Genomic DNA, 144,179 nt, shown 5'->3' with positions numbered 1-144,179 from the left:
ATAGTTCACAGACCTGACTCACTCAGTGTTTGTGTTTGGGGGTGGGGAGAGCTGTCTTACTTGTGGTGACCAGATCATGAGACAGTGGGGCTCCCTTATCCCCAAACTCCCCACCCCAACCTCAAACCCAACAGCCAGCACCTGCCCCTCATTCTCAAAGGGCTATCCTGAGGCTACAGAGAGATGGACCGCCTGGGAATTTACTTTCCCCCAACAATTAATAGGGTGCTACAGCTGACCTCTGTTCTAATAGGTTGGGGTCCTGAATTCATTAGGGTAAATTGAGCTTCTGTAACACAAAATGTAGAGTGACTCAAGGATGAACACGGCTTATCTTTCAGATAACGTCTAAAATGGGTGTTCCTGATTTCTGGGTGGGTCTCCTCTAAGTGGGCATCTGGGGCCCAGGCTGCTTCTCTCTGCACTTTGCCCTCTGAGCGCATGTCTTCCAGTCACTGTTCCTGAAAGATTTGGGGGCTGGGCCGGGAAATGGCACACATCGCTTCTAATTACCAGGAGGCTGGGGAAGCTGGTCTAGCTGCCGACCCAAGGAGAAAAGGAAACTCGTTAGGTAAGCAGTCTCGGCCACTGTACCTGTGCCACCTTCGTGGTTAACTATTTCGGATGCCAACCCCGGTCAGAGGACGTGGATCGGAGGCTCGGCTTAAATCGTAACTGAGAGACCTTCCACAAGATTTTTAACCTCTCTGAACCTCAGTTTTCTTTACTCTAAAACAGTGATGATAATAACAACCTCTTCGGGGTTATTTGGAATTATACAGAAGATGTTTGTTAAAGGCCCTTATAAATGACAAAGCCCCCTGGAAATGCTCTTCACTCACCTACCTGGAACGCGCTGCCGTCCCCTGCCTTTATTTAGTTTCTATCCCCCATTCAGAGGCTGGGTCTAATTCCTTGTGAAGACTTCCAGAGTCCCCTATTCTAGCAACTGTAGCCCTTTGGGGTCCTGGCACCACTGAATGGAAGACAAAAACCAGATTGCTTTGAAGTAGTTTGGGAATTTTTATTACCTGGGAAAGCTGAGAGCAATTCTGACCACGCAGCCCTTACTCCTAATTCAGAATTGTTTGTTTCCTCTCCTGGTGAGCTTTTAGCAATTTGTGACATTCCTCCTCAAAGCACTGTGGATTCTTGGCCAGTGCGTAGCCAAATCCAACCACCAAGAAGGTGAATAACTCAGCATAAGAGACACAGAAAAGAGGCTAGAGTCTTATTCATGCTTCATATTAGAAGAGCTATGACTTCAGATTCCCCCAAATGTAAGTGGGGAGCCCAGGGCGGCTCTCTAATCCTCATTAATGTCCCCTTAACAACCACCTCTTTTATAAAACATTCTCAAATGTTACCAGCTCAAATTAGGCTCCACTTTCCCCCAAGGGATTGCATTTCCTAAATGCCGCATGACAGAGCTCCCACTTCAATTCAAATCCTTCCCTTGTTAGTTTTGCCTCTCACACAGATTAAGTTACTGGAGATCAGGGACTGTGTCCTTTGATTCCACACTAAAGATATGCAGATAGGGGCTTCCCTGGTGGCGCAGTGGTTGAGAGTAAGCCTGCCGATGCAGGGGACACGGGTTCGTGTCCCGGTCCGGGAAGATCCCACATGCCGCGGAGTGGCTGGGCCCGTGAGCCATGGCCGCTGAGCCTGCGCGTCCTGAGCCTGTGCTCCGCAACGGGAGAGGCCACAGCAGTGGGAGGTCCGCGTACCGCACACACACAAAAAAAGCAGATATCAGTAAAAATGTGTTAATCAAGGACATTCCGTGGGGAGTGGCATTACTGGAATGGGATAGTTGTGTTCCGATTCTAAACCCACAATATAACGGTTAGGTTCTCTGGATCCTTGAAATGTGATGTTCTTGGGCATTTATCGACGCAGGTTAGCACTGCTCCATGGCACTGCTCAGAACTGAACAGAGGAAGGGTGGATCATAGAAGGGCTTTCATTCACTCCATTCGTTCTTTCATCCAACAGATAATTACAGGGTTCTAAACTGTTCATAGCACCAGCAAGGAGCTTAAAGAGAAAAGGGAGATAAAGACTCATTTTCCAGTCTAGTAGAGTGAGACCAGGACAGAGCAGACCAAGAAAGTTGGACAAAGGACCAGGCAAGCAATTTAGAAGCAAGGTTGGGGGTAGGTAACTTTAGGGGCAGGCATGTGGGAACATGACCCAGAAGGAGGCCCAGAATGGAATAGATTTCAACAGCTGTCTTTGCTTTTCAGACTGGCAAACATTGAAAGATTGACAACACCAGGTGCTGCTGGGGTGTGCAGAGCCGACTCACACATATTGCTGGGATGGTGTAAATTTGGGTCAACCTTTCTGCAGGGCAACCTCACAAAATGTGTCCATGTTTAAATCGCACATACATATGACTCAGCTATTCCAAACCAGGCATTTATCCTGGACAAATGAATGATTGGACAAATGAAAAAAGATGTCACTATCAGTATAGCATATTCATTGCGTCATTATTTGAAGAGGGGAAAATTGTAGACATTGGATTGGGTCACATGCTCATCCTTGAACGAATCACAATGGCCAGAGGGATCAGGTCCTCTGATTGGCTGAAATTTAGTCATGCATCTCTCCTGTGTTGCCAGGGTATGGAGGAGAACCATAATGGACAGGCAAGGATTAGGTCCAGGGGAAGGGAAGTGGCCCAAAGGGAAAAAAAGAAGAGCACTGTTACCGGAAGACTGAGGATGAGAATGACTATTGAGTAAACAAAATCTATAGCTGCTTCCATCCACTATAGCAGGAGTAGCTGGGGCAGAGGGAGGGATGTTTCATGCACAGAGAATAGATTATTCTTAACAGATCCTCAGGGAGCTTTTATAGCCTGTGATGAGGCTCCTTGTCCTGAGAGGATGAGAAGGGACATTGGGGAAGGTCAGCCCTTTGGAAGGAGAGCCAGATTGATAAATCCAGACACATGAATAACTGAATAACTTGAAAGATGTGATTGAGACTGGGGGAGGGGGAAGTTTTAAGCAAAACATAAACAGAACAGTTGAGAATGCTATGAGCGGGATCAGGAAAGGTTCTGACCCTGGATGGGTCCGTGTCATGTCCACATATGTCAGGGTAACATTGGCCAGAACTGTCTGGCGACATTGGACAGATGACTTAATCACTCGAAAGCTCGGTTTCCTTACCTCTAAAACTGAAAGAAGAAACCAACCTCATGGGCTGCCTGGGAGAATTTCATGAGACTGTGTAGGTGAAAACCCCTAACACAATGTGAGTTGAATCTAAGGAGAAGGGCAGGCCAGAAGGAACCCTCAAATTTAAACAAAAAGAAAAACAATTTGCATGGAAGACGTTAATTATGGTGGCCCCAGGAAGTCTGAAAGCCAGAGTTTTGTTCTAGGGCAAAGGGAGCCCTGGAGTTTAACTTGGGGACAGTAATGAGGGTTACAGTTCTACTTGTAACCTGAAACTATGTTGAAAAACCAGAACTTGCCCTTCTGCAAGCTCTTAACCGTGTACCAATGCAACAACTGTTTATTTTTACGTTTTTATTTTTCATGTGTACTTTTGCAGGCTGAGGAAACACTTGAGAACAGGAGCTACTTAAACTCCCCGAGGCACCCAAGCCCCACCACCCTGTTCCTCCACTTTGCCCTGTGCCCAGGGTACCTCGGGCTTTGCTTCTGCCTCACGTGCCTCTTCTCAGGATGGAGGATGGACCACTCATACAGAGGCTGCCTTGAATATCCTTTGCCTCAAGCTCAGAACCAGTGAGTCTTGTGCCAACAGGGTGGCGAGCGTGTGTTGCCCTGTCCAGGAAGGAAGGAGAGGGCACGCCCCTGGGAAGGAGTGAGTGGGGAGAGAGCCCAGACGCTCCCACCACTCCTGACTCCAAAGTGGTCCCGTCTGCGTGCAAAGAGCCTTGAACCTGGAGCCTAGAGGCCACTCTGTGTGGTACTGGACAAGGCCTGGCCTCTCCAAGACCCTTCCTTTTTTTTTTTCCCCTCCAGGAAATATTTTATTTTATTTAAAACATTTTTTTAATTGGAGTCTACTTGCTTTAAAATGTTGTGTTGGTTTCTACCGTACAGCAAAGTGAATCAGCTATGCGTATACATATGGCCCCTCTTCTTTGGATTTCCTTCCCTTTAGGTCACCACAGAGCACTGAGTAGAGTTCCCTGTGCTCTACAGTAGGTTCTCATTAGTTATCTATTTTATACATAATATCAAGAGTGTATATATGTCAGTCCCAATCTCCCAATTCATCCCACCCCTCCAAACCCCTTTCTTCACCCTTAAAATGGTGGCAACGCCATCTCAGAGGACAGCCGTGGGGGATGGGAGAAACCCTGCGATGACAGAGCCTCGTGAACAGCGGGGCCCTGAGCAGGTGCCTGTTATTATCACCCTTCCACGTCTCACGGGGTTTACAGGGCGTCGGAGCTGCGGTCTACGTCCCAGGGTGAGAAGTGGGTGGTCCATCTGGGTCAGATTACCAGGCACAAAATCAAAGCCAAAAGTCAGCAGTCACTTCTGAGAGCCTGTCTTGGGTTTTTGTATGGGATCCAAAGCAGTGCTGTTGCCATGGACACCGGGAGTTCCTTGCCTGTGTCCAGAGGGAGAACCGATGTGGTGGCCAGGAGCTCTCAGAGCTGTTTGTGGATCAGGACGGAAGCAACTCCGTTGCACCCACAGAAGTGTGTGCCCGTGGAGAGGAGCAGGGAACAGAACAGGAAACAAGGAAGGAAGCAGAAGCGAACTTTCTCTCCCTTCCCTGGCACCTCATCACACGTCCCGGGGCTTAACCAGTCCTGGCATCAGAGCCCAGCCACCGCCAAATGGCCTCATCCCACCACCAAGCGGGGGGCTCTCCCTAGAGGTGAGGTAGGGGCGTCACCAAAACAGATGGTAGCGCTCTGAGGCAAACAGGCATTCCAAACAGCACGCGTGAGACAATTCCTACACGCCTGTCCTCTGCTTGGCGCTTTGGTAAGAAACCAAAGACACGAAAGGACCTGCTGCCACAAGATGCTCACAACAAACAGCTGTTTTTGTGCAGTCATCCCTGAAGAGGGACTTCCCTAGGCCACCAAGTAACAGGTGCCAGTAGGCTCACCTTCAGGCACATCACTGGTCACTGGTGTCCAGTGTCCAGAGGGACGGCCTGAGGGACAAGAGGGTGGGGTTCGCTGGAGTGTCGTATGGCCCCCGGCCAACATGGAAGGGGCCCCCTGGAGGTTAGGTCAGGTTATTTGGCTTGAGAGAAAACACCAGATCAGGGCAGGGCAAATCCAGCAGAAGGAAGGTTGTACCGTCAAAGGGTGTGGCAGAAGCTCTTTCAGGAACACGAGTGGCAGACAGGCCAGGTGTGCTTAGGTGATGAGGGGCGGGGCCCTGCTCGTGTGGACGCAGCCCTCTTCTTTCCCTCCCCTCGCCCTTCTCCTCCCCCTTTTCCTTCTTTCCTTTGATTCAGCAGCTTTTGACTTGATTCTTTCCCAAACAGCTGGAAGTCTTGGAGATTTTACTGCTCTCACGGCCACTGAGAATCTGAAAGCTGCCCTGATGGTTCCAGCTCTTCAATATTCCTTAGTTGTCCAAAAACATTTCTTCTGAGGGGAAGGAGTAGCTGCACCTGCCAGGCTTATGTAGATTTTTTTTAAATAAATTTATGTATTTATTTATGGCTGCGTTGGGTCTTCGTTGCTGCGTGCGGGCTTTCTCTAGTTGCTGCGAGCGGGGGCTACTCTTCGTTGCGGTGCAGGGGCTTCTCATTGCAGTGGCTTCTCGTTGCCCAGCATGGGCTCTAGGCACGCGGTCTTCAGTAGTTGTGGCACTCAGGCTCAGTAGTTGCGGCTCTCAGGCTCTAGAGCGCAGGCTCAGTAGTTGTGGCACGCTGGCTTAGTTGCTCCGTGACATGTGGGATCTAGTTCCCTGACCAGGGATCGAACCCGTTTCCCCTAGCATTGGCAGGCGGATTCTTAGCCACTGCACCACCAGGGAAGTCCCTTATGTAGATGTTTTGTCAGTTAACTTCTAGCCCAGGGTCTGGTGAAACTCTGGGAGAACACATTCTGCTGCAGGAAACCCCTTGTCTCATCAGCAATACACAGGCATCTCTCAGGTGGATCATTTCCTCAGAAGGTCACATACTTTATCCAACTCTCTGGAGTGTTGCTCTGAAGCTCAGGACCACGTGGATTGATCCTTCCCGCACGTATTCAGGCCTTGGGCCTCTCTTAGCATGTAGGCTCTTTCTTGGGCCATCACACCCTCACAGGGTGAAATGAAGTGGATGGAACATGCCTAGAGCTTGTGCTTGGCCGCCCCGGGTGGAACCTTCCCTCTTTCCACCACGGGCACACTCAGGCCATCTAGTTTCCGTGGAACACATGCCCCAGCATGTTGAGATCTGAATGGAATCTTTCTAGATGACAGTTGCCTAACAGTCTCCCTTATCCCCCAGACCACCCCCAGGCTGGCCAGAACTATTTAAAATGCCAATCTGAGCCATCCCTCCAGGTGCCAGGTGAAAAGCATCTCTGATCTTCATCATTACATCTGCAGCCCAATTGTCCTTTATTCTGCCCCAATAAACTGCTCAGAACGACTCTACCCCCGACTCCTGCCAGTACCCACCGCTCACCACCAGCTCCTGATAACGCTCTGTGTGCGCACACCATGCCTCTCCCGGAAAATCGGTCCCCATTCTCCCACGCCCAGAGCAGACATGGCTGCACTGTGCACTTTCTCCTCCCACAGGCATGCTGTCATTCTGTTCTCAGAACCTGGCTGCGCCACCCACATGGGATAATGGTACCTCAGCTGTTTAGCATCTACCCCCACCCCCTCTACCAGGGCAGCTTGAAGGCAGGGGCTGAGCTTAGCACTTGATAGGTGCTTATTACTTATCTACTGCTGCAGATAAGACAGAGGCTAGAAGCTCTAATTGGAGAGGAATAAAAGTGCATTGAGTACGTACTACGTGCCAGACGTTATTTAAGCTCAGTTAATACTCACAACAACCCTATGGGACAAGTACTATGACAGTCCTTACTTTACCGTTAAAGAAGCAAAGAATGGTTAAGTAACGTACACAAAATCTCTCAGCTACTAAATAATAAAGCCAGGATTTGAACCCACAGTTTCCACTCTTAACCACTAACTTGTAATGCTTTTCAAACTAAGTAAGAATGGTCAAGAACTCAGTTTTAGAAGTTTAGAGCATCAGATGGACCAGGATACAGACTTTGGCTCTGACCTTGACCTTGCTCAACCAGGCTGAACCTCAATTTCCTCAAATGTAAAATGAGCACAAGAATAGTGTTTTGCCCTATCTACTGTTGGGTTGATTTTAAAACTATACATATCTGCTATAATCTACAACTGCACTGCAGGAGTGTGGTGGCCTCGTGAGGCTTTTAGATTTGAATTACTGCTGCCAGCTCGATAATCTCAACGCTCACAGAGAATTTCCTGGAGAATATGTAGGGTATCTCCTTTAGCTTTGGTGGAGCCAGATTATCAAAGGCTGTGCACTTGAACTCCTTTTATTGGACACTGACTTTCCCTCAAACTATCCTACTTGCTTCCATGATCATTGCCCTTGGGTGTGGGGCCCTCGCTGCGTACCTGAGATGACTGGGTTTCTTGTGGGCGTTGGTGGTGGACACCCTGAATGTGATTCAGTGTCCCTTACATGAGGGTCATAGGGACACTCCTCTAACACGCGTATTGTCTTCATCACAGGCACAATGCTGAAAGGAGGGGAACTGTTTTGATCTTTAATTGCTGTTATTTCTTAGGCAGGAAATAGTGCTTGTTTGGGAAAAGATTTTGATAAGCTGTGAGGCATGGGAGTAGGGACCCAAGATCTGTGTGTTCCCTTAAGTCAAGCAACTCAAGATGAGTCACAGACTGCTCTACCTGAGATAAGGAGAGGAAGTTGACCCCTGAGAAGGAGGAGAGGAAATTCAGGGAAGCCAGGTGAGAAGTGGGAAGGGAGCCCTGTGAGATGGTGGGTGTGGTGAAGGCCAGTGGCAGAGGTGCTGTATTAATTTGCTAGGGCTGCCACAATAAAGTACTGTAGGCTGGGTGGCTTAAACAAAAGAAATTTAATTTTTTCACAGTTCTGGAGGCTAGAAGTCTGAGATCAAGGTATCAGCAGGGTTGATTTCCTTGTCCTGTGGGTGGCTGCCTTCTCCCTGTGTCCTCACATGGTCTTGCCTCTGTACATGTCTGTGTCCTAATCTCCTCTTCTCATGAGGACACCAGTCATATTGGATTAGGGCCCATCCTAATGACATCATTTTTAACTTCATCTTTTTTTTTTGGTGGGGGGGTGGGGGGCAGTACGCGGGCCTCTCACTGTTGTGGCCTCTTCCGCTGTGGAGCACAGGCTCCGGAAGCACAGGCTCAGCGGCCATGGCTCACAGGCCCAGCCGCTCTGTGGTATGTGGGATCTTCCCGGACCGGGGCACGAACCCGTGTCCCCTGCATCGTCAGGCGGACTCTCAACCACTGCGCCACCAGGGAAGCCCTAACTTCATCTTTAATGACCCTATCTCTAGGGACTTCCCTGGCAGTCCAGTGGTTAAGACTTCACGCTCCCAATGCAGGGGGCCTTGGTTAGATCCCTGGTCTGGGAATTAGATCCCGCATGCCGCAATTAAGACCTGAAGCAGCCTAAATAAATAAAGACCCTATCTCTAAACACAGTCACATTCTGAGGGACTGGGGGTTAGGACTTCAACATATAAGTTTTGGGGGGGAGCAAAGTTCAACCTATAATAGGAGCCAAAGGACATTTGAAGACCACCCCCCATCCTCCCAACCATGTCCTCCTGTGTAAATCTTCACTAGCGTTTTGTGTGAGCGGAATCTTTTGTAGAGGTCAAAGTAAAGGTAAGCCTCACATCTGGGAGCCATGTGGTGTGGAAGAGAGATACCCCTTGTGGGATCAAGAACTGTGAGAAAGGAAGCCTCCAGGGAAACACAAGGAAACTTGGGACATTCTTTGGACCTCCCCGGGGCCTGGAGACCTCGGCTAGCATCTGGTTTGTATCACTGATCATGTTTCCTTCTCGGCTTTCATCGTCAGGAAACTCAGAGTCATATTGGAGGTCCCTTATAAGAAATGTTCGGGAACTTATACAGAGTCACTCTCCAAGGCATATCCTACTACTTGGCCTTCATTTTCTCTTGCCCCTCTATGGTGACCCTTTCTTGTCTTTGTCTACCCAGCATCCCTTCCTTTGAAGCATTTCACTCCCTTCCATATAGTCCCTTCAAAGCTGCCAATCATAGCTCCCGATGGGGAGTCTTCCCCTACACCCTACTGAGCAGTGGCCTTAGAAACCCCTAGACAAGGGGATCCTTGCAATTAGTAGGAAAGGGAGCAGTTGGTTTGGCTGGACCTGACACTGACTGCATCGCCTGGGCTGTCTCTCTTTCTGCCCTGCAGAGCGTGGGGCATCCTAGGAGTGCTCTGCATGGTTTTTCCTTCTCTCTGTTACCAAATGGGAGACTTATTGCAGTGTTTCTGTTGTCTCTTTGTCACTGGGTGCTGGGTATATTGGAGGTGGTGGTGATGGTGGTTACACTTATCTTTTAGCTATAGGCTAATCCATGAAAGGCCGCTTTGGAACCTGATGGGAGAGGAAAACCCATCAACCAGAAATTCTGGTCTTGAGACTGAATGTGACAACTAAACATGATCTTGGTTTTTAGTGTTTGTTTATAGAGGGGTATTTATGGGAAGAAGGATGATTTTGTTTGTCAAGCTGCCTTCCCAGGAAGGGCCATTTTTCTGACCCCACGTGGTCTTGAAGGGTCTAGGAGTCAAGACACTCCCATCCCTATTTCCATCTCCACAAAGACGGAACCTAGCCCAGGCTGGTCAATCAGAGAACCCCATCTGTCTATCTATAGCGATTGGTTCAATTATGGACACATGACCTAAGCAAGGCCAATCATGACTGACAGATGAGCATTAGATAAGAGAGGTCCTCTTTACCCAGAGAAAGCTGAAGAAGTAAAAGTGGCTTCAAAGTCAGCATTTTCTGAAAGGTTCTCCAGTGATTCTACCATCAGAGGTTCTTCCCTAGCAGTTTCACCTTGTAAAAGTTTGGAACCACAGACCATCAGCTCTTCTTTGACCCATGACATGAGTTATTTAGTTGATATGTTTTAATTTACAAATCTATAGATTTTTTGTTGCTACTGACTAAATTCATTGTTTTTATTAGAGAATGAGATCTGTATGAATCTGTATGTGATAAGTGTGTTCAGTTCTTTGAACTTTATTTAGACTTGCTTTATGTACTAGTGTGTGGTCAAGTTTTGTAAAACATATCTTGGGTGCTTGGAAAAAACATTTTCCTAAACTGATTAGTGCAGAGTTCTATGTAAGTCAAGCATTTTTGCGTTGTGCAAATCATCAATATTCCAACTGATTTTTATTTGGTATTTTTATCTACTTAGTCTGTAAATTACAAAGAGGTGTATTAAAATCTCCTATTATGATGACAGAGAAGTCAATTTCTCCTTGTTATTCTAATTTTTGTTTGCTATTTTTTTAAAAACAACAACTTTTTTAGAGCAGTTTTAAGTTCACAGATAAATTGAGCAGAAGGTACAGAGATTTCCTGTCTACCCACTGTCCCCATACATGCATAGCCTCCTCCACTATCAATATCCCCCATCAGAGTAGTACATTTGTTACAACTGATGAATTTACATTGACACATCATCACTCAAGGTCCATAGTTTACATTAGTGCACACTTGGTGTTGTATGTTCTATGGGTTTGGACAAATGTACAATGATATGTACCCACTGTTATAGTATCATACAGGATTGTTTCACTGTCCTGAAAATCCTCTGTTCTCTACCTGTTCATACTTCCATCAATGCTAATCCCTGGCAACCACTGATTTTTTATTAATTAATTAATTAATTAATTATTGGCTGCATTGGGTCTTCGTTGATGTGCGTGGGCTTTCTCTAGTTGTGGCAAGCGGGGGCTACTCTTTGTTGTGGTGCGCGGGCTTCTCACTGTGGTGGCTTCTCTTGTTGCGGAGCATGGGCTATAGGGTGTGCAGGTCTCAGTAGTTGTGGCTCACGGGCTCTAGCACTCAGGCTCAGTAGCTGTGGTGCACAGGCTTAGTTGCTCCGCAGCATGTGGGATCTTCCTGGACCAGGGCTCAAACCCATGTCCCCTGCACTGGCAGGCGGATTCTTAACCACCAGCAAAGTCCAGCCACTGATCTTCTTACTAGCTCCATAGTTTTGCCTTTTCCAGAATGTCATGAATTTGGAATCATACAGTATGTAGCCTTTTCAGATTGGCTTCTTTCACTTAGTAATGTACACTTAAGGTTGCTCCATGTGTGAATGTAAATCTTCCACTCCTTTGGGTGAGTACCAAGGAGCACAACTGCTGGATCCCATGGTAAAACTATGTTTACATTTTGTAAGAAACCACCTAGCTCTTTTCCAAAGTGGCAGCTCTATTTGGAATTCTCACCAGCAGTGTATGAAGAGTTTCTGTTGCCCAACAACCTTGCCAGCATTTAGTGTTGTCAGTGTTCTGGATTTTGAACATTTTAATATATGTCCAGGAGTATCTCGTTGTTGTTTTAATTTGCATTTCCCTGATGACTTATGATGTGAAGCATCTTTTCATATTTTTATTTGACATCTGTATTTCTTCTTTGGTGAGGTGTCTGTTAAGGTCTTTGACCCATTTTTTTAAATTAATTTTTATTGGAATATAGTTACTTTACAATGTTGTGTTAGTTTCTGCTGTACTCTCTGACCCATTTTAAAATATGGTTATTTTCTTACTGTTGAGTTTTAAGAGCTCTTTGTATATTTTGAATAATAGTCCCTTATCAGATGTGTCTTTTGCAAATAGGTACTTTCAGTCTGTGAGTTGTCTTTTCATTCTCTTGACAGTGACTTTCCAAGAGCAGAAAGTTTTACCTTTAATGAAGTCCAGCTTAACAATTTTTTCTTTCATGTGTGTCATGCCTTTGCTGTCATATCTAAAACGTCATCACCAAATCCAGGGTCATCTAGATTTTCTCCTATGGTATTTTCTAGAAGTTTCATAGTTTTGTATTTAACATTTAGGTCTATGATATAATCTTGAGTTAATTTTTGTAAAAAGTGTAAGGGCTATGTCTACATTCATTTTTTTTTTTACATGTGCATGTCCAATTGTTCCAGCACCATTTGATGAAGAGACTGTTTTTTTCTCCACTGCATTGCCTTTGCTCCTTGTCAAAGACCAGTTGACTATATTTATGTGGTCTATTTTTGGGCTCTCTATTCTGTTCCGTTGATCTATTTGTCTGTTCTTTGGCCAATACAACATTGTCTTGATTATTGTAGCTTCATAGTAAGACTCAAAGTTGGGTAGTATCAGTTCTCCAACTTTGTTCTCTTTCAATATTATGTTGGCTATTCTTTTGCCTTTCCGTAAAAACGTTAGAATCAACTTGTCAATATCTACAAAATAACTTTCGGGGATTTTGACTGAGATTGCACTGAAACTGTAGATTAAATTGGGAAGGACTAACATCTTGACAATCTTGAGTCTTCCTATCCATGAACATGGAATAACCTCTTCTTTAGTTCTTCTGTGATTTCTTTCAACAGAGTTTTGTAGTTTTCCTTGTACATATGTTCTTGTACATATTTTGTTAAATTTATACCTAAGTATTTCATTTAGGAAAATGATAATGTAAATGGTATTATATTTTTAATTTCACATTTTACTTGTTCATTTTTGGTATATGGGAAAGCAATTACCTTTTGTATATTAACCTTGTATCTTGCAAACTTGCTATAATCTCCTATAGTTCCAGGAGGTTTTTTATTTTTATTCTTTTGAATATTCTACATAGATAATCATGTCATCTTTGAACAAAACCAGTTTTATTTCTTCCTCTCAAACAGTATACCTTTCATTTCCTTTTATTATCTTATTGCATTACCTAGAATTTCTAGCATGATGCTGAAAAAGGGCAGTGAAAGAGGACATCCTACCTTGTTTCTGATTCTAGGGGGAAAGATTCTAATTTCTCACCATTAAGTATGACATGATATTTTTTTCTCAGGGTGAGGAATTTGCCTGTATTTCTAGTTCACTCAGAGTTTTTATCATGAGTGGGTGTTGGATTTTGTCAAATGCTTTTTCTGCATCTATTGATATGATTTTTCTTCTTTAGCCTGTTGATGTGATGGGTTACATTAATTGATTTTCAAATGCTGAACCAGCCTTGCATAGCTGGGATAAATCTCACTTGGTTATAGTGTATAATTGTTTTTATACATTGTTGGATTCAATTTGCTAATGTTTTGTTGAAGATTTTTGCATCTGTATTCATGAGAGATATTAGTCTATAGTTTATTTTCTTGTAATGTTTTTGTCTGACTTTGGTATTAGGGTGATACTGGCCTTATAGAATGAGTTAGGAAGTATTCCCTCTGTTTGTATCTTCTGAAAGAGATTGTATATAGAATTGATAAAAATTTCTTCCTTAAATGTTTGATGGAATTCACCAGTGAACCCTCTGGGTCTGGTGCCTTCTGTTTTGGAAGGTTACTAATTATCAATTCAATTTCTTTATAAATATAGGCCTATGTAGATTGTCTATTTCTTCTTCTGCCTTTTGTTATTTTAAATGAGCATATTGTGTCTTTCAAGGAACTGGTCCGGTTCATCTGTGTTATCAAATTTGTGGGCATAGAGTTGTTCATAGGATTCCTTTATTATCTTTTTAACGTCCAAAGGATCTATAATGATGTGTTTTCATCTCTCTTCTTACAGTGCTCATCTGTTCTTGCATGCAGAATATTTTATCCTTAGAGACCTTAGCATATTAATCATAGTTATTTTAAGTTCCCTGTCTGATAATTCCAACATCCAAAGTCTGGTTTGAATGCTTGATCTATCTCTTCAAACTGTTTCTTTTTCCTTGCAATTTTTTATTTTTTTTTAAAAAATATTTAATTATTTATTTACTTATTTTTGGCTGTGTTGGGTCTTCGTTTCTGTGCGAGGGCTTTCTCTAGTTGCGGCGAGCGGGGGCCACTCTTCATCGCGGTGCGCGCGCCTCTCACTGTCGCGGCCTCTCTTGTTGCGGAGCACAAGCTCCAGACGCGCAGGCTCAGTAGTTGTGGCTCACGGGCCTAGTTGCTCCGTGGCATGTGGGATCTTCCCAGACCAGGGCTCGAACCCATGTCCCCTACATTGGCAGGCAGATCCTCAACCACTGTGCCACCAGGGAAGCCCTCCTTGTAATTTTTTCTTGATAGCTGGGCATGATGTAATGGGTAAATGGATCAGTTGTAAACAGGACTTTAGTGATGTGCTGGCAAGTATAAGGAAAGGGGAAGCATTCTATATAGTCCTATGATTAGATCTCAGTCTTTTGGTGAGCCTACGTCTCTGGACTATGAACTTCACAGTGTTTTCAGTTTTTTTCTGCCCCTTAGGTGGGACAGGAAGAGTAAAGTGGGCTGGAATTGGGTATTTCCCTTCCTCCAGGTCAGTTAGATTTCTGATAAAACCCAGCAGGTTAGGCTTTGGTTAACTAGTTTCTTCTAAGGGCAGACCTTGTTAAGAAGAACAGAGTGTCTTCTATATTTAAAAGTAGTTCCTCCTTAGGGGCTTCCCTGGTGGCGCAGTGGTTGAGAGTCCGCCTGCCGATTCAGGGGACACGAGTTCGTGCCCCGGTCTGGAAAGATCCCCCATGCCGCGGAGCGGCTGGACCCGTGAGCCATGGCCGCTGAGCCTGCGCGTCCGGAGCCTGTGCTCCGCAACGGGAGAGGCCACAACAGTGAGAGGCCCGTGTGCCGCAAAAAACAAACAAACAAACAAAAGTAGTTCCTCCCCCGTCCCACACCCTGCTCAGAGCACAAGGGGATTTTTTTTTCCTTGATATTTACTGTGAGAACAGGGTAGAGCTCCTAGAGGTAAAACTCACAAAGCACACTCTTGCCCCTCCCCCCATAATTTTTAACTCTCAAATTTGTCCAGCAATTCATCAATTATAAGTTTGCCCTGCCCCACGCTGCTTCCTGCATAGACTTCTGCTCTGGTATGTTGTGATTCTCTTTAACCACTTACGTGTTTCTCCAACTTGGGGACCAGAAGTTTGTCCTGTGACCTTACTTCTCTCACAGATCTAAAAAGAATTGTTAATTTTTCAGTTTGTCCAGCTTTTTACTTGCTGTTAGGATGGAGTGGTGACTTCCAAGCTCCTTATATGCAGAAACTGGAAATCGCTCTCTATATTTGGAAGATGTGTTAGTAGATATTTGCAAGTCTGGAATTATTAAATCTTACTGTGAAATAAATTTTGTATCAATATGTGTAACTCTTCATAACTAGTAATATTTTAAACCTTAAAGTCTATTTCATTTATTATCAGTCTAGCTGCCCCAGCTTTCTTTCAATAGAATTTGCCTGATATATCATTTTCCATGCTTTTAATTTCAACCTTTATTATTCTTACGTTTTACCCTTGAGCTTAAAGACAACATATAGCTGTAATATAAAAAGAATCAAGCTGTTAATCTTTGTCTTTCAACTGGAGATTTTTGCCCATTTACATTTATTACAGATTAAAAAAAATTTTTTTTGGCCATCTTGCATGGCATGTGGGATCTTAGTTCCCAACCAGGGATCGAACCAGCACTCCCTGCAGTGGAAGTGTGGAGTCTTAACCACTGGACTGCCAGGGAAGTCCTTATTACAGATATATTTGAATGAATTTTCTTTTCTCCTTTTATGCTATTTATGTTACTTTTATTTTTTCTTATTTTCCATTCTTTTCTTTTTTACATCTTTATTGGATTATAATTGCTTTACAATGGTGTGTTAGTTTCTGCTTTATAACAAAGTGAATCAGTTATACATATACATATGTTCCCATATCTCCCTCTTGTGTCTCCCTCCCTCCCACCCTCCCTATCCCACCCCTCTAGGTGGTCAGAAAGCAATGAGCTGATCTCCCTGTGCTATGCGGCTGCTTCCCATTAGCTATCTACCTTATGTTTGGTAGTGTATATATGTCCATGCCTCTCTCTCGCTTTGTCACAGCTTACTCTTCCCCCTCCCCATATCCTCAAGTCCATTCTCTAGTAGGTCTCTGTCTTTATTCCTGTCTTACCCCTAGGTTCTTCATGACATTTTTTTCCTTAAATTCCATATATATGTGTTAGCATACGGTATTTGTCTTTCTCTTTCTAACTTACTTCACTCTGTATGACAGACTCTAGTTCCATCCACCTCATTACAAATAGCTCAATTTCGTTTCTTTTTATGGCTGAGTAATATTCCATTGTATATATGTGCCACATCTTCTTTATCCATTCATCCAATGATGGACACTTAGGTTGTTTCCATCTCCAGGCTATTGTAAATAGAGCTGCAGTGAACATTTTGGTACATGACTCTTTTTGAATTATGGTTTTCTCAGGGTATATGCCCAGTAGTGGGATTGCTGGGTCATATGGTAGTTCTATTTGTAGTTTTTTAAGGAACCTCCATACTGTTCTCCATAGTGGCTGTACCAATTCACATTCCCACCAGCAGTGCAAGAGTGTTCCCTTTTCTCCACACCCTCTCCAGCATTTATTGTTTCTAGATTTTTTTTTTTTTTTTTTTTGCGGTACACGGGCCTCTCACTGCTGCGGCCTCTTCCGTTGCGGAGCACAGGCTCCGGACGCACAGGCTCAGCGATGGCTCACGGACCCAGCCGCTCCACAACATGTGGGATCTTCCTGGACCGGGTCACAAACCCATGTCTCCTGCATCGGCAGGTGGACTCTCAACCACTGCACCACCAGGGAAGCCCCTGTTTCTAGATTTTTTGAAGATGGCCATTCTGACTGGTGTGAGATGATATCTCATTGTAGTTTTGATTTGCATTTCTCTAATGATTAATGATGTTGAGCATTCTTTCATGTGTTTGTTGGCAGTCCATATATCTTCTTTGGAGAAATGTCTATTTAGGTCTTCTGCCCATTTTTGGACTGGGTTGTTTATTTTTTTGATATTGAGATGCATGAGCTGCTTATAAATTTTGGAGATTAATCCTTTGTCAGTTGCTTCATTTGCAAGTATTTTCTCCCATTTTGAGAGTTGTCTTTTGGTCTTGTTTATGGTTTCCTTTGCTGTGCAAAAGCTTTGAAGTTTCATTAGGTCCCATTTGTTTATTTTTGTTTTTATTTCCATTTCTCTAGGAGGTGGGTCAAAAAGGATCTTGCTGTGATTTATGTCATAGAGTGTTCTGCCTATGTTTTCCTCTAGGAGTTTGATAGTGTCTTGCCTTACATTTAGGTCTTTAATCCATTTTGAGCTTATTTTTGTGTATGGTGTTAGGGAGTGATCTAATCTCATACTTTTACATGTACCAGTCCAGTTTTCCCAGCACCACTTATTGAAGAGGCTGTCCTTTCTCCACTGTACATTCCTGCCTCCTTTATCAAAGATAAGGTGACCATATGTGCGTGGGTTTATCTCTGGGCTTTCTATCCTGTTCCATTGATCTATCTTTCTGTTTTTGTGCCAGTACCATACTGTCTTGATTACTGTAGCTTTGTAGTATAGTCTGAAGTCAGGGAGTCTGATTCCTCCAGCTCTGTTTTTCGTTCTCAAGATTGCTTTGGCTATTCGGGGTCTTTTGTGTTTCCATACAAATTGTGAATTTTTTTTTTGTTCTAGTTCTGTGAAAAATGCCAGTGGTAGTTTGATAGGGATTGCATTGAATCTGTAGATTGCTTTGGGTAGTAGAGTCATTTTCACAATGTTGATTCTTCCAATCTAAGAACATGGTATATCTCTCCATCCTTTCTTGACTCCACTTTAACTGATTGGATTTTTTCCTCTCTTTCCATTTTTTTTTCTTACTATTTTTTAAATGGCTATTTGAGAAATTTTAACACAAATATTTAACAAAGTCCAAAGTTAGTATGCATGCTAGTTTGGGTTGCCTCTGAAGCAGAACTTGAGGTAAGAATTTGAGTAAAATAGTTTATTGGGGAGATGGCTTGAGTAAACACTGATAAAGGAAAAGGGAGATGAGACAGGGAAGGGAAGGACACTAATCAAGGGTCTCTATTTTTGTTACCAACGTGGCCAACTAGAGCTAAACCCCAATAGGAAGCTCAAGGAGACAGTGTAGAATGTGTGCCAAGGAATGCAGGAGCTGGAGTATTTATCAGCTAACTCCTATCAGTTCCTAGTCGAGGGCTTCTTTTGGAGACATTAATTCCTCAGCACTTCCAGCTTGTCCTGCCCATGTACAGGGGAGCTGTAATGGCCAGAAGAAGCCCTCAGAAAAAGGTTCAAATGTTTCCAGTTATAAGTTAAGCTAGAGTCCAGAAATGGTAAAGCCCAAGGCTATACAGGCAGGGCATTGATAGCACCTGCACAGTTACTATCTTTACCTTCCTTCCCAAAATACAAAGGCCTTAGAATGCTTTAACTCAAACTACTCTCTCCCAAATTATATGCTATCGCTGTCCAGAATTTTAGTTCTTTTTAACCACACAAATTAGAGATGACGATGATGATATTTTACATGGTCGAGTGTGTATTTAGATTTCTCCATATGGTTATAATTTTTATTGCTCATTTTTCATTTCTAACACCTTTGATTGTTCTTCTGAGGTCGTTTTTATTTTTCCTGAAGTATATCTTCTGAAGTTCTATCAGTCAAGGGTCTGTGGGTATAAGTCCTGTCTGAAATGTCTTTATTTTGCTCTTGTTTTCAAATGAGAATTTCCCTGGATATAAAATTCTACACTGACAGTTTTTTTCTCTTCATGTTTTGAAGATATCATTGAACTGTTTATTGGCCTCTGTTTGTGTATTGAGAAGAGAACTGAATTCCCAATTCAGTTTGTCATTCTTGAATTTAGTCACATGACCACACCTAGCTATAAGTGAGGCTGGGAATTACAGAACTTTAGTAGGTTGAATTACCTTCCCATTAATTTATTTATTTGCTTTTTTGTTTGTTTGTTTGTTTGACTAGCAGAAAGACAACCTTCCTGTTTAATCATGCAGTTTGAAGATATCTTACTATTCCAATACTGATAAATCACTCACAGCTATGTCACACTAGGAGGAAACAGCTGACCCACTGGCTCTTTGTACACCCAAGATGAATGTGTCTTTAAGACAGAAAGGACCCCCAGTCGGCCCCACCCCCTCCTCCAAGCAGTGTGTGCAGAGGACATGATCACAACAGCCAGCCAAGGGGAGAACTCTGGGAATTAGCAAAAACCGGACACATCTCATCAAGTTAACCCAGGGCGGTTAGCACTGGGTTGGAAATTACTCAGACACACAGAGCCAGATCAAGTGACAACTGTCAGATGAGATCGTTTCAGTGAGGATTAAGAGGTAAGCTTCTTAGAACTGATTTTTTTTTTTCCAATCCCTGGCTGAGTATTATGGTCTGGGGAGAAAACAGCAACCACTGATCACCACCGTGCGTGTGGGAAAGGCCCACTTTTGCGTTCCTGACGCCAGCTGGCAGGAAAGCTGACTCCACAGGGCTCCACTAACCTGCGGCAAGTCAAGGACAGGTCCAGCCCAACCAGAAGTTGGTATACATTCATCTATCTGTACTTCTGAACATTAAATTAGCTGGTGGAATAATCACTATTTCCTGTCAACCTCCCAAATTTAAAGGCTGGATACATTTCAGGAATGACAGGTTAATAACTTGGCAGTTCAAGTGATTATTAACTCCAGTGTCCACAGATTGACTTGCTTATTGTGTTTTGTTTTGTTTTGTTTTGTGGCCTCTCCCATTGCGGAGCACAGGCTCCGGACGCGCAGGCCCAGCGGCCACGGCTCACGGGCCCAGCCGCTCCGCAGCATGCGGGACCCTCCCAGACCGGGGCACGAACCCGCGTCCCCCGCCTCGGCAGGCGGACTCTCAACCACTGCGCCACCAGGGAAGCCTGCTTATTGTGTATTTTGTTGAACTTCCTCAAAGGATTTTCCTTGTCAGACCAGGTGCCGTGATTAACTGCATCTGTGCCTCATTTAGGAGACGCGCACCATATTTCTCAGCTCTACCCCACGCTCAACCGTTCAGAACTAAGGAAGGAAAATTACAGCATCAAAAGGGATTAAAACAAGCGATTTGCTGTTGGAGCCTTTCAAAAAGATCTGGAACACCTATGATTCAGCAAATGGAGAATAACTTTAAGAAATAAAAAATCATTTAGTTGCCAGGGCAATGTGCTCCATAAAAGTAAACACTCTATGGAAACCCATTTCCTAAAGGGTGCCTCCAGGTAATGAAGGTTTAATATATGCTCTTCCATTCCCGTGTTCATATGCCATTTTTATATTCCGACTCGGGCCTGTCTACTACTTCTTTCCATGCCCTTTGTGGGGTTAGATTAGAGAGGTAGGGTGTTAATAGGGGACTTGATGAAGATTGAAGACCCACTTTCTCCCCCTGGAGACCAGCCTGATTTGAACAAATGGAGGAGAACAAAGCAGCCCTTCTGTGTCCTTGGAAGGAAACCTGTTCTGTGTCCGTTTCTGCAGCCAGGTCTGCTCCTCCCAGGGAGGGATGGGGGTCGCCCACAGGGATCCTGGCTCGGGGAGGACACGGTTGCTGCGCCATCTGGGCCCACCCGAGTCACTCCACACGTGCACCACCTCTATCGGTGCTGCTGGATGGCTGAGTACGAGTTGGAGCCTGGGCTGGAAGGCGGTGAGTTGCCGCTGGGGGCCTACAGGACGTGCAGGTTAAGCTGTTGACTGGCCAGGCTGGTGTCCCCTGTCCCCAATTCCTCACTGTTTTCCTCCTTCTGGCTGCTCTGCTGCTCAGGACACTCAAAGTGGACATAGCGGAACACCTTGTTTGCAGTGTTGTGTGTTCCAACGATTCGGATGAAGGAGGTTGGCTGTCTTTCAAAAGTTACTGATTGCCAGGATTTGCAGGTGACTTTAGTTCTTTCGGCTACCGTGGTCCACTGCTGCTGGTTGGTGGAAACCTCAACATAATAGCTGTAGCTCTGATCTTCACAGTCCCACAGTAATAACCACATTGACCCGATCATGTATGGCTGTGACAGTTGAACCCCGATTGTACCACTTCCCAGCTGATGACATGTATAGCCAGAATCCCAATCAGAGTTCTTGGTGTCCTCGTTCAGCAAGGTATTTTGGCCCCGACTGACCCCCTTCAGTCACACTGGCACAATCAGCAATTGTTGCAACGTTCTCCATGGGCACTATTAGCCCCTCCTCCAGAGTGAAGGTTTTGTTTGTAAACATACGTTCAAGAGCCACAATGTGAAGACTCTTATTCACTGTGTTATGAGTCCCAACTATTTGAATATACCTGTTGACGTGGGCTGGAAGATATAACTTTTGCCAAGAACGACCCAGATATTGTGAACTATCAATTACCCTGATCCAATCAAGTTCATCCATTGACACTTTAATGGAATATGAATGAGACCGGCTATCTCGGTCCAACAGGAATATCCGAATATGATTGCTAATGGACGGCTGACACGGCTTAATCTCGATGCCAGAACGGCAGTCATTATCAATCATATACCTAGAAAATCCATGATCCAAATCATAATCTTGGGTGGCACCATCTGATAAGACAGACTTCATCTGCCCTTTTTCCATCTGGGCTCCATACTTCATAGTTGCAATGTTCTCTTCTGGTATGAGCATGCCTCTATAATTGAGGTCCATGTCCCGGCTCTCTGATTGAACTTTAATAGTATCTGGAATGGCATCAGGGGACAACAGTCCCAAAGGCCTCACATCATTCAGAAGTTCAGTGAGGCTCATCAAAGGCAAACACACAGCCTGCATGATTTCAGCATGATTCTCCTTTGAATTATGCTTACACAAGTTTAACAAGACTAGGAAAATATCTTTTTCGGGAGCTGCAAATGAATCTTTTAATACGACGTTTAAAAGTGCTGTTTTAGAAAGGGAGAGGAAGGCTTGGCTTGAGAACACCTCCTGAACATTTCTGTCCACAAACTTGCTGCACATGCAAGTTAACTTGGGAAGTGAGTAGAGACTGGAAACATCAAAAGTCATACAGACATTCTGCATGTTAAGTATGGTGCAGAGGTACTCAGAGGTAGAGTCCTCCAGCTCTGGAAATCCATATTATAGCCAGGCTCAAAAAGTCCAGCAGCACCTCCTCCTTTTTTTTTTTTTTTTGCTGTACGCGGGCCTCTCACTGTTGTGGCCTCTCCAGTTGCGGAGCACAGGCTCCGGACGCGCAGGCTCAGCAGCCATGGCTCATGGGCCCAGCCGCTCCACGGCATGTGGGATCTTCCCGGACCGGGGCACGAACCCACGTCCCCTGCATCGGCAGGCGGACTCTCAACCACTGCACCACCAGGGAAGCCCACCTCCTCCTTATCTGTCAGCCTCGCCTGCCTAGTGTATTGAATAGATATATGGAAGTAGCACTGCGACTTCTGCAGTGGTGTCCTGGAGAGGGATTTTGACTTCAGGCTGAGATTGTCACATTCCACCATATAGTAATGCTCCAAAATATTGGCACCTGACTGCTAAAATTACCCTGTGGGCAAGAAAACATTTCTTTTCCACAACAAATGTGACATGGCCATATTCTTCCCCAATCAACAAGGCACAGATATGTTCAGAAATATGTGCACATGATCAGTTTCCCCCACTTCAGCAAAGCGGCAAAGAGGGTGGCTGTTACTCGTCTTGTAGAACAGTTGATAGTCGTGGATCCCCACGATGTTCCTCTGAGACCTCACCGCCCTCACAGACGCCTCTTCCACCCATTCCGCACCCCCATCGTAGCCACGGCCCCCTCCTCTGCCGTCCTCGCCGCCCCTGCCTACCTTCCCATTTAAATTTGTGGTTCTGACATAAGGAAAAGGAGGACAACAGCTCCTGGCATAGGCAAGTAGCAAATCTCTACCACAGTCTGTCTTTTGGCTGTTAAACATCCATTTTATACTCCCTTCCCACATCTAGAACACACTCATCTTCCAAAAGAGAAACCTCAGAGGTCTCACCCTCTGACATCTAGCTCGAAGTCCTTCTTTTCAGGCTCAGATGTGACTCTTCATGTTCCAGTGACCTATAAACTAAATGACAACCCATCTGCTAAACAACGATTGAGAATAGGTTCTAGTGGTTAAAACTCTCATTCAAAAAAGGGGGGAATGGGCAGCATGCAGCCATCACTGGTCTGTAGCAATCACCAAGTGCAGTTGAGTAGGATAGCTGAGACCTCCAGCCCTGGCAGTAGGGTCCGCTGCCTGGTTCACTGCCAAGTTCTCTGGGTCTTTTATCTCACCACCCCACTGCTTTATAGCCCATGGTTTCCTTTCTCAAGGTCCAAGGTGGCTTCTGGAGCTCCAGCCCTCACACCTATGTACCAGTCAGTTGGATGGTACAAGGAAGGGAGAGACGCTGTAGGACATAAAGGTCCTTTGTGGCTGTGGCTCAGTTTCTTCCCTGTCTCTCATCCTCCGTGGCCACATCTGTGTGGACACTGGAAGGTCTGCTTCTCAGAGCCTCACTGTCTTCAGTCTGCTTCTGCTGGTGCAGACTTGTGGTTCACAGTGTACTTTGGAGTGGGTTGAATTAACTCTCACAGGTTATATCAGGCCAGTCTTGGGATTTTTTTGGCAGTAAAGTTCCATTGAAAACTTAGTAGGCTTCCAGACTTTTTTGCTTTCACTTGGAACCAAGATTGTTTCTTTTAATCCTCAAGACCATCATCTTTCAGTTACTGTCTCTGTGCTGTTCATCCTTCTCCCTTTGAAATACTCTATTTCATGGCTTCCAAGGCACAAATTTCTTTCTTTTCAGTTTTATTGAAATGGAACATATTTACATAAAAGTGTGCAATTTACAGTATACAGCTTGACAAATTTTCACGAACTGATCAACCCTATGTGACCGACACTCAGCTCAAGAAACAGAACGCTACCCGGAGTATAAACCTTCTAGCTACTACTTGCCTCAAGGGTAACCACTATCCTGACTTCTAACATCATAGATTTGCTTTGTTTTGCCTACTTTTAAATTTATAAAAATTATATATAAATGGAATAATCAATATATGATTTTGTGTCTGGATTGTGTTGTTCAAAGCCCTAAATGTTTGTGGGTATCAACCATATTATTTTGTGTGGCCATAATTTGTTTATTCTTATTGTTGTGTAGTATTCCACTGTGTGAATATACCACAGGTTACTAAGCTATTCCACTACTGATAGGCATTTTGAGGTAGTCACCAGTTTGGAGCTAGTACAAATAGTGCTGCTATGAATATCCTTGTATTTATATTTGAGTGAATTTATATACATATTTCTGTTAGGTTTTGTCTCAGTTACCTATGGCTGCATGACAGTCTCATTTTAGTATACTCATTGATTCTGTGGGTAAGGAATTTGGATAAGATACAGAAGGTACAATTTGTACTCTGCTCTACCTTGTCTGGGGCCTCAGCTAGGAAAACACAAATGGCTGGGGGTGATTCAATGGCCAGGGGCTGGAATCTTGTGGGGACTTCTTCACTCACTTATCTGGTGTCTGGGCTGGGATAACTCAAAGACTGGACTAAACTGGAACTAGACTTCAGGGTACTTGTCCACAGTCTCTCCATGTGGCTGAGGCTTCCTTACAGCATGGGGGCCTCATGTAGTCAGACTTCTTACCTGGAGACTGGGAGCTCTAAGAGAAAGTATTCTAGCAATTGAAATGGAAGCTGTAAGACCTTTTATGATCTGGCTTCAAAAGTCACACAGTGTCAGGACTTCCCTGGTGGTCCAGTGGGTAAGACTCTGTGCTCCCAATGCAGGGGGCCCGGGTTCGATCCCTGGTTGGGGAACTAGATCCCACATGCATGCCACAACTAAGAAGTCCAAGTGACGCAACTAAAGATCCCGCACGCCACAACAAAAATCCCACTTGCCGCAACTAAGATCCGGTGCAGCCTACATAAATAAATAAATAAATTTTTTTTTAAACGTCACAGTGTCACCAACACCACACTTTATTGGTCAAAACAGTCATAAACCCTCCGTGATTCAAAGGCAGTGGATATAGACATCTGTTTTTTGATAAAAGGAGTGTTAAAGAATTTGCAGCTGTGTTTTAAAACTGCCACATACCTCGGACTAGAATTTTGGGGTCTTAGGATATGCCTATGCTTAGCTTTTAGTACTGCCACCCAGTTATGTGGCATAGTTGTATCAATTTATTACATGAGCAATGTATGAGAGTTCTGGTTGCTCCACACTTCTGCCAACGCTTGATGTCACCTTTTTCATTTTAGCTACTCTGGTGGTTGTAAAGTAACAGCACGTTGTGATCTTAATTTGTATTTGCCTGACAACTAATGATGCAAGATTGAGTGGGCTGAATGGTGCACTCAAAAGACATCAGGTCCTAATTCCTGGAAGCTGTAAATATTATCTTATATAGTAAAGTGTTTGCAGATGTGATTAAATTAAGGATGAGATGAAGAGATTATCTTGGATTATCTAGTGGGCCCTAAGTGCTATAACAGGTATCTTCATAAGAGAGAGGCACAGAGGAGGAGGTGGAGGGAAGATGGAGGTAGAGATTGGAATGATGCAGCCTGAAGCCAAGGAATGCCAGCAACCACCAGAGACCAGAAAAAGCAAGGGATGGATTTTCCCTCAGAGCTTCCAGAAGGAGTGGGACCTTGCCAGTATCTTGATTTCAGACTTTTAGCCCCCAGAATTGTAAGAAAATAAATGTCTGTAGTTTTAAACCACCAAGGTTATGGGAATTTGTTACAGCAATCCCAGGAAAGTAATATAAGAACATTTTCATTTATTTATTGGCCATTAGGATATTCTCTTTTATGAAGTGCCTATTCATATATGTTGCCTGTTTTCTGGGGGGTGGTCTGACATTTTATTTATTGATGTGAAGTGGTTCTTTTAATGTATTCTGGATATAAATTGAACTGATTTGAGTTCTCTGGGAAGCAGAGACCAAGGTGTAGTAAGTAGTATGAAAAGCTTATGGTGGAGGAGCACCAATGAAAGAAAAGGAGAGAAAGCAGGATTGGGAGGGGGCCGTCAGACTACAGTGTAGACCTGAAGCTCTCTGACAGCCCAACAGGGAGCTCTGGAGCAAAGGCTGCCCATTAGAGGAGTCCCATGGTGGGATGGAAACAGCTAGGACCTTGTACGAATGCCTTGTTTATCTTTGATTGAGGAACACCCTGCAAAGAACATGGTTGGTCATCAGTGCCTTTCTCAATCATTGGTCAAGAGCCACCACAAGAACATGACCTGGGCTCAAAAGCTGATGTGGACCTCAAGGAGCTAACAGCAGGAGGTTGTGAGTTAACCACACTCCTCACAGGTCTGCAGTGGGTCCTCTCTTGAAGAGGGATCTGAATTGTGCATCCCAGCCTGCCATGTGAGTCCTTTATTGTAAATATCTTCTCCCACTCTGTGCTTGCCTTTTCACACTTTTAATGGTGTCCTTTGATGAACAGAAGTCTTTGATCTGAACGTAGTCCAATGTATCATTTTTTTTCCTTTATAACTCATTATTTTGTGTCATGGTGAGAAACATTTGCCTACCTCAAGTTTTATCCTAAAAGATTAGTTTTTTAACCTTTCACATTTAGACCTATAATTTACCTAGAACTGATTTTCATGAATGTGAGGTAGGGAGTCAAGATTTATTTTGTCTCTTGGGCTATTCAATTGCCTTAGAAAAGAACATCTTTTCCCCTTTTCCCCACTGTACTATTGCAGGTGTTGCCTTTGTCATCAATCAGGTGAACATATATGTTGATTTGCATTTCCCTTATGACTAATGATGTTGAGCATCTTTTCATGTGCTTATTGACCATTTGTATATCTTCTTTGGAGAAATGTCTATTCAGGTTCTTTGCCCATTTAAAAAATTGGGTTATTTATCATATTATTATTGGGTTTGTAGGATCTCTTTATATATTCTAGACACAAGTCATTTACCAAATATATTCTTGGCAAAAATTTTCTCCCATTGTGTCATTGTCTTCTTACTTTCTTGATCATGTCCTTTGAGGTACAAAAGTTTTAAATTTTGATAAAGTCTAATTTTTCTCTCTTTTTTTGTACCTGTGTTTTTAGTGTCATATCTAATTCAAGATCATGAAGATTTACACCTATCTTTTCTTCTAAGAGCTTTATAGTTTAGGCTCTAATATTTCAGTCTTTGAGAATTTTGAGTTATGTTTTGTATATGGTGTGAGATAGGGGTCTAGACTGATTCTTTTGTATGTGAATAACCAGTTGTCCCAACACCATTTGCTGAAAAGATTTTTCTATTCCCCATTGAACTGCTTTGGCACTCTGGTTGAAAATCAATTGACTCTAAATGTGAGAGTTTATTTCTAGGCTTTAAATTCTATTCCATTGATATATATGTCTGTCCTTATGCCAGTACCACACAGCCTTGATTACTTTAGCTTTGTAGTAAGATTTTTTAAATTGAAATATAGTTGATGTACAATATTATGTTAGTTTCAGGTGTACTGTATAGTGACTTGACATTTGTATACATTATGAAAGGATCACCACGATAATTCGAGTAACCATTTGTCCCCACATAAAGTTATTACAATGTTATTGACCATATTCTTTATGCTGTATATTACATCCAGTGGATTATTTAGTTTATAACTGGAGGTTTGTATTTCTTAACCCCCTTCACCTATGTCACCCCCCCACCCCCAGCAACCACCCATTCGTTTTCTGTATCTATGAGTCTGTTTCAGTTTGTATTGTTTGTTCGTTTTGTTTTGTTTTTTAGATTCCAGAAATAAAGGAGATCATATGGTATTTCTCTTTCTCTATATGACTTATTTCACCTAGTGTAATATCCTCTAGGTCCACCGATGTTGCCATAAATAGCAAGATTTATTTTTTTCATGGCTGAGTGATATTTCATTGTATATATACACCATATCTTCTTTATCCATTCATCTATTGATAGACACTTAAGTTGCTTTCATATCTTGGCTTTGTAAATAATGCTGCAATGAACTTTGGTGTACATATATCTTCTCAAATTAGTGTTTTTGTTTTCTTTGGGTAAATACACAAAAGTGAAATTGCTGGATCATATGGTGGTTCTATTTTGAAGTTTTTGAGGAACCTCCATACTATTTTCCATAGTGGCTGCACCAATTTACACTCCCACCAACAGTGCATAAGGATTCCCCACATCCTTGCCAACACTTGTTACTTGTTGTCTTTTGGATGATAGCCATTCTGACAAGTGTGAGATGGTATATCATTCCGGTTGTTATTTGCATTTTCCTAATGATTAGTGATGTTGAGCATCTTTTCATGTGTCTGTTGGCCATCTGTATGTCTTCTTTAGAAAAATGTCTATTCAGGTCCTCTGCCCATTTTTAAATTGGGTTGTTTGTTTTTTTGATGTTGAGTTGTATGAGTTCTTTGTATATTTTGGGTATTAGCCCCTTATTTAGTATATCATTTGCAAATATCTTCTCTCATTCAATAGGTTGCCTTTTCACTTTGTTGATAGCTTCCTTCACTGTGCAAAAGGTTTTTAGTTTGATGTAGTCCCATTTGTTTAATTTTGCTTTTATTTCCCTTCAGTGAGGAGACAGATCCAAAAAAATGTTGCTAAGACTGATGTCAAAGAGCATATTGTCTATATTTTCTTCTAAAAGTTTTATGGTTTCATGTCTTACATTTAAGTCTTTAATCCATTTTGAGTTATTGTGTATATAGTGTGAGAAAGTAGTCCAGTTTGATTCTTTTGCATGTAGATGTCCAATTTTCCCATTTTTTGAAAAGACACCATTTAGTGAAGAGACTCTCTTTTCCATATTTTATATTCTTGCTTCTTTTTTGAGGAGGGGCTGCACCATGTGGCATGGGCTCAACCAGGGATGAAACCCACATGCCCTGCAGTGGAAGCGTGGAGTCTTAACTGCTGGACTGCCAGGGAAATCCCTATTCTTGCTTCTTTTGTCATAGATTAATTGATTATATAAGTGTGTGTTTATTTCTAAGCTCTCTATTCTGTTCCATTGATCTATGTGTCTGTTTTTATGCTGGTATCGTACTGTTTTGATTCCCATAGCTTTGTAGTATAGTTTGAAATCAGGCAGCATAATACCTCCAGCTTTGTTCTTCTTTCTCAAGACTACTTTGACTATTTGGGGTCTTTTAGAATTACTTGTTCTAGTTCTGTGAAAAATACCTTTGTTATTTTGATAGGGATTGAGTTGAATCTGTAGATTGCTTTAGGTAGTATGGTCATTTTAACAATATTAATTATTCTAATCCATGAGCTTGGTATATTTTTCCATTTGTTTGTGTCATTTTCAACTGAAGAAAGTCATCAATGCCTTATAGTTTTCAGAGTACAAGTCTTTTACCTATTTGGTTAGATTTATTCCTAGGTATTTTATTCTTTTTGATGCAATTATAAATAGAATTGTTTTCTCAATTTCTCTTTCTGATAGTTTGTCGTTAGTGTATAGAAATGCAATAGATTTCTGCATATTAATTTTGTATCCTGAAACTTTACTAAATTCATTGATGATATCTAGTAGTTTTCTGGTAGCATCTTTAGAATTTTCTATATATAGTATCATGTCATCTGCATACAGTGGCAGTTTTACTTCTTCCTTTCCAATTTGGATTCCTTTTATTTCTTTTTCTTGTCTGATTGCTGTGGCTAGGACTTCTGATATTATGTTCAATAAAAGTAGTGCTAGTGGGTATCTTCGTCTTATTCCTGATCTTAAAGGAAATGCTTTCAACTTTTCATCATTGAACATGATGTTGGCTGTGGATTTGTCATATATGGCCTTTATTTTGTTCAGGTATGTTCCCTCTATACCCACTTTGTCGAGAGTTTTTATCATAAATAAACGTTGACTTTGTCAAAAGCCTTTTCTGCATTTATTGAGATGATCATTTAATTTTTATTCTTCAGTTTGTTAATATGATGTATCACAATGACTGATTTGTGGATATTAAACCATCCTTGCATCCCCAGGATAAATCCCACTTGATCATGGTGTATGAACCTTTTAACGTATTGTTCAATTCAGTTTGCCATTATTTTGTTGAGGATTTTTGCATCTATGTTCATCAGTGACATTGGTTTGTAATTTTCTTTTTGTGCTGTTTTTTCTGGTCTTGGTATCAGGGTGGTGCTGGCCTCATAGAATGAGTTTAGAAGCATTCTTTCCTGTACAATTTTCTGAAATAATTTGAGAAGCATAGGGGTTAATTCTTCTTTGAATGTTTTGTTGAATTCACCCGTGAGGTCATCTGGTCCTGGACTTTTGTTTGCTTGAGATTTTTTAATTAAATTAATTAATTAATTAATTAATTAAGGCTGTGTTGGGTCTTTGTTGCTGTGTGCAGGCTTTCTCTAATTGCAGCGAGTGGGGGCTACTCTTCGTTGCAGTGTGCAGACTTCTCATTGCGGTGGCTTCTCTTGTTGCAAAGCATGGGCTCTAGGCACACAGGCTTCAGTAGTTGTGGCATGCAGACTCAGTAGTTGTGGCTCACGGGCTCTAGAGCACAGGATCAGTAGTTGTGGCGCACAAGCTTAGTTGCTCCATGGCATGTGAGATCTTCCCAGACCAGGGCTCGAACCCATGTTCCCTGCATTGGCAGGCAGATTCTTAACCACTGCACCACCAGGGAAGCCCACTTGGAGATTTTTAAATTACTGATTCAATTTAATTACTGGTAATCTGTCTGTTCATATTTTTTATTTCTTCCAGATTCAGTCTTGGGAGATTGTACATTTATAAGAATTTATCCATTTCTTCTAGTTTGTCCATTTTATTGGCATATAATGGTTCATAGTCATCTCTTATTATATTTTGTATTTCTATGGTGTCAGTTGTAACTTCTCCTCTTTCATTTCTTTCTTTCTTTTTTTTTTTTTTTTTCAGAGACATCAGTGGTTTAATGGATGGGGGAGCTTACACATCTGAAGCAAGGTCCTGGAGCAAAACCCCACCATGTGCAGCAGACAGTGGACAGGACACAGCGACAGTCTTTGCTCTCATTTCTGATTTTATTTATTTGGACCCTCTCTTTTTTCTTGATGAGTCTGGCTAAAGGTTTATCTTTTTTTTTTTTTTTCAAAGAAGCAGCTCTTAGTTTCATTGATGTTTTCTATTGTTTTTCAGTCTCTATTTTATTTATTTCCACTCTATTATTTCTTTTCTTCTACTAACTTTGTGTTTTGTTTGTTCTTCTTTTCCTAATTCCTTAAGCTGTAAGATTAGGTTGCTATTTGAGGTTTTTCTTGTTTCCTGAGGTAGGCTTTTATCACTATAAACCTCCCTCTTAGAAACACTTTTGCTGTATCCCATAGATTTTGGGTTGTCTGTCTCTATTTTCATTTGTCTCCAGGTATTTAAATGTTTTTCTTTTTGATTTTTTCAATGATGCATTGGTTGTTTAGTAGCATATTAGATTCCACATGCTTGTGTTTTTTTTGCAGTTTTTATCTTGTAGTTGATCTCTAGTCTCATACAGTTGTGGTCAGAGAATATGCTTGATATCATTTCAATCTTTTAAAATATGAGACTTGTTTTGTGGCCTAGCATGTGAGCTATCCTGGAGAATGTTCCATGCACACTTGAAAAGAATGTGTATTCTGCTGGCTTCGATGGAATGTTCTATATATATATTAATTCCCATGGGTCTAATTTGTCATTAAAGCTAGTGTTCCCTTATTGGTTTTCTGTCTGGATATCCATTGATGTGAGGTGTTAAGTCCCCTACCGTTATTGCATTACTTTCAATTTCTCCCTTTATGTTTGTTAAATTTGCTTTATGTATTTAAGTGATCCTATTTGGGGTGCATGTTTATTTCTAATCATTATATCTTCTTGTCAGATTAATCCCTTTAGCATTATGTAATGTTTTTCTTTGTCTCTTGTTACAGTGTTTGTTTTAAACTCTATTTTCTCTGATATAAGTATGTTCCCTCAGCTTTCTTTTTCTTTTTTTGGTTGTACAAACCAGCTTGCAGAATCTTAGTGCCCTGACCAGGGATTGAACCTGGGCCATGGCAGTGAAAGCCCAGGATCCTAATCTCTAGGTCATTAGAGAACTCCTTCCCAGGTTTCTTTTTGTTTCTGTTTGCATGAAATACCTTTTTTCATCCCCTAATTTTCAGTCTGTGTGTGTCTTTAGATCTGAAGTGAGTCTCTTGTAGGCAGCATATATATGGGTCTTGTTTTTGTATCCATTCAGCCACTGTATGTGATTGGAGTGTTTAGTCCATTTATATTTAAAGCAATTATGGATATGTATTTACTTATTGCCATTTTGTTAATTTTTGGAGTTTTTTTCATAATTCCTTTTTTTTCTTTTCTTCTTCTTTTGCTCTCTTTACATGTGATTTGATGACTGTCTTTAGTGTTATGTTTGGATACCTTTCACTTTCTTGTGTGTGTATCTATTATAGGTTTTTGGTTCATGGTTACAATGAGCTTTATAAATAACAACATGTGTGTATGTGTGTGTGTATATATATATAATCATATATATGTTATTATTTTAAGTTGATGATCTCTTTTTTTAATAAATTTATTTATATTTTAATTTTTTTTGGCTGCATTGGGTCTTTGTTACTGCACATGGGCTTTCTCTAGTTGCAGCGAGAGGAGCTACTCTTCTTTGTGGTGAGCAGGTTTCTCATTGCAGTGGCTTCTCTTGTTGCGGAGCATGGGCTCTCGGTGCGCAGACTTTAGTAGTTGTGGCGCTCAGGCTCAGTAGTTGTAGCTCATGGGCTTTAGAGCGCAGGCTCAGTAGTTGTGGCGCACGGGCTTAGTTGCTCCACGGCATGTGCAATCTTCCCAGACCAGGGCTCGAACCCGTGTCCCCTGAATTGGCAGGCGGATTCTTAACCACTGTGCCACTGGGGAAGTCCAAGTTGATGATCTCTTAAGTTTAAATGTATTCTAACTACCCTATGTTATTACTCCCCTACCATGTTTAATTTTTGGGTTTTTTTGCGATATGCGGGCCTCTCACTGTTGTGACATCTTCCATTGCGGAGCACAGGCTCCGGACGCGCAGGCTCAGCGGCCATGGCTCACAGGCCCAGCTGCTCCGAGGCATGTGGGATCTTCCTGAACCGGGGCACAAACCCATGTCCCCTGCATCGGCAGGCGGACTCTCAACCACTGCACCACCAGGGAAGCCCTGTTTAATGTTTCTGACGTCATATTTTACACCTTTTTGTTCCGTGTACCCCTTAACTACTTATTGTGAATATAGGTGATTTTACTACCTTTGTCTTTTAACCTTCCTACTAGCTTTATAAGCAATTGATCTACTACCTTTACTGTATATTTTCCTTTACCAGTGATAATTTTTCCCTTCATAATTTTCGTATTTCTAGTTGTGGCCTTTTCTTTTCCATGTAGAGAAGTCTCTTTAACATTTCTTATAAAGCTGGTTTAGTGGTGCTGAACTCTTTTAGCTTTTGCTTGTCTGTAAGACTATCTCTCCTTCAAATCTGAATGATAACCTTGCTGGGCAGAATGTTCTTACCTGTAGGTTTTCTCCTTTTATCACTTTGAATACATCATGCCACTCCCTTCTGGCCTGCAGAGTTTCTGCTGAAAAGTCAGCTGAGTCTTATGGGAGTTCCCTTGTATGTAACTACTTGCTTTTCTCCTGCTGCTTTTAGGATTCCCTCTTTATCTTTATTTTTTGCCATTTTAATTATAATGTATCTTGGTATGGACCTCTTTGGGTTCATGATGTTTGTTGTTTGGGACTCTCTGTAATTCTTGGATGTGAGGTCTGTTTCTTTCCCCAGGATAGGAAAGTTTTCAACTATTATTTCTTGAAATAAGTAATCTGCCTCTCTCTCTCTCTCTCTTTCTCTCATCTCCTTCTGGGACCCCTATAATGTGAGTGTTAGTAGGCTTGATGTTGGTTCAGAGGTCTCTTAAGCTATCCTCACTTTTTAAAACTTCTTTTTCTGTTTGGCTTGGGTGATTTCCACCACTCTATCTTCCATATCACTGATCTGTTCCTCTGTATCATTTAATCTACTCTTCATTACTTCTGATGTATGTTTCATTTCAGTTATTGTATTCTTCAGCTCTGTTTGGTTCTTCTTTATATTTTCTAACTCTTTGTTGAAATACTCCCTCTGTTCATCCCTTCTTCTCCCAAGTTCAGTGAGCATCTTTATGATCATTACCTTGAACTCTTTATTGGGTAGATTGCTTATCTCCATGTCATTTAGTTCTTCTTCTCTGAGGTCATATATTTTTCCTTTGTTTGGAATATATTCCTCTGTCTCCTCATTGTGCCCAATTCTCTGTGTTTATTTCTATGTATTAGGTAATTTGGTTATGTTTCCCAGTCTTGGAGAATTGACCTTATGTAGGAAATGTTGTATGGGGCCCAGAAGCATGCTACCCTCTGGTGACCTGAGATATATGCTCTAGGGATGCCTCTTATGTGGGGTGCATGAGCCCTTCTGTTGTGACAGGGCTTAATACTGTGGGTGTGCTGGTAGGCGAGGCTGGCCCCAGCCCAATTGGCTGTGAGGCCCTGCCTCGAGCAGTGGCTGCAGTCCTACTGAAGGTGAGGGGGGGGGTAGGCCTCTCACCCAGTTGGCTGTGCCCAGGGGGTCGAGGGGCTGTTGACAACCTGCGGCAGGGCAGGGCCAAGTCCCTGCATGCTGGTCGCACAGCCCCATGGGGCTTGGGGTGGTGCCAATGTGCTGGAGGTTTTTTTGGTTGTTGTTTTGTGTTTTTTTAATTAATTAATTTATTTATTTTTGGCTGTGTTGGGTCTTCATTTCTGTGCGAGGGCTTTCTCTAGTTTTGGCGAGCGGTGCACGGGCCTCTCACTGTCGCGGCCTCTCTTGTGGCGGAGCACAGGATCCAGACACGCAGGCTCAGTAGTTGTGACTCACGGGCCCAGTTGCTCCACGGCATGTGGGATCTTCCCAGACCCGGGCTCGAACCTGTGTCCCCTGCATTGGCAGGCAGATTCTCAACCACTGCGCCACCAGGGAATCCCTGTGCTGGAGTTTTAAGTTTGGTGTTCCATAAGGATTATGAATTCCAGCTCCTAAAACAAATGTAAATAGGCTTATGGTTAGGGATTATTAGAAGAGATCTTTTTTCCATTTCACTCAGAGCCAAGGCCTAGACAACACTTTGAGGGTTGAGGTTTTTTTCTAGTTCACCAACCGAGACTGTTACCTTTCAGAGGTACTGGCTTGATGAAAGAGCCTCTAATCCTACTTCCCAGCCCACATACATCCCAGAGTTTGTTCCTGTTGCCAGTACACAAGACCTAGCACAGTACACAAGCTCTAGGCCCCCAGGGATTGGCAAGTATCTTCTGGATGAGTTCTAACTTCAGCATTTGCTTACCTCTGTATTTGGGTTTGCTCATCTTGGACCTCTATAGATTTCTCTTACTTTCCCTCTACTTTAACCCTATATTTTAAAAGATATTTTAAAAAATACTGTATCCAGGCCTTCCCTGGTGGCGCAGTGGTTGGGAATCCGCCTGCCGATGCAGGGGACATGGGTTCGTGCCCCGGTCCGGGAAGATCCCACATGCCACGGAGCGGCTGGTCCTGTGAGCCATGGCCGCTGAGCCTGCACGTCCGGAGCCTGTGCTCTGCAACAGGAGAGGCCACAACAGTGAGAGGCCCGCGTACCACAAAAAAAAAAAAAAAATTATATATATATATATATATATATATATATAGTATCCAGCATTTCTGAGTAGTCTACATTGGCAGGGTTTCTCTGGCACCTTTGCTGGGAATGATCAAGTCTGGATGGCTGCCTGCTGACAAATTCAGCTCCAGGTTGACCTGAGCATGTCCAAACCTATCAGGTAACCAGAGCTGAAACAAAAGGCCTATTGCAGAACAGATTTTCTTCTTTGTAAGGCAGTTGTAGTTGATCATAGAATGTGTTCCTTTCTGTTACAGTTCATACAGATGATTTGGAAATGATCAGTTGCTCTCAACTGGGGGCAATTTTGCACCTTCCTTCCCCACAGGAGACATTTCGCAGTATCTGAAGACCTTTTTGGTTGTCACAATTGAGAAGGGGGTGCTACTGGCATCTAGTGGGTAGAGGCCAGGATGTTGCTAAACAACCTACCATACACAGGATAGCTCCCCTGTAACAAAGATGATCTCCCCCCAAATGTCAAAAATTCCATGATTGAGAAACTTTGGACAGTAATCAAAATCTTTTAAAAATCTTCCTACAGGAATCTTGAGTACAAGTGTGACTGTTAACTGTCTCTTCTAACTCCTTTGGCTTAGATATAAAAGTTGAAAATATTTACTTGTCAAAAATAGATGAAGGAGGATGAACATTGCTACCATCGATGGAGCACCTTTTCTGCTTCAGGCATGGTGCTGTGTTAATGAAGATGGTACCATTCATTTCATCATTTTCTCCAGAACTTTGGTGCTTTGGGTCAAAGGTTGATATAAAGCTTTCAGAGCAAATGATAGGTAGTCTGCAATTTTCAAGTAAATTATGCAATTCAAAGCAGAAACAATTTCAGTTGAGTTTCTAGGTATGAAAACATGTGGCATTTTGAAGTTAAATTTTCTTAGGTCAACGTATCATAGTGTGATTGATGTGACCACAATAACTTTCCTCTGACTTTTGGAAAAGTTAGAGACACAGAAACAAGCCTGACTTAGCAGCACTGGGAGTCAGGCTGCAGGTAAGAAACGCTCCTAGAATCACTTCCCTGGCCTCCATGACCCTACCTGTATCAGCCTGTGTGGTCTTCCTTGCAGGGCCTCCCTTTCAGGGAAGGGGGAATTGAATAATGACTTGAACACTTGATCAGCAGCATCAAGCCCACTTGACTGGTTAGAAAGAAAAAAAAAGGTAACAAATATTCTCACAAATACAGTGCCATTTGACTTGCAAAATCCCACAGGATTGTCCAGGGATCAGGGCAATGGACAGGGATGGACCAAGCACCTATAAATAAAAAATGGAATAAAGGTTTTCTCTTGATTAGGAAGGACAGTGTAGGGTGCTGAGAGCGATCCTGAGGCAGTGTCCAAATCCAGTGGGAAAGAGTACAGTCATCAACTCATGATAATGGGTTTATGCCATATTTGCAATGTCTGCTCTAATGTCCTGCTTTCATTTGAGAAAAGCATGACCCATCAGGAAAAGTTATGGGCTGTCTCAACTATGCCATTTATATGGGGTTAGGAGCAGGGTCATCCCACCCTTATTAGCATGCACGGTAGATAGGGTACAAATCCAGCTGAGTGTAGGCTCATGTCATCAAATTCATCCAAGCTTCCCCATTGTCTTATAACAATTTCTGGCTCTCATCTTTCCTGGACCTAGAATTGGTGGGTTACAGGGGATGCACATTTACTATCTTGGTAGAGATTGCCAGCTACCCTACAGCAGTATCACTTCATTTTTTTTGTTCCCATCAGCAGTAGATGATAGTGCCTGTTTCCTCACATCCTGCCAAATTTGGGTGTCATCATTCTTCTCAATATTTGCCAATCTGATAGTTGAAGATAGCTGCTGATTTTGATCCACTCTTGTTGGCTCACCTTTCAATCTTGTGTTCTCACATTTCTGCCCCTAAATTACTGTAATTACTCCATAGTCTAACTTTTACCTAGCCCTTGGGCCCAGTGGTTGGGTCTCTACCACTAGAAACAGATCTTGGAGGTCAGGATTCTTATATCTCAAAATTTGATTTCCTTTTCCAGGGCCTTAAGTATTTTGGGAGGGTACAGGATAGCCCCAAAAATGCTTGCTGAAATGAGTGGATTTAGGCCAATGTCCACGTAGAGGAAGAGTGGAATGTTGGCTCCTGAATGGTTGGGAATTGGGTGTGGTCAGCAGATTTGGGATGCACATCTCCCAAAGACCCTTCACTTGGGAAGTGCTCTGCACCCCTCCAGAAAAGGGGGCAGCCTGAGTGGCCATATTTTCTTGGGAGACTCACCCTTGGTCATAACCGATTGGAGCACAGGGAAGAACTGACCCAAGCTGAGCCAATTAGATTCTCGGGCATTCAAAGTAAGAGACACAGAAACCAATCTATTGTGTTGTATTGTGGGCCACTGGAGTTGTAAGGTCATGGAGGGCTGAAGCTGTTTGGGGTAGAATGGTAACTCAAAACAATGAATTATTATTACAAAGCAGGAGATATTCAAAGCCTGAAGCAAAAGTTAAGAGAAGAAGAGATGAAGGAACTCAGGGAGGGAGGGATTGAGAGAGAGAGAGAGAGGGTGGAGAAAAAAGCCACCAGATCCTGAGTCCTGGCTTCTGCAGGTGTGTTCCCTGAGGTTACCTTGTATCCTTACAATAAATTCTCCTTTTACTAACCCATCCTTGACCAAGGCTATGAAATTATTACATAAGTCCAACTCTGTCTGCTCATTTTTCACAGTTCCCAAACAACCTTCTGAGAACTGCCCTTGACAACACGATATGGGAAAACACACCTGTCCGTGTATGTTTGCCCATCATAAATGAGTAATTACAAAGGGGTTATTGAGTAACCTCATGTGTCTGGCGCTATGCTGGGGGCCATGTACACACCAGAAAAGTAGAGGACATAATTCCTCACTCCAAGGAGTTAAGGTGGGAGATAAAACTAATATATGAAAGAATTACACCCCCATTTATCCTAAGGGCTGGGCCAAGAATGTCGTTCCTTGAGAAGACTGCTGAGATCAGATCGACATGTACCAGACACAGCTGGAAGGCACGAGGGGCAGCTCTAAAGAGGAGACGTCAGGCTGTAGTTGGAGGGACTATCCTTCATGAGTCCAGCCACCACACAGCCATGTCCCGGCAAACTGGGGACCTCCCAGGAGGCTGATATGCCCTCTGGGGAACAGCCCTAAGGGCCAGTAGGTGTGCCCACAGTAGCGTTGCCCTACAAGCTGTCCTTTGAAAGGGGTGAATTGTTGTCCTTGTTTCGGGCTTTGCACAGAGGCAGGGGGAGTGGGAGAAGGCATCGAGCTTACCAGCCCAGGTGGGATGGAGGGGTCAGAGGACCTGGTCCACTCCAGACCCTGGACTCTCCAGGTGAAAAGCCTCCGTCTCATTTTCTCTAAAAAGAAGGACACTTTGCTTCCTTCACAGGATAAGTTTGAAGACTTCAAGAAGCCAATGTGTGGAAATTACATTGCAACTTTTAAAATGCTATTTGGAAGAGAACTGTGGCTACCCTGGTGATTATAACACTGAATTTTTTTTTTTTTTTTGACATTGAGCATTTGTTTTAAGGTAGTAGCCAGTTGATTAGATGTAAGTCCACGCCTGCAGGCCCAGCCTGCCCCCTTCTCTGGACCCACTCCTGACTTGGGGTTTAGGGGCCCAGTTATGGCTGATGTGAATGGACACATCGTATGCCACGTAGTTCTAGGTGCGTTACATGCATTACCTGTCTCCATCCTCCAGAAGTGAGCATTACAACGATTCTACTGAGGTCGAGGAGGCCAAAGGACCTTCCCAAGGTCACACAGCTAGGAAGCGGCAGAGTCAAGATTCAATCCAGGCAGGCTTATCCCAGAGCCTTTGCTCTTGACTCACTCTGTTGCCCTTGGAAACCTGCCTGCCCGGGGTGCTTTCCTCCTGATCAATGCCAGCACCGTGGGCCAGCCCTTCCCCTGTGTGCTCCAAGCATCCAGATGTGAGACATTCCTTTCCACTCTTTGAATAAACCCATTTCTCTCTTGCCTCGGGGTCTTTGCACCTACTGCTCATTCCTCTCCATCCTTCTTTACTTGAACAATTTTCCGTGTTGTTAGGGTCTCAGCTTAGACCACATGCCCTCGGGGAAAGCACTTCCTGAGTGCCCTGGGTCTGAATTAGTGCCCAACTCTGGGCTCCTACAGAACTTCCCCTATAGTAGGGCTCATCGCTTTGGATTGGAATTGCCTTTTCATGTCTCTGTCTACGCAGCTGTTAGCATAAGGGCTGCATTCGTTTCCCCCCACCCGCCAGGGTTAAGCTTGTTCCCTGAGTATCCTGAGTGGTTAGCACAGTGCCTGGCACATAGGCGCCCATACATACTTGATGGAGAAGGGATTAACTAATGACTGCTCGGCCCCGCTTCCCTCACTGTCTCCACCTTGGACCGTGTGTGCGCTCTCTGGGCTCCCGGGAGCCCTTCTCAGCATGTGCTCGCCTGGCAGTGGGGCCCCGTCTTGCACGGTACTGACTGCTGGCCCAGAGCCCACCCTCCAGACCCCTTATTTGTCTGCTGGACTGGATGCCCTCGTGGTGCCCCACGTCTGCCCCACCTGGAGAGCAGGTCTGGCTGGTCTAAGTCTCTCCTGGGACTCTCTTTCCACTGCTACCTACTGGGCCATATCCTGCTGAGTATCCACCTACGGCTCCATTCACGGAGATGGGCTTAATCCATATTTATTTTTTATTATTATTTTTTTGCGGTACGTGGGCCTCTCACTGCTGTGGCCTCTCCCGTTGTGGAGCACAGGCTCCGGACGCGCAGGCTCAGCAGCCATGGCTCACGGGCCCAGCCGCTCCGCGGCATGTGGGATCTTCCCGGACCGGGACATGAACCCATGTCCCCTGCATCGGCAAGCAGACTCTCAACCACTGCGCCACCAGGGAAGGCTTAATCCATATTTAGAAAACTTAAGTTTGACCATCATAAAAGACCTCAAAGCAGGCAAAGCTACCTTTCACCCATTCCCTGAGGACAGGAATGACAGTCAAAATACAGATAACAGGTATATCATGGACCCCAGCTGATCACAACCAAGGGACCAGAATCTGGTCTGGTCCTTGATATGTAAAGCAGTAACCCTTTATTATGGAATCTGGGGAGTGTGGGCTTCAGGGGCCTAGGGACAGCAGGTGTGTACAAATTGATACAGAATTATTTCAATACCTAACAACTGATAATAGCACCTTGGTGTGTTCTAGCGTTGTTTGTGATACGGAATTGGAGTGATTGGGCTGAATGACTGGAAAGGCAACTTGTCTGCTGTTGCCTAAAATAGCATCATCAGTGCATATCAGCAAATTATTCATGGTCAAGATGGGGAGACAGACAATCCGCCCCTGGTGACATTTCCCTGTGACCTGGGGATTGAGAAACACACTGGAGGCTGTGGAAGGACAAAAGCTGGTACCAACTCCGTTCCTGCCCAGAACAAGAGTTGACAAGAGTCAAGTGAGTGAACGTGTGTGTGTGGTGTCTAGATGTGCACTATATGTGTGTGATGTGTGTTTATGTGTGGTCTGTATGTGTGTGTGGGGTGGGGGGTAGCATAAGAATGGTGTGTGGTGTGTGTGTTTCTGCGTTGTGTGCCATGGATGTGGTGTGGAGGTGTGGTTGTGTGTCCATGCCTCTGCGTTCTGAATGAGACCAAGAAGATGGTGGCTGGGAGAAAAAAGAATGGAGGGGGCCCTCCCTTAGCCAAGCCCTTGAAGTACATTGTACGCCATCATCCCAGGAGGCAGGGAGAACAGGAGACTGGCTGGGACCAACCAGCAACCGGCAGCACTCAGCAATGGTCTCCCCTGATGGGGAGGTTCTTCTCACCTTTGCAGGGTGGGAAGCGAACCGCATTCCAAAGACAATTTAACAAAAAAGGAAAGAAAGGACCTTCCAGCTTCCTTTGCAGCTTCTACACTGTTTTTGGTTGGTATGTTGTTTTTTTCGGTATAGCTCTTTGCCAGAAGAACTTGTCCTATCGAGCCTGTTGGGGAAAATTTACAGCCTGAGTCAGTCTCAGGTCACATCAAACAAAGCAAAGCCTTCAGCCCAGGGGAGATTTCCGCCTTTCCTGGCAGTGACAGTAGCATAGGGATTATAAAGGATTTTCGTCAAGGGAATGTCATAATGAACGAACTGTTCTAGGAGCCTGAGGCCCTGGGTAGATTGGAGCAGAGCTAACAAACTCCTTGTCCAAGGTCACCGCACTGTTTCTTTCCGGCTGGGTGTCAGCATGGCTGGGGATGGATTTTTCATTTTTTTGCTTTGTTTTGTTTTGTGTTTTACTTTTTATTTTATATTGGAATATAGCTGATTAACAATGTCGTGTTAGTTTCAGGTGTACAGCAAAGGGATTCCGTTATACATATACATGTATCTATTCTTTTTCAGATTCTTTTGAGGACAGATTTATTGGTCAGTGTAGGTTATTGGAAGAACAAAATCTCACTCCAGGCACCCTGACCCCCAGCTAACAGGATGCTTCAATTCTGTGGCACCTTCAGAATCTCATGATACACGTGGGGCTGTGACCAAAATGTCACCATCTCTCCAGTCCCCAGGTCTGAGGGATTGGACAAGCCCTGCTCCTCAGCAAGGGAGCATAATGGGACCCTGACATAAAAGTCACCAGTAATGACATTTTGAGTTTACTGAGCAGAACCTGAGAGCCAGTTTTAAAATTATTTTACGAACCTAACTGGGGGGACTTCTCTGGTGGCGCAGTGGATAAGATTCTGCACTCCCAGTGCAGAGGGCCCGGGTTCAATCCCTGGTCAGGGAACTAGACCCTACATGCATGCTGCAACTAAGAGTTTGCATGCCACAACTAAGGAGCAACTAAGGAGCCTACCTGCCACAACTAACACCAGGAGCAACCAAATAAATAAATAATTTTTTTTTTTTAAAAAGAACCTAATTGGATGGACCTCATTCTCCATTTTCAGAAACGCTTTCATAAATGATTAACTGATGATACAAAATGAAACTGTTTCCAGTTGGCTGCCGACCACAAGTTCCCCCAACTGCCTCTCCAGCTGGAAGGTCATCGATGTTTCCATTAATGTTCAGGACACAGATCTCCTAAGTTTGCTCTTAGACCATTTGAGGAAATAGCCTGATTTTTAAAAAATATTTTTTATTGAGGTATAATTTACACACAGTGAAATGCTCAGATCTAACCTACAGAGTTTGATGAGTTTTGACAAATATTTACAAGGTGGGACCACTACTCCAATCAAGACATAAAACATTTCTATCACCTGGAAAGTTCCTTCTTGTTCTTTTCCAATCAATCCCAACTCTTCTTTCACCGTAGATTGGTGTTGTCTTTTCTCGAGTGTCTGTTATGGGCTGAATGTTTGTATCCCTCCAAAATTCATACGCTGATGGTATTAGGAGGAGGCCTGGAGCCCTTATAAGTTCCCTTATAAAAGGAATCCTGGAGAGATCCTCACCCCTTCTACTATGTGGGACACAGCGAGACGATGGGAACTCTATGAACCAAGAAGAAAGCCCTCACCAAACACCAAAACTGCTGGTGTCTTGACCTTGGACTGCCCAGCCTCCAAACTGTAAGAAATAAATTTCTGTTGTTTAGAAGTCACGCAGTCTATGGTACTCTGTTATAGCAGCCCAGATGAACTAAGATTGTGTCATATAAATGGAATCATGCAGTATGTAGTCTTCTGTGTCTGGTTTCCTTCACTCAGCATGTCTGTGAGATTCATCTGTGTTGTTTTGCATATTGGTAATCCTTTACTTTTTATTGCAGAAGAGTTTTCCATTGTATGTGTAGTCCACAATTTGTTTATCCATTCATCTGCTGACGGACCATTAGGTTTTTCCAGCACTTGGCTACTAAGAATAAAGCTGCTATAAACCTTTATGTAGATTTCTTTGTGTGGGTTGGATATCGGTTTCATTTGTCTAAGGTAAAAGTGTCTAGGAGTAGTACTCCTGGGCCGTAAAATAGGTGGATATTTAAGTTTACAAGAAACATGTGGCTTGTTTTTTAGATTACCTTTCTGAAAGGACGTTTATAAATCAGCTTGCAAAGACCACACCCAAAAAATCTCCACAGGAAGAAGGTGGTAGCAGAGAGGTCACAGCCTTTATTGAAAATGGCTGTTTTAACCAACTTCTGAGTACATGCTAACTTTGGGCTGTACACCAGAAAATGCTATTTGCATTACTAATGGAAATGGACTAAGCAGAGTGGCAATACTGAAATACACAGAAGGTTATTTATGCCAAAAGTTTGACCAAACCTTTCGGAATTTTGCCTCAACCAATTACAATTTAGCAGGTTGATTTATTGAGAATGTAAACTATGGAAAGGTCACCCTTTGAAAAGCTAATCTGAGTTCTGAATTTTCACTTCCGTAGACTCCATCTTACCCCGGGAAAGATAAACAGGCTTTTCTGTGATTAGAGGACCTGGCTAACTTGGGCCTTCACTGTCAGATGTATCAGCAACCCTTATTCTATGAGAAAGCAGCATGAGAAAACTTTCGTGTTTGGGGGACTGAACAGGAGAAACGGATCTTACCTTGGCTGGACCCCTGGGAACTGCGGTAATGGAAAATGACAGGCTGGTCCCACATGGAGGAGTCCTGAATCTCGTGGAGACCCTGCTTCTCTCGGCAAGACCTCTGAGGAAATGGTGACAGGGTGGCTGGTGAGTCCGGACGCTAGGAATTGTGGCCTAGAAAGCTTATATGGGAGGCTGGGCTAGCCTTGTTCTCCCACCTGGAAAATGGGGCCATCAGAAGTGGGAAGCTAGAGCAGGAGACTGCAGTTAAAGAAACAGCAGCATAGGTAGGCTCCTGGGAGGTCTTAGGGGACCAGAATCACGGATACTGCATTTCCTGGCAAAGTTGGTTGGTCTCTGTCATAGGATGAATCATTGTTTACCATTTTTCAGACCCTTCCTGAATTAGAATTTTACTCTCACAGTCTTTGACATGTGACTTTGCAGTGGTACGCATTAGTGTGAATGGACTATACCTCTGCCTTTGATGTTGGCATGGCCACGTGACCTGCTTTAATCAATGGAGTGTGGGCAAGAGGGACTCAAGAGGACTCAGGGGCTTCCCTGGTGGTGCAGTGGTTGAGAGTCCGCCTGCCGTTGCAGGGGACACGGGTTCGTGCCCCGGTCCGGGAAGATCCCACATGCTGCGGAGCGGCTGGGCCCGTGAGCCATGGCCGCTGAGTCTGCGCGTCCGGAGCCTGTGCTCCACAACGGGAGAGGCCACAACAGTGAGAGGCCCGCGTACTGCAAAAAAAAAAAAAAAAAAAAAAAAAAGAGGGCTCAGGAAGCATCATGTGTCTCTGCTCAACTTCCTGGGCTCCTGCCATTTGCCATGAAAGGAACATGCCCTAGTAGGGCTGGTCATAGGGAAATATGGAGGAATGTAGACGAGAGCCAATTTGAAGCCTTCATCCTAACCCAGGAGATTTGTAGCCTCAAGCAGAGCTTTCCCAGCCCAACTACAGACCTGAGAGCAAGAAAGGTCTATGCTCATTGTTGTATGCCATTGAGTTTTATGTGACTTGTTATGCACAATAATTATAGCATTTGCTGACTGATACATACACCAATACTGTTCTCCTCTTCTTTCATAATAATACAAATCCCAGTTTTCATTGGCTCTTTGGAATAAGGCTAAATACCCCAGCCTTCCTTGCAGCTCTGTGTGGCCATATAACTGAGTTCTGGTCAATGAGATGTTAGTAGAAGTGTTGTGTGGAACTTCTGAGACTCTTCCTTCAAGGCCAACGGCATGCAATGTTCATCCCTTTCTGCATCCTGATATCTGGAACAAGGATATGGTGGCTGGAGCTCCAGTTGACATTTCAGATCCTGAGGAAGAAGGCCGTATCTTAGAGAAGATGGACAGTGAGCTACCTGGAGTTACCTGGGCTATTCTATGAGACAGAAATAAACTGTGGTCTTTAAGCTTTTTTCTCTTCAAAATTCCCCTGCTGAGCTTACTCCTGACACAGTTCTCAAGACAGTTTTTACTAAATCTGGTAAATACTTGTGATATGACTTAGAAGCAGACTATTGTGCAGCAACAACTGTTCCTACTAACCAACTGTTTGTTAGAAATCAAAATGGGTACAACGTTAAACAGTCTAAAAATAAGTCTCTTGGGAGGGAGAATGGGGAGTGACTGATAATGGATGTGGGTCCCTTTAGGGGTGATAAAATTGTTCTAATATGAGATAGTGATGATGGCTGCACAACTCTGAATACATGAAAAACAATGAAAGTGTATCCTTTCAAAGGGTGAATTTTACACTCTGTGAATTATAGCTCAATAACCTGTTAAAAAAAAAAATCGCTCACTTGTTCACTGTTTGCACTCTCGTGAGGCAGGTGCTATCATTTTCCCGTACGTCTTGGTACCTGAAACAAAGTCTCAGAGAGCTGAAGTGACTCTCTCAGTTCGTCTACCTCATACATGTCAGAGACTAGACTGGAACTTAGGTCTCCTGACACCAGCGCCCATGCAGCTCCCACCTCAATCCCCACGGTGTGGTTCCCACCCCCACCTTAGGGCTACAGGGAAACCGGACTCAGGGGCGATTTAGACAACCCTGAATTGTGAGTAAAGCTCATTTTCCGCTCTTCCTTTTAGCACTTTCTCCTCTGGCACCCTCTTCCCTCCAGCCACCCTCTCTTATGTCAATGGCCCTAGGGATTCAACATCCCTGCCCACTCTATTTTACAAGCATTCTTGTCAAGAAATGTAAGAAGATACTTGACGGATAGAAATCAACATACGACGTAATTGCAAGTAATTTTTCCCACCTTGCCAGGTACCTCAACTCCCAAGTGCCCCTCCCCCACCACTCAGGGTAGATGGGGGGACACCTTTCCCTTTGGGGCTCCGTCATCTGCGGGGCTTTCTGTTGACAGCAACACACCTTGACGGGAGGTCTCCTATGAACCGGCGATTTGGATGAATGCTTACATACATTCTGACTTGAATTTCCGCACAATCCATAGAGTACGTGCATTCACGAGCCCATTTTACAGATAAGGAAACTGACGCTCAGAGAGGTTAGGGAACCTACCCAATTCTCGCAGAGAGTGAGTGACCAAAGCAGGGTCCCAACCCAGGTCTCCCAATTCGAAGTCCCACATCTTTTTCCTTATTTTATATAAGCATTTGTTCCTCAGTATCCCCATGGGGTCTACCGCAGGCCTGGAGCAGAAGAGGTGTTCAGAAAGGGGGTGACAAGGAAGTGAATGAAAGCCAACCTTTGCCAGGTTGCTCAAAGGCCTTTCTTCTTCAAGCAAGATTTATGAATCAGTCCTCACTCCCAGCACACACGCACGTGTGTCAGGAAGACTCACTCTGGGGTTTTCATTTCCAAAAGGAGAAGAGTACCAACTGCCCTGCATTGGCACAGTTGGGGCATAAAATGGGCAGAAGGAGGATGGGGGTGGGGAGAAAGGCAGGAGAGGTATTGCTTCTTCTTTTGAGAGGCAACCAGCGCTGCCTAAACATCTGCTGAGGAGATGGAGGGTAGGCAGCCTGAGAGAGGAATCCCTTGGGAGAGGCTTAAGGAGATCGAGTGTCAGGGAAACTCAGAGACTACAGAAAGAAAGGGAATGTTGGAAAAGGCACAGGCTGGCAAGACGCAGAAACTCTCTGGCAAAACTAACATCCTGTAACGTCATCTGTGATATCTTGCCTCTTTCAAAATGGATTGTAGGTAGCTGGATGCTGGGCTCTGTGCTGGCACTGTGGCCACTGCTGGCCCGGGTACCACCGATGCCACCAGACACTGGATGCCTTAGCCATCAACCCCGTCAAAAGGAATTCCAATGATATTGTTCAGTCTGTATTGAAGCTCTCAGGTGAGAATCTGATTGGCTGTACTTAGTTCATGTGTCTGTGCTTTTGCTGCCAGAGATCAAGGGGAGTTTTCAGCCTTCAGACCCAGACAGGGCTCACGCAAGGGCAGATTCCCCACAATCAGGAAGCAGGCTCAGATGCTACACAAACTATTAATCACCACTCTATAATTCTCTCCAGCACCAAGTGTCTGGGACAAACCACCGAGGGGCTGCCAGCTTCCATTATTGTGGACGAAGCCTTTGCAAACCTCGGGAGTCCGTTCATTTAAAGCTGCCATCTTTTCCACAGTTTTGTTTGCTGGGGTGGTTTGCATTTTATGCAATTGGTTTAAAATCAGTTTTTTCTTTCTCCTTGCCTAGGAGGAGTGGCAGAAGTAAATGAGAAATAAGTGAGAAGATGCCGAAGATGGATGGGGTGGAGCAAAGTGATTTACTGGGCCATGGTAGATTTGCCATGACAGAGCCTGACAGGAGACAGGCTTCAACCATCAGTTTTCCATTAATTCTTGGAACCAGACCCTCCCTGGCACAGTGGTTAGGAAGGCAAGGTTGATTTTATGCTCAAAAATGTTGGGACTGGTAGTTCAGTGGTTAGGACTCTGTGCTTTCACTACCAAAGGCCCAGGTTCAATCCCTGGTTGGGGAATTAAGTTCCCGCAAGCCGTGTGGTACAGCCAAAAAAAAAAAAAAAATGTTGAGACTGGAAGCCACCTTAGAATTACCTAGTCTAGTTGTTGTCAAGCATTTTTAAAGCCATGGAAAAGGCTTCATCTAAAGCCATGCTTTAAAGGAAATCTTCACGAAAGCCCAAATTCTAAAAGTAGATCAAACAGGAGCTACTCTGGCTAAAGTGAGACTGGGGGCCCAGGGCAGTTTAAGAATCACTGAGTCCACACAGACATAGAAAACAGACTTATGGTTACCAAAGGGGAAAAAGGTGGGGGGGATAAATTAGGAGTTTGGGATCAGCAGATACAAACTACTATATATAAAACAGATAAGCAACAGGTCCTACCGTACAGCACAGGAAACTATATTCAATATCTTGTCATAAGCTATAATGAAAAAGAATATGAAAAAATATATATATATAACTGAATCACTTTGCTGTACACCTGAAGCTAACATAACATTATAAATCAACTATATTTCAATTTAAGAAAAAACGATAAATGAAAATGACAGACACACACACACACACACACACACACACACGAAGAACACTAAGTCCAACCCCTGTGCTACAGGTGAGGAAACTGAGGCCTGAAAATGAGAATGACTTGTCCAAGGGCACACAGCCATTTAGTGGCATAGCGAGCTCCCAGACCCAGACTTCTCAGGCTCCTTCAGCCTCATGCCGGTCAAAAAAGAGCTATTTCTAAAATTCTAGAAGACATTGGAGCACAAACAGTACATTGCTGAGACTCCTCTAACAGAGTGACACAGAGCAGGGAGAGATGCTCCCTCCCACACTGCCATAGGCACTGTGTCAGCTCTACTTTAATAGGACAGAGTAGAATTATCGGTGATGCTCAAGGGGAGGTGGGATGGCCCCAAGGATGTATATACAGTGGAAACAGCAGCGGTGTCTATGTGATCAGGGTCCTAAAGGGAAGCAAATGGCATCTCAAACTAAGGAGAGTTTGAAGAAGGACCATTTACAGAGATGTGAGTAGTGAAGGGAAACCTATAAGGGGTTGGAAAGCATCCCAGGGCTAACAACAGCAGGAAGGCTTTACCTCTCCTAGACCTGAAGGCACAAGCAAGGACGTGGCCACCTGGTCAGAGATGCAGCCTTTGTTAAGGGAATCAGTCAACTCACCGCAGGGAGGAACAGGCAATGAACACCCTGCTCTCAGTGCCTTCCACTGGCTGAACCTAACCAGAGGCCAAGACAAAGTAGCCTTGGATGAGGCAATTCATAAAGGTCAGCTTTGCAGGACACTGAGCATGGCAGGGAGTGTGGGGAGGGAGTCTGGAGGGGCAGGTAGAAGATATCCACCACAGTGTGGTCCGGTGGAAGCAGCAGTGTGCAGCAGACCTCAGAAACAGCTGACTCTGCGTGTTCATGAGAATACCCCCAGGTACTCCAGAAATTCTCATGGGGCATAGGCACTTCGCAGGGGTGGATGTAGGGAAGAACTTGAGAAACAAGGTCATGAATGTGACCTCATTTGTACCTATGGGGCCTGGGGAAATTTGCATACTTCATTACTGAAGTCCAGCTCCTCTGACGTTGTCAATGGAGGAACATGCCCCAGTTGCAAGGGCAGGTTAGGTCTGCAAAGGTCCATTTTGCCCCTGGAGATCTCCTCATCTCCAGCACTTGCTACCACGGCAGCCTCAGGGAAGCGTGGCTTCCTCTTTGCCTTTCACATCTGCATTCCTGCAATGCAATTCTGAACCAAACTACTCAGGCCAAGTGCAGACTCCACAGGCTAAGGGCACAGTCGCCGATAAGACTGCCTTTGTGCCACGTGCCAGCCACAAGTTCAGGGGTCCCTGAGCCACCCAGACTTCTGACCAACTGGCTACAAATTTGGGGGTTTCCACTACCCCCGCAGGTTGATAATTCGCTAGAAAGACTCTCAGAACTCAGCAAAGTGCTAGACTTACAATTTCAACTTTATTATAAAGGATACAAATCAGGACCAGACAAGTGAAGAGGCTCATAGGGAAACGTCTGGGAGGGTCCTGAACTCGGAGATTCCATGTCCTCTCCATGTGGAACCTAGAGCATCATCCACCCAGCACTTTTATGGGTTCACTAGCCAGGAAGTTCACCCGAGCCTCAGGGTCCAGAGATTTTCTTGGGGTTTCATTACACAGGCTTGATTCATTGAATCACTAGAAGTGTGATTAAACTCAATCTTCAGCCCCCCCACCCCTCCAGACCAATATCACCTGACTCAAAACCCCAACTTTGTAGTCACATGGTTGGTCTTTCTGGCTTGGCGAGCCCTCATCCTGAAACTCCAGGGCCCACCAGGAGTCACCTCGTTAACCTGAGCTCAGGTGTGGTCCCAGGGCCCACTGTGGATAATAAAGACACTCCTAACATTCAGGAAATTCCAAGAGTTTAGAAGACCCATCCCGGGAATCCAGGACAAAGACTGAATAAATTATTATACAACAATATCCCATAACACGGCTGTCATAGGCTGAAATATTTAAGTTGGACCTGACTAAGGGCGAACACTGGAATGGCTAGGATTTTCCTTGGGTCCCAACCTACAATGAGTTTAGTGACTGCCTACAGTGCTGGGTGTGGAGGGAGGGCAGATTCTGAGACCACAGCCAGGATCAACTGGAAAGAGTGATATGATTAACCAGCCATGACAGACTTAGCATAGAAGAGGATGAGAAGGGGAGGGTGAGAGCACGCATGTTTGGTACTTACTAACCCTGTGCTAAGGGATAAAGTTTTTAAAAAAGGAATAACTATCATATGACCCAGCAATCCCACTACTGGGCATATACCCTGAGAAAACCATAATTTAAAAAGAGACATGTACCTCAATGTTCATTGCAGCACTATTTACCATAGCCAGGACATGGAAGCAAGCTAAATGTCCATCGACAGACGAATGGATAAAGATGTGGCACATATATACAATGGAGTATTACTCGGCCATAAAAAGAAACGAAACTGAGTTATTTGTAGTGAGGTGGATGGATCTAGAGTCTGTCATACAGAGTGAAGTAAGTCAGAAAGAGAAAAACAAATACCATACGCTAACACATATATATGGAATCTAAAAAAAAAATGGTACTGATGAACATAGTGGCAGGGCAGGAATAAAGATGCAGATGTAAAGAATGGACTTGAGGATGGGGTGGGAGGAGGGGGAAGCTGGGGTGAAGTGAGAGTAGCATCGACATATATACACTACAAAATGTAAAGTAGATAGCTAGTGGGAAGCAGCAGCGTAGCACAGGGAGATCAGCTCAGTGTTTTGCGATGACCTAGAGGGGTGGGATAGGGAGGGTGGGAGGGAGGCTCAAGAGGGAGGGGACAGGGGGATATACATATGCATATGGCTGATTCACTTTGTTGTACAACAGAAACTACACAACATTGTGAAGCAATTATACTCCAATAAAGATGTATTAAAAAAAAAAAAAGGAGGGCTTTCCTGGTGGCACAGTGGTTAAGAATCCACCTGCCAATGCAGGGGACATGGGTTCAAGCTCTGGTCTGGGAAGATCCCACATGCTGTGGAGCAACTAAGCCCGTGCGCCACAACTACTGAGCCCACGTGCCACAACTACTGAAGCCCACGCGCCTAGAGCCCGTGCTCCGCAACAAGAGAGGCCACCACAGTGAGAAGTCCACGCACTGCAACGAAGAGTAGCCCCCACCCACCACAACTAGAGAAAGCCTGCGTGCAGCAATGAAGACCCAACACAGCCAAAAATAAATAATTTTTTAAAACATTTAAAAAAAAGAATAACCTCAGAGTAATAAAAATGATAATACTGTTTGCAAAGACTGCTCATTAGAATATGTAAGACCCATCCCACTTTAGTTCCCATCCTAATGCCATGTAGCAAGTACCATGTTTAACCCTCGTCAGCCAGGAGGTCATATCTTTTTATTTCTCCTCCTTAAAATCTAAAAAATCTAGACTCATGAAAGGAAGACTCAGAAAGAGATGGGAGTGCCTCACCTGGCCTCTGAATTCTGATTTCCAAGCTAAGGAATCACTTCTACCCCAAATGACTGTCCTAGTGAATGTGGGTCCTTTTAGGGACTATCACGTCAACTCACGTCTGGGCCGATATGCACTAGTTGCCGTACCAGCTGTTAAGTTAATCGAAACACTTCACACAGGTTGGTTAAAAAAAACTGCTGCTCCCTATTTCTGGAATGCACTTCTACCCACCCTCCGCTGGGACCAGGATGGCTACCTACAATAATTTTTTTTTTTTTTTTTTTTTTTTTTTTTTGCGGTACGCGGGCCTCTCACCGCCGTGGCCTCTCCGGCCGCAGAGCACAGGCTCCGGACGCACAGGCTCAGTGGCCATGGCTCACAGGCCCAGCCGCTCCGCGGCACGTGGGATCCTCCCGGACCGGGGCACGAACCCATGTCTCCTGCATCGGCAGGCAGACTCCCAACCACTGCGCCACCAGGGAAGCCCTACCTACAATAATTTTTAGAGCCCTGTGCAAAATAAAAAGACAAGACTCCTTGTTTAAAAATTGTTGAGAATGGGAACATATGTATAACTGATTCACTTTGTTATAAAGCAGAAACTAACACACCATTGTAAAGCAATTATACCCCAATAAAGGTGTTAAAAAAAATTGTTGAGAATTTCAAGACAGTGTCAGCTGAGCATTAAACCAAGCACAAGACCCTCTGAACACATGGGGATCTATACACCTGCCCAAGTCACACAGCCACGAAGCCAGCCCTGCCCAGGACGCCTCCACACCTGCTCACAATCTGAGGAAAGGGCTGATCCTGGCACAGACGGGGCCTCCAGGACCTCGTCCAGTTGCACGGCCAGCATCCTTCTGATGAATTGTAGTTGACAGAACACTTCTCCTGCTTACCTCCTCCCCACCAGTGCAGGAGGAGCGGGGAGCATGAGCAAGAAATAAGTCTGTTTTAAAGATACTAATGGAAGGTTGATTGTTACTGCAGCATGACTCAGTGCATCCTGACCAATACATACCGATACCCTACAAATTCTAACTTTTTTTTTTTTTTTTTTTTTTGCGGTACGCGGGCCTCTCACTGCTGTGGCCTCTCCCGTTGCGGAGCACAGGCTCCGGACGCGCAGGCTCAGCGGCCATGGCTCACGGGCCCAGCCGCTCCGCGGCACGTGGGATCTTCCCGGACCGGGGCACGAACCCGTGTCCCCTGCATCGGCAGGCGGACTCTCAACCACTGCGCCACCAGGGAAGCCCAATTCTTACATATTTTGACAGCCACCCTGCCCATGTGGTTATCTCCTTGATGCCCCAATAGGACAAGCAGAGTTGTTTTCTTGGAAGGAACACGACTTGACTCTGTTATCAGAAACCCTCAGAATTATACAAGGCACAACTATATTACCCAACACGATTTTTAACGTGTGAACTTTGCCAGTAAACTCGTTTTAATAGGTCGCCACAAAGTTAAAGGACTTATGTTTTCACTGGAAGGTTTCCTCCTTAAGAAAGTGCCAATTTCCTCTCACTGCTGGATCGGAGGTGAGGCAGCCCAAGAAGGAGGGAGGGAAGGAAAGCAGACAGGTTCAACTTTTATTGATTTGTGAGGATAATCTCCTTCACGGAGGGGTATTGGGTGAGCAGAAGAAAAGAGCAAAGCTGAGAAATGCTGGCCTCCTCTGGAAGCTCCCAGCCCCTCCCCACTCCTACTCCAACCAGCAAAGGGGAGCACGGAGGGGGGTACAGGGAGTAGAGCATTTGGGGTTTTTGTTTTGTTTTGTTTTGTTTTCGTGGTACGTAGGCATTTCACTGCTGTGGCCTCTCCCGTTGTGGAGCACAGGCTCCGTTGTGGAGCACAGGCTCCGGACGCGCAGGCTCAGTGGCCATGGCTCACGGGCCCAGCCGCTCCGCGGCATGTGGGATCTTCCCGAACCGGGGCACGAACCCGCGTCCCCTGCATCGGCAGGCGGACTCTCAACCAGTGCGCCACCAGGGAAGCCCGCATTTGGGTTTTAAAACTAAACATAGCCATAGGATTTTTTTTAGGGCAGTGAAACTATTCTATATATGACACTATAATGGTGAATCCGTATCATTATACATTTTGTCAAAGCCCATAGAATGAACAACACAAACAGAGACCTCTAATATAAACCAGAGACTCTAATCACCAGGTGTTATTGGTTCATCCATTGTACCTAATGTACCACACTAATGCAAGACGTTCAGAACAAGGGAACCTTGGTGTGGGCGAGGGTGTGTGTGGGAACTCTGTATTTTCCGTTCCATTTTTCTGTAAACCTCAAAATGCTAAAAAAAAAAAAAAAGTCTCTTAATTTAGAAACTAATAATAAATGTATATTAGAGGAAATGCTCTCATTCTTGCTTCTCTCTGCCTGTTATTACTCTTTCTCAGGCAGACATGTCCTAACCAACAGATTGGAAAGATAAAGAGATTTTGCTGTGAGCTCAGGAGAAAGGCCAAAAGATGGCCTTGGACCCAAGGCCACCGTGTACAGCTGCCCAAGGCACCTTGTGCCACTGCACAAGTGCACCACGTCCAAGAAGGAGCGTTGTCCTTGTTGACATTAGAGCTCTGTGTACTTATCATGCAAAATCCAAGAGGTACAGTTCCCTACTTTGCTCAAGGCTAGTAGTAGCCCTGTCTAGGCCCTAAACCTTTCCAAGGTGAAGAGGCAGGCCATGGGGCCCAACCTTGCTGACCTACCTAGAGGCAGCTTTGGGGTTTGGGGAATAAAAACCTTTCTGCATTTACCTTTCTTCAGAACTTTGAGGTGTGGCAGGTCGTGGGGAGACCCATGCACGGGAAGCCCAGAATTGGACATAAACGCAAAACCTGAAGCCCTGTCACCCAGGTGCAGAGAAGGAGAGATTGCCCAGGGCTGGTTCAGCCACAAGGTCAGGAGGAGCTGAGTAGTGCTGCTGCCTGAATGGCAGAATTAATGTCACACATGAGAGCATAAGTGGCTTCAGGATGCTGACGTGGCTGGGGGTGTAAAAGGCTGAGCGCCCGCAGATCTTACCTCCTCCACCCAGGTTGCCGAGAGCACCGAGTTTCATGCCTGCCCACCGGAGGTACGAAGGGGAGTTGCGTCCATCCATTCACCACCACCTTTTACGCGGCTTATGTGCTGTTTCGAGAGCAAAGCTAAGTAGGCACCCTGAACGCACACACGCCTGTCCCCTGCACTTGACTTGAGGTGTGGCCTCGGGCAGGAGACGTGGAGTTGGCTGCGGCAGCTCAGGTGCGTGGGCAACTCTCTCCATGGAGATAAACGTCTCTTAGCCACTAGCACACTTACAGTGATGCTATGTAGGAAAGAATTTTAGGAGGAGACAATAGCAATAACATTCTGGAAGCGGGAAAGCAAACCAAGGAGGGATAACTGGCCGAGCAGTCTTTTGAGCCCAATCTCAAGTCTGACTTGGAAAAGGATAGAGCAAATGTTTCACACCACAGACTCCTCAAACGGAGGAAGCTGGAGCCCCAGGGACTTCTGGATCCAGCTGGCAGATCATGTGTCATTAGGTGAAGACTAGGAGAAGCGCTATTTGAGGAGTAGTCAATGTATGTAAATATATGTTTATATATGCAAACAGAGCTAGGATATGTAAATTACCTTGGGCTTACCGTAGGCAGTGTTTGCACTTGGTAAGCAATCTCTGAGTGTCTTCTGTTACTACATTTCCTAGGTCCTTTGAGACCCTTTTTATTCCACTGGGCACCTACCCCCGTCTCACCACAGCAGAAATCTGGAGTTTTACCCTCTGGAGAGGGTAACAGAGTGGGCCTCTGGGTTGAGGGCCAAGGCACAGTGCAGTGTGGGGTGCAGACAGAAGGACAGAGGACTCATGCCATTAATTTCTTGCACTCCAGCCCCAGGCTGTGCTGTGTGGCTTGTGGAATCTTAGTTCCCCGACCAGGGATCAAAGCTGCGCCCTCCTGTGCCTCGGCAGCGAAAGTGCGGAGTCCTAACCACTGGACAGCCAGGGAATTCCCTCATGTCATTAATTTCTAAATTCAGGGAGTCCCAGCTCTTCTTGCCACTCGGGGTCCAGACATGCTGGCAGCCTGACCCCACCTTCCAGGAAGATTCCTCTCTGGGGAGTCTGTGCAGCTCTGGGCTGCGTGGGAAACAGCCCACCCAGATCCCCTACAATATGATCAAGCTCCGTCTATATACACGCTTGACTAATGAGGGAGTGCCATCTGAGATGGGCCTTGGGAGGCTTTAAGAGGGAAGTTAAAGAAATTGGGGTGGAAGGAATAGTATAACAAGCGTGCAGATACAGGATAAGTTGAGGTCTTTGAGAGAGGCAGTGAGAGGGTGCTGGGCTAGGGAGAAGGGCAGGGAGAAGGGAGAATTAGGAGATGAGTTTGGAAAGGGCGTCTGGGACCAACAGGTGTCTGACAAAGGCACCGGGGTGAGCAGGGCGACGGGGCTCACCTGCAGTTCAAATGCCCCTTTCTGAGCCTTGCGCCCCGACCTGGGGCTGCATCAGCCAGTGGAAACAGTGCGTCTGGCTTTGGGTCTGTGTTGGCTGTTGCCCTGGGGACCAGATGGAAGAAAGCCGAGGTCAGGAGATGGAAGTTATTTCAGTAGATCATGAGGAGCCTGATGAGAGTCTGGAAACAGGAGAGTGACTTACAGAATTGAGTTAGACTTGAGAGAAGCATTAATTCACGAGCCAGATGCTGAGAAAGGCGATGTGCGACTACACCAAGGTGAGCTGGAAAACTCTGATGAATCAGTGTCCATATTTATAGGATAAAGAAGAGACCAGGGACTAGAAAATGGAGATCACTCAAAAAGGAATTGAGCCCTTTGGATAGGAAACAAGAACTCTGATGGAATAAAGGAGGAAGGATCGAGCAAGAGAGAAAGCAAGCGGCTGCCAGCCTATCCCACGAAAACAAACACCTTGAACTTGACAGGCGACTTCAAACGTTACTAAACTTTTTGGCAGTTTTCTCCCCCTTCACCAGCCTAACGCAGGAATGCAAGGAGAGAATTAGTTCCCTTTCCCGCTGCTGTGGTGTTTTCAGATTTCCCAACTGAAAACAGCCTCATGGAAGCATCAGCTTGTTCCAAGCAGCTGACAGATGGAGGACGTTTGGGAACTTGGGTTTCCCAGCGGGTGTCTTGTCCTTGGAAATTCTTTTCCCCTCAGCCTTCTGCACAAGAACTTCCCTGATGACGTAGATAACAAGGTCCGTCCTTTCACGAGGAGAGAGATGGCAATGCCGGCAAAGTCTCCCGTGAAGGAAGCAGGACCCTCCAACTCAGAAGTCCCTCTTCTCCACCTGCCTGCAAACTTGAAATTTATTCCCTACTCTTTTCTCTGATCAAAGACATGGGAGGTCTTGGTTACAAATGCAAATAATTGTCCGGAAACGGAAATGAAAAGTTTGTTACTCACCATTCGCAAGTTGGTTCATGTAGCAGGGCCCAAAGCAAGGAAGGGGTTCCAGAGTAAATATTAGTAATATATACTGATCAGGCTTTAGAGTAAATTGAAGACGTTCACACGTATCAACTCGATCCTCAAAGTCACTCTGAGGACCTTATAGGGTTATTATCTCCCTCTGACAGCTGCGGGAGTCAAGACCCAGAGAAGTTAAGTGACTCGCCCAAGAATACACAAGTAGTTGGCGTTGGGAGAATTAGGACTTGAGCTCCCGATGTCCAGTTTGGTGCCCTTTTCCCACGTGTGGAGGTGGTAGGAGCTGTGGCAGTCTGGGTTATGTGTGGTGGAAGGGTTCAGAGGACCTTGGGCACACCACCACCTGCTAGGGTTGAAGCCACAGTTAGGCTCCCCTAAATTTCACCCATGGCCGAGGCCACTTCCTTCAGCTCTGAGTGAGACACAGTAAAGAGAAGAGAATAGTGGGCAGTAAAACCCTGGCCACACCTCAATCCCCAAACCCCACCCTGCCACCCAGTTCTTTTCCTCGAAAGGAGACAGTCCTGGAGAGCCAGCCCTACACTCACTACACGCTCCAGATTTCCCTGCCAGAGCCGATATTGCTGTCTAAGAACTTGGCCCCTTGGGGAACTCTGTCCTCCTGACATGTGACCACTTTCGCTCACAGTCCAAGGTCCCTGAGGTGCTCAGAGCGGGGAGCTGACTGGTCGTGGGTCAGCCCACCATCAGCGGTAAACTCGGAGGCGGCTCCAGATGCTCTCCAGAAAGGACTTTGCCCCCCAAGCTCAGGCCCTGGAGAGATGCTCACAGGAACGATGTCTGAAAGAGGCAATACCATGGCTATGACTCTGGATTCAAACACCTAGATCCCAAAAGAACTGCCCCTGAGGCCAACTCTACCCTTCCTCAAGGCCCCCATGGGAGATTCAGACAGACAGGAAAAGTCCAGCAAGAACAGTTGATAACTTGCAGGGGCTTTGACCCAACCTCAGATGTGGAGCTCAGCAAGGCCTCCTTCCTCTTCAAGGCCGAAGGAAGGAAGCAGGGAGGCCAAAGTGTTCTTTGGAGCTGAGGCCCTCTGGGAATTCAAGGAGAGCTCTGAGGCTCCTCCCCGACCCTCTGCCACCCCACTCCCCCAGGGGCACACTAACTCAACAGTTTGCATGTGATTACCGGCGTTTATCGGGTCGATGCTGCCCATCTAAGGACCTCAGTTAGAGGACCCCGGACCCATAATGAAACTGGATGACCACTGCCTTGCCCCTTTCCCTCAGGCCTCACAGGGGACGAATAAGAGAATGGGAAGAGGCCCCCCCGAGATCCCACCCTTGCCTCAGACCATCTTATCCATATATCCTTTGAAAATAAATAATCATTAGAAATGACCAGGATAGACATTCCCCTTGGACTCATCAGAACATCTTTCACACTCTAATGCTCTTGATGGCCCCAATGAATGCAATTTAATTCGACACAGCACAATGAAGGGGCTATTTGAGTCAGAAAGAGAAATCCAGCAGGATCGTTCATAGAGGCAGTGTCGTCAGGAAAACACATACACAACTAGTCACCATTCGGGCCAGTGTTAAGTTAGAGTTTTGGGAGAACAAGGGAGGCATGATTCTCTCTGGATAGAGGAGAAAAGTTAGGCAGCGAGCATATATAGAGGAAGAGGTGTGTGGGTCGGGCCTTTGGGCCTCCCCTGGGAAGGCCTCCTCATCAAAGCAGAGAGGTGAAATGCCGGTGTGTCTGAGAAAAGGCAAGTACTCTGGGAGGCCAGATGCGGGACACACGTGAGTGTTGGGTTAGGGGAAGGAAGGAATGAGCCAGCTGTGACCCAGGTAAATCTGGGGCCCAGCAACAAATGGAGCAGGACAGGGAAGGGAGCGTAAGAGAGAGATTACTAAGGGAACTTGCAATACAGTAAGTCCCCTACGTACGAACGAGTTCCATTCCAAGAGCACGGTGATTAAGTCCAATTTGTTCGTAAGTCCAACAAAGTTAGCCTAGGTACCCAGCTAACACAATCGGGCTATATAGTACTGTACTGTAGTAGGTTTATAATACTTTTCACACAAATAATACATAAAAAACAAACAATAAAGAAAACATTTTTAATCTTACAGTACCTTGAAAAGTGCAATAGTACAGTACAACAGCTGGCATACATACAGGGCTGGCATCGAGTGAACAGATAAGAAGAGTTACTGACTGGAGGAGGGAGAGGAGGTGGGAGACGGTAGAGCTGAAGGATCGTCAGCAACAGGAGACGGAGGGCGAGCTGCAATTCCACTCACGCCTGAAGTGGATGGCACAGGTTCTGGTTCCTTGCTGGAACCAGCTGCACATTCGTATCTTTGAAAATTCGCAACTTGGAAGTTCATATGTAGGGGACTTACTGTATTGAACACTCGGGCACTGTTATCAGAACTGACCAGTTTCTCCCCTGAGAAGTAACATTTACGGTGAGAAGTGCATTGAATTAGGGAGACCATTCGTAGCTCTGGCACTCACAGCTGGGGGACCTTGGATGAGTGTGTTCCCTCCTGGGTATCAGCTAGCACCTGTACAGGTGGAAGGAAGGGATGCCTACCATTGGTGATGTTTGACATCGCATTCCTCCTAGCAGGAAGCAGATGGCCCCATGAAAGGGAGGAGTTGAGGAGGGTTCAGGGAAAGGATTGTTGACAAAGGGATGGGCACAATTAAGGGTGCCAAAAGGAGATGGCAAATGCCAGGGACTTGCAACATCTGGAAGCCATGACCACTCTTCGACCTGAAGGGATGTGTTGAGAAGCTAGAAGCTGGTGTATTGAATTAAGAATATGCCGATTATGGGGCTTCCCTGGTGGCACAGTGGCTAAGAATCCGCCTGCCAATGCAGGGGACATGGGTTCGAGCCCTGGTCCAGGAAGATGCCACGTGCCGAGGAGCAACTAAGCCCATGCGCCACAACTACTGAGCCTGCGCTCTAGCGTCCGTGAGCCACAACTACTGAGCCCACGTGCCACAACTACTGAGCCCACATGCCGCATCTACTGAAGCCCCCCCGCGCTCTAGAGCCCATGCTCCGCAACAAGAGAAGCCACCACAGTAAGAAGCCCACGCACCGCAACAAAGAGTAGCCCCAGCTCGCCGCAACTAGAGAAAAGCCCGCACGCAGCAATGAAGGCCCAATGTAGCCAAAAATAATAAATAAATAAAAATAAATAAATTTTAAAAAAAAAGAACATGCCAATTATGACCTGCTGAATGAGGAGACGGAGCCACTCCTCGGGGGGGCATGGCCCAGAGCTCCCACAGCATCTAAGCTCCCACTTCAAGGAAGTGAAACCCGTCAGCTTGATTGAAGGCACAGCTCTAATACACCCACACAAAGGAAATAGAGTCATAAGATTTATTATTCACAAGATTCTAGAAGCTGGGGGAAGGGCAGTCCTACATCCCAGGTCATGAGCGAGCAGGACAGAGAGAGCAGGGTAGCAAGCCGGGGTGGAGGTCACTAGGCTTTCCGGGGCTTAACTCTAAACGGTTATTCGAAAGCTGCCTCTGGGAATTCCCTGGCGATACAGTGATTAGGACCTCCTACCTCCACCACTGTGGGTCTGGGTTCGACCCCTGGTCGGGGAACTAAGATCCCACAAGCCATGCTGCATGGACAAAAAACAAAAACAAGAAACAAAACTGCCTCACAAGGCGGAAACTTAGGGCGGGTAACCTAAACTCAAGTCCACATCTAAAATGTCCACACTCTGGGTGTGAGCAGGGTTATCATACTGTAAAATGCCTAGTCAGTAACTCAGAAAAAAAAAGTTGTTTTTCTCATCACAAGGGGCAAGAAGATGAAACTATTAGCTGTGAGAGAGCCTCTGCCTGACCAGATCTGCGGCCTTTGATAGAGAATGTGGCCACTGCCGACTGGGGAAGGGCAGGGCAGAGGCCAGGGGCATGAATACCCTGACCTCTAGCTACCCTCCAACGCCTCGCAGCTGAACACAGCAAAAGCCAGAAGACAAGGGAGCTGCTTGAGTCGGTCTGCAGGGGTCAGCTTCCCAGACAGAGGAAGGTGGGGTTGGACCAAAATGAGACACACAGGAAGCAGGCTGACAAATTTATTTAAATAGTTATGTGTTTATTTTTTTAAAATATCTGTCTCATGTTCGAAGAGGAGGTTATTTGAAACTGTAGTCTTTCTTTTTAAGCTTTTTAAAAAATATATATTTATTTTTTTGGCTGCGTTGTGTCTTAGTTGCGGCACGCAGGATCTTTCATTGAGGCACGCGGGCTCTTCGTTGCAGGACGCGGGCTTCTTTCTAGTTGTGGCACGCGGGCTTCTCTCTCTCTAGTTGTGACATGCGGGCTTCGTTGCCCTGTGGCATGTGGGATCTTAGTTCCCCTACCAGGGATCAAACCGGCGTCCCCTGCATTGCAAGACAGATTCTTAACCACTGGACCACCAGGAAAGTCCCCATGTGTTTATTTTAATGTGTAATAGAAAGAACATAGCTAGCACATCAAAGCTATCTGTTCAAAGCAGCCGTCATTGCTTAAGGTAAGGCTGAAGCAGATCTTTAAATGATAAAAAGTTAGACAGTGGAAAGAAAAATATTAAGTGATGGTAAGGTGGTACAAAATTATGGCAAAAATCACAGCTATGGCATTTGTACAGTTGAAGTTTGGGAAATTCTGGGCTGGATGATGTATAAGATTTCTTCCATCTCTGACTCTCATTGAGTTTCTAAGCGTCTCCACATAGCTATACTGAGTACAAGAACTATCTCAGATCATCTAGGTTCGGTAAAATGTTAGATCACGAGTGACAGGGTGGGATGATAGCGGGACTCCTAGTGACGTCACTACTCTCTTAAGATTGTTCTTCCTCTTCTTGAAGGTTAAAACAAGGCACAAGGCCACCAAAACTCATGAATAAGACCATTTACAGCATCACTATTTGTTATAATCTCAAATTTGAAACGACCCAAATGTCAATCAAAGGGATAAAAAAATTGTCATATAGCCACACTAGGCAGCAATGAAAATGAACAAATTTAAGCTGCATTCGGCAACACAGATGAAACTCACCAACCCAACATTGAATGAAAGGAACCAGACCCAGAGTCCATACAGTGGGATTTCTTTTGTATAAAGTTCAAAAACAGGCTAGGGCTTCCCTGGTGGCGCAGTGGTTGAGAGTCCGCCTGCCGATGCAGGGAACACGGGTTCGTGCCGCGGTCCGGGAAGATCCCACATGCCACGGAGTGGCTGGGCCCGTGAGCCATGGACGCTGAGCCTGCGCATCCGGAGCCTGTGCTCCGCAACGGGAGAGGCCACAACAGTGAGAGGCCCGCGTACTGCAAAAAAAAAAGGCTAAAATCTATGAGGTAGAAATCAGAAGAGTGGCTACCATTGCAGAGGAGAGGATGGAGATGGTGACCAGAAAGGAGTTGTGAGGCAGGCTTTGGGAATGTAGGCTACGTTCTCTTTCTTGACATGGTATCTTCACTGAGTCAGAATTCACTGAGCTGTACAGTTGTGATTTTTGAACTTCTTGGTTGGTATCCTATACTTCAGTAAAAATTTTAATTTTAAGTGTATAGAAAATAGAAAAGCTGTGATTATTCCCTTGTTGATCCTAGTAAAATGGCCACAAAGGATGAATTGTCCCTCTGGGATAAGCAGAAGTGACATGTCCCTGATGGTCGAAGGAAATTTATGGGAATTGTCTTAGGCTTGGGTCTAAAAAGCATGTCTCTAGAGGTGATTGGCTTCTTACAGGGATCTGAGAGAACTACCAACCTAGGGCCACTTTAAAAGGTTTTTTGTTCCGAAGGTGATGTGAACTCCAGCCCCAAACCTGTGTGAGTGCAGGCTTTTGGTTGAGAATTCTCAGGGGAAAATTTCCTCTTTATTTTGGTTCCACTCTGAACTAAAATTAGGTATCTTAAGGCAAGTAATTACCTATAGTGAGTATTCCACTGTTTCCCTTGGGGAGCGATATCAGACTACACCCATTGAAACTTCTACCCTTTGAGGGTTCTGGGGTACCCATAAGGATCACCATTCTAATCTCACATTCTGCTTCAGCCTAGGTTTTGTCTCCCATCTCCAATCTACTTGACAAGAACTAACAGATGGCTCCAGGGCAAACTCTGGTTCCCACTCACCTCTCTATAGTCACATTTTTCCATTGTTTCTGCCTCAGAGGGGCAGCTCAGCCTTCCTGTAAAAACATGCCTTTGATAGTTTCCTCAGCATCTTAAGGATTTTTTAAAATAAATTTGTTTATTTAATTTATTTATTTTTGGCTGCATTGGGTCTTCATTGCTGCACTTGGGCTTTCTCTAGTTGCAGTGAACGAGGGCTACTCTTTGTTGCGGTGCGTGGGCTTCTCATTGCGGTGGCTTCTCTTGTTGCGGAGCACGGGCTCTAGGTGAGCAGGCTTTAGTAGTTGTGGCACACGGGCTCAGTAGTTGTGGCTCGCGGGCTCTAGAGCGCAAGCTCGGTAGTTGTGGCGCACGGGCTTAGTTGCTCCGTGGCATGTGGGATCTTCTCGGACCAGCGCTTGAACCTGTGTCCCTGCATTGGCAGGCAGATTCTTAACCACTGCACCACCAGGGAAGCCCCCAGCATCTTAAGGAGTTTTGACTTGGCAGATAGCTCCAGAATGTAGCCTGCCATGTTGCCGGAAACATGGCATTCACTTTTCTATTTTCATTCTCCAACGGTCTCTCGGAATCCTTTGCTAATCCTATTTCCTCTTCTTGGATTGATCTTCCTCATCTTCTCCATTTGCTGAATCTCCATTTGCTAACTCCTGCCTCCTGTGGTAGGCAGAATTCTAAGATGGCCCCCCAAATCCCAAGCCTGTCGTGTACACACACTTTCTCCTGGTTATTCAATCAAACACTAATCTAGGTGTTGCTGTGAAGGGATTTTCCAAATGTAATTATTTCCCAAATCAGTTAATCTATTTTTTTAAAAATATATTCATTTATTTATTTGGCTATGCCGGGTCTTAGTTGCAACACTTGGAATCTTCATTGCCGCATGTGGGATCTTCTTTGAGGCATGCGGGATCTAGTTCCCTGACCAGGGATCGAACCCAGGCCCCCTGCATTGGGAGCACAGAGTCTTAACCGCTGGACCACCAGGGAAGCCCACCAAATCAGCTGATCTTAAAATAAGAAGATTTTTCTGGGTGGGCCTGACTTAATTACATGAGATTTTTTTAAAGCAGAGAGTTTATCTGACTAGTAGCAGAAGAGCTAGTCATGGAGCTGTGCTCTGGCTGGCCTGGCAGAAAGCAAACATCCCTGTTGTGAACTTCCTATGGGGTCACAAAGCAAGGAGCTGTGGGCGGCCCCTAGGAGCTGAGGGTGGTCCTTGGTCCACAGCTAGCAAAAAACGTGAGGACCGCAACCCCGGAACTGCAAGGAAACAGCCAAAAACCAGTGAACTTGACTGAGGACCCAGAGTCCACATGAGGGCTGCAGTCAAGGCCAACACCTTGATTTCAGTCACGTGAGATCCTGAGCAGAGAATCCAGTCACACTGTACCTGAACTTGAAGTGTGAGATAATAAATTGGTGGTGTTTTAATCCGCTAAATTGGCGGTGATTTACGCAGCAACCGAAAATGAACACAGCCCCAAATGAATGTACCTGCCAGTCTACCTACCCTACCTTTCGATGCCAAATTCAAGATTCACCCCTCCAAGAGATGTCCTTGAGCTCCGAGGCAGACCCAGCCATGTCCCCCTGATGCTCCCTTGTGCTTCGTTCATTATCTTTCTCTTATATCTCGTGGTGTGACTGGTTTTGTTTGCTCATTTGTTTTTCAAGTGTCTTTCTCTTTAGTTAGACCATTTGGTCCTGAAGGTCCTGGACCATGTCTTAGGTGGGCTCTGGAGTCTGATAGCCTGGGTTCAAATCCTGACATTGCTACTTCTTAGCCATGTGATCTTGTGCAGGTTACTTCCTTTCCCTAAGTTTCCCCAGGCCTCAACTTCCTTAGATAAGACATCCCTCACCTCAAAGGGGAGTCGTGAAGATAAAACACAGCCCTGACCGACACCTTGATTAGCATAATACCATATACTACTAATAATTACGGCACATAATAGGCACTCGGCAAATGTTTGTGCAATGAACATAGGGGTGGAGGATGGACGGAACGAGGGAAGCTCCTTGAATCTCTGTGTGTGAAGACATGTCCCACAGCTTCCAAAAGGATTCAGTCTGGGCAGAACTGTTTCCTCAATAAGCCGTCCTCTGCCCACAGACAGCCTCTCCTGATGCTTTCGTAACGTCTCTTTCTCTCCCTTGTGTTTTACTTCTGCTTCTCCCTTGATTGTTCACGGGAAACATTCCTAGTAAAACCTCAAGGGACCAGCTTTCCTTGTGCTTCGGGGCAGCAGAGAGAGTCTGTTGTTTTGGCTGCAGCCGCGCTCCAGCCCCTTGGGGCCGAGGGAGGCACGGCACCTCCGGAGGACTCGGATGGGGGTCGAACAGAAGGTGAAGCACACCAGGGGGAAAAGACAAAGACAGTGACTGGGCCAGAACCCCCATGAGGTGGTGGTGGAGGGCGAGGGATTCCTGAACCCTCACCTCACCCTCATCCTCAGTCTTGGCTGCTACAACTTCCTTCCCTTCTTTCCTTCTGGCCGCTTACAAAGGAGTCGCATCAGCATCACCACTAACAGCTTCAAGGATGCCAGGCCCTGGGGAAGGCACAGCTTCTGTCCTGGTGTCAGATGAGAGCCATTTGGCAGGTGAAAAGAAACAGGCCATCTGGAGAGGCCTCTGAGACCTCGGTAATTTGAACCAATGACTCCCCGCATTTTTATTTATTGTAAAAAACAACATTTAGCAACCTGGAAGGACATTCCTTAAAAAGGAAGAAAAGATTATTCATGATCTCACCACCCTAATGCCACAACTGGTTTCTTTTTCCAAGTTATCTTCCAGTTTTTGGCCACATGATAGAAATTTGCATACAATCTGTATCCTCTTTTTGTTGTTGTTTTCACTTAAGTTCTGTCTTAAGCCTTTTCCAGTGTTGGAATAATCTTCACATTTGTCTCTCTCTCTTTCTCTCTCTCTCTCTCTCTCTCTCTCTGTTTTTTAACTGCAAATATTCCAGCCAATTTGATTGAGGCATAATTAATGATTCCTTAACCCTTCGGGATGTTGTTCATTCCCCTGAATCTTTGAAGTTGACTCCTGGCAAAGCTGGAAATGAAAGGAAGTTTCTTTCCTAGGCCCATCTGCGTGCCTTACAGATCTTACTTCCCTGCTAGCAATTTTAGCCCAAGAGTTCTCTCGCGGTGGGAGCAATCTGCTCTCCATTCCCAGCCTGCAAAGCCTTGCCCCCATTCGATGGGCTATTAAAAAAATAAGAATATAGTTCTATTTTTTTCTCAACATAAAAGTGATACATGCTCATGTTATCCAATCTGAAAATACATAAAAGCAAAAGAAAATAAAAATCTGCTATAATCTTCCTATTCAAGATCAGATGCCACTGTTCCTTGTTCCTCTCAAAAATGTTGGCACTTTTGACGTCACTCATCTGCGCTAGGTTCCTTTCCTCCCAGACCCTACTCTGCCTTCCAAGTTCACTTTAGAAGCTAATTTGTGTTGCAGTGATGAGGACTGGATGAGTAAACCCTAGAAAGTATATTATCCTGAGGTCTTAAGCACCTGTTGAGGAAAAAAAGAAATACACACAAACAGGTACATAATGCATCAATTGCAGCACCTGAGGTTGGCTAGTTTAACCACAGTGGAATTCGTTGGCTCATAAAACTGGAATGTGTAGAAGTAGGATGGGCTGCAGGTCTGGTTTGATCAAGTGGCTCAAAATGTCAAAAAGGAAATGGTTTCTTTCTAACCTCTCTCTCTGCTTTCTCCACAACATTATTTTCTTCTTAAGGTAAGTTCTTCTTACTTGGCTGCCTTTTCAGCAATTTCTAAGACTATGTATTGCCTGGCTCCTGTCTAGCAGGATATATGAGAGCATCTCTTTCTCACCACTTGATAAATTCCTGGGATCTCCTCTGATTGGATCAGTCTTGTTCCTATGGCCACCCATAAACCAATCCTAGTGGCAAGGAGGATGAGACAACTATGGGTGGTTGAAACCAGTAGGTCTTAAACTATAGTCTCAGAACCCCTTTACACTCACAGAAATTAACGAGGCGACCAAAGAATCTTTTTAATGGAGATTTTATCTATTGATACTTGCCAAATTAGAAATTAAATTCATCAACACCGAAGAAATACAAAGGATCATAAGAGATTACAATGAACAATTTTATGCCAATAAAAAGGACAACCTAGAAGGAATAGACAAACTCCTAGAAATGGACAATCTCCCAAGGCCAAACCAGGAAGAAATAGAAAATATGAACAGACCAATTTCCAGCAATAAAATTGAATCAGTAATCAAAAAATTCCCAACAAACAAAAGTCTAGGACCAGACAGCTTCATGCGTAAATTCTACCAAACATTTAGAGAAGAGTTAACACCTATCCTTCTCAAACTATTCCAAAAAATTGCAGAGGAAGGAATACTTCTGAACTCTTTCTGTGAGGCCAGCATCACCCTGATACTAAAACCAGAAAGATACCACACAAAAAAGAAAATTACAAGCCAATATCACTGATGGGCATAGATGCAAAAATCCTCAACAAGATGTTAGCAAACTAAACTCAACAATACATTAAAAGTATCATACATTATGATCAGGTGGGATTTATCCCAAAGGTGCAAGGATAGTTCAATATCCACAAATCAATCAGTGTGATTCACCACATTAACAAATTGAAGAATAAAAATCATTTGATCACCTCAATAGAGGCAGAATAAACTTTTGATGAAATTCAACATCTATTTTTGATAAAAACTGTCAACAAAGTGGGTATAGAGGGACCATACCTGAACATAATAAAGACCATATATGACAAGCCCACAGCTACCATTATACTAAATGGTGAAAGCTGAAAACATTTCCTCTAAGATCAGGAACAAGACAAGGATGCCTACTCTTGCCACTTTTATTGAACATAGTATTGGAAGTCCTAGCCACAGCAATCAGACAAGAAAAAGAAATAAATGGAATCCAAATTGGAAAGGAAGAAGTAAAACTGTCACTGTTTGCAGATGACATGATACTATACACAGAATATCCTAAAGATCCCACCAAAAAACTACCAGAACTCATCAATGAATTTGGTAAAATTTCAGGATAAAAAATTAATACAGAGATCATTTCTATACACTAGGAGTGAACTATTGGAAAGAGAAATTAAGAAAATAATCTCATTTACAATCACATCAAAAAAATAAAATACCTGGGAATAAATCTAACTAAGGAGGTGAATGACCTCTACTTAGAAACCTATAAGATTCTGATGAAACTGAAGATGACCCAAACAAATGGAAAGATATACACATAGATTAGAAGGACTAATATTGTTAAACTTACCAAGCTACCCAGTGCAATCTACAGATTCAACATAATCACTATCAAAATACCAATGGCATTTTTCACAAAACTAGAACAAATAATTCTAAAATTTGTTTGGAAACACAAAAGACCCCAAGTAACCAAAACAGTCTTGGAAAAGAAAAACAAAGCTGCAGGTATTATGCTCCCTGATTTCAAACTATATTACAAAACTTCAGTAAGCAAAACAGTATTGTGCTAGCACAAAAACAGACACAGAGATCAATGGAACAGAATAGAAAGCCCAGAAATGAACTCACACTTATATGGGCAATTAATCTCTGACAAAGGAGGCAAGAATATATAATGGGGGAAAGAACATCTTCAATAAATGGTGTTGGGAAAACTGGACAGCTACATGCAAAAGGACCAAACTGGACTACTCTCTCACACCATGCACAAAAATAAATTCAAAATGGATTAAAGACTTAAATGTAAGACCTGAAAGGTCAAAGAGTATAAGCAGTATACTCTTTGACCTCAGTCTTAGTAATTTTGCAGGGGGATATGTCTCCTCAGGCAAAGGAAACAAAAGCAAAAATTAAAAAAATGGGACTACATCAAACTAAAAAGCTTTTGCATAGCAAAGGAAACTACCAACAAAATGAATAGGTCACCTATTGAATGGGAGAAGATACTTGCAGGCGATATATCCAATAAGGGGTCAATACCCAAAATATACAAAGAATTCATACAACTCAACATCAAGAAAACAAACAACAGATTAAAAAATGGACAGAGGATCTAAATAGACATTATTCCAAAGAAGAAATACAAATGGCCAATAGGCACATGAAAAGATGCTCAACATTACTAATCATCAGGGAAATGCAAATTAAAACCACAAAGAGATACCATCACACCTGCCAGAATGGCTATCATCAAAAAGACAACAAATAACAAATTTTGGCGGAGATGTGGAGAAAAGGATACCCTTGTGCACTGTTGCAGCCACTATGGAAAGCAGTATGGAGAACCCTCCAAAAATTGAAAATGGGACTACCATATGATCTAGCAATTCCACTCCTGGATATTTATCTGAAGAAAATGAAAATATTAACTCAAAAAGATATATGCACCCCTATGTTCACTGCAGCATTATTTACAATAGCCAAGATATGGAAGCAACTCAAGCGCCCATCAATAGATGAATGGGTAAAGAAGATGTGAGATACACACACACACACACACACACACACACACACACACACACACACACACACACAGGAATATTACTCAGCCATAAAAAAAAGAATGAAATCTTGCCATTTGTGGTAACATATATGGACCTAAAGGGTATTATGCTAAGTGAAATAATTCAGACAGAAAAAGACATAGACTGTATTTCACCTATATGTGGTATCTAAAAAACAAATGAACAAACATAACAAAACAGAAACGGAGTTACAGATACAGAGGACAAACAGGTTTTTGCCAGAGAGGAGAAAGGTGAAGGGAGGAAAGAAATAGGTGAGGGTGATTAAGAGATACAAACTTCCAGTTGCAAAATAAATGAGTAACGAGTATGAAATGTACAGTGTGGGGAATATAGTCAATAATTATTTAATATCTTTATATGGTGACAGATTGTAACTGGACTTATCATGGTGATCATTTTGAAATGTATAGAAATATTGAACCACTATACTATATAACAGGAACTAACATAGTGTTGTAGGTTGATTATACTTTAAAAACAAGCAAACAATAAACAAGCAGACTCACAGAAAAAGAGATCAGGCTTGTGGTTACCAAACGCAGAGGATGGGGGGGAGGTGAATTGGATGAGAGAAGTCAAAAAGTACAAACTTTCAGATATAAAGTCAATAAGTACTAGGGATGTAATGTACAACATGATAAATATAATCAACACTGTTGTACATTATATATGAACTCTGTTGAGAGAGTAAATCTTAAGAGTTCTCACCATGAGGGAATAATTTTTTTTCTATTTCTTTACTTTTGTATCTATATGAGATGATGGGTGTTCACTAAACTTATTATGATAATCATTTCATGATGTATGTAAGTCAAAGCATTATGTTGTACATCTTAAATTTATACAGTGCTGTATGTCAATTATATCTCAATAAAACTGGAAGAAAAAATTAAATTCTTTAAAAAAAATAACATAATTCATAAAAAATAATAAAATTACATGTTAATATTTTGGCAAAAAAGCCTATGTTTTCCAAAACAAAAAGATGGTGAGAAGAATGGCTTTTTTAAAAAACATATTTGCAAGTCTCTTTAAGTCTGGCTTAATAGAATTAAGCTGGATTTTCATATCTGCTTCTGCATTCAATCTGTTGAAAATTGTTTTGGTTAAAGTACGTGAAGAAAACCTGCTTCACATTAACATGTAATTGGAAAAGCGAGGAATACTTTAATGGCCTTTTAGGATAATTGTGGATATTCTTTGATAGTACACCAAAACTCTACAAGAGGTGATTTCTTAAAAGTTTGTTGCATTGTGGAATCTGAAACCTTATCTATGAACTTTTCATACTGTTAAATTAAAATCCATTGGGGAATTCCCTGGCGGTCCAGTGGTTAGGACTCCGCGCTTCCATTGCAGGCGGCAGGCGTTCAATCCTTGGTTGGGGAACTAAGATTCCCATAGGCCACGTGGCTCGGCCAGTAAATAAATAAACAAGTCAAATCTGTTTTATATTAAAATAAAATAAAAGAAAACCCATTGTCTGCCTTGCATTTAAAATGGATCTTTTACCCATACATGATTTTGTAACATCATGCATTAGCCATTTGGAAAACATCGATTCACTGAGTAAATGCAGGTCTTCCAAATATTGGCACACAATACATTATCCAATGTCCAAAAATCACCTTCATTTATATTACCATTGATCACATCAGAAAAGTCCTGAAATACTGACAAGTTGTCAAGCTGATGGTGATACAAGTTTTCCAAAATTCCAAATCCCTTTTGAAATCTGGAATTTTTTCACCATTGGCAACAAGTAGTCAATTGTTGTCCTTGAAGAGACAGGATTGCTTAGTTGATTTTCAAGAAAATGTCTACCAAATACCCAAGTTGAAATAACCATAATTTGTCAGCTGTTTTCTCAAGCAAAAATGGTGTTCCATGAAAAAAACAAAACAAAAACCAACCAGCTAGTTCAGCTTGCAACTCAAACGATTGCATGAGTGCTTCTCCTTACACAACCATCATACTTCAGTTTGCAGCAAAAGTGTTTTATGTGCAGTTTCCATTTTGCCATATAAAATATTTAAAAGGTGTGTACTCAAGAGAGATTGAGATTTTTTTTTAATTATTTAATTTTTAAATTATTTATTTGGTTGGTGCAAGCGGCTTTTCTCTAGTTGCGGTGAGCAGGGGCTACTCTTCATTGCGGTGCGCGGGCTTCTCATTGTGGCGGCTTCTCTTGTTGCAGAGCATGGGCTCTAGGCGCGTGGGCTCAGTAGTTGTGGCTCACAGGCTTAGTTGCTCCACGTCATGTGGGATCTTCCCGGACCAGGGCTCGAACCCATGTCCCCTGCATTGGCAGGCGGATTCTTAACTGCTGTGCTACCAGGAAGGTCCCAGAGATTGAGATTTTAACGAGGTAATCACATTTTTCCTGCTCCATCAAGAACATTCTTAAATGAAACCGCATTTTTTTTTCACCATGAATGTGTGGTGGTGAAAATACTACTACAGTTGCATACCTTTTGCACACCTTTGCTTTTGCACCATCAGTGAGAAAGGTAAATAAAGTCTTAGATTATAATGAAATAATTTTGACTTCAGAGATACTCTGAAAGGTCCTCAGGGATCCGATCCCCACCCCCGCCCCTCCCCAGCCAAGGGTCTGCGGACCATACTTTGAGAACCACCAACTTAGACCAATCGCAGCCCAGTCATAGAGCTAAGAGTAGGGCAGACTTACCTAAACCGTATGTTGCATCACAGAGGGGGAAGATGGGATGGATGTTGGGGGCAGTGCCCGCTAGGAGAATGACCAAAGTAATGAGCATAAGGAACTAACGAATTACAAAATCATGGGTGCTGTCCCAGATTCACAAATAGCCCCACCATTTTTCTAGTCAGGGTCCAAAGGCTTTTCTGAGACCAGTCACTGACTTGAAGAGATTCTAGTTGAGGCTTTGAGATCCAGTGGCTGATTCTCATCTACCGTTTGGGGATCTCTGTCTTAACCCTGAACAGTAACTAAGTGTGGCAGGGACTCCCCTGGCAGTTCCGTGGTTAAGACTCTGTGCTTCCACTGCATGGGGTGCAGGTTAGATGCCTGGCCAGGGAACTAAGATCCTGTATGCCCTGTGGCGTGGCCAAAAGTAACTAAGGGTGACCCTGCGGGCAGTGGAAAGGATGTTTAGGGCACAGCTTGTCTTGCTGCACAAGTGGGTCAGCTTCTCTCACTACCCTCCAAGCCAGAGTACTGCTGACCCCCGTGCCAGCCATAAAGGGTGTCTGGGCCATGCCTGCCTCAGGGATGGCTCAAATGCAGAAGTGGATGGATGAGGGTCCTGCCCAGGAGAGGACAGTGGTGGTGATAAGGTCTCATCATGGTTCTGCTAGCGGTGGATTGACTGGAAGGTCAACTGTTCCTGCTCTAAATAAATACTTTCAAACAAGGCCTGGCTTTATGGACAAGCAGTATCTGGGAGAAAAGGGGAAAAGCCGCTGAGGCAAGTAGAGGTAAAGAGTATCTGATAATCAGGCAGGCAGCGCTGAGGCAAGGAGAGGTAAAGAGTATCTGATAATCAGGCAGGCCTCTGCTGGTCTCCAAGAGAGGAGGGGGAGGTGCTCAGCATTTTCCTTGCAGCTGTCACTGACCCCGGAGACAACAGGGAGCTAGGCTGCTGCTCTGTTGGCCAGCCTTGGCCAACACACTGGATTCAGATCTCCTAGTGACAGCTTTTCCTCCAACATTTTCAAAATGCTCATGTGTCTTCAAATTAAAATAATCCAGAAACATTTTTACTACAAAATCCCTTTGAAAGGTGTGAAGGCAGAGTCCTTCCACCCCTTCATCTCCGAGATTTCCCTTCTGATTTTGTTACCCAGATACCACAATTTTTCCCCCCCCAGCACCCCTGCCCCCACCCAGGGAAGAACACAGACAGCTCCAAAGAGAGTCTGGAGCTATACAAACCGTGTGCAAGCTGTTGAACAAAAAGAGTGGCAGGACTCTCGGTGCACGCAAATATATTTTGCTCCTTGTCTAGGATCTTCTTTTTCAAACGGGAACTGGAACCGGTATCACAGGCACACGACTGCGATGCTCTGTGCTCACCAACCCGAAAGGAAATTATGAGAGCAGATCAACTTCACTGACTTTACTGAAGAGTCAACAAGTCCTACGGCACAGCAATGTACCAGGCGCATTATACACACCTGCCTGTGTTAAAGAAATAACATATCCGTGCTTTCAAGTCCTCTTAATTCCTGAATTTGGGGATTCACTAATATTCACACTTTTAAAAATTGTATGACACTTCCGCTCCAGAATCGAGGGGGACTCCGGAGTTATGGAAATGGGCGCTCCAAGCACAGGTTCTGATCCTGGCTCTGCCACTAAATGCCCTAATGATTTAGGGTGACTCACTTCTGCTCTCTGGGTCTTAATTACCCATCTGTGAAACTAGTGCTCCCTCGATTTTTTCTGATACGTGGAACAACAGAAAGCTGTTCGGCAAATGCCCAGACACACTCAGGCTGCTCTCATTGTGTCGAGGGCTCCAGGAACTCCAAACCAGCATTGCCTGCGGGTCCGTCCTAGAGAATAAAGCACGTGACTACATAAAGCCCCTTCATTCAGCGGCTCCGCATCTACGAGTCCTCTGTGCAGTAAAAGCCTATAACCAGCCTATAAACACCTTTTGTTCCTTCGCCATCTAACCGCACGCAGAGATCCAGAGGGCGATGGGTGCCCGGGACCCTCACCCGGGCCAGCACACAGCCAAGCGCGTTTCCAGCTACGGGCGTCTGGCTGGGGGTGGCCAGTTCCCCTAACCCCGCAGGGTGGAGGATTGAGCATCGGTGGAGCAGGTCAGCCTCTGGGGCCCTCGCGCGCTCCGATTGGTTCTCGTGTCCTCGTGACTCCAGGCCCCGCCCCACGCCCCTCCTCCGCATCTGAGCTGGGGAGCGGGCGGTCCGGGACTGAATGGGCGCTAGCGCGGCGCAGGGGGCGGGCCGGGGTGCCGGGCCCAGGACTGGTGGCAGGCCGGCGCCCGCTCCCTAATATGCGGACGAAGGCGGAGGGCGGCGCGGAGCGGCGTCCCCTACAGCCGCGGACCAAGGCGGCGGTGGCGGCGGCGGCACCTGCCGGTCGAGGTACGTGGCGCAGCCCCCTCCTCTGCGTAGCGGGGCCCGCGGGCAGGGGGCGGCGGCTCAGATCCGTCCCTGCCCCCGCGTGGCTGGGCCCGGAGACTCCGCCCAAACCCCCGCGGGCAGCGCCCAGGGCACGGTTCCCCAAAACGCGCCTGGCGGGGGCGCAGGCTGGGAGTCGTGGCCTCGCGCGGAGTGGACCGGCGGGGGGCGCCGCGGCCCGCGCAAGTGTGGACGCGGTGGAGGCGGAGGGGTGAACGACCGGGACGTGGGGTCCAGGCGCGGTGTCCCTTTCCCCTCAGTCTTTCACATCGACTTGGGGTTTAATTCATTGCTGGAAGCTTCCGAGCCCAGGAGAGCAGAGTTGACTCATTTCCCCGGGACAGAATTGGGGGACCCTATGACTAGCAGCTCCGGAAACTGAGCGTGCGGTGTCTGCAGGTAGAAATTCGCCAGTGATCTTCCCTGCTTCCTCAATGCGGCCAGCCCTGCGGAAGAGACACGTTTTGGTGACCTTTGGTTTCTCCTGAATTGTAAGCAATGGCATTCATATGAGCCTTTAGTGTGTAAGTAATGCAAGATTTTCGGGGAGCATCTTCGAATAGGAAGAGGCGAGGGGTCCTGCCCAACCCCACATCAGGTGGGTGACCTTGGCGGACACTGATCCCCCTGTAGGACTCCATCTCCTGATCTGTACTGGGAGGTTTGACCTGCTGATGGCCAAGGCCCCTTTCAGGCCCCTGGTTCTGTGGTTCTGACTGCAAAATGTGTTGACCAATGAAGAGGGTCCTGCAGAATCATTAGCTGACTTGAAAGACAAATTTATGTCCTCATGTCTTAATTCATGTTTATGACGTTGCTTCATTAGGTATTGTTCATTTAAAAGGGAAAATGGTTTTACCTGCTACCCTTCATCTGGCACCCTCGGGTTGCCTGCTCATTAGGCCACGCACCATGCTGGGTGTTGGGATTACAAAGAGAAAGGAGACGCATCTCCTGCCCTCTGGTGTTAAGCGGAGCCCTTCTCTTGGTAATCCTCTTCCACAGAAGAGTGCGCTATCCTGAACCTGGAAGAGGAATCCTGTCTGTTGAGTGAAGGGGCACAAACTCAAAACTGTCAGGATGGGTTGTGGTTTCACTCACATAATCCTGAAAGCTTGATGGTTTAGAAGAATGTCTTAATAAATTTCTAGTCGTAGAGCCAGGGGATCACCTAAATTCCAGTCAGTGCTGGGACAAGGAGAGACTAATGTGAACTGGCAGAGCCCTGTGACTGGAATGTCGTTAGCCTTTTCATGTGTCTGTCCGTTGTCTGAGTGCCGCTGTTTCTGTAAGATAAAATGAACCTTGGTTACGATTAGTAGCTGTGTCTTCCTCTAGGCGAGAAAAGAAATGGGTGAGGTGGGAAGGCACGAAGGTGTTTGTAGAAGACGGAGAGGGCCAACAGGCAGAAATTCTAAAAATGCACATTTATGACTACCTATTTTGAAAACGCTTATAGTTTTGGCACAGACTGCCAAATTGTTTCATATTACCACAATAGATTAGTATTGAATTTTTTTAATTTAATTTTTATTGGAGTATAGTTGATGTACAATGTTGTGTTAATTTCTGCTGTACAGCAAAGTGTATCAGTTATACATGTACATATATCCACACTTTTTTAGATTCTTTTCCCATATAGGTCATTACAGAGTACTGAGTAGAGTTCACTGTGCTATACAGTAGGTCCCTATTAGTTATCTGTTGTATATACGGTAGCGTGTATATGTCAATCCCAATCTCCCAGTTTATCCCTCCCCCCACCCACCTTAGTAACCATAAGTTTCTTTTCTACATCTGTGACTCTATTTCTGTTTTGTAAATAAGTTCATTTGTACCATTTTTTTAGATTCCACATATAAGTGATATTATATGATATTTGTCTGACTTCACTTAGTATGACAATCTCTAGGTCTACCCATGTTGCTGCAAATGGCATTATTTCGTTCTTTTTTATGGCTGAGTAGTAGTATTGAATTTTAAGACTATATTCAAGACAGGATAAGAACAAACCCTTTGTTCTTTGATGTGCCTCCTTCAGTCCTTCCCTGTTTTCCCTGCTGGTCTGTTTGGCAGGAGTTTATCTAGCAGGTTGGCTCTTGGGAGGTGAATGGGACAGTAAAAAAGGTTCTGGGTCCTCTGTGTGAGTCATCCAGGTGCTGAGGGCGGAAGGGCTAGTCTTGGAAGAGGGTCAAACCTCACTTTCCACACCTTGCTAGTTCCTGAGAAGCGATTTAATCTGAACTGCCTGTGGAGACACTCCCCGAGAGCATGCTCTATGTTTTTGGTCTAGCTGAGAAGCCTTGGCAGAATTAAAGCGACTGGGAGTATACACACATTAATGATGGAACGAACTTCCCTAACTGCTGAGGAAGGAGAAGCAAGGGCTGGATCTGTATGAGGGGTATAAGTTAGCAAAGGCATCCAGAAGTGGGTGAATCAATGGCCTAGTGTGGGAGGGAGCCATGACTGCATGACTGTGGTTGGTGACACGCAGGCTGTCCGGGGAGAGAGACCCAGCTTGAGCACACGTGCAGAGGGGGAGTGAGGAAGAGGGATAGGGGAGCGGGAGAAAAACGAGGTTGGAGGGCTACAAGGACGCTACCAGGCTTTCCTTACCTGGACAGCTTTTTCTTTGTTTTTCTATGTAGAGCATACATACTAGGAAAGTAGGCACAAGTATACTACTGTTCAACAGATTTTCCAAACTCAGCAAGACATTTTTGTTCCCCCTTTAGAGTGTGGAAGGATATCCAGGATTAAGTTACTGGATGGTTCATCAACTCCTTATACCCATGAATTCTTCCCCTTTTCCAGTTTTAAATATCTGGAATTAATAGTTCAGAATCAGGTGGTATGATTTGATTAATTTAAACAGGGAAAAAGTGATACAAATAACAAATTTGTTTTGATGGAATAGTAGGTTGTGTTTTGAACATGAAGTCTGCCTTTAAGACTAGGTGGCATTTTCATAATTAAAGGCTTATATGTATTGAGTTCATCAACTCCTTTCTGCTTTTCACAGGCGTCTTGTTCTCATTTCCAATCTAGACTTCAGCAGCAAGAGAGGAGAACAGAGTTGTACTTTTACAGGGCTGCCAGTACTCTCCTCTCTTTGCTTGTCATTTTCTGCAGTCAAGTCCGTAGTCGTCCAGGATTTGGTAGCTGGTTTCCTTGCTTATTCTTCCTCTGGACCAGCTCTGTCCAACGGAAATATAACCCAAGCCATGTATATAATTAAAATTTTTCTAGTAGCTACATTTAAAAAATTAAAAGGAAACCGGTGGATCAAAGTTTCAGTTTCCCAGGAAGATAAAAAAAACCTTCTAACTCTTATGCTTATTCTTCTAACCTAATGACACAGCTTCAAACTGTATAAAGTAAAAAGTGACAGAATGACAGAAAAAGTTGACAAACCTGCCGTAATAGTGAGAGATTTTAGCATATCTCTTTCCGTAATTGATAGAACAAGCTTACTAAAAACCAGTAAGGGATTTTTTTTTTCCAATAAGGGATTGATTCAACAAGCAACACAATTAATAAGCTTGATCAAACTGATTAAATAGAAAACATAGTTCCAGCAAGTGAAGATTATACGTTTACAAAAATCGAACATGTACCAGGTCATAAAGTAAGTCCTAACATTTAAAATAATCGGTATCGTATTGACCAAGTTCTCTGAACACAGTGAAACTAAATTATGTATCAATTTAAGAATATAATTTTAAAAATTAAAAATTTTGAATTTGAAAGATAAAGAAGTAATAACAATGAAAATATATAAATCAAAACTTGTAGAATGGGGCTTCCCTGGTGGCACAGTGGTTGAGAGTCCGCCTGCCGATGCAGGGGTCACGGGTTCGTGCCCTGGTCCGGGAGGATCCCACATGCCGCGGAGCGGCTGGGCCCGTGGGCCATGGCCGCTGAGCCTGCGCATCTGGAGCCTGTGCTCCGCAGCGAGAGAGGCCACAACAGTGAGAGGCCCGCTTACCGCAAAAAAAAAAAAAAAAAAGCTTGTAGAATGAATTGTACACGTAAGGCTTGTGGGATGCAACTAAATCAGTATTTAAAGAGAAATACACAGTCTTAATTACTCATATTAGCAAGAAAATAGTCAAAAACTAATGAGCTAGTCAGCTAAATTAGGAAGAAGTTAGGAACACAGCAATTAAAATAAATCCAAGGAGTTAGAAGGAAGGAATTTAAAAAACAAAGGTGACTTAATTTTAATAATATATTTTAGTTAACCCAATATGTATAATATATTATGAAATCAATATAAAAATTGTTATTGAGCTATTTTACATTCTTCTGGTCAAACTAAGTCTTCAAAGCCTTGTGTGTATCTTATACTTTTATTAGAGCACATCTCAATTTGGTCTGGCCATGTCTGAATTACTCCGCAGCCACATGTGACTATGGTGTCTTCGCCTCCTGTAAATGTTGAGGAGATCTGTGGTGATAAACAGGACAGTCAGAGCTGACAGTGGTGGGGTTCAGTTATCTGCCAAGTGAATCGAGGGTCATGGGAATCTAAGAGTGTTTTGTGGTTGGCAGAGGGTGGCTCTTTTTGAAAATCTTATAAGCACCCCCCCCCAACAAACCCACGTGCTACAAAACATAGGACAGAAATAAAGATAAATGCTCTACTGACAGACTTTGTCCTTACCTGGACAAAGGACAGGTAAAAGGACATATATATATGTCCTTACATATATATATGTTCTTTTAATTTTCACAAAAGCCATATGAGTTTGGTACCATTATTATCCCCATTTTACAGATGAGGATATTGAGGCTCAGGGAGGTTAAGAAACTAAGAAACTCTAGGGGACAGAGCCGGGATCCAGACTCAGGCAGTCTGGCCTGGAGCGGGTAGATGAGGCAAATGCATCCCTGTCTTTGCAGTGTATAGGACATTCCTACCCCACCCCTCAGAAGGGCTCCTAAGAGGATGATCTGAGGTGGCTGAGGCAGCTCTGTTCCCTGGTCCAGGTTCCTGCGTTTGCAGGCACAGCGTTGTCACTCTGCTGGGTCTCCACGACAGCCTCCTCACTGGTCCTGCCTCACAAAAGGACTTCCCCATCTCCAGTCCTGCCTCAAGAGAGGTCTCTCCAAACTCCAATTCCAGTTCAAATCCACACCCCAACCCCCAGTTGCTTCTTTTATCTTAGGATAAAATTCCAACCCACCATGGCATGACCTGCTTCCTTTCCCAGCCTCTGGGTACGTTGTTCCCTCTGGGGCTAGACCTTCGGAAACTCCCCTCAGTGCCTACTGTCCCTGCTCAGGCGGCACCTGTCTCCCCACCCCCAGCAAGTCCTACCCGTTCTTTTCCTGGGGTGGGGTGAGCCTTTTCTACGCCCCTCCCAAACACACACATACACATGTCCTCCAAATGTAAAATACCTCCTAACACTGCCCTCATGTCCAATGTAGAGTGAGTTAAAAAGAAAAATGAGGAAAATAATTGCATTGGTGTTAGATCTACTTGTCTGATTTTGAAAATGAGATGGGAGCCTTTAGAAGAGGCTGTTTCTGTGTTGCTTCTTGCTCTACCCCCAGGCACGCACTCCCTGCCTGTTTAGAAACGGGGTTACGTGAAGGACAGCATGCCTGTTCGGGAGCTTGCCCAAGTGCTGGTTTCCCAAATTTTTGGAGCAGAGAGTAAAAGGGACATGTGATGGGGGTGTGAAAGGCAACTGTATGTTTTAGCCATGCCTCTTACAGACCTAAATACATGTTGTCAGTGTTAGGAACTCAAACATGCTTAACTTATTCTGGGCTTAAAGCGACCCAAACAAAACTTTCCTTTGTCTCCTGTGTTTGCTCCCTCTCTTTCAAGTCTCTCAACTGCCAGGGCCTGTCGGCCTCCAGGTTGTTCCCTGTCGCTGTCCCTCCAGTTCCTTTTCTGGGGTCATTACCACTTTCTGGTAATGGATTTGGGGTTTTACATGACCAGTATGGTTCTTCTGTTCCAGTAGAACAAAGAGGGTTATTGAATACAGCCAGCCCTCCGTATCAACCAACCGTGGCTCAGAAATACTCAAAACGGAAACTTTCTTGAAAGTTCCGAAAAACAACGCTTGAGTTTGCCGCATAGTGTCAGCTACATACATAGCATTTACATTGTATTAGGTATTATAAGTAATCTAGAGATGATTTAAAGTATACGGGAGGGGGGCTTCCCCAGTGGCGCAGTGGTTGAGAGTCCGCCTGCCGATGCAGGGGACGCGGGTTCGTGCCCCGGTCCGGGAAGATCCCGCATGCCGCGGAGCGGCTGGGCCCGTGAGCCATGGCCGCTGAGCCTGCGCATCCGGAGCCTGTGCTCCGCAACGGGAGAGGCCACAACAGTGAGAGGCCCGCGTACCGCAAAAAAAAGAAAAATAAATAAAGTATACGGGAGGATGTGCATAGGTTATATGCAAATACCGCACCGTTTAACATAAGGGACTTGAGCTTCCATGGATATGGTATCCAAGGGGGGGTCCGGGAACCAATTCCCTCTGGATACTGAGGGACCACTGTACCGGATTAGTGCATCAACTGCCTATCGAATCCTCCACCTTCCCTTCCCCATTGACCAGCCAGCTGCTCCCTGAGGACTGTTGCTAAGGTCCTGTTTGGGGATGTCTCTTCATAATCCCAAACCTTAAGAAGCCATATCCTTACCCTTTCTTTTTGGGGTGGGATCTTGGTTATTTTAGAATTTGCACACTCACTTTTCCGTCATCTACCTGGTGTTTCCCTTTATGCTCCTGTTTGGGGGAAGGTCGCCAGTTTGGAGCTTGTTTCTCTTGGGTCCCAGAGTTGCTTTTGTTAACTGTTCATTCTACTGACTTTCACTTTCTCCTATTAAGTATTCTTTATTCAGCCTGACTCCTTGTATTTCCTTTAGATTAAGAGGGAAATCTCCCGTTAAAAAGGTAGCTTCTAGATTTGGCTTTATTTATGGCACTCATGAGGTTGCCACAGACGTGCTCTGCTGTAGCATATTCTGCTCGTCTAATTTGCTGTCACGTGGAGGCCCACCGCCAGAGAGCTGTTACGTAAGGTGTTTTGTTAGAGCTTGGTGGGGCCCAAGGGGGACAGGCAGTTCTCTGGGCAGTTTCCTCAGTTTATCCCAGTGTCCTGTCTTATTCCCTCTGGCCTCCTCCTCTTTGATGGGTGCCCACACCTCGGCCGGGAAATCATCTCAGCGGATGGTGGAATGGTGGCAGCTGGTGGAGCCTTCTTGCATACTTTGCTATTTTTTTCTTTTTTTTCTCCCGTTAGCGGCCTGAATTTGTTATGCAGGCCGGATCTCGGCTGGCTGGGTGCGACAAGAACAGCCCCTGCCAGCTCAGTCACCAAGTTCCGTGGCCTCTTCTTCCTCCAGCACTCTTGTCGGCCCCCATCTCGCCGTCCCTGCTCTGGCTCAGTTGCCCCATCACCCCTGGCTGTGGTGGTCACAGCAGCCCCTTGACCACTCCGTCCCGTCGCCTCCTACATCCCAGTGTGAGCTCTCCGCCCCCCTGCTTAAGAACCACTTAAGGCCGCCTCCTCCTCTGGGGCCAGTTGGGAGGGCCTGGTTCCTTCTTTGTCACATCTTCTGCCACTTTCCCCCAGGTCCCCTGTGACCTGGCCTGAGCAGCCCTCTCTGGGCATCTTGACATGTCCTTCCTTCCATCCAGAGTGCCTGCTCTCTCTTCTTTCTGTCTCTGAGGTCTTGCCTATCCCTCAAGGATCCATTTACACATCATGTCCTCAGGGAGGCTTCCTTGATTTCATCTGATGGAGCTAGTGGTCCCGTGGCCCGGGGCTCTCCAGGTTCCTCTGTTACTTGGCATTTTGAGTAGTTAACTATTTTTTGCTTTCCCTAGCTGGGTTTTTCATTTCAAGAGAAAGGCTGTGTCTTAGTTTTCTTTATATTCCCAGTGCTTGGTGTATGCTTATTAAATGTCTGTTTAAAGGATTATTAGGTGAACAAAGGAAATTATACAGCAGTACAGACCAGCCCTCCCCAGCTGGGGCTCTACAAGAGAATTAAGCCCTAATGCGCTAAGGTCACCATTGTATACTATGAATGAACTTCTCTCCTGTGCTTCTGGAGTGATTCTAGTTCTATACCATCCTTGGGAGAATTAAGAAAATAGACACTCAGGGACTTCCCCGGTGGTCTAGTGGTTAAGACTTCACCTTCCAGGGCAGTGGGTGAGGGTTTGATCCCTGGTCAGGGAGCTAGGATCCCACGTGTCTCGCAGCTGGAAAACCAAAACGTAAAACAGAAGTAATATTGTAACAAATTCAATGAAGACTTTAAAAATGGTCCACGTCCAAAAAAAAAAAAAAAACCTTAAAAGAAAATAGACACTCAAATCCTTTTCTGTAGGGCTTAATCTCCAGTGGACCCAGCCTGAAGAGGGCTAGTATAGGTAATATGATCCCAAACCTGATAAAATATACATACGCCAAGAGGAAAGGCAGATGGAATATAGACCAGAATGTTAGCAGTGGATATCACTGCACTGTAGTGTAACGACCGGTGTGTGATTTCAAAATGTTCTCTCTGAAGTTTCTAACTTTGCGATAACAGAATTGTTTTTTTTTTTTTAACGTTTCTTGAATAATCCAAATCGGAGTTCCTAGACCTGATTGTGCTTTAATATAAGGCAAGGGAGAGTTGGAGTTTTGTTTTTAAATATAGCTCCCTGTGCCATGCCACAGCGGACCAGAAATCACCGAGCTGACCCCTCAGCATTGCCCCTGGAGAACCAGGCCTCCACAGGAGGGTGGGTAGCTGTCAGCCCTCTGAACCTGGGTGTTGCCACTGGACACTTGTAAACGAATGGCTGTGTCCAGCAGGCATGACTCAACGTAAGAGAAAATAGCATAGTCATAGGCACTCATGGTATACTCTCCAAAGCAAATCTAGAGGTGTTTTCTTCTTAATAGCAAAGAGTGAACACACCTTGTGGTTATTTGAATTAAGTCTGGTAGAGGCGTCTCAGTGCTAATTCTTGCTCATCAGCTACTGCTTCAACCAGCCCTGGATTTTTTTCCTGAACTTTGACCTTGCTTGACCTCGCACAGAATTGTATCCTTATCCTGGGTGCTGAAACCAGTAGATTGGATGAGGAACAGGGTAATTACTTAGTCTCTAAGTATCTCCCATCAAGTTACTTATTAATTACAAAGGGAAAAGAGTAACTTGACAGTAGTTAAACTTGCCTTACACAGCTTTTTTTTTTTTTTTTTTTTGCGGTACGCGGGCCTCTCACTGTTGTGGCCTCTGCCATTGCGGAGCACAGGCTCTGGACGCACAGGCTCAGCAGCCATGGCTCAGGGGCCCAGCCGCTCCGCGGCATGTGGGATCTTCCCGGACCGGGGCACGAACCCGTGTCCCCTGCATCGGCAGGCGGGCTCTCAACCACTGCGCCACCAGGGAAGCCCGCTGCCTTACCCAACTTTGACCAATTGATTTAACATCACCAGTAATGGGACAAAGCAACATCAGGTGCCTCCTGACAAAATGCACCAAGACAGACGAGCACCACTGCTGTGATATTCCTGCCGGAAATGTGTAACTTGAATCATGAAGAAACGGACAAATCTCCACTGAGGGACATTCTACAAAACAGTTAGCCTGTACTTTTCAAAAAAGGCCAAAGTCATGAAAGATAAAGGAACTCTTTCAGATCAGAGGAGGCTAAAAAGATATGACAGCTGAATGCCACATGTGATCCTGTTTTTGCTCTGAGGCCATTATTGGGACTGCTAAAGAAATTTGTCTGAGGTCTTTAAATTAGAGAACAGTATTAAAGTAACAGTAATTTCCTGATTTTTATCATAATACCGCAGTTGTGTCTGGGAATGTCCTTGTTTTTAGGAAATACTAAAATATTTAGGGGTGAAAGTCATTGTGTCCTCAACTTACTTTCAAGTGGTTAAAAAAGTAGTATCGACTTCCCTGGCGGCACAGTGTTTGAGAGTCCGCCTGCCGATGCAGGGGACACGGGTTCGTGCCCCGGTCCGGGAAGATCCCACATGCCACGGAGCGGCTGGGCCCGTGAGCCATGGCCGCTGAGCCTGCGCGTCCGGAGCCTGTGCTCCGCAGCGGGAGAGGCCACAACAGTGAGAGGCCCATGTACCGCAAGAAAAAAAAAAAGTGGTATGTGCATCATATAATAGAATCACCAAGCAAATGTGGTAGAATGGTAACAAGTGGGTAGTCTGGGTGAGGGGAATTCTTTGTAGTTTTCTTGCAGTCTCTCTGTAAGTTTGAGATTATGTCCAAAAATAAAGTTTTTAAAACCCAGAAGCCTCCAGATCATGGTGTTGCGGCCAGTGTGGCATCAGAGGCCAGCACTGTCAGTGGCTGCCCTTTCCAGGGTTGCTACTGAATCATTTGCAGCAACACTGAGCTCTCCAGAATTGGTTTTGTAGAATACAGGATAGAGACCACTCAGTGTGGTTTCACCTGACAGGAAGGTTCTTTCTCCAACTTCCTGTTGATGTCGCCACCACTGTTGTCCCAGAAGGCGTCGCTCCTGCTGCATCCCCAGGTATCTGGTCAACCAACTCCAATGCACACATTTGCCTGGTTGAGAATAGACCTCCAGCTGTCCTGCGAAAGAGGCTTCCCAGGCAGAGTGTAACTTCATTAGCACCCAACCTGCTTCTTACATGTTAGCAGACATCCTCAGAGAGGTGACTTGGCCACCGTGAAACAGGCAACAGCTAAACAGTTAAGTATTTTCTCCCTCTTTTCTTGAAAAACAAAACAGATCCAGTCTCTCTTTTATTTCTATTGGATTTTTCCTCAGCTTTATTGAGATATAATTGACATATAACATTGTATGAATTTAAGTTGTACAACATGTTGACTTGATACACTTGTGTGTTGCCAAATGATTACCACCATAGCCTTGGCTAAAACATCCATTACTGCACATAGTTTTTTTTTTTTTTTTTTTTTTGTGGTGAGAACATTTAAGATCTATTCTCTTAGCAACTTTCAAGTATGCAAATACAGTATTATTAACTATAATCACCATGCTGTGCATTAGATCCCCAGAACTTATTCTTATAACTGGGCACTGACACCTCCCCATTTCTCCCACCCACCCCCCCGGCCCCTGTTAACTACCACTCTACTCTGTTACTACGAGTTATGCTTTTTTAGATTCCACATACAAGTGTTGTTCCAGTTGCTCTTTTATTTCCTTGGTGGTGAGTGGGACAATCATTTATCTCCCTTCCTCACCCTTCCTCACCATACACACGCAGTGATTCTTGTTTGAAAAAGGATTCCTGTCCCTGTTCTCTGTATGCCAGGTGTGCCCTGGAGACTGTACAAATAACCAATGATTGTGATATCTGGACGCATAGAAGGATCTGGTCTTCACATCTGCCTCCTGTTAGGATCTTGCTGAGTTTGGGTTAGCTTTTCTGTGGGGATCTGAGTCCAGGCTGCTGACCAGTGCATTCATTTATTCATTGGTTCATTCGTTCAAGTATTTAAGTGCCTTTTACATGCTAGGCACTGTTTTAGGTTCTGAGGTTACAGCAGTGAACAACATTGACAGTCTAGGAATCTTATGTTTTAGGGGGGAGAGCAGACAGTAGGCAAATACGTACGGGTCGTAATGAGTGTATGAGGTAAAGTAAAGCAGGAAAGTGAATCACAGGGCTTAGGGTGAGAATGCAGTGCTACAGAGGGTGATCAAGGAGGCGACTTTATTTATTTATTTTGCGGTACGCGGGCCTCTCGCTGTTGTGGCCTCTCCCGTCGCGGAGCACAGGCTCCGGACGCGCAGGCTCAGCAGCCATGACTCACGGGCCCAGCCGCTCCGCGGCATGAGGGATCCTCCCGGACTGGGACACGAAGCCGTGTCCCTGCATCGGCAGGTGGACTCTCAACCACTGCGCCACCAGGGAAGCCCAAGGAGGCGACTTTTGAATAAAAACCAGGATAAAAATGGTGCGGGAGGGAGCCTTCTGGAAGAGGGGCAGAGGGAACCACCAGTGAAGACCCTGAAGTGGAAGTGGGGATGGCCTCCCCACCCCCTGAGGAACAGCAGGAGGCCTGCTAGGCTGAAGCAGAGAGAAGAGGCGAGTGAGGAGAGTGCGGGGACGGGGAGAGGGCTCCAGATTTGACACTGCAACAGTCGATGTCCTGTTAATATCTTTTGTCACTTCAGTAAAACCTTGGAGAAATACCATCTGCAGTTGCCGGGCATGTTCTCATTTTGGAAAATGTTTACGTACTGTGAGGGCTCAGTTAATTGCCTTGAACAATTTTAAACATATAAAAAGCAGGCGATTGAATGATAGTCATCATGTATTCTCCGCATTGGAGCTATACCAGTTGATTAGAAGTAGATTAAAAAGCATACCTCAGAATCATCTTGCAGTTGCTTGCATCTTGGTAGGTGGTCAAAATTAGTAGAGTGTAGACTACATATTCGAAGAGCAACACTTTTATTTGCTTTCTCAGAAGACAGGTCCTCATAATTTTGTGCAGTTTGCAGGAGGATCTGAAAATCTTTAGGCTCAAATCTGTTGTTAATCGCAGCTGTGAGAAGCTTGCTGGAGAGCAAGGGCTCCTAAAGGGCCATACCCACAGAACTCGGGGGAACTTGCTTAAAATGCACATCTGGTGTCCTCACCTGGTCCTGCCAGGTGGGAAATTCTGGGGATGAGGTCTGGGAACCTGCATACGTTACAGCAGCAAGTGGTTCTTGTGCGTGGTCAGGTTGGAGAACCGCAGGCTGAGACGGGTGGAGGCATTGATCAATTAAATTGAACAAATATTAGAAGCTTTGGGGAGATGTCTGAGCGTGATCTCAGCATCAGTGCTCTCACCAGCACTTTTGTTGTGGTTTTGACATCATGGGTGAAATCTCACATTCCTAAAATAGAAATGAGACACTGCCTGCCCAGCAGAAATAGGAAGGTCCCATATAGCAGAGGTTTGCACCCTTTGCCGGTGGGCATGGACTGAGATGGTTAAGGTGATCTGCTTGAGTTGCATGGATCCAGGAGTGAAAGCGGTCCTTCCTCCCCCATGCACACCTGTGAACCCGCCTCAGCAGGCTGGTGTGTGAATGCAGGGCTGTGCCTGCCCGTTGGTTCCTGTTCCATTGTACACATGAGAACACGACCACGTATCTTGCTGAATCAGGATTTTGTGAGCTTATGCAACCCAAACCAAATCTAGAAAAAGAATGGATACTGAAGGTCAAGTAACATCAATTTGCAGCCCACAGTCTTTGATTTTCAGTTTTTGCATTGTTTAATTACCTGCAATCCTTTAAAAAATACAGCAGAATTGAGATTTTAATATATATAGTGCCTTTATCCCAATGGGTAAAGTCAGGGGCGATTTTGCCCTCCAGGGGATGTTTGGCAAGGTCAGAAGACATTTTTGGTTATCACAACTGGGAGAGAGGGCAAGGACCAGAGATGCTAGCAGCATCTAGTGGGTGGAGGCTAGGGATGCTGTGAAACATCCCACAATGCACAAGACAGCCTCTCTGCCTCCTACAACGAAGAATTACCCAGCCCCAAATGTCAGTAGTGCCGAGGCAGAGAAACCCTGCAAGCGATCAGCTCCATGCCTCTTATCTGTGTTATATGTTAGGATTCTAAGCGAGTGTTCCTGTTTGAAACACAAAAAGAGTTCCACGGCTGAAACTGGTTTGAAATTAGCCACCTAGATTATATGAGGATGCCTGTCAGCTTGGTTGGACAGGGAGCACAGGTCACCAAGACTCTGTGAGCCCCAGGTAAGGCCCTGGCTGGTGTGCTTTTGAACTTTTCCAACGAGACCATCTTCCCCCCCCCCCGCCACTTCTCCTTCCTGTTGGCTGGGGGCAGAAGAAAGTTTAGTTTAGAACTTCACTCTGACCCACTGCTTCCCAGCTTCTGGGCCCTAGCCCCGTGGCTTTTGTGATAGTACCTGTGGGTGGGCTTTGGGGAGGCCACCGTGCCTGTGTCTGCGCTGGATGTCAGGCACCACACTTGTGAACAGCCTCCTTTCCTGAAGCCCTCCCCACGCCGTTGGAGTTACGTTCCTGTTGTCATTTCCCTGGACCTCGGGTTTCCAGAAAACGGGGACTGAATCCATTTCATCTTGGCATTCCCACAGAGCGTGTTGGAGGAACTGATGAAATTAGAAGTCACCCTTTTTTCTGTGTACAGTGGGGGCACCCATATTACTTTTTTAGGTTAAAGCGATCCAGAATGCATTTTGTTTTAGGAACTGTTGTGCTCCTTTCTTAAATAGTTGAATTTCCGGAGTGTTATGGAACCCAGGCTTGGAACTGTCACAGCAGAGTCACAGATTTTACTTAAGGTTTCCTTTTCTGATTTCCAGCAGCACCTCCTGTGCTTCTTCCTTACCTCTCCAACCCCTAGAAGGCTCTGCCTTTTGTTCTTCCCCTTGGAGATCTAATCTCTTTAGAACAGCCTTAATTGTTCCTTTATCTAAACAGCCCCAGGCCCTTATCTCGGCTGTGGCTGGCCCTACTGCTGATTTAGAGATTCCCTCTCTCCTCCTTCATTACTGGCAGAATCCTAATTTTGTGTGGAAGCAGCTTGCCCAATTTGTGAAAAGCTCCTGGCCAACTTTGCGGCTGGGGGTAGTCACGTGACGCAGTTCTGGCTAACAAGATAGAATTGGAAGCCCGTCAGGGATTTCCGGGGAAGTTTTTCCTTTCCTGATGGGGGTGCCTCCCCTTCCTCTCTGGCTCATCCCTCTTCTCCTTCCTGCTTGGAGTTTGGAGCAGAGGCTGGTGGGAGCCAGGGACAGGGACAGCTTTGCAGAGCCACTGCGCCTGTTCTGTAAGAAAAACACACGCCTGGGGAATTCCCTGGCAGTCTAGTGGTTAGGACTTCAAACATCCACTGCAGGGGGTACGGGTTTGATCCCTGGTTGGGGAACTAAGATCCCGCATGCCTCGCGGCATGGCCAAAAGAAAGAAAGAAAGAAAAAAAGACACCCCCAGTTGGCTGAAAGCCTCGGCTGGTGCCCAGGTTTCTGTTTCGTGCGACCAAGTGCACCCCTGACTGATACTCCAGCTTAGATCCCTCCCCAGGGCTCCAAGCTGGCATTTATCAGCCTAATGGCCCACTGGCACTGGGGACTCCGCAAGGGCACACGTCCTCCTTGTGACCTCCCTGACACTTGAGTTCTCCTCCCGCCCGCCTGCTTGCCACATCTGACCTGCCTCAAGCCCTGTCTCTTCTGCAGCTGGAAGCCCTTCCTGCCCGCCTGGCCACAGCATGGGGGCTGGGGCACAGGGTCTGCTGCTGAGACCAGTCCCGTCTCTGGCTCTCCCCCTCCACCCCGTCCCTGCTGCCTCCCCGGCGACTCTCTTCCACATCTCATGACCCCCCTGAATAAAATCTTCAAGGGCTTCTCATGATCGTCCGTGACCTTCTGCCATCACCCATATGTTGACCCTGCTGACCCAATGACCTGTCTTAGGTCAGGTTCCCTAGAAGCAGAGCCTGGAACAGGAATTGTGGTCTCAGCTGCTCCCCCAGGGAGCTCTGGAGCTTGAATTGCTCTCCAGGGTAATCCCAGGCCTTTTGTCCCCCTGTCAATCAATCGTTGGCTGGGGACAGAGGACAGATCCTCAGAGAAGGGGGCAGCGGTGTGCTGTCAGCAGTCAACACTCACAGCCGAGATGTGGCACCAGCCCTGGGGTGTCCAACGAGACCACAGTATTGCCCTTAACGCCTGCCTGCGCCCACACCCCAGGCCATACTTTCGCAGCTGTACCTGGTCACTCGCTCTCCAGACTCCCCAGGCCTCTGCTCTGCTCGTTCCTTCTGCCCACGGGGTGGGTCTCCCCTCCTCACCCAGCCCCCTCTGCTCCTGCTGTAGCTGGGTGTGTTATCCTTGGCACTGGGAGGTGTTTAATCTCTGCGCATTCCAAAGCCGTCTCCCCCTGAGGCAGGCTTTCTGTCTTGTCTCCTGTCCTCCTTTATCAAGTACAGTTCTTCATCTAAAACATAAAATCCAAGCATGATTTCAGTGACTGTCTTCTCCACTTTCCCGTGGATGGCGTGTCACTTGTACCAGTAGAGGTTCACAGGAGAGAATCAGTCTCGGACCTGCCAAGAAAGGCTGGCTGGAGGGAGGGGCGTTCTGGGGAGTCCAGGCCGCATTTCCAGCTGCATCCTGGGCGTCTTTGTCGAGTTATTTATCATCTCAAGTTCTTCACATCATCATCACTAAACCACAAAAATTATTGCTTTCCATAACCGGGACCCAGGTTGATCTTTGCCTGCTTCTTTTTGGCGCTAGTCTTCATCATTTCTTTTTTTTTTTTTTTGCGGTACGTGGGCCTCTCACTGTTGTGGCCTCTCCCATCGCGGAGCACAGGCTCCGGACGCGCAGGCTCAGCGGCCACGGCTCACGGGCCCAGCCGCTCCGCGGCATGTGGGATCCTCCCGGACAGGGACATGAACCCACGTCCCCTGCATCGGCAGGCGGACTCTCAACCACTGCGCCACCAGGGAAGCCCCTTCATCATTTCTTGATCGATCTCTGTCCTCGTCCCATCCTCTTCCTCACCAGGATGGGCCTCAGGCTCCCTTTCCACCCGAGCGTCCAGTGTCGTGCCCCGCTGTCCCCGGACAGCCTAGGGTGAGGCTTCCTTCTCTCTTGCTGTGAAGTCCTTCTCAAGACACCTTCCACCTTGAAGGGCATATGCTCTTCCGGCTGCCGTGTTAATATCTAAGCTCTACCTGCTCATCTTCCCAGATTGTCCGCTCCAGCTGTGTCGGTTTATTTACTGCTTTGTCAGTTTCAGGTTTTTGTTAATAATCTGTGCTTTGGTGTGCCTTTATTATTAAAAAAATAAAGAACCAGAAAAACCTTCACATACAGGCATACCCACCTAATTCCAATATCTACCCTGCCTAAGTACCCCCAGGTGGAAGGGCGTGGACCTGGACACGGATAGATGTTGGTTGAAAATTTCAGCTCCCTACTTGTCTGTGTGTGACCTTCGGCAGGTTAAATGCAGATAGCAATTCAAAAAAGTAGGTGTTTGGGTTTTTTAAAGATTGATTGATGTGGCAGCATCGGGTCTTAGTTGCGGCACGTGGGATCTTTGTTGTGGCATGCGGGCTTCTCTAGTTGTGGTGCGAGGGCTCCAGAGCGGGTGGGTTCAGTAGTTGCGGCGTGCAGGCTTAGTTGCCCCGTGGCATGTGGGATCTTAGTTCCCTGACCAGGGATCGAACCTGCGTCCCCTGCATTGGAAGGTGGATTCTTAACCACTGGACCACCAGGGAAGTCCCCAAAGAAGGTGTTTTTCGGATTTAATGATATCGTGTGTAGGCTTATTCCTCCCAATAAATATTAATGTCCTACCCTCTCTTGCACCAGTAATTGGCTCTACAGTTAATCTGACAGTTTGTCATGTACTGCTTTGCAGCGTCTGTTGTATTCTTATCTTGGATGGTTAAGTCTTAATTTGAAAATGTTAGTGCCAGTTCTACAAGTGGACTGAAGGCCTGGACCTTGCCTTAGTATTTCTTCATCAGGGCCTTAATAAGAATGATTTCTTCATCAGGTGTACAGGCACTTGAGAAGCATCTGTGACAGTTTTACCTGTGAGTAGAAATATATAATTTTGAAAGCCAGGCCTTTTCTGCGTAGAAAGGGTTAGTGGAGGCTCTTACTCTGGCAGTCTGAATGAAAGGAGGGACACATCTATGAGCCTTGGGACCCTAGCACTTAGAAGGAGGTGGTAGGGGACGAGCTGCCCGTGAAGGAAATGGAGAAGCAGAGCCAGGAGAGTGCCACGGGACAGATGGTGATGGCTTGCCAACACACGTCCTGGGAGGAATGCCTGAAACCAGCATCACCTCTGAAACCTCATAAGAAGCTTGAGTATTTATTCAGTAAATACGTATTAGTTGCCTGTTGTGTGCCCCTTACCATCCTAGGCACTGGGAACTCAGTGGTGAGCAAAACAAAGACCCCTGCTTTCATGGAGTCTACATTCCGGTGGGGAAGACGAGAGATAAATGTACATTAAAAAGACAGAGATGATGTGTAACACGTCTCATGATGATAAGCGTTTTAATTGCACTTCTCATTGCAACCCGTCCTCCACCAAACAGCACATTAAAGACAAAAGCAATGAATGGACACAGTGCAGATGGTGCAGAGATGATCATGACTAGAAATACGTAAACCCCAGGTTCTCCGAGGGAGCATCTTAAGGCCACCCAGCCGTACGTCAACAGCACGTGTGTGAAGATGACTCTGCTTGGCCCTCCTTTTGTCGTGTTGAATCCATATGGTCCCTTCTAAATTGGAAGAAGACATTCCAACCCAAGTAGGAGGATTCACTGACTTCACGGGAAATCAAATTCTCCTGCCTTGAGTATGTGCACCCTAGAACATGATTATAGGTATATAGACATAATTTTTTACAGACCTGCTTTTTTCTTGCAGTATCTTTCTGTGCCAATAAATGTATGCACCGAATACCTTGAGTGCTTCTCAGACTTTAACGTTCGTATGAATCCTGTGATTCAGCAGATGGAGGGGGCAGTGCTGAGACTTTGCAAGTCTAACCTGCTCCCAGCTGATGCTGAGGCTGTGGTCACAGATTGCACTTCCTGTAGCAAAGGCTTTAACAACTGCAGAGTATTCTAAGTGGTTTGCACCATAATTTACCAACAAATTCTCCTGTTGCTCGACATGTTAGATGTTTCAGTAGAGTTTACACTTTACTCTTTGCTCTTAGAATTGCTGTTAACATTCAGTTTTCGTTTTAATCTTAAATATCATTGGGAAAGTACACTTGTGTGGGGGGGGAGTTTATCTTGTTTGATAACAGGCCATAGGCGAGTCATGCACATTCCATTCAATGTGGGATGTCTCTTAAGGGCCTGCTGTGTGCCAAGCCCTATCCTAGGTGTTAGGGTTACAAAGATGAGCAGAGCCCCGGCCCTGCGGCTCAGTCCTCCAGGTGCTTGCAGAAAGGTAGAGGAGACCCCAAATGTACACAGAACATTTCAGTTCATAAACAGAGATGGGGAAGTGCCCAGGGACAGTTATGGTGTTGACAATGATCTTCACAGAGAAGGAGAAGGGTTTAAGGGTGAAAGGAGACACTTCACCAGGCAGATCATTGGTGGGGGGATTCCCACCAGGATTCCAGACGGAGCGTGCATCTGTACAAAGGCACGGAGGCAACAGTGTGGCACATCCAGGCTTCTAACAGTACTTCTTTGTGGCTAAAGTGTAACAGACAAGGTGTCACCTGACGTCACAGCACCTGAGATGAGCTGGGAGCCAGTAAGCAGGTACACGGAAAGATGGCTTTGAAGGGACAAAACTGAGACAGGGGAGTCTGGGTAAGTGACCTCCACTAAGAGAATGTCCGTGGGCCCGGGAAGTTCAGGAAGGTGTGATCGAGAGGCCCTGGGGATTGATTGAGCCTGGGGTTGCCAGGGAGAAGTCTGGGGTCAACCTGCAGGTTTGGACTTAGATGACTGAGTAGATGGTACAGCTACCAAATGATGGGAGAAAAGAGTCTGCTTTGTGATTTTGTTTGAGGAGAAGATAGCAGGCAGGTCGTTAGCTAGACAGGTCTGAGCTGGGTGAGGGGCCTGCAGAGGGTGATGGATTTGGGGTCTGATCCCTTGAGGAGGTGAGTAAAAGGCAAGTGGTGAACCTTGTCGTGCATATACGTGAGCGAGGAGGAAATGGTGCTGAGGGTGGGAACCGGGACCCTGGGGTCCTGCACCGTGTGTAGGGGAGTTTACCGTTGCAGGGGTCGGGAGGGAAGCGTGGTTCTAAGGCACCCGGCGTGGTGCGCAGACCGAGTGAAGGAGCGGCTGGGCCGTCAGGGTGGGGAGGAGAGGCCGGTGAAGGAAGCTGGGCGTTTAGAAAGGGGCTGGGGAGAGAGAGACTGACCGGGACCTGACTGGGTGAGCGCAGGAGGGGCTTTGGGAGGACGCTGCCTCTCCAGAGATCCCCAGGAAGGGACATGGATACGATTGAAGACAGGCCCCTGATGGGGCTGGAGCGGAAACCTGTGGCCAGAAGTGAGAGTGCCTAAAGGATGCAGATGTCTTAAAGCCCTGTCAGATAGTTGTATAAAATGCCTGTCACTTCCTTCTCTGTGTAACAGTAGCAACAGCCAGCACTGAGGTAGTGCTTCTTATGTGCAACCACCATTCCCACATGAATCCTGGGAGGTAGGTAATATTGGACCCATTTTCCAGATGGGGAAACTGAGCTACAAGAGTTAGAGGCAGTCGCCCCAGACTTCTCAGGTGGCAGGTGGAGGAGCTGAGCCTAGGGGTCTCTCCTGAGACCCCCTCCAGTGTGATAGGAAAAACAAAACAAAAACACAACTGTCTTTTTCTTTTCTTTTGTATCTCTCTCTCTCTCTCTTTTTTTTTTTTTTTTTTTTTTTTTGAGCGTTTGAATGATGCGTGAGTGTGTCGTGTGGCAGTAGTGGTAAGAAGAGGAAGGAGTCCAGGACTGTAGACCCTCCTCTCACCTCCAGAACCTCTTCCTGTTTGGTTCCACTTTCCTAAAAGTAGCAGAAGAGAGTCATCTGATGTCCCAGTCCGTATCCAGCAGGAAACCAGAAACCATGGAGATATGAAAGGCTGCCCCCTCCCTTTGCCTTCCAGTTTTCCACGCAGACAGCACACAATCACAGTTCCTCAGGAAGCTGGGTGGCACAAGAGAGAGTCTGGGAATGCAGTTTGCAGGCTTGCGGCCTGAGTGGCAGAGCAGATGAGAAAGAGGGGCAGAGTAGAGCCCAGAGCCCACAGCGCCATCCAGCGCGCCAGCCGTGGGCAAGGGTGGGATCCCGGTTCCAATACCACCGTCTGCTTTGTTCTCGGGAGGTCCACGCGGGTATGAAGTGTCATTCTGGTCATAAAAACATGGGCATCATAGACTCTTCCTTTTTATAGATGGCCTGGTCATAGGCAGCCCCCTAGGACCCACCACTTGGCTGACTGTGCATCTAAGTAACCACGAAGTTGTGGTGATTGAAAACCTTCCAGGGTCTCAGTTGATCTCGCTTCTCCTTCAAGAATTCAGTAGATTCTTCAGCAGAGGTTTGCTAGTGAGGCCCTTGGCTCAGTTTTTTGAAACTACTCAAATGGAGTGATGCAAGTCTATGAAAATTCTTGTACTCTAGTGTTACACAGTTAAAATTGCAGTTGAGGGAGAGTGTTTACAGTAGCAAGAAATCAAATACTTGGATGTCAATTTGATAAAAGATTTTTTTTTCAAAGAAAATGGCACAGCACTAATGGGGGAAATGAAGTGAATAATGAGGTATAACTTTCTCCTGGCTTCAAGACTAAGTATAGTAAAGACATTATTTCTTGAATTAATATGTAAATATCATAACACAATCGGTGCCTGTATTAGCTGGGATTTAATTAACAGTTGCTTCAACAAGATGGAGGGTTATTTCTCCGTCCTGTAAGAGTCCAGAGGCAGGCAGTCTAAGGTGGATTGGCAGCTCTGTCCTTGGGCTGGTCCAGGGACCCGGGCCCCTTCTCTCTTGTTGCTCCTCCATCCCTTGGGTGACATGCTGCGTGGTCCAAACTGGCTCATCAAGTGTCAGTATTTCAGCCAGCAGGAAGGGGGATAAAGGAGAAAAGGGCGTATGCCAAGGAAAGCACCCTGAAAGTTCTCCGGGTCACTTTTGCTTGTATCCCATTGACTAGAACTTAGTCACAAGGCTGTACTTAGCTCCAAGGGTGGCTGAGAAATGTAGTCTTTTTTCTGGGAGGCCATGTGCCCAGCTAAAAATCCAGAGGAGAGAGGAAGGGGGAAACTGATATGAGGGGAGATGTTTTGATTTCTACTACAATACCCCTTGTAATATTGCTTAAAAATTGAAAATTTGAGAATAAAATTAATTCAAAAGAATAAGTAAGCAGGCATACAAGAGAACATAGGTATTTTTTAAAGAAAACCTCTTTTAAAGTTGCCATTAAAATTTTTTTAAACTGCTATGTTTTCTTTTTCTTTTTTTCTTAGTGTAACCCTTTTCCTCTCTTTTAATATACCACTTTCTTTTTAAACTTTTATTATCAAAAATTTCAAAAAGTTTTGAGAATTGTATAGTAAGCCCCATGTACCCATTGCCCAGATTCTACAGCAGTTTAAAGCTCAACTTGTGTCAGCTATTCCCACAAACACTTATCCCCTTCCTGGTTTTTTCTGAAGCAGATTTCATTTCTCCTGCTTCATCTGTAAATAGTTCCGTAAGTATCTCTAATAGTTAAAGACTCAACAAAAATTAGACTTTTAATTTGGGGATAGTTGTAGCGTCAAACACAGTTGTAAGAAATAACACAGATTACTCACTTTCCCCCCAATGGTAGCATCTTGCAAAACCGTAGAATAGCACAACTGGGACAGTGACAGGGGTACAGTCAAGATACAGAATATTTCCATCACCAAAAGGACCCCTCCTGTTGCCCTTCCATAGCCACTGCACCACCCCCTCCCTAACCCCTGACACCTAATCTGTTTACATTTCTGTAATTTTGTCATTTCAAGAATATTATATAAATGGAATCCTGCAACATGTAACCTTTTAGTATTGGCTCAGCATAATTGCCTCGAGATTCATCCAGTGGCGTGTATCAATCGGTCACTCATTTCTTTGGCTGAGTAGTATTTCGTGGTATGGCTATACCACATCAAAGCTCTTTAGGAGGGCTTCCCTGGTGGCGCAGTGGTTGAGAGTCCGCCTGCCGATGCAGGGGACGCGGGTTCGTGCCCCGGTCCGGGAAGATCCCACGTGCCGCGGAGCGGCTGGGCCCGTGGGCCATGGCTGCTGAGCCTGTGCGTCCGGAGCCTGTGCTCCGCAACGGGAGAGGCCACAACAGTGAGAGGCCCGCGTACCGCAAAAAAAAAAAAAAAAAAAAAAAAAAAAAAAAAAGCTCTTTAGGAAATTCCCTGGCGGTCCAGTGGTTAGGACTCAGCGCTTTCACTGCCAAGGGCCCAGGTTCAGTCCCTGGTCGGGGAACTAAGATCCCGCAAGCTGCGCAGAGAGGCCAAGAAAAAAAAAAAGCTCTTTAAAAGCATAATCTGCTGAACTCACTTTCCTCTTTCCCTTCTCCTGCCCTCTCCTCTCTTCACAGCAATGCCAAGCCAGTACAACCGTGTGAAGCTGAAAAGCAATTGCTCGCGGCCCTCCCTGCAATGGTACACCCGTGCTCAGAACAAGATGAGAAGACCCAGCTTGTTGTTAAAAGACATCCTCAAGTAAGCACGAGCCCTCAGGTTGCAAGACACCTCTGATTTGGGTCAACTGGGTAGAACTGGGGGAAAAATTCAGTGAGAACCCTGAAGATGGCTCTCATCCGCAGTCACCCTTGTTCAGGATCATTTAAAGGCACATCTGGGTTTCCCTGGTGGCGCAGTGGTTGAGAGTCCACCTGCCGATGCAGGGGACACGGGTTCGTGCCCCGGTCCGGGAAGATCCCACATGCCACGGAGCAGGTGGGCCCGTGAGCCATGGCCGCTGAGCCTGTGCGTCCGGAGCCTGTGCTCCGCAACGGGAGAGGCCACAACAGTGAGAGGCCCGCGTAACACACACACACAAAAAAAAGAAATAAGGCACATCTGAGTCAAGGCTCAGAGCACAGGTACTGTGGGCTCCTGCATCAGGCTGTGCTTTGAGGCAGCACAGCACCAGCCCGGGAGTCTCCAGGCTCCACAGCTTCCGGTGCACAGCCCTTCCAGCCGCTGCCTAGTGCAAGAGGGCTATCCCCTTTGCCTTTGCCATTTCCAGTGAATCTAAAAATACAGTTAATTAAAGTCCCCTACAGGCATTTGAATAACATTGAACATCAAACACTAAAAAGGATGAAAGGGGTACCAGCCAGGTCACCCGTACGTCCTAGTAAGAGATAGAATTGTTTTTTTGTTTTTTTAATATTTTATTGTATTTATTTATTTAATTTTGGCCACTCGGCAAGGCTTGTGGGATCTCAGTTCCCCGACCGAGGATTGAACCCAGGCCACTGCAGTGAAAGCACCCAATCCTAACCACTAGACCACCAGGGAACTCCCAAGATAGAATTGTTAAAGGAGGAACTTGTCCGTTTTACTTGGTACCAGCCAAACTAGGTGGTAAACTACCCTTTCTTTCATGGCGACAGGTAGAAATCCAACCCTGAAATCTAGCCTCCCATCTCATGTTACTAATTCGGGAGGTGTAGAAGAAGAAAGGTGGGAAAGGAAATGTATGTTAATAAACACTCAGATCATTTTCCATCTCCTTTTGTCATCAACCAGTAATTATCGAGGCCCCCATATGCCTGGCACCATGCTGGCCGCATGGGAGATAGACCTGGGCCCCGTGCTGCTTACAGTGTGGCCGAGACAGACTTGCAACCAGGAATTACAGAACAACGGAATCAGGGCTGTAGATTCTGGGCCTGCTTTTAACTTTTTCTTCCTTCCTTTTTTTTTTTCTTTTCTGGCCACACCGCACAGCTTGTGGGATCATAGTTCCCCGATCAGGGATTGAACCCGTGCTCCCTGCATCTAAAGCTCGGAGTTCTAACCATTGGACCGCCAGGGAATTCCCCCTTTTTTTTCTCTTATAATCAAAATAAGGGAATTATTAATGCACTGAATATAATACCTTTTCTGGGACTGGAGAAAAGAATAGGTCATATTGCATTCACAATATTCAAAAGATGTTAAAGGTACTCAGTAAAACATCTTCCCATCCCTGCTCCCCACATTTCCTCTTTCCACTTAAAGATGACCAATATTAGCAGTCTTGTGTATGTAAGAAATACTGTGTGTGTGTATTCCCCTCCCCCGACCGTCTCTTTTTTATGCAAATGGTTGCATCCCATTCACTTAGCGTTGTATTTGATCCCAGAGAAGAATTAAGATGCTTGTCCAAGTTTTCATGGTAGAGTCTATTGAAATGAGAATCAAGAAGTCTTGAAAACACTTCCTAGCAATACTTTCTTGCAACATAATCCTCAAATATTAAGAACTATTTAGCATCTATGGTATACTATGCTAAATGCTATATATATATATATATTTTAATTTTAAAAAATTTATTTATTTATTTATTTGGTCACACCGGGTCTTCTCTGTGGCAGGTGGGCTCCTTAGTTGTGGCTCACCGGCTCCTCAGTTGTGGCACGTGGGCTCCTTAGTTGTAGAATGAATTCTTAATGCTGCATGCATGTGAGATCTAGTTCCCTCACCAGGGATTGAACCCGGGCCCCATGCATTGGGAGCGCAGAATCTTAACCACTGCACCACCAGGGAAGTCCCAAGACTGACTTTTTTTTTTTTTTTTAATTGAGGCAAGGAATATGACTTTATTCCGAAAGCCAGGCATCTGAGAAGATGGCAGACTAAAGTCTCAAAATAACCATCTTCAGAACTGACTATTTTAAAGTGGCAAAAAATTGAAGCTGAGATTCTGTCGTTCAAAATTTATTACTTAGTTTTTTTTTAAGTCCAGTAATCTATATTGTGATTCAGATTTTATTGCAGTACCTTTGCAGAAAAATGTTTTTTCTATATTTGCTTATAACAAAGACAGTCATAAATGACTTGTTAGAAAAATAAGAAATGCTGCCTTAAATTAAGAGGTCTTCTTAAAGACTGTACTTTTATGCTGTGTGGCAGGCAGACTCTATTTGGGTTAGGTTTTCAGTTATTTCACATGATCTCTCTTGATTATCACATGACGACGTCATTATATGTAATTGATTTTTTTTTTCTAGGTGTACATTGCTTGTGTTTGGAGTGTGGATCCTTTATATCCTCAAGTTAAATTATACTACTGAAGAATGTGACATGAAAAAAGTGCATTATGTGGACCCCAACCGCATAAAGGTTAGATATTCCATCAGTGTGGTTTCAATTAGAATATTTCCAAGTGTACGCTTAAATAGTAATGTTGTCTCTCAAGTGTTATAAATAAATGTTCATGAAAGTTATAAACAGAAGGGAAAACACTTAACCTTAGCACTTCAAAACGCCCACCTGACACTCACCGTTCTTCCCCCATTTACTGAAGTCGTGGGGGTGAGGTGAGTTCCATTTGACCCCGTAGGGCACCTGTCATGGAGTTAATACACCATGACGCTGCCAGCGTACCTGTTCTTAAAGCAGATCAGGAAGAAATTCTTTTAGTATCATTTGTCATTTCTGTGTTTTATTTTTCGTTTTAATGATTTCACGTTGTATTTCAAGATTTTTCCTTCAATGTATATTTATTTTTTTAATCAGTTGACATATTAAATCCTGATTTCACTGATTGTTTGAGTTGTAAATTATCTGCTACTGTTCAGCCTTGGACAAAAGACAGGTGATTTTAAGTAAAGTAGCATGGTAATAATGATAACCGACATGTGTGGCTGCTTTACATATATTACCTCATTTAGTGATCATCATGACTGAGAGATATCCCAGGGTTCTCTGCATCTTACAGATGACGGCCTGGGAGGTTAGGCTGCTGGCCCAAGTTCACACCTAGTTTAGTTAACTATTTTAGTTAATCTAGTTTAGTATATACTGTGTAGCTGTTCTGAAAATGCTTTAGCAATAGAAACTCATCGAACCCTCATAACAGTCCTGGGGATACAGCTGCTGTTATCATCCCCACGTCATAGATGAGTATAGGGAAGAACCTTAAGTAACCTGTCTAAGGTTATCTCGGCAAGTAAGTGATGGTGTGAAGGCTTGGACCCAGCAGTGTGGTTTCAGAGTCCCGTCTCCTGATGACTCTGCTCTCTGCTGGGGTAGGGAGCATCCACTGAGAGGAAGCCAGAAGTCACAGGTGGCATGATGCAGAGGAGAGAGCTCAAACTTCTGACCTGGATTCAAATCTAAATGCCACTTCGTAACAGTGAGACCCGAGGCAAGCGACTGAATCGTTTGGAGTCCCAGTTTCCTCAGCCGTGAGGTGTAGATAACAGCGTCTGTGCAGTGGGGTGGTCATCCAAGTCCAGTAAGCTAGTAGGCACAAAGCTCCTTTTCTAGGCCTGGTTTTTATTCACATGTTTCTCTTCTGTACATGCTTTGAAGTACCTCACATTTTTCATAGTACAGACAGGTATAAACATGTAAATGAAAAGAGTGTATTGTAGTTAATACATGCACAGCTTGGCCTTTGCAGAACCCTTGTGTCTCAGGGGTCTTGCTGATCACAGGGCCTTCCTCCCCTGCTGTTTCTGTCCCTCAGATGTTGGCCGACTCAGTTCATCTCGGCAGCATGAGCCCCTCCTCTCTGCTGGAGCAGGATGTGGTCCCGCATCATCCGCTCGGGCTTTCCCTCCCGATCGGCTGGCCTTGCAGACATTCCCAAATCCCTTTCAATTCCAAGGCCTTCCACAGCTCGCTTGGATAAACTTTGCAGACATCCTGTCTCTGTTTTTTGTCTCCTGGAAAAACCCTGAAATGCTGACACTTGACACTGTGATATACGATTGCTGGTATCTGTGAACTCGTCCCTTTGCTACACTTCTCCACATTCTCTGTGCGTCCCCTCTGTCCTGTCCATTTCATTCATCAGGCCGTTGACCTCCTGACCAACAACAGAGATCATTGCTCTCGAGTCTGGGTTAATTGAGGAGAGATGTGAGCTCTCTGTGCAAGAGTAGAGCACTGTGTGTACTTGTGAGATAGATGGAGAAGATGTGGTTTGCTAACACCTTGGGTGAAATCAACTTAGTGGTTTTCGTGCCTGGCCAGTGCTGTCTGCATCAACTGTGCTGTGACGGCCTACAGCTGTTTTCTTTTTAGCTACATTAATAGGCCAGTGGCGGTCTGTTTAAGTTTCCCCTAAGGAATTCTAGTGACTTTTAAAATTTGTTTGGCCCCACCTTGTGGCTTGCGGGATCTCAGTTCCTCAACCCAGGATTGAACCCGGGCCCCAGCAGTGAAAGCACCAAGCCCTAACCACTGGATCGCCAGGGAATTCCCTAGTGATTTCTGAGAAGGACCAGAGAAGAGATTCTAGACCTTGTCCCCGAGGAACCTTTGAAGGGATGGGAACATTTGCATAGAGAAGACCAGTGCAGGACACATGGCAGCTCCTGCCGACAAGCCAGAGGCCTGGCCCGGGGGAGAGTCAGCCTGCCCCGGTGGCCTCACTGGAAGAACTTCGGGTCAAGGGTGACAGCCAAGCCGCAAGGAGAAGGGTTTGATGGTCCACGACGTCCAAAGATGGAAAAACTGAGCTACCTTTGTGGCAGATCTCTGGAGGTCTTTGACCAAAGCCAGGATAGCTATTTTGGGGTAGAACTCAGGCATCAGACAGTTGTTGGCGCAAGGACCTTGTGCTCCCTTCCAGCCCTGGAATTCCGTGGTTCACTGCAGTCGTCTAGTACCTGGCTGGAAAGTGTAGGCTGGTTTTGTAACCTGGGTTCTTCCTATTCTGAATGAGCTTCCTTCTTCCTCATTATGGTTTTGATCAGATAACTAATGATGTTGACCATCTTTTCACGTACTCTTTGGCCATTTGTAGGTCTTCTAAGGAGAGATGTCTATTCAGATTCTTTGCCCAATTTTTAATTGGCCTGTCTTTTTATTATTGAGCTGTTGAAGTGTTCTCTGTATATTCTAGATACCAGTTCCTTATCAGATATATGATTTGCAACTATTTTTTTCCCATTCTGTGGGTGGTCTTTTTACTTTTTTTTGATGGTATCATTTTTAGCACACAAGTTTCTAATTTTGATGAAGTCCAGTTTATCTACTTTTCATTGTGTTCCTTGTGCTTTTGATGTCATATCTAAGAAACCATTGCCTAATGTTTTCTTCTAAAAGTTTTCTAGTTGTAGCTCTTATATGTAGGCCTTTGATCCACTTTTGAGCTACTTTTTATATATGGTGTGAGGTCAGGGTCCAGCTTCATTCTTTTGCTTGTGGCTTTCCAGTTGTCCCAGCATCTTTGTTGAGCACTTTACTCTGTGTTTGCTGCGTTGTGTGTTTTTTTTTAATGTATTTTATTGAAGTAGAGTTGATTTACAATGTTGTGTTAATTTCCGCTGTATGGCAAAGTGATTCAGTTTTATATATTTTATATATACACACGCACACACACGCATATATTCTTTTTCATTCTTTTTCATATTTTCCATTATGGTTTATCACAGGATATTGAATATAGTTCCTTGTGCTCTACAGTAGGACCTTGTTGTTTATCCATTCTCTCTGTAATAGTTTGTATTTGCTGCCTTCTTTCTTCTCTGCCTGGAGCCCTTCCTTTGCCTCTCTGTTATTCATCTTTTACATCAAATCTCAGCTCAGGGCTTACTTTTTCTAAGATCCTTCCCCGATCACCCTTCCCTCTTGTCTTCTAGGAACCCCCTCATACCTTAATCTTGACAGTTACCACTGTGGTACTTTAACTGTTTTGTCTTCCCCACTTGTCCTCCAGGCAAGCGCTTGGGAGATAGGGATTGTGGGATAACATTTTACATTAACGAATATGTACTTATATGTATTGAACTCCAGAGGGAGGGGAGATATTACTCAAACCGCAGCACGGTGTCTCATCTTTGAACTCCAGATTGCACAGAAAATCCACAGTTAAATTTTAACAGGCAATTCTTTGAGGACTTCCAGTTATGTACATTAAGTTTAATATCCCTTTGAGGAATAGGACAGATACCTCCTATCCAACTCTTCCTATCCCCCAGTAAACAGACTCTCCCTTCTCTTTCCCCCTAAACCATGGCATGTGAGTCCCCCCCTTTAGGCTGGTGGGACCAGTTTTAAACCTAAGTTCACTGCTGGGCCAGTAACAGCCTCTCATGGGTGCTAGTGCCCTGTCCCGACTGGCTCCAGTAAGGATTCCTAACTCGTCCCTGATGGGGGGATGGAAGGACCTGATGAGTGAGATCAGCCTCCCAAGCCCCACTGCCTGCGTGGAGAAGGGGTTACGGCTGCCTGAAGGAAGGACACTATGGTTCCCGAAGAGGAAGGAACAGGAAATGGAGACCCAGGAGGTAGCCCACGGTGACCGCCACGTCAACCCATTTCCGAAAGACTTCTAAAAAGATCATTATTTTTTCCAATTAGAAAGTCCCCCGTAATGGTGTGGAAAGAAGGAGGAACGGGGGCACGGTTAAGTCAAACAGGTTTGTGCAAGTCTCCGTTCAGAAATTAATAAAGTAGAAAGTGCAAGCCTGCTCTAACCGTGGTGGAATGAGGGGTGACTTTTATTCTATTGCTTGAGACTTTTTTTAAAAAAATGTAGCTTTTTAGCACTATTGACTCTGTCATATTGCCCTACTTTTCACAGTGGTCATGACAGCGTGTGCAGAAAGCCCATGTCTCAGCGGGCTTTGCAAAGTAGAGGAACAGCAAGAGTTAGATACTGCTGAGGATTTGGGGTGGGGAGTAGCAGGATATGAGACTGAAAATGAGACAGGGCCAGAGCGTGAGAGGCCTTGAATGCCACACTGAGCAGTTCCTGACTTTGATATCTGGTCACACGTCCCTAAACAAGAAGAGAAATCCTCTCTCAAATCCCCAGAATAGAGGAAGTAGCCAGCAAGCCGGCTGGTATGAAGGGCTGGGAGATGGTGTTCAGCGTGAGCTCTCTACAAAGAAAACCCTGCCTCCAGGCTTCGGTGGAGATTGAACCTTACTACCAAGAGAGTTTGGGCGAATCGGAATGATTGTGGCTGTGTATTAGCAGAAGAGGGTCTCAGGGTCGTGAGAGTGGGGCCCTGTGAGCTTTGTTGATGACATTCAACGACTTGCATGGTCAATAACCCTGCTGGACTCTGAACACCTGGTTGCATTCTGCCTGCATGTATACAGCGGAAGTGTGGCCGTGTTTGCTGTGGGTTTTATATTTTCTATTTAAAGATGTCCCCGAACGTGCCATTTGTGAAAAAAGACGAACAGTGGTCTCTGCAGGGATGCTTGGATAGTTTGAATGTGGTGCAGATGTGAAATTGCACTTAAAAGATGTGTGAAGGGTTTGCCTGGTGGCGCAGTGGTTGGGAGTCCGCCTGCCGATGCGGGGGACACAGGTTCGTGCCCCGGTCCAGGAAGATCCCACATGCCGTGGAGCGGCTGGGCCCGTGGGCCATGGCCGCTGAGCCTGCACGTCCGGAGCCTGTGCTCCGCAACGGGAGAGACCACAACAGTGAGAGACCTGCGTACCACAAAAAAAAAGATGTGTGAAGAGCACATTCACATCAATTTAGGTTCAGACCGCATGGTAGCACCAGTTTGAACTTGGCCTTCTCTTAGGAACTAAAGACCACACATCGCCCTGGGGACTGCATCCTGGGCTGTGTGGTTCATCATGGCCAAGTTTACGTCTTCACCGTGACTCCATAGACCTACACTCACGTATCCAAAGTCAGCAGAGTAGGACTCCCCTGGCGGCCCAGTGGTTAAGACTCCGCGTTCCCAGCGCAGGGGGCACGGGTTCGATCCTAGGTCGGGGAACTAAGATCCTGCAAGCAACGCAGTGTGGCCCAAAAAAAAAAAAAAAAAGTAAGCAGAGTAACCCTGGGCTGAGTTAAATCAGTCCAGACACTCGCACTTCCAAACCGATCCCTTTCTCTCCTGGGTCCTGCTCTTGCTTTTCCCAGACCATCCTTCAGTGGTCTCATACAGGTGAGGAAACTGAAGCCTTGAAAAGCCTTAAAGTTCATGCTTTAACCAAGTTTACTGATAAAGAGATCCGAAACTGGGTCTAGATCCAGATCGTCTGATTGTTTTCTTCTTAACCGTGTATTGTGATAAAATACACATACCTAAGACTTCCACCTTTTAAGCATCCAGTTGGAGGAGTGTTAGTAAATTTATAGTTAAATTTACACCATCACCGCAATCCTGTTTAGAACATTTCAGCACACAAGTTAGAGTCCCTCTCACCCCTTCTGTGGTCAGTCGCTACCCTCAACTACCAGCCCGAGGCAACCATTGATCGGCTGAGATTTTACTGTGCTGTTCCCTCTGTGACTTGTTTATTCAGATTTTTCTGCTTTTAACCGGTAAAAGTTACAGACAGCTGACTCATGGAAGTTAAACCAGAGTTTACAAACGTGGAAATGAAAGTGTCGTTGCATAAGTCATACCCTCGGTTCATGCGGTCCGTGGCGGAGTTGGGCTCCTACCCAGGTGCAGTCAGCTCCAGGCCCCAAACTCTCCTTCATCCCACATGCTGTGCCCTGTCCTGGGTTTAAATCAATAAATAAAAGAACACATTGCCTTTTACTAAGAATTATGCCACTTACCTATATTTCTGAGAAGGGTTGTCCTAAAAATTACGGGGTAGAAATGAAAATGGAGATTTTTACTGAGGAAAATTCGTTTTTTAATACCCTTCAGGGGATTCTCACATTGTGGTTTAACATCCTTCAGGGGATTCTCACATTGTGGTTTTCCGTGGTACATCGCCACATCAGTGACAACTGAAACTGCCTGATGTCTGTTTATTCTCAGTTGTGGGCAGCCAGCAAGCTCAGCCTTGAAGCCTTTCAAGAAATGAAGCTCACAAGAGCTTCGATTTGGGAGAAGAGGGGTTCCTGTATCTTTGGGGAGGTCACCAGTCCTCTGGTTCCCAGTGGTTCTCATCCGAGACGGATGCCATCCGGACCCCACTGCGTCCTTCCTCTCCAGCCTGCTCCGGCTCCCAGGCTTGGCACTGTCTGCAGTGGAGAAGAGGAAGGTCGAGATGCTTGCGATCATGACCGCAGCTCCACGAGGCGAGCTGTCCTCCCAAGGCATTTTTCTCCTGAGCTTTGAAACCTGAAAGAGGAAGGAGGGAGGCTGAGACACTTCTGGGGCGTGTTACATGTTTAAACAAGTTGAAACAAGAGAAGAAAAGGAATCGCTGTGGCTTTGGCCATTTCCAGTGGCATTTAGAACATTGTCCCTGGGATTGATTGACTGCACCTGCGGAGGGACGGGAGGGGTCACCATCAGAAGATGCTCTTTCCACAGTCTAGAAAATTAAGTCTGAAGCCTGAGATGGAACTCTTTGCCAGAATGGAAATGGAATGAAATGTCACTCCTTCCAAATGAGACTAGAACATTTGGCGCCCCAGAGAGTCGTGCTCCGGTGTCCGGCTCCATCACCTCACACCTCTCTCCAGTCCTGAGTCAGCCACTAAGCTTCTGTCTCTTGGCGCTTCTCGGATGTTCATTTCCATCCCAGGAGATATGTAGAACAAGATGCTTGGGATGTCCTTCCATAGTGAAGAATTAGACCCTTTGTTCTCTAAAAACTTGTTCACAGCCCTCAGGCCCGGGGTGTAGAGACAAGTATGGATAGTACATGTGGCTCCTCTGCTTGCCCTGCCCCCCAGTTGGGCATTAAGTGCCTGTAGGTGCAGAGTGTCACCAACCTGGAGGCCCGGTCAGGGCGAGCCCTCCACTCAAGGGCTGTTCTGGGTCACGACCGACTTCCTCGCGAAGATGCTAACTCGCGAGGTATCAGTGGTGGTGTTTGTCACCTGCTCTCTGTGGGCAGAGGCTGGGATTGTAGGGGTTTGGGAGGTGATCAGGCGACGTGAGCCTGCCAGCTCAGCCCTCTTCCTGGGTGTGCCACCTGCAACCCACAAAGCGAAGACGCTCAGGACTGTCTTGCGAGGTGTCCTAGGTGTCGTGCCGGTGACCTCAGACAGTGACCTCATGTCGTGTCTGCGGCATCTTCTGAGGCTCAAAGAAAATCCATTCCCTTCTTCAGACATGGGGCCAGACTCTTAAGATGTAGACGGCGTGCTCTTCCCAGTACTAAGAACTTTTTGAAGCTGTAATTTAAAGAAAAGGGAGTGGGGTTCTCCTGCAGTAAGATTATTATTTCTACAAAAATTTTATTATACAAAAATCAGACAAGACTTTGAGGAAAAACATAGTTGAGACAAACATTTAAAACTGTATATGGCAATAATAATCCTCATAATAGTCCTGACACAGTTCAAGAGACATATTCAATCCTAAAAATAAATATCCCAGCAAATAAAATAGAGGAACACACACACACACACACACACACACACACACACTCTCTCTCTCTCTCTCTCTCTCTCTCTCTCTCTCTCTCTCTCTCTCTCTCTCGCAGCTTGGTGGGAGGAGGGATACGGTAGGGCCAAGACTGCTGTGGCGATGAGGACAGAAAGCACAGTGATGCTGCCAGGTGATCCCGAGGCAGCATTTGGCCAGACTGAGCCCAGGGCAGACTGGGGGGCAAGTGGGTGTCTGCCCCTTGTTTCTCCGCGTCTTGCTGTGTTCAGCCGGGCTAGTGTACTTGGCCTTCAACAGTCATTTCTTGTTGTTGCAAAATATTAACGTGCAGGGAAGATGGTATACAAAACCAAGGCAACTTCTTTGTTGACCGGACACCGTGGCAGGTTACACCTGGTTCCCATTCCAGACTGTGTGAAGCGCATTACTCCCTCTGATAAATAAGCCTGTTTCTCATCCAACTAGACAGGAACCTGAAATAGGAAATCTTTTTCTCTTTTGGCTGTGCTGCACAGCATGTGGGATCTTAGTTCCTTGACCAGGGGTTAAACTCATGCCCCCTGCATTGGGAGCTCAGAGTCTTAACCACAGGACCGCCAGTAAAGTCCCGGAAATCATTTTTTTTAATTGTGTTTAAAAAAGAAACCCACATAAAATTTACCGTCTTCATTATTTTTAAATGCATAGTTTGGCCCTGTTAAGTATATTCACGTTGTTGTGAAACAGATTTCTGGAACATTTTCATCTTGCAGAACTGAAACTCTACCCATTAAACAGCAGTTCCCCATTTCCCCTCCCCCTCAGCCCCTGGTAACTACTGTTCTTCCTATTTCTACGAATTTGACTGTGTTAGATACCGTCTATAAATGGAGTCCTACAGTATTTGTCTTTTTGCGGCTGGCTTATTTCACTGAGTATAATGTCCTCAAGATTCATCCATGTTGTAGCGCATGTAAGGATTTGTGTGTGTGTGTGGCCACACCACGCGATTTGTGGGATCTTAGTTCCCCGACCAGGGATCGAACCCAGGCCTTCGGCATTGGAAGCACAGAGTCCTAACCACTGGACCACCAGGGAATTCCCATGTAGGATTTTATGAAACATGAAATCTTAAACACCTCAAATTTGAACAGCTTAAACACCTCAAAATTTCTTCAAAATTTACTTGTTCAAAATTTATTTGAAAATTTGTTCAGATTTGTTCAAATCTTGTTCAAAATTTATTTGAACACCCCGAATTTATTTGAACAGCTTAGGCTGGGAGGGTAGGAGGTGGGGGTCCTTCCTGTTCTACTTGTGCCGTGAAATAAATACCCTTGTTGAGTTTGTCTCCTTGTCATGTACTTCTCCCATGTTTCCCCCTCAAGTTTCTAGCATAAATTAACTCTTTAAAGCAGATTTTTGTTGTTGTTTTTTAAAATTTATTTATTTTATTTATTTGCTTTGGGCTGCGTTGGGTCTTTGTTGCTGCGCGCGGGCTAGAGGGGGGCTACTCTTCATTGCAGTGCGAGGTCTTCTCATTGCAGTGGCTCCTCTGGTTGCAGAGCACGGGCTCTAGGCGCGCGAGCTTCGGTAGTTGTGCCGTGTGGGCTCAGTAGTTGTGGCGCGTGGGCTCAGTAGTTGTGGATCAAGGACCCTAGAGCACAGGATCAGTAGTTGTGGCGCACGGGGTTAGTTGCCCTGCAGCATGTGGGATCTTCCCGGACCAGGGCTCGAACCCGTGTCCCCTGCGTCGGCAGGTGGATTCTTAACCACTGAGCCACCAGGGAAGCCCCCTAAAGCAGACGTTTTGTGTTACAAGACAGTCATCCACAAGGGAGCTACACCAAACATCGCAGGACAAAGTGTCACCTGTCAGAGTATATTTATGATGCCTGAGAGCCTTTGAAGCTCAGGCCTGTGTGTCATTCCAGAGAGCCCAGCAATATGCCCAGGAAGTCCTGCAGAAGGAATGCCGGCCCCAGTTCGCCAAGAGGTCGATGGTGCAGCTCTTCAGGCACAGGTACACCTCAGACCTGCCACCTTTCGTGACGAAGGCCCCCGCAGGGAGCGAGGCCGAGTACAAGTACGACCCTCCTTTCGGATTCCGCAAGTTCTCCGAGAAAGTCCAGAGCCTCTTGGAACTCTTGCCCGAGCATGACTTTCCTGCACACTTGAAAGCCAAGAGCTGCAGGCGTTGTGTGGTCATTGGAAGTGGTGGAATCCTCCACGGGCTAGAGCTGGGCCAGGCCCTGAACCAGTTCGATGTTGTGATAAGGTACGTTGGCTTTCAGACCATCCTCTCCCCTCTGGACTTTAGTTCTCTGCTGTGGGTCAGGGCAGCACCAAAAACAGGAGGGACCCAGGCAGCCCTACATGTCCCTGCCTGCAGGGGACTCGCTGTTTGAGAAGTGGAAACAAAGACATGAAAGGATTGGACGCCCCAAACTGTGCAGTACTGACCTTAATTTTGGTAAAAACCCTTTCAGAGGAGGTGAAGGTTGGAAGGATCGGTAGATTCAGATAAGCCAGCAAAGGTGGAAGGCTGTGCTAGGCAGGGCCCAGAGGAGGAGGCAGTGCGGGGAGCTTGAGTCAGTGGGACGCCTGGCTTCTGGGAGCGGGGCTTGGGGTAGGTGAGCCCTGGAAGGTGGTACCGGTTGGGACCAGAAAGCACACAGAGGTGTTTGAAAGCCACATAACAGGCAATAGGCAGTCATCCTACATTACAGGAGTTTCTGATAGTTTGACAGTCACGTCAGGGGACGCCAAGATTTCTAGTCTGGGGTCTGAGACGTTAGTGGGACCGCTGTCAGAAACGGAGAAGTTGAGGAAAATCTCTGGCTAGTGAGGGAGGATGACAAGATCCATCTCAGATATTTTGAGCCTGAAAGTGGTGCTATATCCACATAATGCCTTTATCCCCAGTAGCTGTGACTTCGGGCAAGTTTCCTTGCTGTCCTGTGCCTCCGTTTCCTCATCTGTAAATGGGGGCAGTGATGGCACAGACCTTACAGGGTGACTGTGAAAACAAAACGAGTTCACATCTAGATGTAAAGCACTTGGAACAGTGTCAGAATCGGGGTAGATGCTCAGTACATGTTAGCAGCTATTTTGGGAGAATGTGTAGGAAGCTAAGGAGGAAAGGACACAGGGTGTAAGATGTTTGTAGGAAAGAACCAGACTTTTGTAAGGGCCAAGAGATAGAAGAAACAAGAACTACGTTTTCAGGTGAAAGGTGGGAAGTGAGGGTGTGGGAGTGGGGTTGGGGCTTTGGGGGGTGAAGGAGGAGGGGACTGCTTCCTTTCTCTGGGTGCTTCCTGTGTGCCCGACGCTGTCACGTGCCCTGGATGTTCTTGTTCCATAGTGAAGCCGTCCCCTTAGCCGGTGTCAGGCATGAGGACACAGAGACACTGCAGGGCACAGAGTCCAGGCCAGAGCCTAGCATTCCGAATGCAGGGTTTTGAGGCTTCCAGAACCTCACCCTGACTCTATGTAAGCAGCTGAATGATCAGCTGTGCACAGGCAGCACTGGGGGAGGCAGACAGGACCCCGTATGCCCTTCTAATGGTGTACGACCGATATACGGGAGGAGAAGAGGTAAGAAACTGGGGTGCGCACTCCGGTCCAGAGGAGAGATGCAGTGGAAGAGAAGGGCGGCCTTGAGCTGACCTTGAAGAATGGTGGCATTTAGCCCTTTAGGAAGGAGGTGGCCAGGAGATCTGGATGGGGAAGCTTACCTGGCAGGAGGAACGAGGGCCTGGGAGAGGGAAAGGGGGCTGGGCAGGTGGCTCAATGCCCAGTGATGGTGAGGCCAGACTGGACAGCATGGACTTCAGGCACAGGCACTGGGGGACACGGAGCACTGGGGACCCAGGAAGGGGACTTAGACTGATTATGATGGAGATCAGTTGAAAAACTTTTGGGGGGTAACTTTTATTTTATTTATTTATTTTTAAAATTAATTTTTATTGGAGTATAGTTGATTTACAATGCCGTGATAGTTTCTGCTGTACAGAAAAGTGAATCAGCTGTGTGTGTGTGTGTGTATATATATATATATATATATATATATATATATATATATATATCCACTCTTTTTTAGATTCTTTTCCCATATAGGTCATTACAGAGTATTGAGTAGAGTTCCCTGTGCTATACAGTCGGTCCCTATTAGTTACCTGTTTTATATATCGTAGTATGTATATGTCAATCCTAGTCTCCCAATTTACCTCTCCCCCCCGGGGTAACTTTTAGGTTTAAAGCAATTCTGAACTTAACAGGAAAGTTGCAAGAGTAATACAAAGAACTCCCATTCACCCTTTTCCCAGACTCCTCAGTTGATAACGCTGTATCACACTGGCTTTATAATTTTCTCTCTTTATATACTATTATTCTTTTCTGAACCCTTTAAGAGTTAGTTACAAATCTCAAACTCCTTCTTTACCCCTAAATACTTCAGTGTGCATTTCTTAAGAACAAGGACATTCTCTTATAGAACCGCATGACGATATTCAGAATTAGGGAATTAACACTGTTGCAGCACAGACCTTATTCAGACTTCACCAGTTATTCCAGTCGTGTCCATTATTTAAAAAGAAAGGAAAAGAGGGCTTCCCTGGTGGCACAGTGGTTAAGAATCCACCTCCAAGGCAGGGGACACGGGTTCAAGCCCTGGTCCAGGAAGATCCCACATGCCACAGAGCAACTAAGCCCATGCGCCACAACTACTGAGCCCACATGCCACAGCTACTGAAACCTGCTCACCTAGAGCCCTTGCTCCACAGCAAGAGAAGCCAGCGCAATGAGAAGCTCGTGCACCGCAACGAAGAGTACCCCCGCTCGCCACAAGTAGAGAAAGCCTGTGTGCTGCAACGAAGACCAAAAAAATGCAGCCAAAAATAAATAAATAATAAAATAGAAAGAAAGGAAAAGAAAAAGAAAATACCTCATCCAGGATCATGCTGTGCATTTAGTTGTCATGTCTAATAATAGCTTTTTTTTTTTTTTTTTTTTTTTTTTGCGGTACGCGGGCCTCTCACTCCTGCGGCCTCTCCCATTGCGGAGCACAGGCTCCGGACGCGCAGGCTCAGCGGCCATGGCTCACGGGCTCAGCCGCTCCGCGGCATGTGGGATCCTCCGGGATCCGGGCACTAACCCGTGTCCCCTGCATCGGCAGGCGGACCCTCAACCACTGCGCCACCAGGGAAGCCCTAATAATAGCTTTTAATAATCCAGGAGTTAGGTATCTGAGATCTGGAAGAGGAAGTGACGGTGGAATAGAAAAGAAAGGTTTGTACAGGTGTGATAATACAGGGAAAGAACCAAACAGACTTTTTTTGAGATTTCAAAACTGTGTACCTGTGTGAGTGGTACTGCTTTGGGAAGAATTCTTAGCATTTTCCCCAGAGCATCCACCCCGGCAAAGCCTTCATTGATCTAACAGTTCTGAGTGCCCCAAATTCCTGCTTTAATGTAAGACCAGGTTGCACTTGGACCCAGTGCCCTCCTCGGGCCCAACCCTGTCTATATATAACTATGGTTTGTGTCTGCCTTTACCCGGTTTTTAGGTTTTCTTTTTTGATTCCCTTTTTGAAATTCTGGCAAGAACCACTAATATCTAAGCACAATGGGAAGCTTTCAAGGAAACATTACTAGTGCCCAGAGTGTAATGTGTTTGGGTTGGCTTAAAGTGGCAGGACTAGATGGAATTGCTTGTCATTCAGAAATTGGATACGGGAGTCTCTTGCAGACTGAAGACTGCGTTCATCAAGCACCTGGAAAGGGCAGAGCTGAGGGATGACAGGGCTGCTGGGAGGGGTGCCCTACCCCCCAACCACACCCTCGTTCCCAGTCCTAAAAAAATGTGGAAAACACGCTGCAGGAATTTGGCATGTGTTAAAGTGGTTAATGTCAGTTTATCTTTGTCCTTTTTACTTAAATAGGTTAAACAGTGCACCGGTTGAAGGATATTCAGAGCATGTTGGAAATAAAACTACTATAAGGATGACTTATCCGGAGGGTGCACCACTGTCTGACCTTGAATATTATTCCAATGACTTGTTTGTTGCTGTTTTATTTAAGAGTGTTGACTTCAACTGGCTTCAGGCGATGGTCAAAAATGAAACCCTGGTAAGCACTAGAAATTCAGCCATCAGATATGCCTCCGTAAAAAGCGAAGGGGCCTCTGATTGGAATTAACAGGTTTTTATTTTTAAACTAACACACATGCTTTCAAATAAACACTCCCTTTGTAGAAGCCCCTCAGAACTTCCCCTGGAAATTGCTTTCAGAACTTGACTGAGTCACATGTGGAAACTGGGATCATTACTTAGTGGAAATAACAAGCTTGGGACCAAAATGGCTATCATTGAGGTTGGCCACCCACCTCATTCACCAGACATGAATTTACATGGCTTCTGACTATTTTCAGAAATTAGTTTTATGTGCATGAATATAAACCATTATTGAGGCAATTCAGAAGAATATACATAAATTCTCCGAAGAGTATTTTCAAAGAGATTCTCCAAAAATGCTTTGGTGGTGGTCTTTTTTTAACGTTTATTTATTTGGCCACGCTGGGTGTTAGTTGTGGCAGGCGGGCTCCTTAGTTGCGGGCTCCTTAGTTGCGGCACGCCTGTGGGATCTAGTTCCCTGACCAGGGATTGAACCCGGGCCCCCTGCATGGGGAGCGCGGCGTCTTATGCAGTGCACCACCGGGGAAGCCCCTGGTGGTGTTCTCGCTGGAGTCAATTCACGGCGTTCCAGAGGGGCAGATGTGGAGGAGATGGCCCCAACTTGGTCATATTCCTTTTCTTTGTCTTTACAATAATCTATCACCTTACTTTATAGTCCCCCAGCCCCCCACATTATGTTGAAATGAATTCCAGAGGTCAGCTGTTAAGCAGTGTGTGTGCGTTTATATGCACTTGCGCAAACCAGCTGACTGTAAAGTTAACAGGACATATCAGACTTTTCACAGAAGCTTCACGTGCTGGAGAATTTGTATCTCCAAAGCTCGATTCCGTACAGGTTACTGTGGTCCTCTGGATTTTCTCTTGGGTAGTTGTTCTAGTTGAAAGATGAAGCACATACGAAATGACTTACAGTCAGTTACCAAGAGACATCACAGGACTAGGAAGTGGAGTAAGTGGAGAAGGGGGTGCGTGGTGGGGACCTGAGCACAGGCGGGGCACCCAGAACACTTCATACCCTCGAATTGGATCTGTTTGCTTGGTTTTCCCTGGGGAAAATGGTGGCTTTGGATCCTAAAAAGGCTGACTCTCTCAGGTCATTACCTGAAGAATTTCTTCCCCAAATCAATAAGAGCTGCTTCTGCAGTTCCTTTCCTTGTCCAGTGCCACCTTCATAGATCAGATCCTTAGAGTTGCTTGCCTGAGTTGAGGTACTGGATTTGCATAGATCTGTGACTTGGCCACAGAATGCAGCCTACAAACCCACAAGGGGCCACACCCACGGTTCTGGCCACATTAGCAGGGGATGCGCTCTGCCCGCTCCACTGATAAGATCACTTGATTAAATCCCCCTAACGATCGCTTGCTTTCTTTCCTTAGCCGTTTTGGGTGCGACTCTTCTTTTGGAAGCAGGTGGCGGAAAAAATCCCACTCCAGCCAAAACAGTTCAGGATTTTGAATCCGGTTATTATCAAAGAGACTGCCTTTGACATCCTTCGATACTCAGAGCCTCAGTCAAGGTTCTGGGGCCGAGATAAGGTATTTTTGTCGCTACTGAAACTTAACTGTTCTTCTCTGTGTTGGAAAGGAGGCACCTATACAGCTTTCAGTTAGGCTCAGCTGTATACCCAGAAGCATCTTCCAGGGATGAAACCTAGTCCTTGATTAGATGTTCCATGTGTTTTTCCCTCTCTACATCTTCACCTCAGGGCTCCCCACTGATTAATCCCCCCACTCCTGGTGGCTCATCTGACTAGGACAGTCAGCACGTTAGCACTTCGGTCACTGAGATATTATTTAAGGTATTCTTACTCCAGAACTCCATATAATTAGCTGCAGGACACTGAAAGGAACTTCGGTGGTCAGAAAGTTCTTTACATTTTAACTCTACAGGCCACTTGGGTGAAAACTGACGTTTATCATCACTTTATAGGTGAGAGCAGTGCTTTTCAGTTGATGCCTGGATTCCACCCCATCAGACGTTCTGATTTAATCTGTCTGTGTTGTGGTCTGTACCTTGGGATTTTCAGAGTTCCCTGGGTGATTTTTATTTTTCAGCCTGCTTTGAGAACCTTGGTGCTATAGGCTGTTCACTGCAGTAGATTCTTTACCTGCAATTAGCCTGTGTTGCTACTGGGCAGAGATGCCTTTATTACCTGTTTCTTCATGATCTGAATAGCTAAACCTGTGTCTTTAAATAAAACTTTTTTAAAAGCAGTGGAAATGGTTTAAGCAAAACATTTATATTTAAGGAAAAGCAAGGAATTTTGAAACATGGGGACTGCTACCCACACTGGGGGCCTGAGATACCTCCTAGGAAATGGGGCTGGTCCAGGGTGCAATTTGCAAATGGAGCTAGACTCAGGGGTCCTCATCCAATAGGCAGATGAGCAGGGTCTTCTATTTGCCCTTTGAATCAAATTCTAATTAAAAAGATGCTTTAACACAACTGTGTAAATTTTAAAGGAAGAATTCTGTGCTTGTTAAGGAAAACAAATACCTGAATAGTCTTCTTAAAAACAAAAACCTAGTTCTTCACTGCGATCAGTAAGAGCTAAATCCAACTCTGGCTCCAACTTTAGGCTTGAACACCCAGCTCGGGTGAAATGGTTCACATAGTGGAAGCTGTTCCCTTCGCAGTCTGCCGTTTTCCTCCAGGGCTCTGGCCTCTCCATCCATGAGGAGCCCAGGAGGGCCATGTAGTTTCTGCCCATTGCAGGAACGTGTCCAGAACCCGTGATGTGTTTTCCCTCTCATAGGAGAGCAGCCCTACCCCCGGCCAGTGACTGTCGGGTCTCTGATTGGCTTTAGCTGGGCTCTCCCACACAGAGCACATGGGTTCCTCCGGAATGTGGGCTTACAACTTTTAACCTGTTGGCATCACTTTTAACAAAACACTTTTATAAAAAAGACAACATACTTTGGCAAGATTCTTAAACTAAGTTATAAAGAGGTTTCACTATAAGTGCACTTAGATTTCTGTATCTTTTAAACTGCCCCGTTTCTTTATTAGATTCCATAGTATTTTTTTTAAACACAGGCAGATGCTCATTTGTTGGTTTGCAGGTCGATTTTATTTTAAAAATAACCTTTAAAAAATGGACAGATTTAATTACGTGAAATACGAAATTGCTGAATGGCGAAGGGTATCAGAAACAAAGTTAGTGGGGGAAAATTTATCATAGAAATCACAGAGTAAATATTCTCAAAGCATTTAGAGATCTTATTAAATCAAAAAGAAAAAAATGAGCCAATAAAGAAATGAGGAAAGGATATGAACAGACATTTCACAGAAGAAATTAGTACAGCCCAGGAATACATGATAAAATGTTCATCTTCACCAGTAATCAAGTAAAAGCGAATTAGAGCCACAGTGACATTTTTTGCCTGTTTTCTTAGCAGAGATTTAAAAGCTTGATAATGTCCTTCTTTGGCAGGAATGTAGGTAGAATTATAAGTTGGCACTTTTTCCGGAGGGTGGTTTGGCAATACATATATCACTTTAAAATATGAATAGTCTTGGGCTTCCCTGGTGGCGCAGTGGTTGAGAGTCCGCCTGCCGATGCAGGGGACACGGGTTCGTGCCCCGGTCCGGGAGGATCCCACATGCCGCGGAGCGGCTGGGCCCGTGAGCCATGGCCGCTGAGCCTGCGCGTCCGGAGCCTGTGCTCTGCAACGGGAGAGGCCACAACAGTGAGAGGCCCGCGTGCTGCAAAAAATATATATATATATGAATAGTCTTTGACCCCGCAATTTGACTCTAAAAATTTTATTAGAAGGAAATTAGAGAAAATCTGCAAGACTATTCTAGGATGTTCATCATAGCATTGATAGCAAAGGACTAAAAACAGCCTAAACATTCATCATTAGAGAATTGTTTAAACGTTATGGTATAGTCGATGCAATATCGTGTGACTGTCGAGGATGAAGAAAAACTAATGGATATGAAAACACCTCCACAATGTATTAAGCAAGAAAATCAAGTTACAGAACATTTATTTAATCCCGTTTTTGTTTAAAAACTAAAAATGTATATATAGTTGCGTAGGAAAAAGCTTGGAAAGAATGACCAAACTGTGAAGAATGCCCTTCTCTGGAGAGTGAGTCTATAGGAGTCTTTTACATTCTACTTTATAATTTATCATTTGAATTGAATATTTGCTTATTTTTTATCATTGTCAAAATGGTATTCTTCTTTTGGATAAAAACAGTAACTTGGAAGATGGCTTCTGATCTAAAATTGCATCGTCAGAAACTCCCTCATGCCTCTGCCCTCCCAGCAGACAGAGAAGCCTGTTGGACAGTGAGGGCTGCCCTTGGGGGACATGTTCTGGAGATAACGTGCTCTGGGGAGCTTTTGATAGTTTCTGAGTTTCTCTCCATGCCTTACCCCTATATACTCCTCCACAGACACTGATGGGTACTCCTAAGGTGCTGTGTGCCGAGCTGGCCGCAGGTGGAGAAGACAGGACACACTGCCTTAGAGTCCTAAGCCCAAACAGGAGGCTGGCTTCTTTAGGGTCAATTTCCCTTGGTTTTTATTTCCAAACATGTAAAATGACTGTTGAGTTCCTTTTTAATAAGGGAGGTTGGCTTTGAGAGGTAGACGGGACACACTGGGGAGCAGGAAGCAGTTTTTATCAAATGATGGGTTCCCTGGATGTTCGCTATTCCCACCTTAATCTCTGAACTGTGAAAGGTTCACTGTTGTTCCAGTTTACAGAAAAGGAGAGCTGGTTATGGAAGTCACAGGCTCGGCTGAGATGAACCAAGGAGGTATATTTGCACATGAAAGACGATACAAGAGAATATCGAGTACTAGATGGGCAGCAGTCTCCAAGGAGGGCTTAGGCACTGCAGGGCTTTGCGTATTCCTGTCTGCCGCCCTGTGTGCTGTCTTTACCCAAGTCTGTGAGGGAGATCCCGAGAACCAATTCCAGATTTACAAGTGGCAAGATGTTGGACGTGAAGAGGGAGTGGTGATACAGTCAGAATCCAAAATTCTGGACATCTGGCATTCTAGGCCAAAGTCAGCAAGGGTACATTTTGGAAAAAACAAATGTGAAAGCCTGTAATTTGAGGCGAAAAATGTACTTGCCTGAACAGAGAGCCAGCAGAAACTGGCTGAGCTGCAGGACGTGTGAAAATGGCCTGGGGGTGTTATTTGCCAGAAGGGCAAGTAGGGGTGAAGTAAGACTGTCTTCACAAGTAAGGGGTGAAGACAGTCTTCACCAACGAGAGCTGAGCCCGCTCTGTTCTCAGGCAGAGGCTGTACAGGAGCCAGCCAGGACGGGACGGGTTCCCAAACCATGTCCGGAGAAGGGCTGTGGCCACTTGTCCCAGAGCAGACCTTGTAGAGGTTTGTTGCATGAGAGAGGAAATGGGTTAGTCTTGCTATTATGGTCATTCTGTGCAGAACCGGTGGGTGGAAGTTTTAGAAAGAACACCTTTTAGCTTGGTGCAGCAGGACCTGCCAGGCTGCCTCTTGCTTGTGCGTTAAAAGAATTCACATCACAGACCATGATTTAGAGTCTAGATTCCTGACCTGGATGGCAAGTCAGACTTTAGAATTGGGTGATATTTGAAATTGTGTGATGTATAAAATTGCAGCCCCCAGTGCCACTTTCATCATTTTGCATGGCATGTAGCCTACCTGTAAAGCAGTGACTTGTGCTAAGACCTTTTTTTTTTTTTTGTCTTTTCTCCTTTCCAGAACGTCCCCACGATTGGTGTCATTGCCGTTGTCTTAGCCACGCATCTGTGCGATGAAGTCAGTTTGGCAGGCTTTGGCTATGACCTCAGCCAACCCAGAACACCTTTGCACTACTTTGACAATCTCTGTATGGCTGCCATGAACTTTCAGACCATGCACAATGTGACCACAGAGACCGGGTTCCTCCTGAAGCTGGTCAGAGAGGGCGTGGTGAGGGATCTCAGCGGAGGCATCCATTGTGAATTTTGAACCCAGAAAACCTCACTTGAAAATGCAGTTCTGACCAGGAGGGCTGTTTTTCACAGCCTTCTTGACGCGTCCTGCAAGAACTTTGAAGTGCAGCTGGTGTTTTTTAACTTTTAATTTAAAAAACAAAAACAATACAAAAAGTTCTGCTCTTCCCACTTTTTTTCCCTATTTATTTGAAGCCAGTGTTTTTGCACAAAATTTTGTAAGTTAATTTTGAGAATGGGAAAGACTTTCCAAAGAGAATTGTATGTAATGATGTTTTATTGTATTTTAAGAAAGTTATTTAATTTGTAAAAACTCTGTTCATGTCTACTGCACATAGAATCCCAGGTCATTATGTGGAAGAAGGGAGGCGACTCCTTTGATGACAGCCCTGAATGCCTGACTCTGGTTCTCTGTTAGTCTGTTTGGTGGGACAGATGTCGGAAGCACTTCCAGGGTGACGTGCTGGGTAGCTAAACCACTGGGACTGGTTGGGCCATGCTGCTGCATGAGGCCTGGGCCGGTCGGAGAAGTTCACCGTCCCTCTCTGTTGATCTGCCTTCTGCAGGAAGACTTGTAGGAATCAAGCAGGGGAGCTGTCCTGCAGGTCCCAGGTCAAGGAGGGACACAGAGACATTTTCTGTGTCCTCCGAGTACTGCAACGCTGCCCCAGGCGGACAACTCTTGGATTTCTTGAGAGTTTTTAACTGCCTTCCAAACACTTAAATGTTAATCCAGATTATTCCACTGTCTGTCTGAGGTGGCTTATAAAAATTAGGACAAAACCTCTGTTCTCCAGAGTTGTAGAGGAATAAACTCTTTCCAGGAATAATCATGTTTTCTGAAACACTGAAATGAACTCTTCCCAGTGTTATAAATTGCCTGTTTAAGAAAAAACGTTTTTTTTTTTTTGAATGCCTCCTTGGCAGTGTGTACCAGGCAGTGTGCTGGTCAAAAAAAAAAAAAAAAAAAGAATAAAAGCTTTTGAGGAACTCTTTACAGTCTAGTTAATTTGAGTGCTTTTTTTTTCCCCCCCCCCAGAAAATAAGTTTTTAAGTCTAGCTAAAATGTCCTTCTTGGATGCCACTGCTAGTCAGGACCTCACTGCAGATGCCTGTGAGGAGGGCTGGGGGATGAAGGGGTCTCCTCCGCTGGCTGCTACTGCCGCCCCTCCCCCAATTCTATTTCTCCCACAGCCCCCGGTGCAGCTCTTGACTCCCAGGCCAGGCCGATGGCTCCCGCATCTGCCGGCTCCTCGGCATATGCGGGGCAAGGAGCCAGGTCATAGCTCTGAGTGAGTCCCTTGGATCTCCAGGGTTCTGGGGTCAAGCTCAGAGCAGCCTGCGTAGCAAAATAGGATTTCTCTGGTTTTATGTCTTTTCTTAAAATTTTCTGGATTCTACTCTGTAAGACACTGTTTAGGAAAAAATGCTTTAAAATTCCTATCTGGGGCTTCCCTGGTGGCGCAGTGGTTGAGAGTCCGCCTGCCGATGCGGGGGACACGGGTTCGTGCCCCGGTCCGGGAGGATCCCACGTGCCGTGGAGCGGCTGGGCCCGTGAGCCATGGCCGCTGAGCCTGCGCGTCCGGAGCCTGTGCTCCGCAACGGGAGAGGCCACAACAGTGAGAGGCCTGCGTACCGCAAAAAAAAAAAAAAAAAAAGAAAGAAAATTCCTATCTGTTAAACGGTGAGACTTAGCTCTGAATATTGAGACTCAGGAAAACGGTCTGCAGCTGTCCTGTGTTTCAGGTGAGGCCAGGCCTGCACCACACACCTCCACCCCCTCGTTCCTCAGGGGCTACTTAGAGAAGCCCAAATGCTTATTAGAAAAGACAAGAAACAGCCAGGGTCCAACAGTTGGAAAGCTTTCCCGGTGCATCCCTTCACGGGTGCGCGTGGTCTCGTGGTCTCGTTTCCCCTGCCTTGCACAGCTGCTGGGAAGTAGCCCGTCCAGCACTTCCTCAGCTTTCAACAGATACCAGACCTGGCCTCATCCCTCCCCTCCTACTCTGTGTGTCTTTGTTTTTTCATTTTTACATTGTTTTGCCTGTGCCTCTCAACGTTCAATTACTGGCAGGCAGTAAGTGCCCTAAGTGAATAAAAAGGCATCTTTTTTTCAATGACCTTTCATGGTGTCCACCAATCAGAGTTGACCAGAGACCATCTTTGAGAACTTTAAGCACTTCGGCAGTTTTCATTAGAAGTTGCTTCTTTGCTTCAGGGTTGTGTCTCCGCCTGCTTTTCTGGGAACAGACCTCCAGGTGCCCCAGGGTGTCACAAGGTTGGTCTCCAGTAACTGAGTTTCCTCCATCACACTTTCAACTTTGTGCAGCCTTGTAGGCACACATGCTCTTACGTGGATGTAATCATCGGTTTTGAGGCAACTTAGGATGACTTACACATGGTCTGTACTTTAACATACTTCTCACTAGAACTTTGAGCCACAGAAAATTTCAGTGAGTTTTAGTTTTCTGTTTTTTCCTACAGAGAGCTTATTCTCTCCAGAAACCTAGGCTGGCCGTAGAAAAATGTTTTTGGGACCAGGATGAGAATCTCCTGATGACGTGTGCCACGTTTCTAGGCAAAGATAAATTGGGATCTTCTGAACAACTTCATTCCTCTAGGTATTACCTTGTCTTCTTCACTGATACTTTTGTGTCACGGTGGTGGTGGTGTTTTTTTTTTAAATTTCCCAACAATGTACTAATAAGGCATTGGTGATGTCTATTCTCACAGATTTGGGGGTGGGGGCGGGTCTCATCATCTGTGGACCCATTAGTTAAAATAAGTTGTCAAGCCCACTTTTTGGACTGTTTCTGTTGAACTATGACCTCTTGACCGGCAACGGTCAATCTGGTTTGCAGACATGGGCTGATTGTAAACGAGAACAAGAAGTAGTCACACCCTAGTCTCCCCAGGGTATTAAAGATTTCTGAAACCAAGGACCTCTTTATTTTAACTACATTCTAACTCCAGTGCTTTTGGACTTGATTTCAAAGGGATTGTTACGTTTGCCTTATTTCTGTCTCAGGAGAAACTTTTAGACCAGCATCATAGGAAGATTTTGAAATGGGATCTATTCTCCTTGGCAGGTTTACAGCATCCAAGTGTGGGTTATTTTTTCTTCCTTTCTTTGGTGCACTTCAGTCAAGCGCATTAAGAAAGAAGGAAATGACTAGTTCTGTGATTTAGCAGAATTCCCCTTAGAATGAAGTGAGCTTTTAGAATGCTTGTGTAGCAAGCAGGAACTGTGCAACGCTGGGCCTGACTTCCGTTCACGCACATGGTGACAAAATGCTTCCCTCAAACGAAGGACTCTGTGTTGCTGCCCGTGGGACTGACACCGTCTTCCCAGACGCTGACCCTCCCTGAAGGCCGCCCAGATGACCACACCCTCAGCTCTCAGACTAAAGTGCAGACAACAGGGGAAAAGACCCAGTACATAGCGCACCCCCTGCCCTTCCCTGGAGGGCCAGGCACCCTGGCCCAAACTTGTCTTTTTCTCTTCTTTCCTACATCCCAATGCCATTTTAGCCTGTTTTTGTGTTCACAGAACAAGGTGTTTATCTGTATTTACCTACAACCGACACAACATAAAACTGAAGTAAATTGAAGAGAACCATTCATTCATATGCACATTCAAATTTTGACAAGAGGGCTTCCCTGGTGGTGCAGTGGTTGAGAGTCCGCCTGCCGATGCAGGGGACACGGGTTCGTGCCCCGGTCCGGGAGGCTCCCACATGCCGCGGAGCGGCTGGGCCCGTGAGCCATGGCCGCTGAGCCTGCGCGTCCAGAGCCTGTGCTCCGCAACGGGAGAGGCCACAGCAGTGAGAGGCCCGCGTACCGCAAAAAAAAAAAAAATTTTGACAAGAAAGTAGTGCTCCCCAAAAGGAAACTGCAGTCTTCGTAGTTGGACTTTCATTACCCAAATGATTCAATTTGACTAGTTCCCAGTATTAAATTCCAACCCATTCTGCAGACAGGAAAAGTAGCCACTCAGTGGGGCCGTGGTGAAATGAGAATAAATTACATGCTGTGAAATTTAGTTATGACTTTTTTAAAAGCAGATTTTTCCAATGAGCTGTGTCAATAAGACATGTCCAAAGAATGACAGGTTTATAAGTTTCCTTCTGTCTGGCCGACGTGAGATGTCAAGTTTTGCTCTGGTGTCAGGCAGCCATCCAAGATTGGGCAGATGTAGCCATTACAGCCTTTGTGTAGCTGGAAATATTAACAAAGTGAACTTTCAGAAAATGTACAGTAAGAAACTATTCAGGAGATATGTCATAACAGCAATAACTGTTTGTATACTAAAAACTTGTAACTTCTAAAGGAGCAATGTACTTCCACTCTGTTCTCTGTTACCTGGCTTATATTCTTTTGATTTATCGAAGAAAATCAGTTTCAAGAAAAATGACATTAAAGACAATGACGGAATTCCCTGGCGGTCCAGTGGTTGGACTCCGCGCTTTCACTCCTGAGGGCGCAGGTTCAATCCCTCGTGGGGGAACTAAGATCCCACAGGTCACACAGTGTGGCCAACAAATAAATAAATAATAAAATAAATGGTGGACAAAATACTTTCTGACTATGAGGTTTTGTTCTAGAGTTGCTTCCTCTTCCAGTGTGATATTTAGTATGAACAGGAAGACTCAAAAAAAATATACGTACACACACACACACGCTCCAAACAGGCAAAACTATAGATTCCAGTGTAAACCAAAAGTCTTGTCCGAAAGTTAAAAGTTGAGTGGAATGTCCCAGCAGTGGCCTTTCCCCCTCTGTCTCGTCTGTGGCTCATCTAGGTCACTTTGCTCTAAATTGACCTAAATTTAAGAACACGGTGTGTACTGTGATCCTGGAGGGTGAGCTGAGGAGAAGTCAGAGGGACAGACCCTCTGTTCTCTTACTAACCTCTCCTGTTCTCCCAACATCACCACCACTCATGATCCGGAAACAGGACCAGGAATCAGGAAACATCTGGTCGACCTCTTGCTTCACGGCTGAGCATTTAGTGTTCATGCATGCCAGCCTGGCACCTCTCATCTGGAAGGGGTGGGCAGTCTCAGTTCCAATTATACTGTCCAATTAGCTTGTCAAGTATCCTGGTTTTGACTTTAAATAGTATAATCACCATACTCATTGCTTTATAGATTTATTCCTAGTGACCTATTTTGTGTTTTTTTCAAGTATTTATGCCAAGACAGTTGGAGTAACTTTCAGAAGGGGTTCTGCTGACCACTTACATCTCAGCCTGAAGCTACTTCAAAGTTGCTCCAGAATTTTCCCCAAACCTTTCTCTATAGAGAGCCAGTCCTGATTTTCTTCCCCTCTCTCTTTTCTCTGCCCACCCCACCCCCTGTTCACATCCTGTACTAAACATTGATTTCGCTTCTCTCCAACTAGAAAGAATCCTTCCTCTTTAGGAAGTTTGCAAAATTAGGCTGACAACTGAGGAGATTCTGACCTGGAGCTAGGAGGCAGATTTAAAAACCACAGCCTTGTGTCCAAACTTCCAGCAGAAACAAAGGACTATCTAATTTCTATTGTCCAATTTTGAATACTCCTGAAAAAAGTTAACAGGATTTTAAATATCATTTAGCATTGAGATATGAAGTAGAAAGAAGAAAAGCTTATTTTTCATTTCTTCAGGCTTTTTGAAGTCTCTGTGTATGACCTCCTTTGCATAACAAACTTGGGTTTCAGTAGCCCTGCAGCTGGCCTATGCACTGGGGAAATCCAAAACGTCTATTAACACCCACTGCTACAGCTTTGTTGTAAGAGAGAAAGGAGAGGGAAATATTTTGACATGTTTGTCCTATTGGCCAACAGCCCAAAGTTGGTAATGTCCGCAGCGACAGCATGGTGGGGCGCTGGTCCACCATCCGCTTTGTGGGTGCCTCCACATTAGTCATTGTCTGGCTCAAGGGTCTGTTGGCCTCATCTCTGGGAGAGGTCTGACCAGGTGAGAACAAAGGCCGTGCTGATTCCTACCTGCTCCAGATGCAGCCCCACGTTCTCCAGAACTTGGAACTGAAACCCTGATTGTTCTATTTTTAAAAACAGTAAAATATACCAGCTCCTAGGATACAAAAGTGAGACCAACCGTGGGGGCCCCTTCTGCCGGCTCGATTCTGTGGCTCTGGCTGACCGTTCTGTATGGAACACCATTGGTTCAAACGCTGAGAACAGCTGATGGTCTGCCCACGGTTCCAGACAGATGCTCTTGGCTATACGTTAGTACTCAGTGGACCTGCCCCAAAGATCCTGTCCCGTGACACCTGGTGCTAGCTCCTCACCTGCTCTGCCAGCATGGTCATCCTTAGTGCGATAGCCTTCCTAGAGCCACGGCTGGACCCTGATGGACAGGCTGCAGACAAAATGGACCCTGTCCTAGTGCCCTGGAGTTCAGTCCAGAGGGGAAAAAACATTAAAGACATGAACATGACAACGCAGGCATTAGAGCACAGGGGAGGGCACTGTAGAGCCAGGAAAGTCAGCCTGAGACCAAGGGGGTAGTTAGAGGAGAGAGGAGGAGTGGGGAAGCAGAGCGAAGAGATTGGTGGAGGTGACACAGCAGGACCCGCTTTATCAGAGCAAACCCAAAAGGCAAGTATGCATAGGCTCAGGGTGAAGCGTCTAGAGGCATGAAGCCCTGCGGGCCAGGCCAAGCTGAATGTCGGCGTAAAAAGCAATCTGGAGCCACCACAGGGTGTTACTGGGAGAGCCACTTGATTCAGTTTATACTGAAACGCATCTCTGTGGCTGCAGGTGGACGAAGAATGGGGGTGGGGCCGATGGGGAACCGGAAACAGAAAGGATGGGAAAACCAAGGAAGGTGATTTCACTGTTGGCAAGACTAAAAAGCGGGTGGTGCTGGAGGACTGGGCCTGGTGGGCAAGGTGGCCCTACCTCGGCCATGACACCCCTGTATGCTTTGGGGAGAACCACAGTCCCTCTCTGAGCTTCTCATCTGTTAAACAGGAAATGGGGGGGGGTGGGGGGGGAGGGCAGCACACATTAATTTCTCTTTAAAAAGAAGAAAACCCCGACACGAAAAGGAGTGGCTGTTAGAATGGGCCACAGCGCCGCCTAGTGTCTTGCGGTGCGTGCGCGGCTCTCAGAGCCCTGGGCTTCCAAGCAGCCCCAAGGGCGGCCGGTGGGACCCACACCTCTGCGTGTCAGGCCTCTTCTTCGGCTGGGCTAATTTCCTCCTTCCTGCACCATCTCTGACCACTTCTCTTTGGGTTCCCCTTCCTCCTCCCAAGCCTCTGGCCGTGATCCTCTTTTCCCCTTCCCGTTTTAATTTCTCCCTGGAGGGTCATCCACTCCCATGGGTCACACTTTGATACAGCCTCTCTTTACTCCACACCCAGGTCTGCAGTGAGGCCTCCCCGTCAAGTCTCCAGAGCCACAGCCCAGCGTGTCCACCTCCTTCAGGACACTGCCTCCTCCCCAGCTAGCCTGGACTTCAGACTCCAAATGCCAAAAATTCCAGGGCTCTTCTGCTGAACGACTCAGTTTCTGATAGGCAGAATCTCACAGGTACTATGACCCAGAGTCCTCCAGTTTCAGGTGGAAGGTCAGGTGGATTCTGCCTTTGCAGCACCTCTTACATCCAAGTTTGTCCCTTGTTAAGTGGACGGTTTGGGAGAGTGAGGCTCTGGGAGGCAGTGGAGCTCCTATAGACCCTGCAGAGCCCAGCTTGGCCTTGACACTTCCTTGATCTGCTGGTCCCTGCCCACCACAACTCCTGATTCCTAGACCCGCCATCAGGAAGAAACACTACTTGTGTTTTTTCTTTATGGTACAAATAATACACATCCACAGGAGATACTGATACATTTAAACATACATGCTGGGACTTCCCTGGTGGTCCAGTGGTTAGTGGCCATTGTTCTAGAAAATGCCCTGCTTGGCCTAGTTTGCGTAGAGCATTGTTCAAGTCATTTATTGTAGAGCGTTGTTCAAGTCATTTATTTCCTTGTTGGCCTTCTGCCCAGTTGTTCTATCCAATGTATATAAAACAAGCCTTAATAAACTTAAAAGGATTGAAATGATGCAAAGAATGTTATCCAATCACAATGCAGTAAAATTAGAAGTTAGTCAAAGAAATAAATTATGGAAATTCACAAGGATGTGGAAATTAAATGACACACAACTGAGAAGCCAAAGAGTCAAAGAAAAAATTTATGAGAAATTAGAAAATACTTTGAAATTAATGAAAATAAAAAACACAATGTACCAGAAATTGTGGGATGAAGTTAAGCAGTCCTTAGAAAGAAATTTATAACTGTAAATGCCTACATTAAAAAAGAAAATCTCAGGACTTCCCTGGTGGTCCAGTGGTTAGGACTCCACATTTCCACTGCAGGGGACGTGGGTTCGATCCGTGGTCGGGGAACTAGGATCCCGCATGCCATGTGGTGCGGCCAAAATAAATAAATAAATAAAGCTTAAAAAAAAGAAAAGATATCAAGTCAACAGCCTAACCTTCCACCTTGAGACACTAGAAAAAAGAAGAGCCAACTAAACCCAAAGCAAGAAGAAGGAGAGAAATTACAAGGATTAGCATAGAAATTAATGAAATGGAGACTAGAAAAATTATAGGATCAACAAAACAAAAAGCTGGTTCTTTGAAAAGGTCAACAAAATTGACAAACCTTTGGCTACATTGATCAAGAAAAATGAGAATACTTAAATTACTAAATTAAAAAATAAACAAGGGTATATTACTACTGACCTTCCTTATAGAAAATAATCATAAGTGGCTACCATGAGCAACTGAATTCCAACAAATTAGATAATAGATGAAGAGGAAAAACTCCTAGAAAGACATAGAAACTAATTCAAGAAAAAAAATCTGAATAGATCTGAATAGACCTATAACAAGTAAAGAGATCAAGTTAATAATTAATCAATAAGCTTCCCACAAAGGATAGCCCAGGCCTAGATAGCTTCATTGGTGAATTCTGCCAAATACTTAAAGAATCAATACCGATTTTTCACAAACGCTTCCAAAACACAGAAGAGAACACTTCCCAACTCATTCTGTGAGACCAGTATTACCCTGATATCAAAACCAGAAAAGACATCACAAGAAAAGAAAACTATAGAGCAAAATCTCTTATGAGTACAGATGCAAAAATCCTCAACAAAATATTATCAAATCTAATCCAGCACTCTATTAATAGAATTATACACCATGACCAGGGATTTATCCCAGGAAAGCAAGGTTGGTTTAACTTGGAAAAAACACTTTTTGTAATACACTATATCAATAGAATAAAAAACAAAATTCACACGATCATCCCACTAGATGGGGGCAAGAGAATCATTTGACAAAATCCAATACCATTTCATGGTAAAAAAAAACACTCAACAAGTTAAGAATAGAAGGGAAATTCCTTAACTGGATAAAAGACATCTACAAAAGGCCCACAGCTAATGGGTTTTCACTTAATGATGAAAGACTAAATGCTTTCCCCCAAACTGGAGATTCTAGACAGGGCAACTAGGCAAGAAAACGAAATATCAGTCACCCAGATTGGAAAGGAACAATTACAACAGTCTCTGTTTTCAGATAACATAATCTTGTACATAGAAAATCCTAAGGCATCCACTGAAAATGATTGAAGTAATAAATGAGTTCAGCGAGTTTGCAGAATACAAGATCGACTTATAAAAATCAATCATATTTCTGTATAATAGCTTTGAGCACACTAAAAATGAAATTACAAAAACAATTCTATTTACAATAGTATCGAAAAGAATAAAATACTTATGAATATGAAAGTATACTTTTAACAAAAGAAGTGCAAAAGTCATAGTCTGAAAACTACCAAACACTGTTGAAAAATTAAAGAAGACCTAAATAAGGGGAAAGACATCCCATGTTCATAGATCAAAAAACTTAAAATTGCTAAGATGGCAGCACTCCTCCCAAACTGATCTACAGATTCAGTGCAATCTCTATCAAAATTCCAAATGCCTGATTTGCAGTAATGGATCAGATGACCCTAAAATTCATATGGACATGCAAGGAAACACAAGTAGCCAAAGTAATCTAGAAAAAGAAAAAAAAAGTTGGAAAATACACACTTCCAAATCAAAGCTTACAATAAAGTGACATTAATCAAAACAATGTGGTACTGGCATAAGGATAGTTAAATAGACCAATAGTACAGAATTGAAAGTCTAGAAATAAACTCATACATTGACAGCCAATTGATTTTTTTTCTTTTTATTTTTAATCCATTCTTTTTCAGATTCTTTTCCCATATAGGTTATTAAAGAATACTGAGTAAAGTTCCCTGTGCTATACAGATTTTCAACAAGGGTTCCAAGTCCTTTCAATGGGGAAAGAGCAGTCTCCCCAATAAATGCTGTTGGGACAACTAGATTTCCACAAGGAAAAGAATGAAGTTGGATCCCTATCTCACACCACATAAAAAAAACTAATTCTAAATGGATCAATGGCCTAAATATGAGAGCTAAAACTATATATATATATAAAAAAAAACTTAGCAGGAAACATAAGGGTAAATCTTTATGACCTTGGATTTGACATTGACGTTTTAGATATGACAACAAAGTTATGAACAACAAAAGAAAGGAAGGTGAAGGCATTGGGGTACTTATAGGATTAGCAGGGTGGCCTTAGGTGTGGGGAAAGGTGATTAGATGTATGGGAAAAAGATGAGGTAATTGGTGTTTGGGAAGGTGCATCTGGGTTACATGCTTCTGCATATTCATGTGCTTAGCATGATCTGAGGGTGGAGTTTTCTGGCCCTCTGATGTCAAAAGGCTGTTGGTTGGACATCTGCACAGGCCAGGTCTAGGATTCATGGTCCCAGTCGTCCCCCAGCCGTCTTGCACTGAATAGGAGCTGACTCCAAGTTCCTGTAGAACAGCTGGCTGTGTGAAGCTGGGAAGGTATGTAATTAAAGAGAGGGGGGAAAAAAGAAAGAAAAAAACTAAAGTGAACTTAATCAACGAAGGCAGTTTACAAGCAAAGGACTTTTAACAAGTTGTTCCTTTATCTGTTGTTATGTAGGACAAGTTCAAGAATTTCTGTTATCAGCTTCTGTTAATTCTATGGGGCACGGTTTCATAAACAATGGAAATTTATTTTCTCACAGTTCTGGAAACTGGAACTGCAAGTTAGAGGGAGTTGCCAGTAGGTGTCTGGTGTGGGCTTTCCCCTGGGCCTGCAGACGGCTGCCTTCTTGCTCTGTGCTCACATGATGTCTCTCCTAATAAGGACACTAATTGTATTGGATCAGAGCCCCACCATTATGATCTCATTGCAACCTTAACTACTACCTCAGAGGCCCCACCTCCAAATACAGCCACACCGGGAGTTAGGGCATCAACATGTGAATTTGGGGAAGACACAAACACTTGGTGAGTGTTCTGTGTGAGCTTGAGTAGAATGTGTATTCTGTTCTTGTTGGGTAAGTATTCTATAAGTGTCAATTAGATCCAGACAACTGATGGTGCTCTTTAGCTCAGCTATGTAATTACTGATTTTCTGTCTCCTTGATCTGTCAGTTTGTTCAGCTTTTCTCCTGCTGTAAGGATGGGAGCAGCGACTTCCAAGATTTCAGAGCTAAAACCGGGGTCCCCCTGATTTGCTGTTTTGAGTTACAAATAAGAGGTGGGGAAGTAGAGACAGCCCCCTCCCGGGGTGCCCTTGGGAATGTATGTAGATGAAATGTCTTCATCCATTCATGTTGGAAAGGAAGAAGGTTGCCTTTGGAGTGTGGAAAATAAAGACGAGATGGAGACAGGGGCAGAGGAGAAGGAAGAGGTCTCAGAAGGGATCCTGAGGCTGTGGCCCCAGTACCAGATACAGAAGGTTGCCTAATGTTCCCACAGGGCATCCAGAAAGAGTGTTTACAAACTCAGAGAGACACTGGAGCATCAGCATGAGGGGGCTTTGGGGACCTTATGTTCGATGCGCAGGTTGGATGCCAACGAGTAAGAATTTCCAGAGGGTCAAGCAGACAGAATCCGCAGTATTGAAACTGTCTACCAGGCACAGAATCTCCGCCAGGCACTGTGCCAGGCACTTTGCAAACATTATCCCTAATCCCTACAGTAAACCTGTAAAGGTGATGATACCCCACTTCACAGATGGGAAAACTAAGACCCCAGGGGAAAAGATGACTTACCCAAGCCACATTGCTGATGAGTCTCGAGGCCAGGATTCATTTTACAGATGAGGCAACAGAGGTCCAAAGATGTGACATCACTTGCACAAGATCACACAGATGGCAGAGTTGTGGACTTTGAATCAATTCTATCCCTTCATGGCACACAACCTTGTACAGATGCTCCACTGCCTAACCGGAGGTTATTGCCCTGTCTCACCCACCCCAGGGCTCAGGAAGGCCCTGGTAAGGATCTTGGCTCTGCAGAAATCAGGGAACCTCAGGAAGGGCTCTCGCAGCCACAGGCCCTGATCATGCAGCAGTGGGGCAAACGGTGTGGAGACATCCTGTTACTCTAAAAAGACCCAGGTGTCCCAAGCCAAAAGGTTGCTAAATTCAGGCTGGCATTTGCTGCCAGAACTCCAGTGCAATAGTCAGGCAGTCTAAGAATCCCACACTTTAATGATAAGTTTTAAAAAACATTTTTTATTGAGGTATAGTTGATTCATAATGTTGTGTTAGTGTCAGGTATACGGCAAAGTGATTCATATATATATATATATATATATATATTCTTTTTCAGATTCTTTTCCCTTATAAGTTATTACAAAATATTGAGTATAGTTCCCTGTGCTATACAGTAGGTCCTTGCTGTTTATCTATTCTATATATAGTAGTGTGTATATGTTAATCCCAAACTCCTAATTTATCACTCCCCACACCCTTTCCCCTTTGGTAACCAACCATAAGCTTGTTTTCTGTGTCTGTGAGTCTATTTCTGTTTTATAAATAAGTTGATTTGTATCATTTTTTTTAGATTCCACATATAAGTCATATCATATGATATTTATCTTTCTCTGACTTATTTCACTTAGTAAGATGTGAATTTATTAATGATAAATTTAATGCTATGTGTTTTTTACAACAGCAAGAATAATAATAAAAAATCTTGAACTTCATTGCAGCATTGTTGAGAAATAGCAAAAAAATTGTATATTACCTAAATGTTCAACAATAATAGCCAACAGCAGTATTCTGAACACTTTATGTGCGTTATCTCATTTAATTCTCACAACCTCCTAATAAGGTAGGTACTATTATCATCTCCATTTTACAAGTGGGTAAAACAAGGCACAGGGAAGTTAAGCAACTGTCCCAAAGTCACACAGCTAGTGCATGGTGAAGCTGGAATTTGCAGTCTCGTTCTAGAAGCTGTTATCCGAAACACCGTTTCTGTTGTTTCAGTAGAATTGATTATAATTGCCCCTTAATTAAAAACAATTTTTCCCTAGTTGGAATTATTTGAATTTTCGTCTGACCTAAAGTGGGAGAAATTTAATTACAGAATAGTATATGTAGCATTATCTTATATTTTGGGGAGGTGTGGCTATTCAGGGTCATGACCTTATAATACTTAGTCAGATGTAGTATGGACATACCTCTGATCTATGACAAAGCAATTTCAGTTCTGGGTATACGTTTTAATTGCAGATAAGTTCTCACACAGGTATAAAAAGGAAATATGTATAAGAATATTTATGATGGCATGTTGGGGGGCAATCTGGGTGTCCACCCTGGAGGAGGAGATAGGTCCAGTGTGGTCCATGCACGCCCCATGAAGTTAGAGGCGACAGACCTGGTGTAGACGCTACAAGATGGATTATCTTCAAATCAAAGAGCTGAGCACAGAAAGCAAACAAGAGAATGAGATCTGTTTCAGGCCAATCAACAAAATGGAAAGCACCATAAACATTTTAAACAGAGGGGATTGAACACAGAGCATTAGTGATAAACGGGGTGGAATTGCTGGAGGGACAAAAGTGGAAGTTCAGGCTACCTACAGATTTGTACCTGCAGGAAGCAAAAAAGGGCAGCAGTGTTACCCAGTACCACCACCCCTGCCACTGCTGCCACCACTGCCAGCACTGCTACCAGGAGAGTTGCTATCAGAAGCCCCCACCCCTACAAAGGCTTTTCCCGTCTCTGCCTTCCAGTCTCCCACCATTGCCTCTCATCAGCAGAACCTCACAGGTAGTGAGTCAGGGAACACGGCTTTCAGATTTCCAAATCCTTCCGTGGAGAGGATGGTTAGACAAGCAATCAGGAGACAGCGGACGTGACCCAGCACAGCCCTCTGAGTGACAGGGATCACTACACCCTCACACTGCTGCCTAGCAGAATGCAACTGTCACTCATACAGACGTGGACACACGTACTCTCTTTACAAAATTTTAGACACCAAGTCCCACTAGTCTCTGCCTCCATCTTTCCGCAATGTTAATTTCTCTTCTAGTTCAATCACCAATCCCACCTGAATTTTCTGTTACCTAGAAACGATGCTGTAATGTTAAACACCATTTCTTATGTAAATCGTTAGGAGAGGGCCAGTAAGCGAAAAGGACTAATGTATACAACAAGGAAGAAAATAGGCATAGCTCCTGGTTCACACCTGTCACAAGGCCATGGCTATTGTCAGAAGTTCTGTGTTTACGGGACACAAGTATATGGCAATTCCACAAATGGTACTTAGGGGTTCAGATTGGCCACTCAGAAGTCCCTTCCCCAAGGAGGAGTAAGATAGGAGTAAGGAGTTAAGAGGTATAAACTACTATGTATAAAATAAATAAGCCACAGGGATATATTGTACAATGCAAGGAATATAGCCAATATTTTATAATAACTGTAAAAGGAGTATAACCTTTAAAAATTGTGCATCACATGTTGTACACCTGAAATATGTTGCACATCAACTATAGCTCAATATTAAAAAAAAAATCCTGAAGACATACATTTTAAGGGACAATGGGACAAAGTATATGTATAAAAAAATTAATAGGGGCTTCCCTGGTGGCGCAGTGGTTGAGAGTCCGCCTGCCGATGCAGGGGACACGGGTTCGTGCTCCCGTCCGGGAAGATCCCACATGCCGCAGAGCGGCTGGGACTGTGAGCCATGGCCGCTGAGCCTGCGCATCCGGAGCCTGTGCTCCGCAACGGGAGAGGCCGCAACAGTGAGAGGCCCGCGTACCGCAAAAAAAAAGAAAAGAAAAAATTAATAGGGCTTCCCTGGTAGTGCAGTGGTTAAGAATCCACCTGTCAAGGCAGGACACAGGTTCGATCCCTGGCCTGGGAAGATCCCACATACTGCAGAGCAACTAAGCCCATGCGCCACAACTCCTGAGCCTGCACTCTAGAGCCCGCGAGCCACGGCTACTGAGCCTGCAAGCCACAACTACTGAAGCCAGCGCACCTAGAGCCCGTGCTTTAGGTGACAAGAGAAGCCACGACAATGAGAAGCCCGCACACTGCAACAAAGAGTAGCCCCCGCTTGCCACAGCTAGAGAAAGCCCGTGCACAGCAACAGAGACCCAATACAGACAAAAATAAAAACAAATAAATAAATAAATTTATTTTAAAAAAATTAATAGATGTCAAATAAAAAAAGTCCCTTCCCTATTTCTGCTGAGCACCAAAGCAGCTGGGCAGATGGGGCCCTGACAAGCTCGCATTCACTGGTATGAGTTAGGGAAGAGTAGCCATTCTCCAGGGACCTCGGTGCAGACCCTGGAAATCCAGGCCCCAAAGATCGTTCAGCGCTGTGGTTAATACTGCAGCTTCTGGGGACTTCCCTGGTGGTCCAGGTGTTAAGACGCTGAGCTTCCACTGCAGGGGGTATGGGTTTGATCCCTGGTTGGAGAACTAAGATCCCATATGCTGTGTGGCAAGGCCAAAAAAAAAAAAAAAAAAAGGGAGAATGCAGAATTTCTCCTCCAAAAATTAATACCGTAACCTCTGGAGTGGAAGAGCCAACTCAAGTCCAACCTGTACAGCCTCCTAGATGTGTGGCCTTGAGCAAGTTCCTGACCTCCCAGGGTCTCATCTAGAATGGAAGATGGAATGAGATCGTCCGTGTAAAGCCCTCCATAAATATTAGCTGTTAGCATTAATAGCTGTTCCTGTGAATTATTTTTTTAAATCTGAGGGCAGTCCAGAAGGGACTACTTAGAGTTACTTAGATTTTAAATTAATGTTCCCTTCATAACATAGAAATAACCTCGTTATCCTTAAGCAGTTATGTTCAGTTTACAAATCTTGTTATCCTGTTTATAAATATGGCAAGATAAGACTAGTGACCTTCGATTCTCTTTGATTAATGATCTATTAACTCAACTTGAAGACCCTAAGCTCCTTTGAAAAATCATTTACAAACTTAATTAATTAAATTCCCCTAAACACTTTGAACTGCAATCATAAATTTAATATATTACATTTCCTTTGTAAGCACTTCAGTTGCCTGACAAAGAAAAATATCTCTAAGTAATAAATTCTTATAAACCTAAGAAATAAAATGTATTAATATAGTGAAGCACCAGTTTTCTTTAAAATCTCATAATATTCCCAAAAATGGAGTCAAATTTTCTTTCCCCTTCCAACTGAAAGTCACAAGTCTAAATTCTATTACATATTTAAAACACATCGTTAATCTGTCAGTCTTTAATGTGTTAGAGTCTCTTAACTATTACAATATTTTAAAGAAACCGCTATAGACATGTTACTTCTAAATTTAACATGAGAGTTTGATCCTTAGGGCTTAATTTGTTTCATCATCTTCATGTTTAAACCTAAACTTTCCCAGATTGGAAAAGGGCCCTTGAGGAAGCAGATGCACCATCTCTAGCAGGCCATGGGCACCACCCTCAGGGAACCGGTGACACTAAGCTGGTAGTTTATGGCCAAGCAGTGGATGGTTTTTGGTCAGAACTTCAAGACAGTATTGTGGATTTGGGAACTGTGGAGTCCAGAGGGCCGCAGTTTGGACCCACCAGGCCCTTTGTAAACTTGAGATGACAACAGGGGTCCCAAGTCCATCCCTTTCAGATAGGAATGGCTTTGCAACCCAGGCTCCCTGGGTATTTATCCAGTTTTCGATAACCTCTTTTTCAGCTTTTATCGGTTTAGTTGGGACATGAGTTAACACGTTCCATTCCTCGTGACTAACCGCTCCCCCAGGCTTTCTTCAGTTGGATTCAACCAACCTGCTCACTGTCTGAGCCGTGTCTTATTGGCTTCAGCTGCAGCAAGAAGGTCATTCCAAGGACATAGCATTTTCCCATAGGCACAAGTTGCTGCCGGGCAGAGTTTAGAGGGGCAGGAACTTTTCTCGAGATAATTATTTACCCTTTGTTCTTGATCTACTTTCCTTCCCTTATTCAACCTACTTTTCCTGCTTTTATTTTCAGGATCTGGAGCAATTTAAGGGGATTGGGCTGGGGGTTTGGGGAGAAGAGAAAGAGGTAGTTTGGGGAGAATGCGGTGACCCAGAGTAGCAGTGTTCACCAGGAAGACAGGACCTCAGGTGGCAAGGCTGCGCTGTGTGGAGCGCCCGGGGAGCATGTGGGCATGGGCCCAGGCCCCAGGGCTGCCGATCTTGGCAAGGAAGCAGCAGAGCCTCCTGGAGGCTTAGACATGACGCTCTCACAGTGACCCCAACATACTGAAGATTTGCCCTCCCCCACGCTCACCCCTTTTCTGGCATCATGTTAGGCTCCTGGGTCCTTGCATGGGCCTAGAGGAGAGGATCCCCACTCCCACTTCCAAAAGCAAGTAACAATGAATTTTTCTGCAGCCCTGGAAAGGTGGCGTCAGGTCTAATTTGATTTTTTTTTATTGAAGTATAATGGATTTACAGTGTCCTGTTAGTTTCAGGTGTACAATACAGTGATTCAGTTATATATGAATATATATATATATATATATATTCTTTTTCAGATTCTTTTCCCTTATAGGTTATTACAAAATATTGAGTAGAGTTCCCTGTACTATATAATAGGTCCTTGTTGGCTATCTATTTTAGATATAGTAGTGTGTATATGTTAATCCTAACCTCCTAATTTATCCCTCCCCCACCCAGGTCTAATTTGATTTTAATGAAATAAAGAAGGGCACTGTTTCCAGTATGCCTATTCTGTTACATTCACACAAAATGACTCTATCTGGAGTAGGAGGAAGAGCACTGCGGGGTGGGTCTGGCTTGACCATTCAACAGCAGTTTACTTCACTTCTCTGATCCTCAGTTTTCTCATCTGTAAAACGGGAATGGGCTTCCCACCTACCAGCGTCCCTCCTGGGCCGGGGCCTGGCCTGCCTGCCCAGTACAGGGGTGTGGAGGCCCTGCCTGAGGCTGCTTTTAGGGTCACCATCACCCTGTGCTGAGGAGCAGCCGGTGCCAGCCCAGCCTGGCCAGCAGAGGGCGCTGCCATGCCGTGTAGACTGTTTCTGCTTCAGCCTGCGGGATGGGTGGCTCAGGGAGGCCGCCAGCCCCCAGGGCTGTATGGAGCAGATATGCTGTCCAGCATCCATCCTCCTTTCAGGGGAGCAGTCTCACAGCTGGGACCAGGTCACAGGGTCATCCACTCAGGCTCAGGTCCCAGACTGTCTGGCGGGTCCAGGTCACCCCACCTGTGTGACTCCACTTAACCCCACCAACACTTCTGTTCCCACAGTGTGCCAGGCCCTCTCATACTCCTGCTGTCACTTAATCTCGAGGAAATGAGATAGAGAACATCACCCCCATGGGGAAACTGAGGCTCAGGATAGGCGAAGTGACTTGCCCAAGACCTCATGGAACTGCACTGAAACCCAGACCTCCAGGTTCCAAAGGCCATGTGATTTTCACAGCACTGTTGAGTCTCTTGAACATGGGCACCGAGGGTTCGGCTGTTTGGGGGAAGCAGCATGGGAGGGTGTGTGGGTCTAGCTGCCCGGCAGAGGGCTAGAAGAGGCACTTGCTCAAGCTGACGTTGGTGTCACGTGGAGCACAGACAGGCCTGGAAAACAGATGCCCTTTGCAGGCCGCTTGTTTGGGACAGCCCAGCCAGAATGAGCTCAGACCCCTGTGAGGCGTCCGTCCTTACCTGAGACTGAGCAGGGCTCCTGGGAAACCCTGATGACAGGACACTTAAGGGGGAAGTAGAGGCAGGGGTGGGCAGGGGAGCCCAGGCCACACTCTCACTGTCCTGGCTGATTCCGGGGCTGGTGGCAGATGTTAGCAACATGGGGCTGGTGCCCACCTTGTCTCCCACCTCCTCTGAGCAAGCTGGTTTGAGCCCCTCTTCTGTTTCCCTCACACACGTCACCAGTGTGATGTCGCCAATCAGCCCAGATTTACCATCAGTGAAAATTCAATTCCCCCAAATGGGAGGTCCTGTCTGCGCAAGAAACTGGGTCAGACATGCAGGGGTCTTGATGAGGGACCAGATGAGGAAGATGAACACATCCACAACTCAAGGTGGCCCAAGGTCAAGGGCATGGGAGACCTGAAGGTGGGGGGAGGCGAGTATTGGGGGAGCTCAGAGAGGGAGGGAGCCCCTCTGGCCAGGGTAGCCTGGGAGGACCTAACGCACAGATGGTCAGCGGACAGAGCTTTGCGCTAGGAGAGGCGCTGAGCCCTGGCCGAGAGGTGGGAGCAGGAACACAGGTTCAGAACCAGGGAGATGCGTGGTGGCTACGTAGGAGCCCTTGAGGACATTCAGCAGGGATGAAAGTGGGAAGGTGGGCAGGCGCCACGTGTGGGGGGCTTCGTTCCAGGCCGAGGACACCATGGGCACATACAGCTGGCCAGCAGTTCGGAGCGGCAGCAAAGCACCTAAGTCTCTGAAGCAGAGGTTGGTTCAAATCCCAACCCAGCCAATCACTAGCTGTGTGACCTTGGGTAAGTCATTCTGTTCGTTGCTGTTCTAGTTTCTCACCTAAAATGTGGTTAAACTACTACTTCATGGGGCTACTGCGAGGATGAAATGAATTAAACTGCATGCAGCACTTAGCAAGGGCCTGGCTCATAACGGTGCTCTTACTATTACCTCATATAAATAATAACAACGGCTACCATTGGGGGAGCACATATAATGTACCAGACTCGGAGACGTTTCCCTAACTACATCATCTCTTTAATCCGCACAGGAAATCTCAGGGGTACCATCATCTTACCATTATCACACCCATTTTACAGATGGGGAAAGGGGGTGTCCTTGCCCACAGTCACAGAGCTGCAAAGTGCTGAGCCAGGCTCCCACCCAGGCCTGCCTGACTCTAGGGACCTCTAAGCCACCGTCTCCTCTGGCTGCATCTTTCTGCCAGCGAAGGGGCCTGGGCTGTGCCCTGTGGTTCATGGATCCCAGGATTCTGAACGCAGCTTTGTGGGTCTTGGATGGGGTAGGAGAAAAGTTCAGCACCCCCCCCCCACAACCCCTACAGACACCTCCCGGGGCCCACGTCCAGGAGTCTAGGTTTTAGGCGACACATCAGTGCTGCCTGTTCAAAGCAGAGCAGGGGGAAAGGCGTGGAGCCCTTAAAACAGTACAAACGTGTCCCTCACAGCCGCGCCTGACTCTCCCGGAGCCCGGGCGCGCACAGACAGAAGTTGTGTACGCAGGATTTTAGTATTTCCTCTCCGGCTCCAGCCCCAATTTGAGGGCCTGTAAAAGCTTGAATGGCGTCCAGTGCGGCGTGGTTTGCCTAAGCTCGGCTCCCGGCACGGAGTCAGAGCAGCCCACACAGGGATGGGGCGCCCACAGGAGGCCCTGGGGGGCAGAGGGCGCCCATGCCCACGCCCGGACCGCCTAGCCTACCCCCAGCAACCCCTCACCCCCAGCCTGGGGCACTGATGGGGGGAGGCGAGGGCCAGACCGCGTGACCCTGTGCTCCCCCCTGGCCTGGAGGAAGAAAGGGTGAGCTGGGAACCTCTTTCACTTCATAGGAGGTGGGGAGGGCTCCCCCGTGACTGGGGGGACTGGTCCAGGCTGCACCCCGGGAGGTGGGAGGCTTGTCCAGTCCCCGCTTTTAAACCTGCCCCCGGCATCTCTGCCGCTGTCTGAAATCACTCAGTCTCCTTCCCTAACTGGCTGTGTGAGACTACACAGCTCATTCGCCCTCCCCGGGCCTCAATTCCCTCACCTGTGAAAAGGGACTGATGCTGCTCTAGCTCAGGCCCCAGCCCCAGCCCCAGCTCCAGCATCTTGGGGTCCGAGGAGCCTGTGAGCTGTCTGCGCTGTAGACAAGGTGCTCTCTCAGGAAGGGAAGACTGGCCCCCTCCTCTGGGGGCTGTGACCCCGCACAGCCAGGCAATAAGGGGAGGAATGTGTCTCAGGGCCAGGAAGGGATACCCCAGGACCCCCATGCTCGGGGGACTGGTCACAGGCCTTCCAGGGGTCACTCACACCCTGAGCACAGCCACCTTTGTGGACACAGCCCAGGTCACCCAGGTCTCCACACATGGAGGTGTTCAGCCTGCCCTCCACAATCGCCGCTCTGCAATTCCCTCGTGTGCATTTGTCTTTGAGGCTCTCAACCAGGGACTTTTGCAGAGGAAAGTTTTTCATTTTAATGAGGCCCAGTTTATCCATTTTTCCTTTTGTCGATCAGGCCTGGGTTTAGATCTCAAAGATTTTTCTCCTATGCTTTTTCAAGTTTTATAGTTTTGTGTTTAAGCCCATTTACATCTACAATCTATTTTGAGTTGATTTTTGTATAAGGCATGGGGTTAAGTGGAGGTTCATTCCTTTGTCTGTGGATAACCAATGGCTAAAGGGATTATAAGAGCCGTTTTGACCATACGCAGTGTCTGCCTTAGAGTGCCACTTTTAGATAAAGTAAAGGAAGCCTGGAGAAATTAGACGACTTTCCCCAAATGACTATGTTCATCATGAGTTCCGCTTACTAACCCTTTCCCACTCTCTCTTTTCCGGGCGCATGGTGGGATCACTCCTCGGGGGTCCCTCTATGGTTGCGTGGGTCCTCGCCAGTGAGTTGTGAGTAGAAATTACATGAGTCTCTCCCAAATCAGAGCATTTAAATGCCATTTCAAGACCCTCCAGATCTTTCCTTTCCCTCTGTCCCGGCAACCAGCAAGTTCCAAATGGTGACCATCATTAGCCTGCGTTCCAGAGGGCGGAGAAATGGAACAGAGCCCGCAGTGGACTCATGATGGACATTTAGAATGAACAAGATATAAACGTTGTGTTTAAACCATTACACTTTTCAGGCCTTTTGTTACCACAGCATGACTCAGCCTCTCCTGACCGATACAGCCACCAAGTTGGACTGAGGGCCCCTCACTCCCCTCACTATGGACTTGCCAGGAGAGGAGACCAACCATAGAGTTATATGGACAATACAGCCCCTCCAGCGTATTGCTGCTAGTACCCTCTGCTACTAGGACACCAGGCTCCCAGCAGCAGCTGTCCCCAGGCCCCTTGCACCCCCTCAGCT

The 144,179-nt window shown here is 45.4% G+C and overlaps 1 protein-coding gene and 1 pseudogene across 3 annotated transcripts; one reads left to right on the top strand and one right to left on the bottom strand.

Annotated features, from left to right (window-relative positions):
* Nucleotides 1–20,705: 20,705 nt before the first annotated feature.
* Nucleotides 20,706–24,703, bottom strand: LOC309970191 (BTB/POZ domain-containing protein 9-like; annotated as a pseudogene). The gene is made up of 3 exons: nucleotides 24,699–24,703; nucleotides 22,437–22,923; nucleotides 20,706–22,222 (listed from the first exon to the last, which is right to left on the bottom strand). The product of its transcript is annotated as a BTB/POZ domain-containing protein 9-like (transcript).
* A 50,833-nt stretch (nucleotides 24,704–75,536) lies between these two features.
* On the top strand, nucleotides 75,537–121,780 carry ST3GAL5 (ST3 beta-galactoside alpha-2,3-sialyltransferase 5; the record flags this gene model as incomplete). Of its 2 annotated transcripts, XM_082851503.1 has the most annotated exons (7): nucleotides 75,537–75,627; nucleotides 98,806–98,929; nucleotides 101,431–101,542; nucleotides 111,562–111,905; nucleotides 115,570–115,756; nucleotides 117,199–117,357; nucleotides 121,532–121,780. In XM_082851503.1, the coding sequence occupies 7 exons, from the start codon at nucleotides 75,537–75,539 to the stop codon at nucleotides 121,778–121,780; spliced, it is 1,266 nt and encodes a 421-aa protein (XP_082707629.1). The 2 variants fall into 2 exon arrangements, with proteins under 2 accessions (XP_082707629.1, XP_082707630.1); XM_082851504.1 differs by lacking the exons at nucleotides 75,537–75,627; nucleotides 101,431–101,542 and having other exon boundaries at nucleotides 98,394–98,929.
* Nucleotides 121,781–144,179: the final 22,399 nt, after the last annotated feature.

Source organism: Leucopleurus acutus (assembly GCF_964270905.1).
Source record: "Leucopleurus acutus genome assembly, chromosome: 12".
Taxonomy (NCBI): domain Eukaryota; kingdom Metazoa; phylum Chordata; class Mammalia; order Artiodactyla; family Delphinidae; genus Leucopleurus; species Leucopleurus acutus.
Note: the sequence above shows the minus strand (reverse complement) of the source record. Positions and strands in the feature narration are given on the sequence as shown.